The following is a 144,179-nucleotide window of genomic DNA, read 5'->3' as shown; positions in this document are numbered from 1 at the left end:
GCTGGCAGCAGGTATGAATTGGCTGGGTGGTTATTAAAAGGGAAATTCATTCGTTTGTTCATTCAATTCCATAAATATTTGCTATCAGCCTGGCATGTGCAAGCAATATGCTGTGCACTATGGGGTTTAACTTCATCGGGCTGACCTTTTTAAGGGAGGTCATCACAAAAAATCCACTCTGTAAGATAGTGTAAGTGCATACCATGAAAGCAGTGCAGATACAGCCATGCAAGAGTTTAGGGGGAAAACAGTTTAATGCTTTCTGATGGGGATCTGGGAAGGGCAGCGTATGGAGAAAGGATGGGTGAACTTGGCTTTGGGCTACAAATAGTTTAGGGTTTGTTGAAAGGGAGATGAGGCAGAAAATTCAATCCTAGATCTGGCTGGAGATCTAAAGCCTAAACTCTTAAACATTATGCTGTATAAGCCCTTTGACTGGGTTGGGAATTTAGGGTTGGGAAATGGCATAGGGCTTTTTTTTTTTTTTTTTTTTTTGCGGTATGTGGGCCTCTCACTATTGTGGCCTCTCCCATTGCGGAGCACAGGTTTCGGACGCACAGGCTCAGCGGCCATGGCCCACGGGCCCTGCCGCTCCGCGGCATGTGGGATCTTCCCGGACCGGGGCACGAACCCGTGTCTCCTGCATCAGCAGGCGGACTCTCAACCACTGCGCCACCAGGGAAGCCCTGGCATAGGGCTTTGAATGCCATGTTAAATAATCTGGATTCAGTCTGTAGGCAACTGGTAGCCATGGAAGGTTTTAAGGAAGGTAGTCTCGTGTGAACTGTGCTCTCATCCCCTGTTAAGTGCTTAGAACATTAGGCCCTGAGAGCAGATCAAAGACAGCAGTGCAAAGGCCTGGGTTCCATCAGAAGCTCTGATGCCTGGTAATTATGCTGCAGCTTTAATTGCTCAGAGCCTTTTGCTAAACTCTACTCTGTTACACATGACTGGTCAAGTTAAGTGCTGTCAAATCTACTCCCTGAGCTATAGAGTAAGCCAGGATTTTCTCAGAAGTTAGGTTTTATTCAAAGAATGCTGTCATATGTTTTCTCAGAGGAAGTTTTTACATTGTGTTTTAAATTAGAAAAAAAATTAATGTCATTTCCTGATTCCAAAATCATTACAGAGCCATACAAGTATTCTAGAAAGCGAAAGTATCCCGTAGTCCCAGCACTACAAAGATTACGACTGTTGAGTTGGTATCTATTCTTCCAAACATTTTTCTTGTATGTATAATAGCATTTATTAAGACAAAACAATTTTTTAAACAACCTATTCATACTATTTTAAAATTTTTATTTATTTATTTATTTTTGGCTGCATTGGGTTTTCGTTGCTGTGTGCGGGCTTCCTCTAGTTGCAGTGAGTGGGGGCTACTCTTCGTTGTGGTGTCCGGGCTTCTCATTGCGGTGGCTTCTCTTGTTGCGGAGCACGGGCTCTAGGTGCACGGGCTCAGTAGTCGTGGCACGCAGGCCCTAGAGCGCATGGGCTTCAGTAGTTGCAGCATGCCGGCTCAGTAGTTGTGGCTCACGGCTCTAGAGCTCAGGCTCAGTAGTTGTGGCACATGGGCTTAGTTGCTCCGCAGCATGCAGGATCTTCCTGGACCAAGGCTTGATCCCGTGTCCCCAGCATTGGTAGGCAGATTCTAAACCACTGCACCACCAGGGAAGTCCCATACTATTTTTAAACTTTCTTTCTTCACTGATCTGTACAACATGAACATTTTTCCATATTAGTACATTAGATCTACCTAGGTTTTTTTTTTAACGCACTGTTGTATATTTTCTCAGTTCCTTTATTAATAGACATTTGGGTTGTTTTTCTCTTATGAACAATACTGCCATAAACATCCTTGTACATAAATCTTTGCACATTTGTGGTGACGTCTCTATAGGATAAAGTTCTAGCACTTGAAATCGTGGATCACTGGGTCTGAAATTTATCTTTTAATAGATATTCTCAAGTTGCCCTTTGAAAATGTTATACCAATTTTCACTTTCAGCAAGAGTGTGCTAGCTTTTACACATCCACTTTAATATTATCAAACTTTTAAACCTTTCCTACTACGATGGACAAAAAATGATATCTTATCGTTCCAACAATCAATGCATATATGGTAAGCATCCATATTTAGAGTGAATTAGGAAGCTAGTGTTAACTGGTCTCTATCATTCTTCCATATAAGTTGCAAATGTCTTCAGAAAGTTCTGAGGGCCATTTTCCAGGAGTTGCCATGTCAGGTATCCACTCTGGGAGCACACACCAGACATATGCCTTGTACATATTACTTCATAGAGTTTGTATATAGGAAATATAGATAAAAATGGATAAAAGTGTAAGATAGGTTACACACTAGCCTGATCCAAGGAAACAGCCAAATTGACCGTCAAAAGCCATAGATGAAGAAGCTCTTCATCAGGCAATAAATACATAGTGAGTGCAGTGCATCTGCCTTGGGTCTGCTGCTTACCTCTTTGTCTTGCTTCATTCACACCATGGACAAATTGCATTTTCCAAATGGTGGCAACAACTTCACTAATACTGCGGCTCAAGTAATGTATCACGTTGCCAAATGGCCAGCATTGTTGGCTCAAACCCAAGAGCAGATGATGACATAGATTCCAGCTAGGAAACGTAACAACTGTAACAAAACCATCTAAGCCCAAACATCTGGGTACTTGGCTCTCTGAAAACAATAAGCTAACGGACCCACTTAGCACACAATAATCCTAAGTAATACGCTTAGGAGAAGTCTCGCCCTCACCTAGTTGGTGTTAGTTGAGCTGGTTCTCTTCTTCTGAGCACTCCGGAAGATTCCACTTCTCCGTGCCATTTTGCTGTTGGGAGGGACCATGTCACTCACTCTGGCCAATGACTTGTGAGATGAAGTGACATATTTCGTGACATATTTCAATTCTTGGTGTGAGCCCTTCCACTTTTCTCTTCTGCCTCCCAAAGTGATTGTGGAAGTGTAGGTAGAGACACCGGTGTCACAAAATCAGAGCAGCAGGTATCACTGAGTCACCACATGGGGGAAAGCTGCTCCAGAGTGTCACCTGGACTGGCAATGGACTTTGTGAGGGCAAGAAATTAAATTTTATTGACGTCAGCCACTGAGATTTTAGCGTTGTTCGTTACCAAGGCATAACTAATACAGCATCCCTTGGCCAAAATGAATCTGTTATATGGCCTATCAGCTGAAGAGGCTGATGTCCAACTAAGAATTAATTCCTAAGTGATTCCTGTGTGCCCAGGAGAGGGCTAGGTGCACGCACAGTGCAAAGATGTCTGAAACATATTCAAACTCACTGCCTCTGGCATCTTCTTTGATTGCCTAGCCCCCATCCCCCTGGCTACCCAGTGGACAGAACTGAATGCTTCCTCCTGTGTGCCCTCATAACCCTTTCTCCTCACCCTCACTCTCAACACTGCAGCCAGGCTGAACTACTTACCGGCAGTTCTGGGAACAGGTCAGGATCTCTCTCCAGGCCTTTGTCAGTGCTACTCTTTCTTCCAGGGATGCCTCTTCCCCTTTCCAGCTCCTTGCCTGGTGAGCTCTCACTCATCCTTCATGCCTCCGGAACTTGAGTCCTTCCCTGCTCTCCCAAGCCTGGGTTAGGCGCCTCTCTTCTGGGCTCCCACAGCTCCCTGGACCTCCCTCATCACACCACCCATCACGCTGCGATCTAATTGCCTGCTTAGCTGTCTGTCACTTCCACCAGATGGCTAGGGACCATCTTGTTCAACTTTGTGATCTAGAAGCTGATTGAGATTCTGGCACGGAGCAGGCCTCCAATATGTTTTTCAATGAAACAAATACAGTATCTCATTGTAATATGACAACCTGTGAATGAATGTGCTTGCCGGGTTCATGGGACACCGATGGGACAGACCTGATCAGAGTAGAAGAGGCGTGTTAGGAGTCTGGGAAGTGAGAGTGGGTGGAGGCCGAGATGAGGCCTGATGGGGGAAGGTCTGGATAGGCTAGCAGGTAAGTTTATTTTTTTTCAAGGCAAATATATATATATATATATATATATATATATATATATATGTATATTATATTGGAGTATAGCTGATTAACAATGTTGTGATAGTTTCAGGTGCACAGCAAAGTGACTCAGCCATACTTATACATGTATCCATTCTGCCCTAGACTCCCCTCTCATCCAGGCTGCCACGTAACATTGAGCAGAGTTCCCACTAACAGGTAAGTTTAGACTTTCTGCTATTGGAAATCCGGGGAGCCATTGAAAAGTTTAGCTCAGAGGAGTAAGTGTCACGTGTGGATATTTAAGGATTATTACTCGGGTATCCGGTATGTGGGATGGAATGAAGGGGGAGTCATTGTGGTTATCCAGGCCACCCAGTGATCACACAGGCAGGAGAAAATGGGAGCCCGGGCTACGGTGGAGGTGGTGGGACTGGAGAAGAATAGATGGTGACAGAACATTTTAAGTCCCCATCACCAGGAGCCTCAGAAAATCACCTCACAATGCCATCTCTGATCATTGCAGTCTGTTTTTCAAATCCAGATAAAATCAAGTTCAAATGCACGCCAAGATTGTTTTAAAGGGAAAAGGAGTCACAGAGCAGGATGATTGACAGTGGATGTCGAAGAGAGGCTGCCAGAGAAGCTGGTCTCTGAGCACTTTATGGCCTCACTTAGGGAGCCTCAGGTAAGTTTGCTTTCTCTATGTCAGACACTTATTTTTTTCTCTGTACATGAGTCCCAGCATGGGGGGCACCCAAGGCCACTTCCCCAACTGACCTTAAGATGGGGATAATTTTGCTAACTTGAGGCACATTGTGTGTGTGTGTGTGTGTGTGTGTGTGTGTAGCAGTAGTAGCAGTAGTAGTAGAAGATCTCTCACAGCAATAGCATCTAGAAATGCAAGGCTGTTATAGGTACAGTCCTTCATTCGATAGATATGCTGAGCTAACTTGTTGCTTCACACAGACACGCATGCACACACACACACACACACACACACACACACACACTGGTGCACATGCACCTGCGCACCCCTAAATAGGAAGAGTGGATGAATTGAATGAGTTAGCCCAAATTAGAGAAGCTTGTCATACATTATAGAAACAGGGGAGTTCTGGTTTCTCCACAAAAATTAATGACCGTAAGTCCTAGAGCAATGATATTCAAAATAATCTAAAAAGAGGCATCCAGAATGGACATATAAACATTGATAGGAATATAAAACAGCACAGTCAATTGACACGTAGACATAATTTTCTTGTTCAATATTGTATGGAATTGATTAGGGTACAGTGTTTAAGAGAACAGACCATAGTCAGACCTGGTTCAAGTCCCAGCCACCACTCACTAGCTGTGTGTACTTTAACCTCTCTGTGCCTCATTTTCCTCAGATATCAAATAGAGTAATGATAATACTAATTCCATAGGTTTTTCATGAAGATTGAAATAATATATACAAACAGGCTGATACATGATAGTGCTCAATGCATAAGAGCCATTGTTTTGTTTTTGAAGTATAGTTAATTTATAATGTTGTATTAGTTTCAGGTGTGCAGCAAAATGATTCATATATATATATACATATATATATATATATTCTTTTTCAGATTCTTTTCCATTATAGTTTATTACAAGATATTGAATATAGCTCCCTGTGCTATACAGCTGGTCCTTGTTTATCTATTATATATATAATAGTGTGTATCTGTTAAACCGAAATTCCCAGTTTATCCCTCCCTCTTTCCCCTTTGGTGACCATAAGTTTGTTTTCTATATCTGTCAGTCTATTTCCGTTTGTAAATAGGTCCATTTGTATCTTTGCTTTAGATTCCACGTATAAGTGATATAACATGATATCTGTCTTTCTCTGTCTGGCTTACTTCACTTAGTATGATAATCTCTAGGTCCATCCATATTGCTGCAAATGGCATTATTTCATTCTCTTTATGGCTGAGTAATATTCCACTGTGTGTGAGTATTATATATATATATATATATATATATATATATATATATTCTCCACATATTCTGTATCCATTCACCTGTCAATGAACATTTGGCTTACTTCCATGTCTTGGCTATTGTACATAGTCATAATAGCTATTTTTCTTTAAATGCAAATGTAAGGTTGCATGTTCCTTATTGGTAGTATTTTCTCAAGTGGCCAGATGGCCAACCATCACAGTGGAGTTAGAGGACAGTAATGGAAATGATTAAGGCAAGAAGCCAGAGCCTTCATCACACTCACCTATGATTTTTATAATTGATTAGTACTGGCTGACTTTCTATTTATAACAACTTAGTGTACTTTGAAAAAGCTATGCATATTTTAAAGCTCCTGTGAACCTGAATATGAAATTTTGTTCAAAAGGCTTTTCTCTCTTAATAATCCATCTTCTTGTCCTAGTCCAAGACTTAGAATACCTAAGAGGCTGCCATTAAAAGTCATTCATTTTTACTGTCATGTGGTTTTAAGAGTGTGGACTCTGAAACCAGACTACCTGGACCCAAATACTGGAGGTGCTACGTGATAGTTATGTTTTCTTAGGCAATTTATTTAACCTCTCTGTGCCTTGATTTCCTCATCTGTGAAATTGCCACAATAATTGTACCTCCCTCACAAGATTCTTCTGAGGATTAAATGAGATCATCTCTATGCTACTTTTGATTATTATCTTTCTGTTTACATATACTGTCTCCCCAACTAGGTCATAGCACATATCACTGAGGGCAGGAACTGTGTGTTATTCATCTTTGGAGTCGATGTCCAGTAGACATTTGTTGTTGATTATGAGGAAACCTGAAGTAATATTTTTCTTTAGTACATCAATTTTGAAAGGCAGATCTCTGCAACTGACATGAGATGGGTGTTAGTTGACACTTTTGATTTAGAGTGAAAGTAGGTCAATGAAATGGGTCACCTGCCACCCTCGCTTTATAAAACAAAACCAGACACTCCTCATACAAAAATGAGTGTCTTAACTACACGTATAAGCCAGTGTACGGCGTGAAGTTTTCGTCTTCATTTTGAAGAAACTCCCAAAGGTGAAAGTGCTTTTAGCAAAGTAAAGGATTTCTGCTGTGGGTATGGTATTGTACAGGGCTTGTAGGTTTGCTTCCTAAAGAAAGTGTCTCTTTTTGGAGAGCATGTAATTGGCTACAGATGGATCCATCTTGATTTGTTGCCTAGTGACGGCCAAAGGAAGTCACCCTCTGGTGAACCGAAAGTCTGTTTGCCATTACAGTTTCACACAAAATGCCCTTGTAGCAATGTTTGGTGAAAGCAAGAGAGTGATCATTTGATCCCAAAATGGTTACCTTGGGGAGGGTACATTCTGAACCCCTGGCTTTCTCTGGGGTGCCCTAGGACCACCAGCAAGATTTGGGCTGAGATAAGAAAGAGTCCAGTGGCTCCAGTGAAGCCCCCTAGTTACCTGGTATCACCCTCTATAAATCTGGGTTTTTCGGAAACTCTGGGGCAACAGATTTTTCTGTACATGCCCTCAAAACATCCTAACTGCTTCAGGGGTCTGAACTCAATTAGCATCTACTCCCTACTCAACTCTGATCCTTCAGGCTCTTTGACTCCCTTACTCTCCATATAGCTAGTATTAGCTTGCTAGGGCTACTATAATGAATACCACAAACTGGGTGGCTTAAAATAACAGAAATGTATTGTCTCACACTTCCAGAAGCTAGAAGTCTGAAATTCAAGTGTTCACAGGGTCATGCTCCTTCGGAAACCTCTAAGGGATTCCTTCCTTGCCTCTTATTACCTTCTGGTGGCTTGCCAGAAATCTTTGGCAATTCCTTGGACTGTAGATGTGTCACTCCAATCCTCTTTCTTCACATGATGTTCTTCCTGTGTCTACATTTTGTCTTTCTTCTACATGTGTCTGTCTCTGTGTCCAAATTTCCCCATTTTATAAGGACGTATAAAGTCATATTGGATTAGAGCCCATACCAATGACCTCATTTTAACTGGATTACTTCTATAAAGATCCTAGTTCCAAATAAGGTCACACTCTGAGGCACTGGAGATTAGGACTTCAGCATCTTTTTTTAAAAAAAATAATTAATTTTTAAATTTTTGGCTGCGTTGGGTCTTCGTTGTTGCGCGTGGGCTTTCTCTGCTTGCGGTGAGTGGGGGCTACTCTTCGTTGTGGTGTGCGGGCTTCTCATCGCAGTGGCTTCTCTTTTTGTGGAGCACGGGCTCTAGGCGTGGGCTTCAGTAGTTGTGGCATGTGGGTTCAGTAGTTGTGGCACGCAAGCTCTAGAGCGCAGGCTCAGTAGTTGTGGCACAAGGGCTTCATTGCTCCACAGCATGCGGGATCTTCCCAGGCCAGGCCTTGAACCCGTGTCCCCGGCATTGGCAGGCGGATTCTTAACCACTGCGCCACCAGGGAAGCCCCTAGCATATCTTTTTTGGAGTGGACATAATTCAACACATAACATACGTGTTTGTTGTTGTTGTTCTGGTTTGGTTTTTAATCTCACCAGATTTCAGTCCTCTGACGCTTCCATGTTCTCATAGTCAATTAACCTCTGTCTTCAATTCCTTCCCGATCCAGAACAGACCTGTGGTACATAATTCAATGACTCCGTATCCTCTTATATTTTCATTCCACTTCCCCAGAAGAACTCCAATCCTGGATCAATCCAACTGCACCTGTCTTCCTTCTGCTTTCTTACTGGAGGGCTGCTGAGTGCTGCAAGAGGAAACCCTGCCACCATGTGGATGGGTGCCGGCCACTACAAATTCCTGGTCACCACCCCGAACTCAGTCCTGGATGCCATCTAGCAGTCTTCTCTGTATCCCAAGCCAGCAGTCTCAGCCTCTCTCTGTATTAGTCAGGCTTCTCCACATAACAAAACCAATAGGATATATCTCTATGTAAACATATGTCTACCTATCTATCAGGATTCTGAGGAATTAGTTCACACGATTGTGAGGGCTGGCAAGTCTGAATTCTGCAGGGCAGGCCTGCAAGCTGGGGACCCAGGGAAGAGTTGATGTTGCAGCTTGAGTCCACAGTCTCAGTTCCTTTGAGCTGACAGAATTCCTTCTTCCTCAGAGGATTGCTGTCTTTTGCTCTTAAGGTCTTCAACTGATGAGGTCCACCAATTTTATGGAGGGTAACCCACTTTACTCAAAATGTACTAACTTAAAAGTTAATCTCATCTGAAAAATACCTTCCCAGCAACATCTAGACTAGTGTTTGACCAAATATTACAGTAGTGTGGCCCACCCAAGTTGACACATCAAATTAACCATCACATTTTTCCATGTCCCACTTTTAACCTTCAGTAAAAGATGCTTCTTACTCTTCAGGGAAAATGGATGTTTTAAAGCAGGAAGCCCCTCAGCTTTCTGCCTTCAAGCCACTAAAACCCCACTCATTTCAGCAGCCAGCCTTGCCTCCTCTCTTTTTGTCACAGAGGAAGAGGGGTCACTCTTTCTGAGCCCAGTCTCTCCACCTGGGCTTTGGGTTTTTATTACTCCTGCATTTTCAGGACCTATATGGTGTGAGGAAAATGGTAGCCCCTCAAACATTGAATGAATCCTCTCCTGACCCCTTTCCTCCATTCCTCCCTTGTACTCTCTATTTTCAACCCCTTCTCTACCCTTTAATGTTTCTCATCAACATTTAAACAAATTCAAGTCTTTCCCATTAAAATAACACCAACATAATCAGCACCCTTGACTCTGTCCATCTTTAGCTATTGCCCTTTCTTCTTCCTTCAAGGTCATGCTTCTCCAAAGAATTGTCTATATTTTCTGCCTTCACATCTTACTCTGCTATGTACTCCTCAACTACTGCAATCTGGCTTCTACCCCCATCATTCAATTGATACGGTCTTGACAAAATGGTCTTTTTCTTTCTGGTCATCTCCCTAGTATTGGATATTGTTGATTGCTGTCCTCCTCTCCCCCACCCTCAAAATTATCCTTCACACATGACTTCTTATTTAGCCTGAACTTCAAGATCCAACCCTTCAATTACTTTCTTGCTAATATCACTTTCTGGCCCCCTTTACCCTTCAGTCCTACATACTTTGAAGAACTCCATCACACTTCTTTTACTGAAAGACCTCGTTGTTTCTCCATGGTGTTCATTCTTCCTCACTGCAAAGTGAGTAATAAACCCAACTCATCTGACTGCAGGTGTGCTCCTGGTGACCATTGCCTGAAGGGCATGACACTTTCAAGTTACCCAAATATTGGGGCATAAGAAGCTCTGATAGGCATCAGAAAGACTAAAAATGAAGTATGGAAAAATTTCACTCCTCCATCCCCATCTCACAAACCAGCATTACTTGACACCCATTCAGCTGAATTTGTCACAAGAACACAGCAATTAGGTTTTGCTATCACAGGCAACTAAAGGGTTCCTATGCAGAAATTGGGCCCTGGAAGTAGGGCCTGGAAAAGAAACAAGCCAAATAATGTGGAATTGTCTAAGGCAAGGTTGGGTGAATGGCAGTGAAAAGCCCTCTATCTTGAGTTGGGAAATGGGCAAACCAGTTATATGGCCTCAAAGTGGTCATTTTTTGTAAACTGTGTGCCTAGTAAGGCTAGGGCCTTATGGGATTTTGTAGAGGATCGAGATACTGGTGTTGATTTAGTTGCTCCTTGTGGCATTCAGAAAGGTTCTACGAGCAAGAGACAAATTTTGGGTGGTGAAACTGATCCATCTGAAAGCAGAGAGGGAAGAAAACACAGCTCTCCCAATAGAAGCCCTGTAGCCTACACTCCAAGATGGCTGAGTGATGACTATTGTACAAGGTGGACAAAGCCCAATTATCTGCCCCAAGGTGAAGTAGGACCAGTGAAGGCAGAGATCTTGGGGGAGCCAGAGCCTGATCCTCTCAGTCTTTCCTAAACACCTTAGGCCTGGGGAAGATACCAATTATCCTCACGGGGTCTCTCCATCCCAGGGTATTGTTGTGAACTGTCCTAAAGCAGAAACCAAGGAGGTCATTAAACTCAGAGACAAGGGAATGGGCTTAGACAACACAGATTGATGCTAAGAGACAAAACCACCCAGTCTGGAATCTAGTGTTTGGTAACTGTCTGCTTTTGTCATCAGTCTATAGAACTGACCAGAAGCAAAGAGATGCCTAACCTCCTCAGTTGATAAAGGGGTCATCTTGCTGGAGAAACCTCTAGCTTCACCATCAAGGATGTGTGAGTGCTTACCCCACCATGCACATAGCTTACCACCTGGAAGTGGGTGCTACATCCCAGAAGGGGACTGCTTCCCCATGCCTTCCTCAGATGTGGCCACGACAAAAATGGACAAGGTTGATCTTCCCAGAGAGAAGGAACCAGGAGCAGCAGAAAGGTCGCCTAAGAAACTCACGCCTTTGCCAGAGTGGAGAGGCCCTGCTTCTCTTGTCCAGCAGAACGTGAGATATGTGAGAATTTGGGGACCACCGAGGGTGATTTCTCCCCTCCCCCTTTCTAAATGGATATTGTATTGCAGGTATTCATTTATCTTATTCTCATCTTGTATTGTGACTGTTAGGGACGGTTAATGTTACCTTTTAACTATAGGTCTTTGAATTATGAGGTGCCACATCCAGAAAGGAACAAGAAGGAGGATCATCACCCAGAGGTACTGCACTTGAAGCTTGATGTAAAACAAGGATGAGACTTTGGGTTGTCTCCTTTGAGAGGGGGGTGCGTGCCTTTGGCATAATGCATGTGACATAGTGACATTATGATAAGGCGCATTTTTGCCAGTAAATGAATGGAAAGAAGAGTGTGCATGTGGGTGCTGGGCAGCTGCTGGGGGCTGGGAAAGGGGGGAGAGGTTAGACGACAGTGAACACCTGTTGTTTTACATACTTTATGCATCATTTTCCCATATTCTAGTAGGATCAATGGCGCCTTGCTGACAATCTGTGCATGGCAAATTTCCAATCATTTGGATCATTTCCTTAGGAGAGTGTCCGAAATTGGAATTTCAGAAGGTACAAATAGTTTCGTGGCTCTTATTAAATGTTTGAAAACTGCTTCCAAAAAGAGTTAGAGCAATTGACATTCCTACCAGTAATATAGGAAAATGTTCCTATATATTTCATCAACTACTTCTGAAGTTTAATGCTCCACAAATATAGCCTTCAGCTTTGAGGGAACAGGCAAGCCTCTATGGTTATCCTCTACATAGACTGACAAAGAATCATCCCTCCAAGTTTATTTGTGATCCATGTGATAAAGCTGCACACCCAAAGAGAATCTTCTCCTAGTTTCCCTCTGATCAATTCTGCTGCCACCAGAGGGATTAATGCACGTAGTTCTCCTCTTTGCACAGCGATTTTCTGGCTGCAGCTCAGAGCATCATTCCACTTCCTGCCTTTTCCTCCTGGCATCTCATTCAAATCCGAACACTCTAAGATAGCAATTGAGACATCAAAATCTACTCTAGTGTGGTGTGAGGCATCTCAGGGTCCCAGGTAGGTACTCTATATAGGTGATCACCTTAGTCACATCTTATTTGGTTCAAATTAGCTTCTAAGTCAGGCTTTTCCAAGTTTTGGAAACATAAACAAAATTTTAAACCCGAAACTCAAAATGATACATGCTTGTCATTAGTCCAAAATTCACAGTCTGCAGAGAAGAAAATACGATCTCCAAAGTTTAAGGGTCTTGCCCAAGTGTACACAGTTAGCCAACGACCGAGATTTCTGGACTTGTGATGCCACTAGAGACTGAGACTATGGTGGTTCTTAACATGGCAGTCATTACTCATTGCCTGGTCCCCACATCCGGAAACATCCAGCTTCCCTCTCCTCTAGGCTCCACAGCTTGGCTAAGACTGGGGCTACTCCCAAAGCTGGGACAGATTTTTCTCCCTGAAGACCCTTTCAGTTCAGGAGCTTGCAAATACCATTCTGTCATTGTCATGTTTTCCCGCCTCCAGCCCTCCCTTCAGGGCTTCCATCCTCTGCCCGGATACAGTGTCAAGGAAACTGCAGGTACAGGGATAACCCCAGACTCAGAGCTGTCTTTGAAGAATAAGGGGGGAAGTGGGGGGGAAGGAATGCCTTTCATCAGTCTGTTACTTCTAGTCTCAATCCAGGAAACCCTTAGATCAGTGGATCTTATATTTCTTTTGGCCACAGGCCACCTTAGGAAACTGATGAAAGCAACAGACACTCTCTCAATTCACATTAGCACAAAATTATACCTACAATTTCAGGGCCATCAAAGACCATCTGAATCCCATCCAAGGTCAACAGGTAATGGTAAGAGATTCGATCACAGTGGTTACATCCTAGTCTTCAACAGAAATACTTTCTAATAATCATGGGGAGAATTTGAACCCTGCAGGTTACTTCCTTGTCTCAAACAAAACATGGATAATTGTCGTGTCTGGAGTGGAAGGTGGGGGATATTTTTCGTGGCAGGTTTTTTTCCTAGGCTCATTCACATGGATGGCCTCCTAGAGAACTGTAGGGAATGTTATCACAGTAGGTGGCTACCCGAAGTCTTCCTGCTAATTAATGTACCTCTTGGGCGCGGGATACATTATCCTGCACTGACTGTCAAAAATAGTTTCAGTCTCCAGGAGGGGCTTTAACATTGGGAACAAAAAGCTGCTTATAATTGCTTTTGGTTAGCTTTTAAATTATAACCGAGTTAACACATAGCTATTTTTGCAGAGTAGTAAAGTAAGTTTGCCAGATAAAGTCCTTTACCATAGTCTCTCCCCACTTGCTATGGTTATGTCCCTGAAAACCATCATGGTAAGAGAATTTACAGTTGATGAACTTAGAACCTTACAGGGAAAGTAGAATCAGGAACTGAAAATCAAATCTGTGTTTATAAAAGCTCTTAGATACATTTTTTTGGCTTTCACTAAAATGAAATGTTAAAGATGGCACATCAAATAAAAAGAACGTCAATGTTTTATATAGGTTTTAATTTAGAAAGAGCCATGAAGAGTTCTGTACAATTTCCATCTACCATTCCTTAATCACTACAGCATTTTTAGGAACCCTCTCTTCCTCTGTTTTATATTTATCACTGTTGTTTATTTTTAAAGTAGCACTCTTGTAACAATTCAATTGTATAGAAGTGCTATAAAGTAAAAAAGCAAAAGTCTCTCAAATCTCACTCCCCAGGACATTTGGGCTGTTTCCATGTGGGTTGTTTTTGGTTCATTTTTCAGGTTGATGGTTGAGGCTGCTGGATTTTAAGGGTCCCGTGAAGCTGGGGAGAAGGGGATGGGAATAGTCCAAGTTAAAAAGCCATAAAGCCTGCTGTTCTCACTGTTCTTATGAGATTCAGCAGTTTTGCTTCAATAGAAGCATCTCAGAGTATTGCAAGCCTTTGGTTAATTTCCAGAGTTCTGAACAAGCGGACACTGACAATTTCTGCCAGCGTTTCTTTGCTTTTATGGAGGAGCAGGTTTATGGACGTCCTCACCCTGCCATTCCGGACTTCCCATCTCTATCCAAGCCTTTTTAATTTCTCTCTTTTTAAAAAAGTATGGAGGCCACTTGGCAAGGAACTGTGGGCAGCCTCTAGAACCTGAGAGCGATCCCCAGCTGACAGCCAGCAGGAAAATCATAAAACCACAAGGAAAGGAATTATATTAACAACCAGGGATCTTGGAAGAGGACCCTGAGCCTCAGATGAAAATAGCAGTCTGGTTTCAACCCAGAGCAGAAGACCCAGCTAACCTGTTCCCAGACTCCTGACTCTTGCCCTACTTCTCCTTGGCCTGCCCCTTTCCCTGCCAAGGCCCCAATTCAGAGTGGACACACTTCCTCTAGGACAATTAAGGGGCTTGCACTAATGGAGTTAGTTTTCACAAATATTTTCTAGGATCCACAGAAACCAGAAGTCTTTCATTCCTGGTAGTTGTTGGAAAGTGGCCAGGTGGTGAGGAAAGAATTTATTTTCAATATATATTTTTTAATTAATTTATTTTATTTTTATTTATTGTTTTTGGCTACATTGGGTCTTCGTTGCTGTGCGCGGGCTTCTCATTGCAGTGGCTTCTCTTGTTGTGGAGCACGGGCTCTAGGCACGCAGGCTTCAGTAGTTGTGGCTTGTGGGCTCAGTAGTTGTGGCTCACGGGCTCTAGAGCACAGGCTCAGTAGTTGTGGCGCACGGACTTCTTTGCTCCATAGGATGTGGGATCTTCCCAGACCAGGGCTCGAACCCGTGTACCATGCATTGGCAGGTGGATTCTTAACTGCTGCACCACCAGGGAAGTCCAAGTCATGCATTTTACATTCATGGGTACTGTACATGAGACAGCATCAGGCTGGCCAGGAAAGGTATAGAAAAAAGCACCCATGAACATTCCACTTTTCCAGCCTTTTTTCTTACTCCCACAACCGGACACGTGCATGGACTTGAGCTTTGGAAATGTTCACAGCAGTTCTTTAACATATCAGTAAATCTTTCATCTTCAGCAAGTCATGTCCAGAAAAGCTCTAAGTCATTTCAAAATGTAGGGTGCTTCTCCCCTGATCCATACCCACATCCTATTCATGCTGAGAAAAATATACCTTAGTACTAGGCAGAAGGCTCCCCTGCCCTCCCACCCTTTCCTTCTACTCGGTGGGCAAAGCCATCATTACTCAGATGTTTAGTTTTCATTGAATAAAGCCCAGGAGGAAGGAAGAAGTCCTGGGATTTGTTTTCTTCCCTCCTCATCGCCATCTGCTGGTAGATTGTTGCATTTCAGATGTGTAGGCAGAGTCCAATGAAATAAATAGTGCCAGCCTACTTACTGCTGGCCACAAGGTGCCAAGGCTCTGCCGAGGAATCCATTCCTGCAGTTCTGGGCCAGGACACACCACAAGCACCATGAAACCCTACTCCTTGTTTTACCCAGGCCAGGGTGGCCGAGGACAAGGGCTACATCAAGCATTCCCAGCCTCAGTGAGAGTGGTTTTGGGATCAGGAATCAAGAAACTAAGGCTTGGGACTTCCCTGGCGGTCCAGTGGTTAGGACTCCATGTTTTCACTACCGTGGCCCCGGGTTCAATCCCTGGTCAGGGAACTAAGATCCCGCAAGCCGTGAAAAAAAAAAAAAAAAAAGAAACTAAGGCTTTCTATTTAAGAATGTTCTGGTGTATCCAGATATAGAGAACAAACTAGTGGTTACCAGTGCGGAGGGGTGGGGAAGAGACAAGATAGGGACAGGGGGTTAAGAGGTACAAACTACTATGTATAAAATAAATAAGCAACAAGGATATATTATACAGCACAAGGAATATAGCCAATATTTTATAATAATGCTAGATGGAGTATAATCTATAAAAATATTGAATCACTATGTTGTATATCTGAAACTAATACTGTAAATCAAAAATACTTTAATTAAAAAAATTAAAAATAAAATTATTTTATTAGGTATAATTTTTAAAAAGAGTATTTCGGTGCATCCGTTATATTTTTAAATGGTCTTCAGAAGGAACAAGGCTGAAATGTTTATTGTATGTGGCAGCTGCCCTGCCTGACAGCAGAAGCAGAAGCAATTGGTGATCACATGTCCAAAGAAGTGGGCAGCGGTCCCCATATCGTTCATGCCAGTCCTTGCCAGAAACTGGAATCCGAGCCTTGAATTCCCACCAGCTTAGGGACATCCCAGTGCCAAATGCCTACCCTCCGAGACCTTTTCCTATCAGGCTGTCAGACTCCAAAGACAGTTTCTAGCAAGGACCAGGGTGAGGAATGTGTCAGGAGAGAGGAATAGTGGGGACCAGGTTTGACCCCAGTTCTTTTATCTATCTATTTATTTATTTATTTTTGGCTGTGCTGGGTCTTCGTTGCTGCATGCGGGCTTTCTCTAGTTGCGGCAAGCGGGGGCTACTCTTCATTGCGGTGCGCGGGCTTCTCATTGAAGTGGCTTCTTCTGTTGCGGAGCACAGGCTCTAGGCACGCAGGCTTCAGTAGTTGTGGCTTGTCGGCTCAGTAGTTGTGGCTCGCGGGCTTAGTTGCTCTGCGGCATGTGGGATCTTCCTGGACCAGGTATCAAACCCGTGTCCCCTGAATTGGCAGGCAGATTCTTATCCACTGCGCCACCAGGGAAGCCCCTTGACCCCAGTTCTGGAGCACCTTGATGTTAGGTAAGAAGCAAGTCATGGATTTAGATGCAAGGACAGGAGACAGGGGCTTGGTCCCAGAAACAAAGCGTGAACTTGTCCCCTGGGACCAGAGGGGCATCTGCCATAGGGTGCAATTGACAGGAATAGTGCAGAAATGGCTGAGCTGAAAGTCAGGCAACCTGGCTGCTAACCTTGGCTCTCCTACCCACTAGCTGTGTGGCTTTGTGCACATTGTTGTGAGCCTTCCTTAGTTCATTTGTAAAATACAGTTCACTTAGCCTCTCCAGCCTCAAGCTACCACAGAGTTGTGCTTCTTAAACTCTAATGTGCACTGGAATCACTGGGCACATTATGAAAGTGCAAGTCCTGATTCAGTTGGTCTGGGGTGGAGGCCTCAGAGTCATAAGCCTCCAGGTGATGCTGATGCTGCTGGTCCCTGACCCACACTTTGAGTAGCAAGTAAGCATAGACTACAGAAGTGGCTCAAGGGCTCTCACTGCTGGTGTAGATGGAAGGCCAGAGGCAGGACTCTAGTCACCCCACACCCCAGCTTCAGCCAGAGCACCTCACCTTTGATTTGTTTTACATATTAAGGTTCCACCTAAGATTTTATTTGAAAAATAAAAGGAGTCATTTTGTTAAGAGCTTGACAACCATTGAATTGCAGCCCTTTGGGGGGATAGGATAATTTAACCTATTTCTATTATGGAAGATTTCAAACATACAACAAATTCAAAAGAAAAGTCTAACAAACTCGCAAGTACCCATTACTAAGATTCAACAAGTACTGCAATTTGTCAATCTCGTTTCATATCCAACTGATAGGAACTTAAAAAACCAGGGCACAGGGCAGCTCTTGTGTCTGGCCTTGGGCTCTGTTGAAGAGACTTCTACAGCGGCTGACTGGGCTATTCATTCATGCTTTAATGGGACTGAGTTTGGACAAGATTAACTGCAACTTCTGAAGGACTGATTCCCAGAATTAAATAGCCACCACATAGAGCAAAATGGTAAAGACTAAGACCACCAAGAAATGTCGTCAATTCGCCACCTCCAGTGTGCTTGCCATATTTGACCAACGACAGATTCAAGAGTTCAAAGAGGCCTCCAATGTAATTGATCAGAACAGAGATGGTTTCATCAAGGAAAATTTGCGTGATGTGCTTGTTTCTCCAGGGAAGAATCCAGCTGATGCATATCTCAATGCCATGATGAATGAGGTCCCAGGGCCCATAAATTTCACCTTGCTCTTCCTGGTGTTTGGTGAGAAGTTAAATGGTGCAGATCCAGAAGATGTCATCAGAAATGCTCTTGCTTGCTTTGATAAAGAAGCAGTAGGCACCATTCAGGAGGATTAACCAAGAGAGATCTGACGACAATGGCAGATCAGTTGGTAGATGAGGAAGTGGATGAGCTGTTCAGAGACAATTGACAAAAAGGGAAACTTTCATTTAACTGAGTTAACGTGCATTCTTAAACTTGGAGCAAAAGGCAAAAAAGATATTGAAAGAACTTTAGCTAAGAACTTCCAACAACTGGGAATTCCCTGGTGGTCCAGTGGTTAAGACTCTGTGCTCCCAAAGCAGGGGGCCCAGGTTCGATCCCTGGTCGGGGAGCTAGATCCTGCATGTCGCAACTAAGAAGCCCGCATGTCGCAACTAAGATCCTGCATGCCACAACGAAGACCCGGAGCAGACTAAATAAATAAATGGTTTTAAAAAATTAAAAAACAAAAAAACAAAATACTTCCAGGGACTTCCCTTGCGGTCCAGGGGTTCAGACTTCGCCTTCCAATGCAGGGGGTACATGTTTGATCCCTGGTTAGGGAGCTAAGATCCTACATGCCTTGGGACCACAAAACCAAAAAAACATAAAACAGAAGCAATGTTGTAACAAATTCCATAAAAGACTTTAAAAATGGTCCACATCAAAAAAATCTTTAAAAAACAAAAAAAACCTTCTACTTACTATATCTTACTTTTTTAAAAAATGTTTTTATCAGAGTATAGTTAATTTACAATGTTGTGTTAGTTTCTGGTGTACAGAAAAGTGATTCAGTTATACATATATGTATACATGTATAAATATACATATATTTATTCTTTTTCATATTCTTTTCCATTACACTTTATTAAAAGATATTGAATATAGTTCCCTGTGCTATACAGTAGGATCTTGTTGTTTATCTATTTTATATATAGTAGTTTGTCTTACTCTTTTTTAAAACTGAAGTATAGTTGATATACAATATTATATGTTACAGGTGTACAATATAGTGATTTACAAGTTTTAAAGGTTATACTCCATTTACTGTTATAAAATATTTGTTATATTCCCTGTATTGTTACATATATCCTTGTAGCTTATTTTATGTGTCTTAATCTTTTTTATTTCCCAGACACTTAACCCACCCTCATAGAACCTGTTGAATGCAACTTAGTTTAACAGCTCCCTCCCACCCCACTTTTTTTTGATATATTTATTCCAGACCTTTCTGCCACTTAGTATTTGTATAATCAGACTGGAAATCGGGATGAGTTGTAAATTGTATTGAAAAAGAGATTGTGAATAAAAATTGACATGTGAACCTCCAGGAAAATATATCCATATCTCTGGTTTTGCTAGATTTTTATAGTTTTGTATAATTAAAATGATATTTTGAAGTAAGGATTATTCTGACTGAAATGGAATATAATGGCAAGTTAAACCAATGAGTGAGTGGTGGTTTGGGGATAGTTCTTTTTTCAGTTTGCAATGTCATATAATTCAGGTTTCATGGTAAACTTGATTTTTCTCATATGCGGGACAGTGTCCTTCAAAACTCTTAAGTACACTTTAACATTATTATGCAGTAAAAACTAGTTATGTGTTTGGTTTTTTTATGCTTCTGATAAGTTAAGATGTTTAAACTACTGAATGACACATGTAGAATGTACCTGGGAGAACATTAAACATTTTATTGATCTAAGATTCTAAGATGAGGCAAAATTCCATAGAATAGTTATGACTGAGCATTTACTGCGTCTGAGGCATTGCACATATACGATTTTCACTGAATCCTCCCAACATGAGAGTTGGAATTCCAACCTAGGGCACCTCACCCCAGAGCTTACAGTGCTGGAACCGTTAGGTTGTCTCTATGAAAACCCGCAAATGCCTAAAAGAATCAAGACATTTCCATTACATTATAATGTAATTCTGTAGTCACTATCGAAATTTAAAATAACTGGGGTAATTGATTATGTGAATAGAATTTCAGAAAATTCTATCTGAGGTTTAAAAAAACTACAGAAGACAAAGATGATAAGCAATACTATTGTCTGTTTGAAGGCAGTTCATGTAGTGTAGACTCTAGGAAAGGGGAAGGACTGAAAAACACGGAAACAAGGCTGCTACAAGCTCATTTTAAATTCTCAAGACCCAGCAATTTGACAAACAGGAGAGAACAATTTTAAAAAGGAAAATATCCATTGAAAGAAGTTTTTCAACACTGTTCAACACCTATTCCCTCTCCTAAAAGCATATTGGAATTTTGTCTCCTTAAAATCAATGCATTTACATATTGTTTAATATTTGTGCTTTATAGCTGGGTGCAGTAGGCAGATCTCTGTTGACTTGCTATCACTTAAAAGAGTTTTTTTTCTTGGCTTCCTTTCCCCACAGACATAGAAAACAAACTTATGGCTACCAAAGGGGAAAGGAGTGGGGGAGTGGAGTGAATTAGGAGTTTGGGATTAACAAACTACTATACATAAAATAGATAAGCCACAAGGATTTACTGTATAACACAGGGAACTATATTCAATACCTGGTAATAACCTATAATGGAAAAGAATCTGCAAAAAAAACCCTCTGAATCACTATGTTGTACGCTTGAAACTCACACAATATTGGAAATCAACTCTACTTCAATAAAAAAAAATGAGGGAGCAGTTCGACTATGGTGGCCTAGTACAGTGCTTTGCAGTTCATAAGAGCTTTCACATTTATTATCTAATCCTCACAGCCCACAGGGTAAGTAGAGTGTAAGTCAAGTTGAAGTTTCAAAAAGTCAAAGCACTTATCTAAGGTTTCTCAAGTACTAGAGTTCACATCCAGCTCCCTTTTCCACTTACAAGCGTAAAGTCACCGTGAAGTGTCACAAAACCAGGTGGAAAGTCACTGTATGTTTAGGGAAAAGGGAAAAGGTGGTGGGATTATCTTGATCTTCATTAAACCACTGTTTCTCAGGCACCGTTTAAGTGTTGGGGACAGCTGGGGGGCATGACAGACAAGGACGCTGCCCTCCTGGGATTCACGCTCTCTAGTGGGAGCCAGATGATCAATAACTCATCTCAAATTAGTCCTGTGCGACAAAGAACTGAGCAAACGAAGCAGAGGGTAGTCAGGAAGGGCCTCTTTGAGATGTCATGTTAAGCTGAGGTCTGAATGACAAGAAGGAGGTCCCATGAGATGATCGGGGTTCAAAAGGGACAGCTCCTCCCAAGACACATGCGGCAGGAGCATTGGGGGTGCACGAGAGAACACAGGATGGTGTTTGCTGCGTAGTGTAAGTGTGGAATCCTAGGGCTTTAGGCAGGGAAGAAACGTGATTCATGTTTTAAAAAACTCAACCTTGCTGCTGTGTAGAGGGGCAAAAGGCTTCCAGGTAGGAGGAGGCTGTCGCCATCATCCAGGCAAGACATGAGGACAGCTTGGACCCGGAAAATGATTGAGGATGTGGCTATAAAATGCCTCTCCTTGTCTAACCTACTTCCTCCCCTCCAACTACCATCTTTCTGGCATAATTTTAATACATTTATTCTACTGCTCTGCTTGAAGCCAGATTTAAAAGATTGGGGGGAAAAAGCTTTCAAGATTAAAAAAAAAACTTGGTTGTTCCTTGAATGCCTTATGTTTATCTGACACAAGCTGCTCTATTTCATCTATATTGTCTATAAAGAATGTTGTAGAATCCAGTACTATGAGCTGCCTAGGTCTATAAAGAATGTTGTAGAATCCAGTACTATGAGCTGCCTAGGCCAGAACCTTGTTCCTCTTCAGGGTCCAATAAATATTATTATTATTTTTTGACATCTTTATTGGAGTATAACTGCTTTACAATGGTGTGTTAGTTTCTGCTGTATAACAAAGTGAGTCAGCTATACGTATACATATATCCCCATATCCCCTCCCTCTTGCGTCTCCCTCCCACCCTCCCTATCCCACCCCTCTAGGTGGTCACAATACTATTAGCTATGACGATGAAACCAAACCAGACTTTTTGTTAAATCTGTTTGGTTGATTTGTTTGTTTGTTGCCTTCTGTTTAAAGCAACTACAAGCGAACCTGAAGACTATCTTTGGTTTCTGAAATGCGGGGGGTTCAAAATTCTTCGCACTACCAACAAGCTTCCAGAGCCTCACTGGCTGGATTGAATGGACAAGTGGGGAATAAGTGGGCCCGGTTTGGAGCGACCTTGGGAAGCAGGGACAGGGAACTGCACAAAGCATTACAAGGCCGGCTTCTCCCTGACAAGGTGAAGTCACAGGAAGGACGGAGTGCGGACAGCAATGTGACCGGGCTCTTGTCCTTCAGTTGTCCTCCCAGAGGCACTGGCGAGGAGAGACAGCCCTAAGAGGCGGCGCGAGGTTAAAGGTTCCGGCGAACTAGGCCTCTGGACGTTTCCAGTGAAGCTGGGAGCCAGCAGAGGCAGGCTGTGAGCTTCAGGGAGGCTCACCGCGGGTTTCAGCGGTAGTACCGCCATCAAAGTCACAGGGTGGCTTTGTCTTTTCCAAATCCGGGGAAATGTTGATGGATAGAATCGCCTGTGTTTCCTGTTTTCTTCTTCTCCCTTTGGAGCTCGGCTACCCCCTCTGTGTAGCTGAGGGCGAGCAGAGGAGAACTGGGGGAACGAGGCGCGGACCGGCCGGAAGGACACCTCTGATTCCGGGCGGTGCGCGGCGAAGCCGCCCCTGCGGCCGGGTTCCCACGGCAGCCGCCACCCACCCAGCCCTTCCCACGAGCCAGGCCCTCCCCACGCTCGCGGCCACCTAGGACCCCGCGACAGCCCGCCAGCTGGGTGCTGCCCACGCCAGTTGGACTGGTCACGGCACTGCGGCTCAGAGAGCCCAGGGCCATCCCGCCGCCCTGATTAAGTGGTAGAGCTGCTGTGTCCAACGACAGCTTGCGCCCTTGACCCTGACGCAGTGCTGCCTTTTGATGTCCTGAGACTGAGCAGCTCGTCCGACCAGCTCCGAATCAGGCTGGTCACTAATAAAGGCGAGTCCTCGTGTACGAACCGCTCCCACGTGTCAGCCACCGTGCTCGGTGTTCACTGACGGATGTGCGTTAGTTCACCGATTCCTCAGAGAACCTGGGAATTACTAATCATCTCGCAGATGAAGGAAGCGAAGCGCAGAGAGCCTGAAGGACCTGGCCAAAGTGACTCCGCTCGTAACCTGAAGACGCCGGGTTCGAGCCCAACTGGTTTCCCCCTCCTAAGCCTGATCCAACCGCCGTGCGCCTGGTTTAAAGATGGGACGATCCATCTCCAGTACTGATGGTGTTTTGAAAAGCCCCTGGTGACTTACTGGGTTGCCCTGCCCGCCGGATGCATCTGCAAGTCTTGTTGTAGCGTGCATGGAAATCGGAAGCACATAATCAGTTCAAAGGTTCTTATTTGCCCAACATCTTGCACCTCGTATAACTCGAAAACCTATATATCTCGTCCTCATGGTTTGTTCATCTACAGAAAGCGAATTCTGCCAGAGCTGGGTGGAAGCTCTACGCTCCAGCCCGAGGCTGGCCGGCGCTAGTGGAGCAGCGCCATCTCCTGGTGGATTCCGTGAACTACATCAGAAACCGCTGGAAGGTGTTTTGTTGCCAAGGCCTTCAGACACAGGGACAGCACCTGTGCACAGCCAGTTTTGACAAGGGGAAGAGAAGAAAGAGAAGAGAGGTTTTGGGGAACAGGAAGGGAGTGGAGCGAGTGGGTGTCAATGTGAGGTTGTAGAGCCTCTGCTTTAGCCATTCCGCTGTGATCCCCAGGGTGATAGAATCTAACTTTTTATTAAAATTGCCATCAGGGAAAGGGCACCCAGCAGTGCAATACTGAACTGCAGTCATTCGCAGGTGGTATGTATTATGGTTTTATCTCATATGTATGTCATGATATCGAGTTAATTTTTGTATATGATGTGAGTTAAGAGTCAAGTTTTGCTTGCGACAGTGAAGATCCCACGTGCTGCAACTAAGACCCAGCACAGCAAAATAAATACATAAATACATAAATAAATTTAAAAAAATTTTTAAGTCAAGTTTGGTTTTAAAGATGTGCTTTTCCAATGTTTCCAGTGCTTTGTTGAAAATGTTATCTTTTCTCCATTGTATTGCCTTGGCACCTCAGTCAAAAGTCAATTGTCCATATGGTTGTGAGTATATTCTGAACTCTCTGTTCTGTTCCATTGATCTCTAAATCTATCTTAATGCCAATACCACACTGCCTAGATTATTGTTGTTCTATACTAAGTCCTGAAATGTAGTGTAAATCCTGCATCTTTGTTCTTTTTCAAAAATTTTTGGCTGTCCTTAGCCTTTTGCATTTCTATAGAAACGTTGGAATCACTTTGTCAATTTCTTTTAAAAGTCCTACTGTGATTTTACTGGGAATGCATTGAATCTATACATCAGTTTGGTAGAGCTGACATCCAGCAACACTGAGTTTTCAAATCTGTGAGCATGGTATATCACTCCATTTATTTATGTATGTATTATTTAATTTCTTCTGTAGTTTTCAGTGTACAGGTCTTGCAGACCTTTTGTCAAATTTATCCCTAAGTACTTAATATTTCTGCAAAGAAGACGTATAAATGGCCACCAAGCAAATGAACAGATGCTCCACATCATTAGCCGTAGGGAAATGCAAATGAGAATTACAATGAGATACTACTTCACACATACTAGGATAGCCATAAATTAAAAAAAGAAAAATAACAACTGTTAGAGAGCACGTGGAACCATCATACATTATTGAGTGAGACTGTAAATGGCGCAGCTTCTATGTAAAACAGTTTGGTGGTTTCTCAATAAGTTAAACATAAAACTACCAAGTGATCCAGCAATTCCACTCCTAGATGTGGACCCCCAAAATTGAAATCGGGTGTTCAAACAAACTTGTACTTGAATGTCCATAGTAGGACTATTCACAATGGCCAAAAGGTGGAAGCAACACAAATGTCCATTAACATATGAATGGATAAATAAAATGTCATATATCCATAAAATGGAATATTATTCAGCCATAAAAAGGAAAAAGGTACTGATAATACAATAATGTGAATGAACTGCCAAAATATTATCCTAAGTTAAAGAAGCCAGATATAAAAGATCACATATCGTATGATTCCATTTTTTTGAAATATTCATGAAAAGCATATACATAGAGACAGAAAGCATATTTGTGTTTGCCAAGGGCTGGGGTAGGGAGGGAATGGAGACTGACCACTTAATGGGCATGGTGTTCTCATTTGGGGTGATGAAAATGTTCTAGAACAAGATAATGGTGATGTTTACACAACATTGTGAATGTACTTCATGCCACTGAATTCTATACTTTAAAATGGTTAAAATGGCAACATTTGTTATATGTATTTTGCCACAATAAAAGACCCAACTGATCATAAATTTAAGGATTTATGTTCCAATCTGTTCCACTGATCTACACACTTATCTTTCCACCAGTACCACACTGTCTTAATTACTGTGGCTTTATAAGTTTTGCAATAGGATGGTAAGTCCTTCAACTGTTTTCCTTTTTCAAAATGTTTTGGCTGTTTAAGGTAATATAAATGTATATTCCACATACATATTAAGATCTGCTTATCAATTTCTACAGGAAAGTCAGCTGAGATTTTGATAGATCTTTTGTTCAATCTACAGATAACTCTAGGGAAGGTTGACATATTGACAATATTGAGTCTCCCAATCTATGAACTATCTCTATTTATTAAGAGCTTCTTTAAATTTTCTCAGCAATGTTTTGTAATTTGTAGTAACTTTTAGTATGCAGGTTTTGTACATATTTTATCAGATTTATCCCTAAGTGTTTTATTCTTTTTTTAAGGCTATTGTGAATCAAACTGTTTTCTTAATTTCGTTTTTGGAGTCTTTGTTGCTAGTATATACAAATACAATTGATATTTTGATGTTGCTATTGTGTCCCATGGCCTTGCTAACTTTGTCTGTGGGTCTACTAGCTTTATTGTGTGTGTGCATGTCTTGGGATTTTCTCCATATAGGATCACCTGTGAATAAATACAGTTTTATTTCTTCCTTTCCAATCAGGATGGCTTTATTTCAGTGAGGTAGGGGGCTTATTCCACTGGCTAGAACCTCCAGTACAATGTTGAATAGAAATGGCAAAAGTGAACACCATGCATTCTTCCCAATATTAGGGAAAATACTCATTCTTTCGCCATTAAGTATTATGCACACTGAGGATTTTGTAGACACTATTTGCCAGGATGAATGAGTTCCTATTATTCAAAATTTGTTAAAGGTTTTTAAAATCAGGGACTTCCCTGGTGGCACAGCAGTTAAGACTCCATGCTCTCAATGCAGGGGGCCTGCGTTCGATCCCTGGCCAGGGAACTGGATCCCACATGCATGCCGCAACTAAGAGTTCGCATGCCACACCTAAGCAGACCGCCTGCCACAACTAAGGAGCCAGCGAGGCGTAACTAAGACCTGGCACAACCAAATAAATAAATAAATAAATACATACATACATAAGTAAAACATCTTCCCAGCAATCAATAAAAAACGTTAAAACTTTATTTTAAAAAGCGTTTTTAAAATCATGAATGGGGGGACTTCCCTGGTGGTCCAGTGGGTAAGACTCTGCGCTCCCAATGCAGGGGGCCTGGGTTCAAGCCCTGGTTGGGGAACTAGATCCTGCATGACTGCTGAAACAAAGAAGTCTGCATGCCACAACGAAGATCTTGCAGGCCGCAAATAAGACCCTGAGCAGCCTAAATAAATAAATAAAAATTTAAAAAAATCATGAATGGGTGTTGGATTTCATCAAATCCATTTTTTAAACCTATTTCAACGATCATGTGTTACCCCTTTGTTCTATTAATATGGAGTATAACGTTAATTAGTTTTCTGATGTTAAATCAACTTTGCATTCCTGGGATAAATGCCACTTGGTCATGGTATGTACGTCTAGGGGGTTTAGACCAGGCCTTTCCTGGTCTCCCTACTTCCCATTCACAGAGGATGTGATCCATGAAGCAGAAGAAAGAGAATCATAGTGAGGAGGGTGCAGATCCCCCAGCTCCTTCTAGGGCTGCATCTCTGATCAAACAGCCACACCTGCCATGCCAGTCTCCCATCCTCCCAAGGACCCCACAGAGGAGCCCCTCATCCCCCTGAAGCACACACAGGGCATAGACCCCAGCCCATTTCCTTATGGCCACCAAATTGGCGCCCTCACCAATGATGGGAGGAGCCAGGATGTCCCCGCCCACCTCCTCTTAGCGGCCACAGGAGCCCACCCACTGCACCCTCATTGGCTGGACGGCCACGGAGGTGGGCCCTGCACATTGCACACCCAGGGACTGGAGCATGGGGCCCGTGTCACCTCCTAGGGTGGCAGCAGGGTCCCTTGGGGGCACTGAGGCTGAGGACAGACAGCAGGAGGCTCAGGCCCTGAGAGGTCACTGTGACCAGAGGGCATCCGCGAGGCAGCGGCGTCAGCCTCGTGCATTATCTCGTCTGGTGTGTGCCCAGGCTGCGGTGACCACACTCAGACCTCTGACCAGGGCGGTGCCCGTCTTCTGGAGGAGGGGGACCCCACGTAGGGGGAGTGCCCCAGGCAGCCAGGGCTCCCACCAGGTACCTCTCAGTCCCCTTGTCCCCCCACAGCACCCTCGCCAGAGGGGCTCCCTCACCCCTGGTCTGCATGGCAGAGGCGGCTCCAACTTGTGTGCATTGGTCCCAACTAGGGAAGACAGGGGCAGAGAAGGCCCATGGGGGCGCTTCCCGGCCCTGCATTTCCCCAGCTGCTCCTGCAGCAGATGCCTTTCCAGATTTCCCCTACGGTGCATCACCCTGAGCTAAGGGTGAATTTGATTTTTTTTCACAAACGCCCGTGTATTTGAAGCCAAGTGGAAGAACCATGGATGTGTCCCCAGTCGGAGGGCAGGGGCCACGTTGAACTTGCTCACCTTTGTGCCCTAAAAACCTTCCCCAGAGTCTGGCACTCAAGGGATGACTTGGGGGACACTGAGAAAGCGACATTTTGTTGGTGGGAATCCATTAAACTGAGAACGTTTGCTGGGGAAGGTGGTATCCGTGCTGACTGCATTAATTCTATTGTTTGTTGAGTACTTGTCTGTGCCCTGGCGGGAGAGGGAAGTGAGCACCCGACTTCACCCTGAATCACAGGCAGGCTGGCCTCAGCACCAGGACAACTTCCATGTCCCTGGGTTCTAGGTTTTAAAAACAGAACTGCCATATGGTCCAGCAATTCCACTTCTGGGTATATATTTAAAGGAAATGAAAACAGGATATCAAAAAGATATCTGAACGCCCATGTTTATTGCAACATTATACACAATAGCCAAGATATGGAAACAATCTAAGTATCCATCAGTGGGGAGTTCGCTGGTGGCCTAGTGGTTAGCATACTGGGCTTTCACTACCATGGCCTGGGTTCAATCCCGGGTTGGGGAAGTGAGATCCCACAAGCCACGTGGTGTGGCCATTAAAAAAATAAAAGGTTAATTATCCATCAGTGGATGAATGGATAAAGAAGATGTGAGATACACACACACACACATACACACACACACACAGGAATATTATTCAGTAGTGGAAAAAGAAGGAAATCCTTCCATTTGTGACAACATGGATGGACCTTGAGGGCATTATGCTAAGTGAGACAAGAGCAACAGAGAAAGACAAATACTATATGATATTACATTATGTAGAATCCAAAAAAGCCAAACAGAGAGTAGATGGTTAGCAGGGGCTGGGAGGCTGGAAAATCAGGGATCAGTTATTTAAGGATACACACTTGCAACAAGTAGATGAATAAGATCTGGTGATCTAATGCACAGCACAGTGATTATAGTCAACAATCTTGTATTATAAACTTTAAAGTTGCTAAGAGACTAGATCTTAATTATTCATACTACAAAAAAGAAATGGCAATTATGTGATGTGATGGAGGTGTTAGTGAACACTACAGTGGTAATCAAATTGCAATCTATAAATGTACCAAACCAACACGTGTACACCTTAAAGGTAGACAATTTATATGTCAATTATATCTCAATAAAAAAATTACTCCCTACAATTTAAAAGAAAACTACAAATGGCCAATGGACATATGAAAAAAATTTAATCTTGATATGTAGTCAAAGGCATGCAAAATAAAATATCAAAATAAACAATTTGGCTTATCCAATTGAGAGATTTAAAACCTGTCTTGAGACTTCGGTACAGGTAAAGGTGAGGAGCAGAAAGAAAGGTTCCACGACGTTATCCCAGGACAAGTGGAGCATGGATTTAATTCTAGCCATGACCTGGGGATGATGGGAAAGGAAGGGTTTTAGGGAAATGATGAGTTAAATGAAAGATTACTCTGATCTTGAGGAGAGAGAAATGCACCCAGCTTGAGGCAGGAAAGGCGGTAACAGATTTTGAAACATGTCGTGACACACAGTTGCCACCCTTGTCTCAAAACAGTCTCACTCCTGAGTGGCATAAGCAGAGGAACTTGGCACCGCTGCTCTGGAGGGTGTCAAACCCCTAAGGCATGCATACCATCCGGCCCACCTGCAGGAGTGTATGGTAAGAGATTGACCATGACTGCACCACAGCATTTATCCACAAGGACATCTGTCACCGCGTCATCAGTCAAAACCAATAAAAACCACAAAAGCAAACCAAACCCAACAACAACCTCAAACTCAACCCCCCAAACAAACAACAAAGGAAAACAAGCAAGAGGCAGTGCGAAATACATGATGAAACCTTCATACCAGAGATACTCTGTGGCTTTGGAAGCAGAAGCATACTTAATCACACAGGAAGATGAGCAGGAAGTATTTATGTCATAAAGTGAAAAAAGTCATATGTTCCTAATTTTACATATATAAAGGACATGCACACAAAGTGAAAATTCATCCGCAACTGGGCAGTTTCCCTCGGGATGGGATAGGCTGGGACTCTGTATGCTGTTTCTGTCTCTCGTGTTCTGACTGTATTGGGTTCTGACTAGCCCTCCTTGAACTGCCCTCTCAGCTGCTCTTTCACCCTCCCCTGACTCAGTTGCTTGGATCCCAGTCAGTCTCCAGAGGTGGGAGGTTCACGAGAAGACAGGTGGGCCCAGCTCAGCGTGGCCCCAGCTGCCCCAATGGGGAGCTCCACGTTGATAAGGCTCCCAGCTCCACCCCTAAGACTCGGGTTTCTTATCTATCTCCTGGCCCCTATCCAGAAAGACCAGGGCTGCCTTCAGACTGTGTCCTTGCACCAACCCTCCAACCGAATTCCTACCCCTCCAAGAGGCACTGGGGCCTCAGGAAAGGAGGTTCTGCTTAGGCTTCTAGTTCAGACTGGGCTCCAAGAATCAGTTTCTCCGAAAAATGGGGATAACTGTGGTGCTGGTTTGCTAACTGGTCCTGTACACAGAAGGCAAGGAGAGACCTAGAAAGAAGCAGGCCACTCCAGATTGGGAAGGGGACGGGGTTAATAAGCAAATGAACTTACAGATGAGGCTTGTCTTGAGTGCACAGGACAAGCAGATCTCCCCACCCACCTGCCAGAATCTTAAAAGTCTGTACAGAGGTCTTAATGGAATTCAGTCACATATTCAGTCCAGATAGTCCCAGAGACGCCTTACTCTCTCAGGGCCGCGTCCTCAAAAGGGCTCTGGCTGTGGGAACAGTGGGCAGAACGTGCATCCTAAGGACAGGGGACGGGTGAGGAGCCTCCGACTGCCTGAGGCCAGCTCGAGGTTCAACCTCAGTGACATCCTAGTGGTGACCTCCTCCAGAAGGTGGCCATGGGGATAACAAGGTTAAGGCATGGCGCCTGGAGCTCGGCAGGCTCTCATCACCTGTCAGTTTGTTTCCTTTTCTCATGGTGGCAGGGCTGCTCTGGCTGAGACCTGAGGACATTTGTTGAAGATACATCCTCACACTGAAGGCCCACAGCACCCTGAAGGCTCCTTCCTGAAAATGCACGAGTGCCCGTGGCTGGCCTGGGGCTCCGCTGTGGTCAGTGGAAGAGCTGGGCTCAGTGCACAGGTCTCTGGTCTCCTAGGTGCCCCTCTTAACCAGAGCGTGATGTGCCAGCCTGCCTTCCTCCCTCGCAGGGGAGTACGGTCCTCCCTCATCATGGTCCCTTGGCCCCTGGGTGCTGGATCCTCTCTCCCATCTGGCTGTGCCAGGCTACCTGGCCCCTGAAGTCGGTGCAGAACCATCAGGGACTGAACAGGACCATCTGGACCAAGGGGCGGGAAGCTCGGGGCTCTGGCCGGGACTGGGGTCTACCCCTCCCTCCTAGGGTGGTGGATGCTGGAAGGGGCCCTCTTGTCAAGTTGCTCTGACCCCTGCGGAGCTCTTGGAAATAGGTGTCTTACCCCAGGCTGCGCTCCTCTCGGGACCACACCCCAAGTCCTCAGGACACCCCTCTCCTGGGTCCTATGGGCCTGCCTTCCTCCGAGGCGGGTGCTGCCCTCCCCTGCAGGCGTCCCTCCCCCAGCCCTCTGTCCTCGGCCCACCCTCCCCCTGCAGCAGCCTCAGAGCCCCCGCCCCGGGCTTCTCTGCCGGGACAGCTTGCGTCTAAGGTGGGAGTAAGGGAGGCAGGTGTCCAGTCCCCAAGGTTGATCTTCTCCAAAACTCAGGCACCACCTGGCCAGCTGGGAGGTGATGGAGACCCTGCCACCTGCGGCTGCGGAAGGGCCTTCGGGGACACAAAATGATCTGCAGACAGTCCATTCCACCTCACCTACCACAGCCCACCCTCGGGGTTCAGCTGAATTACGCACCTTCTAACACTAGCCTCTAAGAAGAAGAAAAGGCCTAGGTGTTAGTTTATTCAAATAAAGTTTGTGAATGGGACAAAGGGCCACCTCTTGGGCCAGGCCTGTGCTGCTGCCTTCCCCTCACGGGAGCAGTGGTTCGGGTCAGCTCGGGTCTCGCCACATCTTCTGACCCGGCACCAGCCCCGCCCTCAGCCCCGCCCCCTTAGAGCCCTCGGGGTGCTCCCCTCCCCCAGCTACCAGCCACCAGAGTGGGGTGAGCTCGCCGCCCCTCTCTCCTCCGAGGCGGCACAAACAGGAGGCCTCCACGTTTTATTTGATTGAACTCAAAGGACTTTCTTCTTAACTGAGACAGACAACAAGATTTGACAACATCCAAAATGAGAACACTTCTCTGACCAGACGCTGCTGCCCGGTGCAGAGTACATCACACACGGGAAAGTCAAGTTGTCTTATTCAAGTCGGTGTCTGATTTTGTAGACGCTCCACTGCCTGAGAAACAGATGGCAAATACATAAAGTGCTCTGAGAGCCCGTCAAGCAGCAAGGGCCCAGTGGGGGAGACGAGGAAGAGGTGGGAAAGCGGAAGCAGCTAAGTACTCAAGGCCAGAACCCTAAGAACAGCCGCGGCAGGAGTGCATGCTAAGGACGCATCCCCAGCCCCTCCCACGGTCAGCCCCGCAGAGCGCAGACAGCCCCAGCCAGGGCCACCGCCGAGCCCCTCCCACGAAGGGGGGTTCTCTGCGGGTGGGAGGGGGTCTCTGAGCCCGGGCCCCTGGGCCTCCAGCGCGCTTTCTCCCTGTTGGGAAGCAGCCCCAGGCAGCGCCGGCTGAGCCCCGAGCCCAGGGAGGACAGGGCACCCTGCACAGCTCACTGCTCAACAGCACCCGGTGCAACGCACAGCCGCTCGTGTGTGTGCACAAGCACTCACACACACGCTCACACCCACACGTTCACTCACACACACACGCTCACACCCGCACACACTCATACATGCGCACTCACACACGGGTACCCACGCGGTCAGCGAAGAGCCTCCCCTGTGCCATTCTCAGGCCCTCTCAGGCTGGCCCAGCAAGTGGCTGGAGCTGGGCATCGAGCCACCCGGAGGGTGAGAGCTGGGCTTGAAACGGGCGCGTCTGCGAATCAGCCCCAAGGAGGCCCCTCATCCTCTGCTGCTCTCCTCCCGTGTAGCCCCGTGGCACAGTCTCTCAGAGGCTGGCCCCAGAGCTCCGGGGATGCAGTCCGCAGGCTGGCAGGCTCCCAGAAGTGGCCCTGGGTGGGCACAGTTGGGCTGGAGGAGGGCCACCTGGACCAGGGCTCCCGGGTGACTTGGCACAAGGAAGGAAGCCATCAGGCCCCGTCGGTGGGCATCTGTGGGGGGCATGTGGTGACAGCGGTGCAGCCTCCGGCCCCGGGGTGAGGCAGGCAGAGATCCTCACTTGGGACCCGGGCTCCAGCTGGGCAGCTGAGGAGGGCACGTGGTGTGAGGCTTGGCCGCTCTGTCCTGGGGGCAACCGGGCTGCTGGGGTCCTCAGCCCCAGGAACTCTGAGTGCATCGACCATGAGCAACCACCGCCCGAGCAGACGTGGGACCGGTGTGGGGGGAGGGCCAGGGTCTCTCCCGCCTCCCATCAGCACCGCTCCTGGTGCGTCAGTCAACAGCGCAAGCCAAGGGCTCCAGGACCAGTGCAGGCCCATCCAGAGGAGACTCTCCCGTGTGATGCTGGGCCCAGGGGCAGCCTGGGGACAGAGACATGGGGTCAGGCGTGGGTCTCAGCCCCATCCCACCCACCACTGTCCCTTCACCTCCTGGTGACGCGGTCCCCAGGAGCCACCCACCCTCCCGTCCCCACCACCCAAACTGAGAGGGTTGTGCCACTCAACACTGAGGAGCCCTTGGTCCAGGCTTGGGTGGCATTCACGGCAGGGTGGGCAGGTCTGGCTCTGTGGGTGAGGACCTTGCTCCCCGGGGGTGCTGGGACACATCTCTCCCGTGCCCATCTCAGCTCAGACTGTCCCCCGCTCTTCCCCGTGACTTCCCATCCACTCCACTTTCCCTACCATGGGCCCCTCTGTCTCTAGGTCCCCTGGGAGCCTCTGCTCCCTTCCCCCATCCCACGGTCCTAGGTCTTCCAGAAGGTGGGAGAGTGCAGGCCGAGAGGCAGATGTGGCTCCACCACTTCTTACCTGTGTGATAAGGGCAAATCTCTCCCCTCCCAGAGCCCCAGTAGGTGGGGAGAACAGAGCTCCCCCAGAGTGTCGCTAGGTCTGTCCTTCCCTCCCCATGCCAGAACCAGACCACTGGGCCACCCCACCCCTCGGGGTCTCTGCCTGGTCCCTTCCTCTCCTCGTGGGTCAGGCCCTTCTCTAGGCTGCTCCCCAGGCAGCTCTAGGGTCAGGGTCAGGGTTAGGGACTCTCTTGACAAGACCCGAGAAGGGGCAGGTCACTTCCTATAACACCAGTTCCTGAGACAAAGAAAGAGATGGGGACTTGAGAGCTGCCTCCCCACCCAGAGAGGTCCCTGTCTCGCCAAGTGTCACCTCCTCTACAAGCCCCTTCTCCATCTGCCCTCCACCCCAGCCTGAGAGATGCCCTCCGCTCAAGGAGATCCCAACTTTCCCAAATCCTCTGGGACACGGGGGCTGCTGGAGGCCGTCCAGGGCTGTGGCATCGGGAGGGCACAGGGAGGAGCTGGAGGGAGCGTGGCTGAGATGGCGGGAGGGCCGGGGAGGAATGCATCTTTCCTGCTCTTCCGTGGCCCCAGATGCGGAGCTTTGGAGGATGCCCCAGGAGAGCGGAGAGGGGAGCAACAGGAACAGCAGCAGCAGGCAGAGAGCAGTCCCCTGGCCGCAGAGACCAGGCAGGGGGCCGGTTTGCAAAGGGCTGAGAAAGAGACAGACCTGGGCTGCGGCCAAGAACACAGCCACCCTTCCAGGCTGCCCCCCAGCGGGTAGAGGACAAGGGTAGCAGCATCTTTTCTCCTCTAGGGCTTTCCCTGGGCCTCACCTGGGCCTCCCCGAGCCCATTTCCCTCCACTCCCCCGTGTTCAGCTGACACCACCGGGGCCGTGGCCGGGAGGTGATGGGCCGACCCTCCAAGATGCCGAGGCCGCCGCCTCTCACCCCCATCTTGGAAATATGACAACGGAGTCCAGAGGGCCTGCGCCCGCCCTCCCTTGCCTGCTCGCGGCTCGGCAGCTTTCCAGGCAGGCTTCCTCGGGCCCCTTCCACGTCTCCCCCAAACCACCGAGGGGCCAGGACATCTAGATGTCATGGCAACCGCCTCCCTCCAGCCCGAAGTCCAACCTCTGGCCTCCTACCTCTTTGGTCAGGGCCAGTCATTCACGTTCCTGCTGCAGAATTTCTTCCTTCTGCTCCCCAATTCGGCCAAGGTGAGGCAACAGGTCGGCCGCACTCAAGTCATTTTCTCGAGTTTGATGGAAAGGGCCCGTTTCGCGAGTTTCTGTGCAGTTCGTCACCGGCCGCGACGTGGGTGACCAGAGCCGGGGCTTGGGGCTCGGTGGCCGTGACCTCCGCCGAGGTCTAGGATCCGGGGGCCCGGGCCGCCCCTTCTCCTTCCCCCGCCGCGTCCTGGCGGCCTTGGGCCCCGCGGAGCTTCATGCCGGCGCCCCTGCCATCGTGGCCACGCGGTGGTCGCGGGCGCTCACTCGATCCGCACCTGCAGGCGGACGTTGAGCATCACCGAGGCCACGATGTAGAAGTAGGGGAAGTTCATGCGCAGCCGCCAGGCCAGGTCGAAGAAGGTGATCAGCGTGCGCGTGAGCCCCTTGCAGAAGGCGCCGTACGAGCCGCGGGCCGCAGCCGAGCGAGACAGGCGCATCGCCAGGCCCGACACGGCAGCCGCCGCCGCCGCCGCCGCAGACAGGGCCGCCGACGCCGCCATGGGCCTGGCCCGGCGCACACCCCGCCGACCGATCGCAGTGGGAGCGGGTGGGCAGGTGGACGCGAGGCCTGGAGCCGACAGCCCGCCCCGCACACTCCGCCGTCTCCCGAGGCAGCAGCAGCCACAACCACAGACAGCTCCACCCCCTCGCCTGCTTCCTGAGTGGCGGCCGCCAGCGTAACCCCGCCCCTTACGGGAGCTACAGACTGGCCGCCGCGGACTCAGCCCCACCCTCGGGACCCGCCCCGCCGGCAAGCCCCGCCTCCTCCCCGACTCCCAAGAAGAGAGCCAGAGGGCCTGAGCGCGTTGTAAGGCGCTGCTGCCCTGGGATCCTTTTGCAGAATGCGCTAGAGCAGAGGAGAAGAGGCCGTGAGGGTCTGGACCGCTGGGCTGATTCTGCACAGAAGGCCCACCCTGAACGCTCTGCCCCGTTTACACCATCCCCTCTCCCTCACTGTCTCCACAGAAAGCCGGGCCAGCCAACCCACGGTACTTTTCTTTAATTCACATGTTTATGGTAACTCTGCACTATGGAGTTTCACCAAACCCACACACGCATTTTTTTTCCTTTCGGGTGTATTGGCTGGTCATGTGTATTTCTTTATTCGTGAATTGCTCCATTGCCTCGTTTTCCTTACCTTTCACTCCGTAGTGATTTCTAAGCACTCCTCTTAGTCTATCTTTGCCCTGGATACCGCACAAGGTCCTCTTGGGTATTCATCTGCTCTCATTCGTTGCCTTTTTCTTGCTGTTGGGCTTTAAAGCCTTTTCGTGGTTTCATCTAATCTTTTTCTAAACCACATCCAATCCAAACTCCGTCACGTTTTCAAGACTATTGAAATGCGCATGCTTCATTATAGTCAGGACTTTAAAAAAGCTGTCTGCATGAAGCTGATTCACGAAGACCCCATCCCAATTTTCACAAGGAGGGCTGGCCTAAATTAATACCTTAATAGTCCCTCTCAAAATGCCTGTTCACCATCACACTGAATATCTCTGTAGCCTCTGTATAAGTGTTTAAGGAACCCAGCAGATTCATATACACTGAGCAATTGTCCTACCTGCATGATCAAGGAAGAAAAGTAAGTTTGAGAGGCACAAGGTTATTGGATTGCATCATGATTTTTTCAACAATATAACCATGCATGGATATGAATGCATAAAAAACACCAGGGCAGATATATATCAAATTATGGAACATTGTTTACTCTGGTTAAGGCAGTAGGAAGGAGGACATACTTTTTATTCTCCATGTTTATGTATGTATATCCATATGTATATCTATAAGTATTACTTGTATAATGCAATAAAAATTATTTTTAAAAGAAGGGGCACAGGAATATAGACTTATGCTTTATAGAAACCCTTTGTTCCAGACTGGATCCAGCATCATTCATTTGCAGAACCTGTTCCCTCCAATCATTTCTGAAACCTCTCCTTGGCCTCATCTCATTTATTTTTAACCTTTTATTTTGAAATAATTATAGACTCACAGGAAGTTGCACAAATAGAACAAAAAAGACATTGTGCCTTTCACCCAGCTTCCCCAGTGGTGGCATTTTCTATAGACACAGTATAATATCAAAACCAGGAAATTGACACTGGTATATTACTCTTGACTAGACTACAGGCCTAATTCAGTTTTCACCATTTTTCTAACCTGCATTAATTTGTGTGTGTGTGTGTGTGTGTGTGCATGTATAGCTCTAGCAATTTTATCCCATGTCAGGATTCATGTAACCACTACTACAATCAAGATACAAAAATATTCTATCACCACAAAAGAACTGCTTTGGGTTACCTCTTTGTACTTACTCAGGAACCCTGTAGATATTTTGTTAGAGGTACATCTATCTCATTTCCTTTAGAGTGGCTGTAAGTGGTACTGTGTGTTTAATTTTGGTTTCCACATGTTCATTGTTAGTATATAGAACTGCAATTGATTTTTTAATTAAATCTTTTCTTTTGAGATAATTGTAGATTTACATACAATTGCAAGAAAAAATATAGAGATCCCATGTACATTTTTACCCAGTTTTCCACAGAGGTAGCATCTTTCAAAACTGCAGTACTGTACAATATCAAAATCAGGATATTGACACAAATCTATCTATCTTGTTCAGATTTCCCCAATTTACTGTGTGTGTGTATGTGTGTATGTTTAGTTCTATGCAATTTTATCACGTGTGGATTCATGCATCCACCATCATACTCAAGATATAGAACAGTTTCATAACTGTCAGGATCCCTTGTGTTGCCCTTTTTTGGCCACACCCATTTCCTTCCTGCTCTTCCTCCTTAATGCCTGGCAATCACTAATCTGTTGTCTATTTCTATAATTTTGTCTTTTTGAGAATGTTATACAAATGGACTCATACAGTATGTAACCTTTTGGGATTGGCTTTGTCACCCAACATCATTCTTTGGAGAGTCATCCAATTTGCTGGGAATGTCAAGTGTCAATAGTTCACTGCTTTTATTGCTGAGTTAGTATTCCTTGGTATGGTTGTACCATAGTTTGTATACCACTTACCCAGGAAGCACACCAGGGTTTCCAATTTTGGGCTATTAGGAATAACGCTGCTGTGAATATTTGTTCACGGGTTACTGTGTGAACAAAAATTTCTATTTATCCGGGATAATTGCCCAAGAGTGCAATTGCTGGGTTGTATGGTAAGTGCATGTTTAGTTTCATAAGACTCAGCCAAACTTTTCCATCGTGGCTGTAACATTTTACATTCCCATCAGCAATTTATGAATAGTTCCAGTTTCTCTTCATACTCATCAACATTTGGTATTATCACTATATATATATATTTTTTTGCGGTACGTGGGCCTCTCACTGTTGTGGCCTCTCCCGTTGCGGAGCACAGGCTCCGGACACGCAGGCTCAGCGGCCATGGCTCATGGGCCCAGCCACTCCGCGGCATGTGGGATCTTCCCGGACTGGGGCACGAACCCGTGTCCCCTGCATCGGCAGGCGGACTCTCAACCACTGCGCCACCAGGGAAGCCCTTATCACTATTTTTTATTCTTGACATTCTGAGAGGTGTATAGTGATATCTCATTGTGGTTTTAACTTATATTTCTCTAATGGCTAATAATGGTGAAAATCATTTTATGTGCTTATTTTCTATCTGTATGTCTTCTTTAGTGAAATGTCTTTCATCATGTTCTAATTGAACCGTTTGTTTTTTGGTTTTGGGGTTTTTTAATATAATTTATTTATTTATTTATTTATGGCTGTGTTGGGTCTGTTGCTGCACACAGGCTTTCTCTAGTTGCAGTGAGCGGGGGCTACTCTTTGTTGCGGTGCACAGGCTTCTCATTGCGGTGGCTTCTCTTGTTGCAGAGCACGGGCTCTAGGCGTGTGGGCTTCAGTAGTTGTGGCACATGGGCTCTAGAGCACAGGCTCAGTAGTTGTAGGCTCACGGGCTTAGTTGCTCTGCGGCATGTGGGATCTTCCCGGACCAGGGCTCAAACCCGTGTCCCCTGCATTGCCAGGCAGATTCTTTTTTTTTTTTTAATTTTATTTATTTATTATTTTTAAATTTATTTGTTTTTATTTATGGCTGTGTTGGGTCTTCGTTTCTGTGCGAGGGCTTTCTCTAGTTGTGGCGAGTGGGGGCCACTCTTCATCGCGGTACGCGGGCCTCTCACTATCGTGGCCCCTCCCGTTGCGGAGCACAGGCTCCAGACGCGCAGGCTCAGTAGTTGTGGCGCACGGGCCCAGCTGCTCCACGGCATGTGGGATCCTCCCGGACCGGGGCTCGAACCCGTGTCCCCTGCATTGGCAGACAGATTCTCAACCACTGCGCCACCAGGGAAGCCCGCCAGGCAGATTCTTAACCACTGCGCCACCAGGGAAGCCCTGAATAATTGCCTTCTATCAGCATTCATCATCATGCTTGTGGTCAGACATATGCTGAAACTTAAACTTATTCCAGTAGTCATCTTCATGCGTCTTTTTTTTGATTGAAGTATAGTTAATTTACAATGTTTTGTGTTAATTTCTACTGTATAGCAAAGTGATTCAGTTATACATATATACATTGTTTTTCATATTCTTTTCCATTATGGTTTATCATAGGATATGGAATATAGTTCCCTGAGCTATACAGTAGGACCTTGTTGTATTTATGCTTCTTATCTCACCTGAATGTTGCCCTTATTCCAGCAGGCATCCTCTTGGTAGTTGTGTCACACTGAACCTTAACTTGTTCCATCAGTAATATTCTAGATTGTTGACACTCTTTAAATCTTAATCTTATTCCAGTGACTGTGCTAATGTTTGTTGGTGTCACATTGAACTTTAACTTTTCCACCACTCATCTTGTTTGTGTTGGCTTGGTGAACCTTAACTTTCTTCCAGCAGTCAACTGAATGCTTGATCACACATCATAGCAAGACATGAGTCTACCAGCCATCTTCACGCATTTTATCTCATACTGAATCTTAAGTTGGTTCCAGCAGTCATATCATGCTTGCCATCCCACACTCAACCTTAACCTCATTCAAGCAATCATGTTTCTGACAATGTTTGACACTTAACCTTAACCTTATATCAGCGGTCATCTTCATGCTGGTTGACTCATACAGAACAGTAACGGAATAGCAGTGGTCAGCTTCATGCTTGATGTTTCTCAATAAACCTTATCTGTATTCCAATGGCCTTCCTCATAATTATAGCCTCACACTGAACTGACCTTTATTCCAGAGGCCATCTTCTTGCTTGTTGCCTCACACTGAAGCCTAATTATTTTTGTAATCCATCCACTTGCTTATTGTTGCACACTGAACCTTAACCTTATTCCAGCAGCCATCTTCATACACATTGTCACCCTTTCAATCTTAACCATATTTCCACAGTCATTTTCAGGTTGGGGGTCTCATCCTGAACCTTTATTGAAGCAGTCACCAATATGTCTGTCAGGTCACACTGAACTGATGTACCTTTATTCTAGCAGTCAGCAACAGGCCTGTTTTGTCCCATTGACTCTAAGTTTATTCCAGCACTCATCTTCTAGCTTTTTGTCCCACACTGAAGAATAACCTTCGTCCAGTGGCTATCTTTCCAATTGCATCTCACACTGGGCCTTAACCTTCTCCCAGAAGTCATCTTCACGCTCTGGTCTCGCTCTGCTCCTTAACAATAATCCTTCATTTTCGTGGTGGTTGTGTCACACGGAACGTTCTCCTATTGCTGCAGTGACCTTCCAGCTTGTTGTCATCCTCTAAGCCTTTACCTAATTCCAGCGTCATGTTCAGGAATGCTGTGGCACACTGAGCTTTATCCTTATTTCCCTGGTGATCTTCTTTCTTGTCGCACACCAAACTTACCTCATTCAGCAGTCAGCTGGATGCTTTTGGTCTCACACTGGAGAATAAATTCTGCCATTCATTGTTATGCTTCCTGCACTAAACTGAAACATGATCTTATTTGAGAAGCCATCTAATTGCTTGCGTTGCCCAGTGAACCTTGACCTCATTCCAGCAGAATGAGGATTGAAGATTCCAATCCAATCTTCAGGATTGTTTTTCACACTGAACCATAACCTTTTCCCAGTGAAAATTTCCTATTTTTGTCTCACACTGAACAAATAGTTGTCTTTGTGCTTGTGGTGTCAGCCTGAATCTTAAACTTTATTCCAGCGGCCCCCTTTATGTGTGTTGTTTCATGCTGAACCATAGAAGATCTATATTCCTGTTATCAAATACTGAACCTTAACTTTATTCCAGGTGTCACTTATGCTTGTTGTCTCACTCTGAACCTTAATATAATTCATGTAAGTCATTTGAAAAGTAAATGTGACTGTATCTGTTTGGTGCTTAACATTTAAAATAAAATGATCTGTCCAATTGCTATAGTTTTAAAAAATAGATCATTTTTCCATTCTCTTTTAGGAAAAACCTGCAGCACAAAGTAACTCAGTAGAAAGTAGTGAAAACAGAATTACATTTAAAACATAATTTCGAAATCAAATGTGCTTATTTTAGGTTAGTATGTATGATATATAATTGTTGGTAACAAAGCCAACAAGAATGAAATACAGACATTTACATCTTATCCTGTTTGCGTGCATCATAAAGACAACATAAAACATGTTTAAAACTTTCATGAGAGGTAGATATAACATATAAATAGGAAAAACTGCCCCTTGTTTATTTTTATCCCCAGTTTTCTTCTATATTCAGTAATAATCATTTTTTTTTTTTACTTTTCAAAAGTATATGACAGCTACCAGTGCAAATGTCTCACTTTAACATTCACTTTTAATTTTATATACACAGGTTAGGTATTAATGATGCCTAACCTAACACTGTATCTTACACACTGTATTGCGCTGGCTAGTCTGATATATGGTAGTTGGTACTGCCATGGTAGTCAGGCTAGGGGACAGTCCTTGGTCCTCTGCATTTTATTCCTCAATCTTGGGAACACTAGGCACATCAGAGAAAAGTTCATTCAGTATTTTTCTATAAAGGGTCTTTGTGAAAGGATTTCTCTATGAGATTCAATCACACCTTCTGATTCTACAGACTCATCTGTCTCTGCAATCGCTGCTGTCTGAACAGTTTGTATTCATGGTGACTGAATAACCAATGGCTGTGGTGTCTCATTTATTATTCCCTGGGCATGTACAGTTTGGCCAGAAGGTGACAGCACTAGAGTGACAGCTGGGGAGCCTCTTCTGGTGCCTGATGCAGCTACAGAAACCTGAGCTAAACCAGGGATTGAATTTTGACCAGTCTGAGCCTGCATATGAGCAGATTCACTCTCTGCCACAGAATCTGTTACACCTGTTACAGAATCTGTCACACAGAATCTGTTCCATCCTGCTGGGATTCAACTGTTTCCATGGTCAGTTGTCTTCTATTTTTTTTTCCTGCCACATTTGCTCATTATTAAGACGTTTGCCATTTGCAATCAATGCTTTGCCCCTTCCCCGTTTCCTTCTTCATTTATCCTGCTGCGATGTGATTTCTGCAGTGGCCCTGGTCACTGATTACGGACGGGAGGGTGTGGAGATGAGGAACCCACTGCCGCTTGGGAGGCACGCCACTGCCCAGCAACCAGATGAAGGCGGCCCTTTGTCGGCCGCACTCAACTCTGACGTGCAACCGCGCTTCCCCGCTGAGCCAGGACCCAGAGCAGTCATTTTTATGCTGTTGTCACACACATTAAAATTATTCGAATCTTTGTCTTAATGTTTTTTGTCTCTGACCAGTAACAGTTCCAGGTATTATCATCATTCTCATTGTCTCTCAATAAACCTTAAACTTACTCCACTGAACACCCTTATACTGACCTCATTTTTAACTTGAACTTATCCCAAGGCCAGCTTCATGCTATCTTACTGTGAACCTTTCCCTTTTTCAGGATGGTCGACTTTGAATCCTAATGGGCATTTGTAGATGAAACTGAATGCCTGGCTCTCTCCCAGATCAGGTCTCCAGACTGGCTGCTAAACCCCTACTATTCCTCAGTGCCTAAGAGGGCACATACCCGTGGGCTACCTCAAAGGCAGGAAAAGGTTAGGTTACAAAGATGGCACAAGCAACTATACTCCGATTAAAGAAAAAAAACAACAACAAAGATGGCACGGGCTTGGGATCAGGACAAATACTAAACCCCTGAACCACGTGGAGCCCCCATCAAATATAATTATCCCAGGAACCATAATCTATGACTTAGAAGCAGACCACCTCTGTACAAATTTATTGAATGTAGTTTCAAATGAAAAGAAAGACACTCAAATCCTACAAGTCCATTTAAAGCATGTATTGTTTACTCCTTAGGGGAGCAACCTCATCACACTATAAGGTGAGGAGAAGGGGAAATCTTGCAATTCATTTTGTAGAGTGGAATGCAGAGTGGTAAACAACGCCCCTTTGAGGCAATGCTGGTGCCCCTCCTAGAAGGTCAAACTGGCAACTGTGTTCAGAAGACCAACAGCCAATGGCTTTTAGCAGAGAAGAAAGTAGAGTGAGCCATTTTCTTGAGGGTAAATCAATCTCTCCATATTAAAGCTGCTAGGCAACTAAATCTAGTAGCGGCGTGCACCTTTACTATGACCAAATGACTTCTACTAAGAGGCTTCCTGGCATCACATAGAAGAATTGAACTTTCAGTCCCACCTTTACCAATATGGGTGACCTCTCCCCTTGTACATGGGTCTTGGTACAGCTATTTATATTAATCCAAGAGCTAGTTGATGCTCTTAATCTTGGTGGCCTTTAGAGAGGTGAATCGGAATGTAGTGGTGTGGGAAAGTTAAGATAATGCTCTCTAAGTGGAAAACCAGACTCCAAAGCTTGGAGATTCTTTTCTTTTTCTTTTTTTTTCCTGGTCGCACCCCACAGCTTGTGTGATCTTAGTTCCCCAACCAGGGATCGAAACTGTGACCCCTGCAGTGGGAGCGCCGAGTCCTAACCACTGGATTGCCAGGGAATTCCGGAAGCTTGGAGATTCTATTGTTCAGAGCTCAGTGTGTGAAGAAGGAGGTCTGAACGGAACCCGAAGCTTGCTGAGCTGGACAGGGGGAGCAGCCTGGCTTGACTGCATCACTCTCAGGGAAGGTGCTGCACACACAGCACAGGGAGATTTCTTTAACCTCTATAGCTCTTCAGCAGCTGGAGTAGTTGAAGGATAAGCGTGAAGTTGCATGAAGAAGGGTGGTCTGGCTTCTCTGTTTCATGCTTTTGACTTCTCTAGGGGCATCCAATCTGGGTCAGTGTATGTAGGAGTCAGAGCAGGGGCTTTGGTAAGACTGAGCCGAAAGGTATTGTGTTTTGAAAGGGAGTATGAAGAAGCAAGTGGTTTAAGGGATATAAAGTGTGGTGTGAAGTACAGAATATTATTCATCCTGCACAATCTTCCTGTAAGCAGCTCTTTTGCCCTTTTTCTGTTTGTCCATCTCTGTTTACTCTCAGACCTTAGTTATAAAAATGAGATCACTAGGTAACGTTTAACCTAACTCCTGACTTATGCTCTTCTGAATGTACACAATGCCTTCCCTAACGTGTTGAGTCATTTCCCAGATTCTAAGGAGTAAGAATGAAGAATTAAATAGTTGAAGAATGACTGACCCTCTACCCCTAGTTTCCCCGTTAGCAAATTTGCAGGTGAACCACATGGACAAGATAGCATCCAAAGGAAGATCACGAGTCAGCAGATCTGCACGCAATAGAAAAATGACGAAGAATCTGACCCTCTACCATGATTAACTGAGATTATTTCCCCTTTTTCCCTTTAAAAACTTTCATGACTGAGCAGAATCTTTGGAGCTGGTTTTGGGATTCCACCTTCTCCCTGGGTAGCCAGTTTCCTGATTAAAGCAACATTTCCTTTCCAACCAACGCTTGTCTCTTTAATATTGACTTTTCAAATGGTGAACAGCCGAACCTGAGTTTGGTAACATTCCCTTTAGCACTAAGCACTTCAAAATGCAGGCCACAGTGAAAGGTTAAGACAGCAGTAGGAGTGTCCAGGAGAGGGAAGACCATGGACGGACTCATCATTGCTGTGTTGAAAGGGAACTCTGAGTGCAGCAGTAAGTGGTTGCATACAATCAACCTGGACTACTAACATTGTTCATTTCTCATAAACATCTAGAGGAATTCTTCAGTGACTCAGGAGTTATATATATTTTGAATGTAAACTGGTTCTCTAATATATGAATCAGGTTTCCAGGTAATCCTTGGAGATAAAATTTTGTTTTTGAAAATCAGTGTATCATGTTGGAGATTGTGATGGGCTTTACTCGCTCAGAGGAAAGATGACATTTTAATACCTTCTGATCCTTAAAAAATGTGAACTTAGGCCATGCTAGACCTCTGAGAAGTCCTGTTTGACAATGCAAGCTGAAAAAGACTAGATAGTGACTAACTTACACATCACTTTGGTGAGGAGAGAACTTAACCGCCCCCGTCCCCAATCCCAGTAGTTAAATGTCCAGAAATGGGGGACTAAGCTGATTATTAATGCTGAAGAAAGACTAAGAGATGAGCTGTCTTCTCGTCTGTTCCATATCTGTTACAGAGGACTCAAAAAGAAGCAGGAGCTGCCCAAGGCTTAAGTGTAAGCTTTGGTTCTTTTTAAGAATGTTCACTTTATACACTGGGCTAGAAATGAGGGAGGGTTGCAGGAAGAAAGAGCATGCAGTTTCCTGGAAGTGCCTAAGACTGTTTCCTTTCAGAATGTTATGGTGATGCAGGTGCAAGAGGGCAAAGCTTCATGTCTCTGTTCCCCCACCTGATGGTGAGCCAGTTGGGTACTGATTCACCTGTATGTTCCCTAGACAACCTCGCCAGCACACTGGGAAACAATCCCTGCTTATTCAGGAGGGCCACTGTTGCAAAAACCTCAAAGTGCCCATCGCAGGTTCTCGCTGCTTTCAGGACAGACCACTGTAAAATCCCGAGGGAGAGCTTTCTCAGCCTGGCTGGGAAAGGGTAAGTCTCTCCGAGGTCTTTTAGCCTCCTGCTTTTAGGGCCAGCCTTGATAGCTGGACAGCTGTTAACAATCGCCATGTAACATCCATAAAATGGACCCAATAAAACTCTTACCAAGGGAATGGGGAGTACAAAATTGCAGGGGGGCCGAATGGGGAGCAAGGCAATCTCCTCTAAGTTACTGTCTCTTCACAAACACCAAGGGCATTGCCAAAGACATTAAAGCAATTTAGAGGTCCAAGACTGTATTCTAAATTTGTGCCTTGCAAATAGAATCCTGATTCTCTAGGGTTTTTAGGATACTTAGCAAATTTTGTCAAATATGTGTCTTTTTAAAAAACCTAAATGAACTTTAAATGTAGAAATAGAGTGAACCTCATTTTCTAATCACAGGGAAGGAGAACCAAAAATTAAGAGGAAAATGGCAATATTGTACAGTTCTTGGGTCAAAGAGGAATTATAATGAAAACTGTGATAATAAATCATTTTGAAGTCATCAATAACATTGTGATGGTTAAGTTTATGTGCCAACTTGACTGGGCTAAAGGATTCCCAGATAGCTGGTAAAACATTATTTCTGGGCATGTCTGTGAGAGTGTTTTTGGAAGAGATGTGCATTCATTCAGTGATTGAGTAAAGAGTTCTGCCCTCACCGATATGGGTAGGCATCACCCAATCTATTGAGAGCCTGAATAGAACAAAAAGGCAGAGGAAGGGCAAATTCCCTTGTCCTCTTCTTCAGCTGGGATATCCATCTTTTCCTACCCTTGAACATTGGAGCTCCTGGTTCTCTGGCTTTTATTTACTTTTTAAATTTTTATTGGAGTATAGTTGCTTTACAGTGTTGTTAGTTTCTGCTGTACAGCAAAGTGAATCAGTTATACATATACATATACATATATCCCCTCTTTTTTGGATTTTCTTCCCATTTAGGTCACCACAGAGCACTGAGTAGAGTTCCCTGTGCTATACAGTAGGTTCTCATTAGTTATCTATCTCTGGCTTTTAGACTCAGGGACCTACACCTGCAGCTCTCCCCCCATTCCCCCATTCTCAGGCTTTTGGCCTTGGACTGGGAGTTAAACCATTGGCTCTCCTGGTTCTTACATCTTCGGACCTGGACTGAATTACACCACCAGCTTTCCTGGTCCCCCAGCTTGCAGACGGCAGATTATGGGATGTGTCAATCTTCATAACTGTATGAGTGAAGTTCTTTTTTTTTTTTTTTTGCTTTATAACAAATTTAATCAGTTATACATATACATATGTTCCCATATCCCCTCCCTTTTGCGTCTCCCTCCCACCCTCCCTATCCCACCCCTCCAGGCGGTCACAAAGTACTGAGCTGATCTCCCTGTGCTATGCGGCTGCTTCCCACTAGCTATCTACCTTACGTTTGGTAGTGTATATATGTCCATGCCGCTCTTTCACTTTGTCACAGCTTACCCTTCCCCCTCCCCATATCCTCAAGTCCATTCTCTAGAAGGTCTGTGTCTTTATTCCTGTCTTACCCCTATGTTCTTCATGACATTTTTTTCTTAAATGCCATATATATGTGTCAGCATACAGTATTTGTCTTTCTCTTTCTGACTTACTTCACTCTGTATGACAGACTCTAGGTCCATCCACCTCATTACAAATAGCTCAATTTCATTTCTTTTTATGGCTGAGTAATATTCCATTGTACATATGTGCCACATCTTCTTTACCCATTCATCCGATGATGGACACTTAGGTTGTTTCCATCTCCGGGCTATTGTAAATAGGGCTGCTATGAACATTTTGGTACATGTCTCTTTTTGAATTATGGTTTTCTCAGGGTATATGCCCAGTAGTGGGATTGCTGGGTCATATGGTAGTTCTATTTGTAGTTTTTTAAGGAACCTCCATACCGTTCTCCATAGTGGCTGTACCAATTCACATTCCCACCAGCAGTGCAAGAGTGTTCCCTTTTTTCCACACCCTCTCCAGCATTTATTGTTTCTAGATTTTTTTGATGATGGCCATTCTGACTGGTGTGAGATGATATCTCATTGTAGTTTTGATTTCTATAATTAATCGAATTATATATATATATATATATATACATACACATATGTATATGTGTATATATATAAATACATACACATATGTATATGTATGTGTGTGTATATATATATCCATCTACCCATCCTACCTGTTTCTCTGGAGAATCCTGGCTAATAGAAGCATTATATATAAAACGTACGGAATGTGACTAAAGACATATTTAGAGGAAAATCCATAGCCTTAAATGCTTTTATCATTAAACAACAAATACTTAAGATACGATATGCTGGATATTTATTGAAAGTGTACACTGTGTAAGGCCTGAAAAAATATATTTCATTTAATCTTCATAGTACTTATGAGGTGGGTACTGTGTTTTGCCACTCGTAATACTTAGGAGTTACGTACTGTATTTTGCCCTTATCTTTTTGAAATGCTCAGAAGTATAATTAGGCACATCCACACGATGTTTTAACTATGATATGTTTCCAAGGACTATTTCACATAATTCTTGATTCAATGCCACAAATATTTATTAGTGCTTATTATATACAAGACACTATGACAAAGAAATGAATAATAGATGTTCTCTACCCTGTAAAATCCAGTCATGTGTGTTTATGATATAGATGATACAGCTCATATTATGATTGCAACTAACACTACTAGCCAAATTGATTGTATTCAATGCTAAAACTGATACATAAACCCAGCACCATGGTTGCAGGGAGTAAAGTGATTCCAGCTGAGGTTGGGGGCAGAAGTCCATCGTGGTGCTTGTTGCCACTGCTCAGGGAAGCATCTCTAAGCTGTTCAAACAATTAGTTAATGTGATTGAAGCAGGAAGGGCACATACATTTCCACTTTATTAAAATATTGCATAGATACAGAGCAGTTGGGCACATCCATTCTAAGGCACTGTCCTGGTTTGAATGCAATTCCACAAGAGAGAAAAGAGAAGCCATTACATTCGGTATTATTCACCTCTACATTCAGACTCCTCCCATGTTCCATGTTTATTGCTACTGGGATCTCAATTTTAACCCCAAACTTATAGCAGCATCATACTGGGACCTAGATGACAAAAATGAAAGACACATCCTGGCTCTAGCACTTGATATGATTTGGCACTTAACTACAAACTCTCTTGCATTGCTCTCCATTTGTTTCCCAACTCTTGTTTAACTAAAGATATTATAAACTCTTTAGGAATTAATTTCTTTACTAGTTTTCATTAAGCCTAGAACAGGACTAGTTAGGCACATAGTAGATACCCCCAAAATGCTTATATTAAATATCACTTCCAAGAACTTCAATGGAATAGAAAAAAATATACTTTCCGTAATTCTAGTTTAAGGAAAGGATGACTGGTATCCTCATAAAGGGGAAATACTTGAATGTCCTATTTCTTGTATTTTACAACAAGGAACTAGGCTGAATGAATATTTTCATGTATTAACAGCTTTAACTGACAAAGAGAGTTCTTCCCTTGATATAGGAACTTGAGTCATTACCACTATTATATGAGAACATTTATATAAGTAGCAATGTGTGTGTGTGAGATTATAAGTAAAATTCAAAGAGGCTGTGGATCACTGAGCAATGTATAAATATCTGAATTAGTGACCTTCACCTCCTTAAATAATGTGTGTGTGTGTTACATAAAAAACATATAAGTTTAAAGAGTTTTTCATAACACCCTTGAGACAACTGGAGATAACCAGACTTGGGAACAATCAGACTATACAGTTAGCTATAGAAATATCTGTTAAAGGCAGTGTGCTCCAAAGAATATTTGCAGAATACTAGCTCTGTGGTTCATTACTGGGTATACATGAAAAAGGGTTCTGGGCTCAGACAGGATTGTAAAACACTGAGCCAAAAGAGATGCTTTTTCCGCCTTTACCAGAGGACCTCTCAGAATTCTTATATGCTGATGTGCGCTGTGAATCTACAAAGCAGAAACAGCAGGAAGTGACTCCCAAACTTATTTGCAGACTACCTTGTATAACTAGGTGTTCTATGACACACACTTAGGGAGACACTGAATTAAAGGATGGGTAAAATTTAAAAGCACTGAGAGATACATAGCTGGATAGCAAAGGAGAGTGAAAAGCAATGGACACTGGTTCCTCAGTCAATCTAAATTAAATTAGATTCCACGTGTATAGCTTCAACTGTCAAATGGGTTCTTCCACAAAGAGCTGACTTATTCTGGGAACAAAATAAATCATCAAATCAATACTCAGCTCTAAGCGGCATCCATCACCCCAGGCTGCAACTAAGCAGACTAGCCACCTTTGCAAAATTCAAAAGTAAAGATTAAAATTCTAATTTCCTCAAAAATAAAATTTTCAATGGAAAGAACCCAGTTCATACCAGGCAAATGAAATCATCTTCATCCATGTGTTCCTAACACATTTTCATTATTTCATAAAATACACTGTCTCCTTTCTTGCCACTTAGGACACATATAAAGCTTTAAACTAATATAATCACCTTTAATAATGACAGCAGAATAATTATGGTGTTGCAATAATAGATATGTCAGATAAATATGATTATCCATTATGTGGACCTTACCCTGAAAAGGATTGCCATTATTTTTATGCTTACATCTATGATACGGTTGGCTTGGTTCACAAAATTTTCCAATGTAATAAAAAAATAAGAGTTGTAGAGACAGAATAAATCAAATCTAGGAAAACTGCAAGAGTAGATAGATACTCTAAAATTCATATGACTTGGAAGATGGGTTTTTAAAGTAGAAAAAAAAGCTGTTCTTATAAGCTCAAACAAAAAAATTTTTCCAAGACAAACAGGATGCTGCAGGTTTAAGATTTTGTTTTTTGAGTTACTGTCAATCTCTGTAGAACTTGTTTCCTTTAACAATCCTTAAAGAAGACCTCTAAAGTGAGTGACTTGGTGCATAATAAGGCCTGCTCTCTGTCTGAAGCTTTTAGAACAATGACTACACTTGTATGGCTTCTCCCCTGTATGAATTCTTAAATGAATAACAAGGCTTGGTCTCTGTCTAAAGCTTTTCCCACAGTAATTACATTTAAATGGTCTCTCTTCAGTGTGAGTTCTCTGGTGCAAAGTAAGAGCTGTCAGCCTACTAAAACTTTTCCCACAATTATGACATCTATGAGGTTTCTCACCTGAATGAGTTTTCAGATGTCTTTTAAGACTTGATCCATGACAAAAGCTTTTCCCACACTCAAGGCATTTATATGTTTCTTCTTCAGAATGGGTTCTCTGGTGCCCTATTAGGTGTGACCGCCGAGTGAATCGCTTTTTACACACCGTGCATTCATAGGGTCTCTCCCCCGTATGAAGTCGTTGGTGTCTGTAAAGGTCTGAACTACGAAGGAATCTTTTTCCACATTCAGGGCACTTATGAGGTTCCTCTCCTGAATGAATTCTCTGGTGCCCTGTAAGCTGTGACTTCCGAGCAAAACATTTCCCACACTGAGAACATCGGTGAGGTTTGTCTCCTGGACTCTTTTTCTTATGGGGTCTAGGGTTGAGGGGTTCTTCCAAGTTGGAGCTCTCAGGTTTCTCTCCTGCTGAGGGGTTCTGATGCTCTACAAGTTTTGTTAAATCTCTCTGTAAATCCTCTGGGGGGGTTTCCCATTGATTTTCTAACTGTACATAGTCTTTTTGCAAAATGGGGCCATGAAGAGCATTCCCCTCTAAAGTAACAATAAATGGATACATATTCTCCATTTTTTTCTGTTTTTCTGAAGTAGCTTCTTCATTTTCTATCCCAATCTCAAAACCTGAGAGAAGAAACAGAATGCAGATGTCACTGTGTCCCACATTGAAAAGAACATGAGGGAAAATGAAGTTATATTAAACCACTGGTAGAAATAGAGACATTATTAAGTACAATAGAATCCAAAACTCTTTACCTTGTTCAAAGTTGATATTTTTCTTTCTTTCTTCTGTGTTATCAACGAATGATTACTTACCTAGCTTGGAATCGAGTAATTGCTTAATTTCTTTGGAATCTTGTAGTTCCTTCACCCATGCCTCTTCTCTATGCTCCAATGGAAAGCTCACATCGAGTTTTGGTATTGGATATCCTGGCCAGAAGAAAGATGAGAAGCATAATAGTTTAGGTCATCAAAGATTTTTCCAGAGTTCAGGCTGATATCTTAGACATATGGCACTTAATATCTACTTCCTCCTCAACTACTATTATGTCATCTGGAATCTCTTGCAAGAGTCTTTTTTTTCTTTAAGACAAGAACAAAACAAGGCTATTCTCTTCTAACCTATGGAAAGGGAGTAAATCAATTCTGTGCAGAAATCAATACAATAAATTGCTACTGTATGTATTTTGATAATAGATTTATTTAGGTTACAGCCAAAATATGAAGTAAATCTTCATAAAGTTTTGGCACCTTAAAACTGAGAAATGCTGATATTGAGTACTACGTAAAGAGAGAGAGGTAAAGCCAGAAGTTATACAACTGCTTACTGGAATAATTTCAGTTGAGATTTTCAAATTATAATGGAAACAGACTTGGTTAGCAACCAGAAAAGCAGTCTTTATGCTTGTTTCAGCTGAAGACTAGAAGTGGATCCTCTTGAAATTAACCCAAGTAACCATCAAAGGGTGTTTCTCACTGTCAAGCTAAGGACAACCAGAGAAGTTTCTACACTCAGTGCTCTGCTGTGCCCTACCACCCTCTCCTCACTGAGGAGAGCCACTCTGACTCCCATCCTCTCTCCACGCCCCTTCCTCGCCTTCCTCTGCTCTGGCCAAGTTAACCAGTCTGCCATCAAGTTTGGGTTGGAAGTGGCTCATCTGAGATCAAAATGCAGCATGATGTTTAAATATTAGCATCATTAAAATAATATCAGCAAGTTAATTTGATGAAACTTTAAAATTTAAAACATATCAAAACATAGGAAGTGGACTAAAATACCTTATTTTATATTTTCATGGAAAAAAGGACCTTTTAAGATTAAGAAACAAAAATGCATTACAAATAAAATTGTTTAAATTCACTATATTGTTTTTATTTGGGTTCCAAAGCTAAGAATAGGATGAGAGGGTAATGAGACCGAGGTCAAATAAAAATGGAGGTCATAGATCAAAGGAAAGCTGCAATTACATAAAAGTAGGAGCAAACTGAAACTTGAAATAAGCAGAGAGAGTAGCAAAGGCCTAGGTGTGAAACACTAATTTATAATCTAAATGCAGGGAGGGAGACAGACTTCCAACACGATACCATGAGGAGCTTTGCAGACCTATTTCCTGGTGAAACTGGTGAAAATTACTAAAAATAACAAAGAAACGTTCAAAGTCTAGAAAATTAGAAAACATCTATTGGGTTGGCCAAAAAGTTCATTCGGGTTTTTCCATAAGATGTTACAGAAGAACCTGAAAAAACTTCTTGGCCAGCCCAATATTTTGAAAAATCTGCTAAAATTTACAGAGAACAGCAAGAGTCTTACGTATTTAAACCAAAACTGTTCTCTTTAGTCCCTCTCCCAGCTCCACTACAGACTGGCATAGCCAAGAGCCTGGGGCACTCTTTCCCCCAGCTCCCATTCAGAGGGATATCTTCCTGGGAGGGGCAGGACCCCAGTATTTGTCACCCTACCCTTAGCTATCTACTGTTGAGTCTAAATTCCAGGCCACTGTGGCTGAGAGGTGAGGGCTCCTTTCATCTACCCAGTCTCCACTGGTGGGATAGAGGATCTATCTACCTTGGGTGTAGTATTGCTGAGAATTCTAGGGCCCTGATTGCCCTTGCAAGGCAGTTGTGGTTTTGTAAGGCAACTGTGATTGTAAGGCAGTGGTTTCTTGCCTGGAGAGGCAAGTCAAGAAGACCTGAGGTTCAGACTTAGTGCTCAGCTCCTAAAGTGGCAATGTGACTCAGAGATAAGCACATTATTGTCCCCACCTCCAGCTCCAGAGCAATACATCAGAGATTTGGCCTGGGAGGACAAGCAGGCCTTAAAAGAGGTAGCTCCTAAAGTCTTCTCAAAGAAACTGACTTCATTTCCAAGAGAGAGGAGACGTTCAAGCCTAAGGATACTCTCAAAAAGAGTGGAGGCTGTAATGAAAGGCAATTGGAAAGAGTGATAGATTTATTGCATATACTCACTAAACTGTAGGCTGACTAGTTTTCAGAAGAGAACTGGGGAAAGAGACAGCTGGGAGGAGCCCTCCTGGGATCAGAACAAATCTCAAAAACTGACCTCAGGAACTAGCCCATCTAAGGTATCTGAATTTGATTGAATTAGTCTACAGAGCAATTTATGCTCCAGGTCATTGTTGAATGCAATAGAGCAATTAGCTGGCAATTAATAGCTGGGGCTTGTCAGGGCAAGAGACAGCCAAAGACAGCCCTGCAAAAACTACTGTCATTCCAGGGTGACTATGTGCACACCCAAAGGCTCCATGAGGGCAATATCAAATGCTTAATATTGCAGGGTGAACTAGAGTTCACTAAAATAATCCAGCCACTCACCAAACAAATAAACTCTGAAGAGTGGGAAGAAGGACACACAGTTGCTACAGTATGTAATCTAAAATGTCCACTTTCCAACAAAAAACAAGACATGTATGTGGACAGGAAAGTATGACCCCTACACTGGAAAAAAAAAGCAGGCAACAGAATCTGCCTATGAAAGTGACTAGATATCTAATTTAACAGACTTCAAAGTAGCCATTATGAATATGTTTCAAGGACTAAAGGAAACCATGATTAAAGAAGTACAGTAAATTATGATGACATTACATCAAATCAAATAGAGAATATTGATAAATAGGGACTTCCCTGGTGGCGCAGTAGTTAAGAATCTGCCTGCCAATGCAGGGGACACGGGTTCAAGCCCTGGTCCAGGAAGATCCCACATGCTGTGGAGCAACTAAGCCCGTGCGCCACAACTACTGAGCCCGCACTCTAGAGCCCGTGAGCCACAACTACTGAAGCCTGTGGGCCTAGAGCCCGTGCTCCGCAACAAGAGAAGCCACCACAATGAGAAGCCCACGCACCGCAACAAAGAGTAGGCCCTGCTCGCTACAACTAGAGAAAGCCCGTGCACAGCAATGAAGACCCAACGCAGCCCCAAAATAAATAAATAATTAAATTTAAAAAATATTGATAAATAGATAGAAATTATTAAAAAATAATTGAAACAAGGTCCCCCTAAAACTGAGTTCCTCTGCTGAATTTATGATTAACCTCTCTATCCAAAATTTTATTCCCTTTCTTGTCTGGCACCTGTTCCCCTCAGGATTGAGGAGTATCAATGTAAAGGGGGGATTGAAACCAAGCAGAACTCTCTGTGTCCTCCATTTCTTGTTTGTAGAAAAAGGCTTTAGTCTCCTAGGCCTTCCCTGACTTCCAAAGAGCAAATTCAAGCAGTTACTAATTAGGGAAGTGAGGGAATGCAGGAACAAAGGAAAAGCAGTCAATAAACAATAGTTCAGTAAACAGAGTCCTAGTTCCTCCTCAAGGGAGATATACATATGTGTGTGTGTGTGTGTGTGTGTGTGTGTGTATAAAATAATCTGATACATATCTTTGAGTTGTTCTGCAGGAGCTAAGGTTCCCCACCCAGGTGGAGGATGGTAACTACCTTCTGAGACCCCAGACTGGTCAGAAAGTTGATGACTGAGATTCCTGAAACATCACTCTGCTACCTCACTACCAACCAATCAGAAGAAAGTCATGCACCCTGCAGCCCTCACTTCAAATGCTGCCTTTAAAAACTCTTCCCTGAAACCCATCAGGGAGTTCAGGTCTTTTAGGTATGAGCCACCTGTTCTCCTTGCTTGGCCCCGCAATAAACCTTTCTTTGCTCCAAACTCCGACATTTCTGTTTGTTTGGCCTCACTGTGTGCCAGGCACAAAAACTTGGGTTTGACAACAGAATCAAGTGGTAGTTATGGAGTTGAAAAGTACAATGACTGAAATGAAAATTTCACTACAGTGGCTCAAGAGTACATCTGAACTGTCAGAAGAATTGCTGAACTCGAAGACAGATCAATAGAGGTTATGCTATGAAAAGAACAGAGGCAGAAAAGAATGAAGAAACATGAATGGAGTCTCAGAGAAAAGTGGGGCACCATTAAGTGCACCAACCGATATATAATGAGAGAACCAGAAGGAGAAGAGTGAGAGAAAGGAGCCGAAAAAATATTCAAAGAAATAATGGCCCCAAACTCCCCAAATGTATTTAAAAATATCAATATACACACCTAGGAAGCTCAATAAATTCCATGTACAATAACTACAAAGAGATCTACAGACATATCAGAGTAAAAATCCTAAAAGCCAAAAAGAGGAAAAAACCTTGAAAGACAGCAAATGAAAAATGACTTGCCACTTACAAGGGAACCCTAGCAAGATTAAAAGCTGAGTTCTCATCAGAAACAACAAGAGGCCAGAAGACAGTGGGATAATATATTCAAAGTGTTCAAAGAAAAATAAAAACTGTCAACCAAGAATCTTATATCCAGAAATGCCATCTTTTGAAAATGAATATGAAATAACATTTCTGATAAACAAAAACTGATGAGAATTCATTGGTAGCACACTTGCCTAACATGAAACACTAAAGGAAGTTCCTTAGTCTGAAAGCAAGTGATCCCAAACAGTACCTGAATCCACATGGAAAAACAAAGGGCACAAGTAAGGGTAATTATTTAATTATAAAAGATAGTACAAATACAAATTTCTGTTTCTTGTCTTAAAAGATTTTAAAAGCAATTATATAAAACAGTATGTATGTAGTATATTGTTGGGCAAGTAACATATAGAAATGTGTTATATTTGCCAATAACAGCACAAATGGAGTGGGTAGGAGAACGCTGTACTGGGCTAAAGAAATGACTCCATTTAGTAACTTGAATCCACAGGAAAAATGAAGAAAATCAGAAATGATAAATAATGTTAATATAACAGAAGCTATAACATATACTTGTTTTCCTTTCTTCTCCCAGCTCCTTTAAAAGTCTTAAAATTATATAAAGTAATAACTATAACAAGATATTGTTGAGTTTGTAACATTTTTGATATAAGATGTATGATAGTAACACCCCAAAAGGGGAAACAGGGAATAGAGTTACATAGGAGAAATATTTCTATAGCTCACTGACGTTGTTAGTATAAATCCAAAGCTGATTATGATAAGTTAAGATACACATAATAAATCCTAGAGTAACCACTAAGGAAATAACTTTAAAAATAGTGAAAATTCATTAAAGTACATAAATGTTACATTCAAAATACTTACTTAGTGTCAAAGAAAGCAGTAAGTGAGGGATAGAGGAGCAAAAAAGATATGAGACACATACAAAACCAAAAAGTAAAATAGCAGATATAAATCTAACCATATCAAAAATAAGATTAAATGGTATGAATTAAACAACTCAATCAAAAGACAGAGATTTTCAGACTGGATTTTAAAAAATCCAACTATATGCTAAGGAGACACACTTCAGATTCAAAGATACAAATTGATTGAATGTAAAAGAATGGAAAAATATATATCATGCAAGTAGTAACCACAAGACAGCTAGAATGACTATATTAATATCAGACAAAATAGACATTAAAACAAAAATGTTATTAGAGATAAAGAGAATCATTTTATAATGATAAAAGAATCAATCCATCAGGAAGATGTAACAATTATAACCATACATGCACTTAATAACAGAATACCAAAATACATGAAGAAAAAATGGACAGAAATAGTAAAAGAAATAGGCAATTGAATAGTAATAGTTGGAGACGTCAATATCTCCTTGCACTATTGGATAGGAAATTTAGGCAGATGATCAACAACAGAAGACTTAAAAATTACCATAAACCAACTAAACATCACAGACATTTATAGAACACTTCAACCAACAACAGCAGAATATACATGCTTCTCAAGTGCACAGAGAAAATTCTACAGGACAGTTGAGATACTATACCATAAAACAAATGTTCAAAAATGTTAAAGGGGACTTCTTTGGTGGTGCAGTGGTTAAGAATCCGCCTGCCAATGCAGGGGACACGGGTTCAAGCCCTGGTCCAGGAAGAACGCACATGCTGTGGAGCTACTAAGCCCGTGCGCCACAACTACTGAGCCTGCGCTCTACAGCCTGCGTGCCACAACTACTGAAGCCCATGTGCCACAACTACTGAAGCCCATGCACCTAGAGCCCGTGCTCCACAACAAGAGAAACCACTGCAATAAGTCCGCACACCACAATGAAGAGTTGCCCCCACTCGCCACAACTAGAGAAAGCCCGTGCGCAGCAAAGAAGACCCAATGCGGTCCCAAAATAAAAATAAATAAATGAATAAAAATTTATAAAAAATGTTAAAGGATCACAATTATAAAGTATATTCTCCCACCAAAATGGAATGAAATTATAAATAAATAACAGAAAGAAAACTGGGAACTTCACAAATGTTTCAAAATTGAACAACATACTCCTAAGTAACCAATCAGTCAAAGAAGAAATTAAAAGGGAAATTAGAAGTATTTTGAGGTAAATGGAAATGAAATGAAAATGAAAACTTAGGACTGTAAAACCAGTGCTTAGAGGGAAATTTATAGCTATGAATGCCTATATTAGAAAGGAAGAAAAATCTCAATAACCTAACTTTGCACCTTACACCATCTCTGGATACAGAGAACATGTGCTCATACTTGAGCTTCTTCTTGGATGAACTTCTTAATTATCTACCAACCTCGCCCCCCACTCACCTTGTCGTCCTACATCCTACGTAACATGCAGATCCTTGTGCCTCTGGTGCACTCAGCCTCCACTTCCTGGACTCTCAGAGCCCTGCTCCTGACACTATAACCAGTTTGCATTTCCCAACCTATGCTCATGACCCATGTCAGCAGAGGCCACTGACCATTCCTTGACCCATCTTCCACCCTTCTGACGTTAGTTCCTATCCTCTACTCTTATACACTCCATAGAATACCATCACAGATGCTGAATGAATTGGACGCTTATTGAAAAGGTTTTCACAGATATCAGCCCTCCTTCTATCTGCTAACATGGTGATAACAGTTATGACTTTTATACAGCAAAGATCAAACACTTTGATAATACAGAATAAGTGAAGGCAAGGAGAATTTGGCACTCTCATATGCTGTGGTGGGAGAATAAATTGGTACAACAATTTTGGAGGACAATTTGACAATATCTATTAAAGTTTTAAATACCCATTAACCAATCAACCCCACTTCTAGAAATTTAGCCTATTGACACCTGCATATACACATGGATGCTCACTGTATATTTTATAGCTTGGCTCCAGGGCTTTGAATCAATGTTGAATGGCAGTCAGAAAGCAGGCTCTAATTTCTACTTCTGTCAGGGGGCTCTTCTCTTCACCCTCAATGCAGACTAGTCTGTGTAGCTACTATTACCATTGCATGAGTGGTTTTACAGCAATAGAAGAAACATCAATTGCTAGTAAGTTGGTATAAAATAAGAGGGTCCTACAAATAGAAACCAAAGCCTATTACCTTAAATTCAACCATTGCTTCCGTCTTTTAGACTATAGTCTAGAACCTTAGTTTCCAAGTGATGATAATGTGTTGTCCAGGATGTTAAACTCACCTCATGGTTATAGCCAAGAGACTCATCATGGGTATATTTTATTTGACCTAATTAACTGAAGAAATTTACTCAAGAAAAACTGACTGCAGAAAAAGAAAAAAAAGATACAAGGATATAATGTACAGCACAGGGAATATAGCCAATATTGTATAACTTTAAATGGAGTATAGTCTATAAAAATACTGAATCACTATGTTGTACACCTGAAACTAATACAATATTGTAAATCAACTACACTTCAATTTAAAAACTACTTTCTGACCTAAAAAACTGAAGTATAAAGTAAAAGGCTAGTAGGGACAGGGAAGCATAGGTGCATAGTTGTTTTAAAATATAGCTCCAAATTCTTTGATATTTTTCCCTTCAAGTGGTGGAGTTTAATTTTCTTCCCCTTAAGTGTGGGTTGGATTTAGTGACTCTCTTCTAATGAATAGAATATGGTAGAAGTGATGGTGTGTGACTAGTTCATCAAAAACATTGTGGCATCCTCCTTGCTTTCTCTTGATTCGTTTGCTCTGGGGGAAATATTCTGCCGTGTTATGAGGACACTCAGGCAGCCTATGGAGAAGATTGCTTAGCAGGGAACTGAGGTCTCCTGCCAGCCCCTGCTGACATCTTGACAGCAACTACATGAGCAGCTCTGAGCCAGAAACACCCTGTCAACCACTCCCAAATTCCTGACTCTCAGAAACTGTGAAGTGATAAGTGCTAAGCTACTAAATTTTGGGGGGTAACTTGTTATTCAGCAAAAGCTATCTAATACAAAGAGGGAAAAGGCAACTTGAGGTTAACAAAGAAGGTGCTTGATTGATGAATGTTCCCCCCATCCCAGGCTCAGGGAATGACTTCATTAAGCCCCATTTTCAAACATTGTGTCATAAAGTCTCCACTGTACCAAGAAATATCATTACTATTGTTAGGGCTGGATATTAGCTAATGATACATCATTTAATATAATAGAATAATTTGAAGAAATTTAAGTTACAAGACTCTTTTGTTGCTTTGTGGACAGCATTTTTTGCCCTACATTTTACTTTAAATTTTCATCTCTCATATCCTGCATCACCAAAAAGATGTGACCTTTGACATTTTGCATACAATTTCCTAGTGTAAGCTCATGCAGTTAAATTTTAAAAACCTGAGGCTTTGGCAAATGAAAATTGTTCTAAATTTGGTGTACTAATTTTGAACTCCAGACTTTCAAAGATAAGCATGGTATACTTTATATTTTTAGGACCAGCACATCTTTTCTTTCTTATTGCAGACATTCTAATATTTTTGCCTATCTCTAACATCTGGCATGTCTGGCCTAAATTCAAATAAGGGATTTTTTAAAGTTTATGTATTTCTTAGACCTCTTTATATTTTCTACTTAAGTTCTTTTCCCTCTTTCTCTCTTATTCTCTCTTCCCACCCCCCTCTGTATTCACATTAAATGAATATCATTAGGTGAATATATGTGTGTATATACATATATTCTTTTCCATTTTATATATACCCAACAACTTAATGTTTTGCTAACAGGGAATACATTCCAAACTTTAATATAAAATAAACTGACCTCTTCCATTACTTTGAAATTTCTTCTATTCTGCCAGCATCCTGTGCTTTTCACTCAGCCTACAATATGATGTGCTTCGTGTAATATACCAAAGATGTTTTCATTTAAAAAAAAAACAGTAAAAGTATAAGCAACTTTTAAATTATGGAACAATAAGTCTTGCATCATTTTGCAAAGCACAATATACCACTTTAACAGTGATGAAAAAGGGGTAGTTTCCTCTCCTCCAAATTGGTATATTTTACTTGTTTAATTCATTCTATCTCTTCCTTGTTGAACACACTGGACATTCCCATGCTTTAAAGAGTAAAGTATTACAATCAAGGGCAACATTGCTGTTCGGCATCGTCTGTGAGCTTTGTACCTGGGACTGTTGCTAAGAAGAGCAAATTAACATGGGGCATGAGAGTGCATGTGCAAAAACATTTATCATTAAATATTTCTAGCTAAGTTTTACTATGTGTTGCTGGCATACGTATAAAATTACAGATTTTTTAGAACTTTTAGACAGACTATAAACTATAGGCAATGTAAAGATTGGAATGTAAGTGACAATATTATATAGTTCTGCTTTGACCATAATATACATACATATGTAGTTGTCGGTTTTTCTTTTTTGTCACCTTTATTTTAAAATATCTAGAGACCCACAAACACCTCAAACTCCACATGGTCAACATGGTCCATTCTAAACTCACATTGACCCACCAAATCTGATCCTCTTCTTCTGTTCTCTGTGTCGGTGAATAACATTATCAATCTTCCCAGTTCACTGGCCAGAATCCTGGATACCATCCTTAACCTCTTTTTCTTCCTCATCCAACACCCAATCACCAAGTCCCATAATTTCTATTTCTTACCTATCTTTCAAATTGGTCTTTTTCTCTCTACCACCACCGACACAATCTTAGTCCAGAAAATCATCCTCTCTAAGGTGGATGATTGCAGGATAGCTGTTTCCAGTCTCCCCTCTCTTATTGTAGCCAGAGTAACCTTCTAAATGCAAATCTGTGTATATCCCTGCCTTACTTAAGAACATCCAGTGGTTCCCCACTGTCCTGGTAATAAAGCATATCTTCTCAACAAGGCTGACAAAGTTCTTCAAGATCCAGGACCCTGCTTCTCTCTCCAGCCTCTTCAGTGCAACCCTGGCTCCTCTGCTTCTCCTCTGCGCCCTCACACTGCAGCAGGAAGTCTTCGAATATGCCATGCTCTCTACCCCTCTGAGCCTTTGCATAGGCTGCCCATTCTGTCCAAAGCCCTCTCCCCTCCTCACTTCCACCACTCAGCAGGCTTACTGCAATTCATCTTGTAGGTGTCTACCCGGATCCCCCTTCCTCAGGGATGCCTTCCCTCTCTGCCAAAAGCTGGTTAGGTGGCAATCCTATGAGCTCCCATAGCATCCTACTCCCTCCAATACATCATTTTACAGTCATATTTTCATATCTGAATCATCCATAGGAGCTTAAGCTCCAAGGTGCTTGGGACTGATTATCTGTCTTGTGTACTAGAGACCCCAGGGCGGCAACCCACTGAATGGGAAAAATATTTGCAAATCATATACCTGATAAAGGATGGAAATCCAGCATATATAGAGAACTCTAAAATTCAACAACTCCAAAAAAAATCAAAAATGTGCAAAGGACCTGATTAGACATTCTCCAAGGAAGATTTACAAATGGTCAATAAGCACATGAAAAGATGCTCAACATCACTAATCATTTGGGAAATGCAAATCAAAACTACAATGAGGTATCACCTCAAACCCATTAGGAATGCTACTATCAAAAAAAAATAACAGGTGTTGGTGAAGATGTGGAGAAATTGGAAACCTTGTGCACAGTTGGTGGGAACATAAAACGGTACAGTCTCTGTGGAAAACAGAATGGAAGTGCCTCAAAAAATTAAAACTAGAGATGCCGTATGATCCAGCAATTTCACTTCTGGTTATATACCCAAAAGAAGTAAAAGCAGGGTCTCAAACAGATATTTTTACACCCATGTTCACAGAAGCATTATTCACAAAAGCTAAGATGTAGAAGCAAACCAAGTATATATTTATGGAAAATGGATAAGCTAAATGTGATACATACATACAAAGGATTATTATTCAGCCATTAAAAGGATGGAAATTCTGAACCCTGAGGACATTATGCTAAGTGAAATAAGCCAGTCACAAAACGATAAATACTGTATGATTTCATTTATATGAGGTACACAGAGTAGTCAAATTCATTGAACCAGAAAGGTTAATGGTGGTTGCCAGGGGCGGGGGGCGGTGGTGGAATGTAAAAATGGGGAGTTATTGTTTAAATGGGTCTAGAGTTTCCGTTTTACAAGATGAAAGTAGTTATGGAGATGGATATTGGTAATGGCTCCACAAAATTATAAATGTATTCAATACCACTGAACTGTACACATAAAAATGGTTAAGGTGGCAAATCTTAGGTCGTGGGTATTTTACCACAATAAAAAAAAATTGAGGGCTTCCCTGGTGGCGCAGTGGTTGAGAGTCCGCCTGCCGATGCAGGGGATACGGGTTCGTGCCCCAGTCTGGGAGGATCCCACATGCCGCGGAGTGGCTGGGCCCGTGAGCCGTGGCCACTGAGCCTGCGCGTCCGGAGCCTGTGCTCCGCAACGGGAGAGGTCACAGCAGTGAGAGGCCCACGTACCGCAAAAAAAAAAAAAAAAAAAATTGAAAAGAGAAAAATAGACTTCCTGAGCAGGGTCATTAGCTTAAGGGGTTTTCAATCCCATTCGATCGAAGGTGCTTTGTGCCCAGCTATTCCCAGAGAGATATTTCCTCCTTCTACTCTTTTTTTATTTTTTGATTTTTTTGATGTGGACCATTTTTAAAGTCTTTACTGAATTTGTTACAGTGTTGCTTCTGTTTTATGTTTTGTTTTTTTTGTCCACAGAGCCGGTGGGGTCTTAGCTCCCTGACCAGGGATCGAACCCACACTCCCTGCATTTGGATCTTAGCTCCCTGACCAGGGATCAAACCCACACTCCCTGCATTTGGAAGGCAAAGTCTTAACCACTGGACCGCCAGAGAGGTCCCTCCTCCTTCTACTCTTGATCAGAGTGGCCTGTTTCCATCAGGTAATCGGTATTCTAAGCAACCTCAACCCTGGAGAGCTCTTGAGCTCTCAAAATGGAAACCAAAGAAAGAAAACAAAACCCTTGCCTTACCAGGGTCCAGAAAGGGCTGGCCTTCCCCAGCAGCACCGAAGCTCAGCTCCTGCGGCCCTGCCTGTGGGATCCACGCCTCTGCCACTGGGACCTCCGGGGCAGGTCCCATTACTTGGAGTGGGGGTGACTCCAGGTGGATGTTTGGCGGTATGTGTGCCATTCCCACTGGTGCCAGTTCTTCCAAGAGCATTTCCTGCCTATCGAGCTGGGGGAAATGCCAGAACCGTCACTGAAGTCCAGACCAGCCCTGCCCAGTAGCAATATAATGCAAGCCACCCATGTCCTTTTAAATGTACCAGCAGCCATGTGAAACAAAAAATGAAATAGGTAAAGTTGATCTTAATAACACACAGTATTTAACCCAATATATCTAAAATATCATAATTTCAGAATGTAATAAATATAAACAATTGTTACGAGATATTACACCGACTTTTGTTTCATACTAAGTTTTTGGAATGTGCTGTGCATGTTATACTTACAGCACATCTCGATTTGGACTAGCCACATTGCAAGTGCTCCAGAGCCACACCTGGCTAGTGGCTACTGTTCTGGGTGGTGCAAGGCTAGACCATACAAAGATAAAATCTATATGGTAAGCTAAGCCAAGAAGATGGAGAAAGGAAGGGAAACCATAAATTCATTCTATCCTAGGGGGACAGGGAACCTTGGATGACTCCAAGGAGAGTTGACCCCATCAACACACCAGGCAGAAGTGCCCCTAATGCCCACCAACAAACACTTTCTTCTCCCAAAGATTCTGCCCATGCTCAGCTATGGCTTTCACTGGATGGTTCTGAACAGAGGCCAGCGCCACCGCCCCCATGGGGCATTTTGCCTATGATGGCAGGTGGTGGCTATCAGAATGTAATGAGCCAGAGGTGGGAGTCTATATATTTGGCTGGCCAAAATGTTCGTTCGGGTTTTGCTGCAACATCTTATGGAAAAACCAGAACGAACTTTTTGGCCAACCCAATAATTCACAGGGCAGAATTGTTCCACCTCCCAAACAATTAAGGAATGTTCCCTCAAACATTCATGTAGGTAAAAAGAACCTGTCAAGGACCTCACCCTGTTGGTCATATAAACACAAAATATTTTTGCATATTTTAGCATGACGTGAATGCTCTAGAAAAGCATTACTTTGGAAATCAAATGAAGACTATACTACTTATTGTTTGGACTGACCAAGAGTTGTTTGCCACTTTGAGAAATCATATGACCAACAGCAACACCACTCACAGTGTTTGAGCTGTATCACATCAGTCAGAAGTTCTGCCTGTCGCCTTCCCAATGTATCTGTGCATAGATTCAAGCAAATGACAACCTCCTGAAGTTTTGGTGCAGTCAAGCCCAAATATGTGCATGCTCACATGCTTATTAATTCATAAGAAATCACATTCCTTTTCCTTTATATTCCTTCTAGACTCTACTTGACTCAGGGTTGGCAAAATTTTCTTGTAAAGAGACAGACAGTAAATATTCTAGGCTTTGTGGGTAGTATTGGTCTGTTGTCTCTTCTTTTTTTTTTAAACCACTCTTCAAAAAGATAGTAACCATTACTAGCTCATGGGTTGTATAAAAACAGGCTTTGTCCAATATTTGGCCCATAGAGCACTTATTATATTGATTTTTTTCTAATTCGGTGTATATAAGGAGGTTATATTATCTATAAATTTCATTTTAGCACAGTAAAGGGGACATTACTAAATATCTGTTATAGAAGTGGAGTTGGGTTTAATAGTTGAGAATCACTGAAACATATGCCAATTCCAGCAGAAGGAAAAAATGGAAAGTCCTGCAGGGAAATCCTGAGGCACCAGACAGAATGTCTGATCTGGTCCCAGCTGCCTCTGCTACTTCTTTTGGTCTAATTCCCAAGATCCCAACCTCTTTTCTCACCTGCTGCTCTGGTATCTCAAGTTCTCTCTGTAAGTCTTCTATCAGTGACACAACTCTTTCTCTGTTCTCCGGGCAATGTTCCCTCACCCAGGTCTCTATCTCTGTGGGCAGAATCGTTAGGAATTGCTCCAACACCAGCAGCTCCAAGATTTGCTCCTTAGAACGCATCTTTGGCTTCAGCCATTGACAGCAGAGCTCCCAGAGTTTGTTGAAAGCTTCATGAGGCCCAGATGCTTCTTTGTACTGGAACTGCCGGAAGCGCTGGCGGAAGACCTCACAGTCGGTATCATACTCTTGAAACACCGAGCCCTGATTCAAGGAGGCCTGGATTGCACAACCCAGGGCCACAGCCATTGCCACCTTCCAGCACTGTACAATTTATCTGGGTCCCAAAGCAGCAGATTCCAATTTCTTTCTCTGTGTTATCCTCCGGGCAGAGCCACCTACAAGCTGAGGACGGGACAAAGTGAGAAAGGAGAAACAGCAGTGGTTACCAGAGGGCAGACGTACCTCCCTTAACTTGCTTACTTTTCTCCAAAGCCCTAAAGAAGCAGATCATAATCTTTTGGGGGGTTTTGAGAATCTGATGAAAGTCATGGACAATTTCTAGAAAGATACACGTCACTGCAAATTCTGCATTCAATTTCCAAAAGTTTACAAAATCTTCAAGACCATCCACGGATTCTCTAGAACTGTGCTATCCAATATGGCATTCGATAGTCCCATGTGGGTCGGGGGAGAGATAAATTAGGAGTTTGGGATCAACAGATACACACTACTATATATAAAATAAGTAAACAACAAGGACCTACTGTACAGCACAGGGAACTATACTCAATATCTTATAATAACCTATAATGGAAAAAGAATCTGAAAAAGAACATATATATATATATATACATATATGTGTGTGTGTGTGTGTATATATATATATATATATATATATATACACACACACATTTATGTACATATTGGGTTGGCCAAAAAATTCGTTTGGTTAGTGAAGACGTTGTTCCATAAGGTTTCTCGTGAAAATGAAAAATGTCTTTTATTTTCACTTAAAACCGAACAAACTTTTTGGCCGACCCAATACATATATATCTGAACCACTTTGCTGTATATTTGAAACTAATACAACATTGTAAATTAACTACACCTCAGTAAAAATAAAATAGTCCTATTTGGAAGTTTAAATTAATTAAAACTAAAAATTCAATTTCTCATTCATACTAGCCACATTTCAAGTGCTCAAGAGACATCTTTGTGTGGTACATATATACAATGGAAAATTACTCAACTATAAAAAAGGATGAAATAATGCCATCTGCAGCAACATTGATGGACCTAGAGGTTGTCATACTTAGTGAAGTAAGTCAGACAAAGACAAATATATGATATCGCTTATATGTGGAATCTAAAAAAAGGCTACAAATGAACTTATGGACAAAACAGAAATACAGTTACAGATGTAGAAAATAAACTTACGGTTACCGGGGGGTAAGGGGTGGGGGAGGGATAAACTGGAAGATTGGGATTGACACATACACACGACTATATATAAAACAGATAACTAATAAGGACCTACTGTATAGCACAGAGAACTCTATTCAGTACTGTGTAATGGTCTATATGGGAAAAGAATCTAAAGAAAGAGTGGATATATGTATAACAGATTCACTTTGCTGTACACATGAAACTAACACAACATGGTTAATTGACTATACCCCAATAAAAATTTTTAAAAAGAGACATCTTTGAAGAAAGTTCTATTGGACAGCTCTGCTCTAGAATTCCATGGACCCAGTGAACCCCTACAGATTTAGTGGCCTTTAAATGCACTCCCAGACTAATTTCAAATATCTTGTGTTTCTGAATATAGCTAGGCCACAGAAGAAATGGAAGAGCAATACGTACAATGGTGAAGAACCATGAAAGTCCATCTACCTTTGAGTAACCCTTAGTCACCTTCAACCATGGGCATCTTGGCTAGGGCCATGCCTTGCAAAGACAGCAAACCACCAATCAGTCCCTCATTCCTCTCCACTGGAGGTTATGGAGAGCTCAGGCAACATCACCGTGACCCTCATCCTGAAACAGCATTCTAAATGACTTTCCCATGAGCAAAACACATGGCAACAGGGCAGGCCAGCAAGAATCGGGTCTACATTAATAACCAAGAACATCTGTCACATTCATCACGCCTTGTGCCAGCTACTGTTCTAAGCCTCCCACACGCATTGGTTCATTCAGCGCTCACCCAACGTTAGAAGACGGGCTCTGGTACTGTGCCCTGAATACAGATGAGGGGACTGAGGTGAGGCTGAGGAGGACGGAATAACTTTGTCCCAAGTCACACAGTAAACGCCACAGGGAAGTGGGGAGGAGGTTGGAATCTACAGACTCCTGCACTGCTCGCGTCCCAAACATCCACATGTTCTCTGAGTGCAGCCTCTGAGGTCACGGAGGCCGTCGCGTACATGTCCCCACAGGTCTCAGCACCGGTGCCCACTCCCCCCACCGCCCTGTGTGCTGTGGCTGCACTCTGTCTGCATTTGCCAGGACGCCTCATGTACCTGTCCTCCTCCTTGGAGTGGTGGGACAAGGAAAACTATGCTCGTGATCCCCCCCAGTCAGCCCAGATGGACACTGCCCCCATAGCACCGTTATCTTGATGGCAGCCTGGGCTTCAGCGGCAGACCCATCTCGTGATAACATGCTAGCTCGGAGACCCCGACGCCCAGGGCTTCTGTCGCTAACACGACATAATCACGGCATCTCTTTCATAGAAGTTCCTGAGGCGGATCCCAGCGCAGGGAAAGGAACAGCAGTGTGCCTGGCACAGAGGAAGCGCTCAGGAAAGCTCATTTCCTAGGAAGCTTCTATTTCCTCCCACCCCACCCCGCCAAGGCACCTAACCGTCGCTGGAGGGCATCCAGGGACCGTGCTGGTCTGGGCTATGGACCCGCCTTGAATGCGCTCCAGCCTCACAACTGGGCAACCCTCCTCGGACGGTGCCCAACCTTCCACCACGCCGACCAGGGACTTGACCCTCCGGCTTTCTCCCCGTTGGCCCTTCCAGATGAAAACTTCACTCCACCCCGGGGCTGATGGCTTCTCCTCAAAGCCTCCTGAATGAAGCCAGCCCACAGGGCCCGTGGATGAAGAAGGGTGTAAAGAGAGGGCACTCGGGGAAAGGATAGGGGGACAAGCCTAAAAGGCGGCTTAAAATCGGGGGGCTGCGGCGCGGCCCGAGCGTGCTCCCCGGGGAGGATGTCCCGCCGCCCGGAGGGGCGCTCCCCGCCCCGGAGAAGCCCGGGAAGGCCCGGCCGGGTCGCAGGGAGCGGCGGCGGGGACCCGGGCCGGACAGGGGCCCGCCGCCCGTCGCTCCTTCCCGTGCCCGCACCCGGACCGGGGCTGGAAGCGGCCGGTTAGCGCAGCCCGAGCGGGAAGGGAGCCCCGCTCCCCGCGCCCGCGCCCCAGGGACGGCCACGCCCTCTGACCGCTCCGGGACTCACCGCCTCAGCGCCCACGGCTCTCCCAGGCTCACCGGGGGCAGCTGCCCAGGGCGCAGGCGCGCGGCCGCGCTGCGGACTACAACCCCCGGCAGGCTACACGCCACTCGCCTAAAGATCTCGGCCCCTAAGGATGCTGACGCGGGAGAGGCTGGGAGTTTCCTTGGTCTCCCCTCGGCCTGAGGCCGCTTTTGCAAGCGATCCCATTTCCGGTCTTAAGCGACTCTAGATTCCCGGGGACTGGGTGGGGCGTGCTCCAGTTCTAGATCCTAGTGAGGGCTTCTCTCCCGTCAGCCCTAGAGTAACCGGAGCGACTGGGGACATCCTTAAATCTGTTATGACTGTATCAGTGATTCTCAAACCTCTCTTTTTAGGAAGAATTTTTTTGCGAGTATCTTAAAAATTCAGACTTCTGCGCTCTACCCCGACACCCGTACTCATTGGATCTCGCATGAACTCGAGAATTTGCATTTCAATAAACTTTTCTGGGGATAATGACTCTGATCGTCCGCTCCCAGGTCACAGTGGCCTAGCTACCTTTGTATTTTCTTCTCCTAAAGAACCGAGCTTCGACGAAAGTACCCCATGCATTCCTCTCTGCTTTCGGCCGCCACCAGAGGGCTCTTGGGTCTTTAGGTTAGCCCAAATGGCCCCTCCTCTTGTCTTCCAATTGGTCGTCCGCAGGTCCCGCCCCGGGAGTTAAATTTTCCCTTCTGGGTGGTCAGCTGTGAGTTGTGGCCAGGCCAGAGGCGATGATGTCATTCTGGAGATGTAGTCCTCACATTCGTCCCGAGCTAGTTTGTGAGTGTGTGTGTCTTTGGACGCCAAAGTTTAGTGTTGGTCCAAGACAGAGAAGAAAGAGCTGCCTGGGATTGTGCCTCGCAGAGGCTCTGGTGGAAGCGAGACCTGGGGCAGGCGCCCCACTGTCGCGAGCCTACAGAGGCCAAGGCACATGAATCTGCTCCGCCTGGGTTGGAGTTGGGCTCATGGACTGAGTGGCCCCAGGGGTACGCCAACTCCTGCGGATTCTGTGTATTGTTGGATGAGGAGCCAGGCGCCTTCGCCAGCTGTCGCAGCTGGTTTCCAGGCCAAGGTGGTCTGCGTTTGACCCCAACTCCCAGGAGCAAAAAGGAGTCCTCCTTGTGATAGCAGAGTAGTTTCTGCGCCTGGAGCCCTGGGAGGCCCAGCTTGAAAGCATGTCATCTGCGCTTCTATGTGTTCTGCCGCTGGTCCCCCAGAAACCCTCAGGTGGCTTCTGGAGCTTTGCCACCGCTGGGTGGCTTTGGCTTGAGATGCGCACCATGGAGCAGGTCCTGGCGCTGCTGGTGTTGGAGCAGCTGCCAACCATCCTGTCCCAGGAGATCCACAACAGCGTGCAGAAGCTGCATCTGCACAGCTTGCCAAGAAGCTGTCAGTCTTTTAAAATCCATGCTGACAGAGGTTTGGAGACGGAGGGAATAGGTGAGTCAGTGAGACAGAGATGTTTTATGTGCGGTTTGGTGGCCGCGACTGGGACATCACGGTGTCGTACTTCCCCACCTGGAGTCTCTTGATTGCCCTGAGTAGACCTACACGGGCAAGTGACTTTGTAGTTTAGTCGGGAATTTCCATCCTCCAGATTTCCCCGCAAGCGCACAGAGGGAACAGTGAAGAGGGCCTGTTTCCACAGGGAGGCAGGTCACTGCTGCAATAGCCAGTGTCAGCTTGGATCAAAGGGGTTCGAATCTTGGCTCTGCCCTCTGCCCACTGGCTCCGTGGCTTGGGACAAGTTACTTTCCTCTTTGCGCCTGGTTCTTTTCCTGGTTCTTTGTATGAAGGGTGACCTTCCACTGTGTCCTGGACATTTTGGTGCGGTGTCAGGAGACACTGGGTTCTGTTGCAGCTGTGTACTGTAGCACAGGGGTCCCCAAACCCCGGGCTGAGGACCGATCCTGGTCGGAGGCCTGTTAGGAACCTGGCCGCACAGCAGGAGGTGAGGGGCGGGCGAGCGAGCGAAGCTTTGTCTGCGGCTCCCCGTCGCTCCCATTACCGCCTGGACCACCCCCGCTCCCCCGTCCGTGGGAAAATTGTCTTCCATGGAAACCTGGTGCCAAGAAGGTTGGGGACCGCTGCTCTAGCTTGCAGTCCCCTGTTGAGGTTTGGCGAGCAGGCCCTGGCCTCCTGCCGTGGGCTGTGCTTGGGAGGACAGCATGAATTTCCAAGCCTCTGCGGTGCTGTTTTGGTTTGCTTGGTTTACCGCAGGCTTCTGGGGATGCTGCCTGGGGAAATGCAAGGAGCTTCCCCAGGCCGGGCCACCTTGGCATTCTAGGTGGGGGAAGGGGTTCCACCTGCTGCCTCTGAGAAAGGGATGCTTGCTGTGTGGGGAGCTTCTGGAGGCAGGAGCCCCTGCCAGTGGGCAGTGGGGAAAGTTTCCTGGGCCTGGCCTCTTTGTGGCCGTGCCTCCCAGCAGTAGAGTGTCTCTTGGGGGCGGAGAGGGCAGTTTCAGGGCCAGCAGAGAAGCAGTGTGCTTGCTTCGCAGTGGATGTCTTCCTTGAGTGACCTAGAACTACATAACTATTCCATTTTTTTTTCAGATTAAAGATGGAAGAAATCTGACATGCAGTGTGATCTCACCATCTCCGCTGTGTCTGAGAGCCCCGGCATAGACTGTTAGGATGCATAGAATCCCCTCTCCAGTGTAACCCAGGAAAACTGTATCGACATAACAACATATCAAATGAAAAGGAGTGACAGGCACCTTTTATTTTAACAGGTGAAACAAGGGAGGAGTTTGTTATTCTACAATTATTTATTTATTTATGGCTGTGTTGGATCTTCGTTGCTCCACGTGGGCTTTCTCTAGTTGCGGCGGGCGGGGGCTACTCTTCGTTGCGGTGCGCGGGCTTCTCATTACGGTGGCTTCTCTTATTGTTGAGCACGGGCTCTAGGTGCACGGGCTTCAGTAGTTGTGGCACGCGGGCTCAGTAGTTGTGCTTCGCGGGCTCTAGAGCTCAGGCTCAGTAGTTGTGGTGCACGGGCTTAGCTGCTCCACAGTATGTGGTATCTTCCTGGACCAGGGCTCGAACCCATGTCCCTTGCATTGGCAGGCGGATTCTCAACCACTGTGCCACCAGGGAAGTCCTCTACATTTTTTTTTCATTTTCCAAAATTACAGATAGGCATAAGCAGGTAGGTTATACGACTTTTTGGCAATGGCCAACTCCATCCTGGTGCAGATCGTGTCAGCATCCATAGCCATTTGGACAAATCCGCATCATTTCTGTGCCTCCCCAGTTGCCTACTGAATAAAAATCTCATTATGTTTTTGGAGGCCAGGGAGGGTTTTAGGTATTCATCTGCCATCCTTCTGACGATGGGTGGGGCATCCTGGGACTGACTTCAGAGGCTCCTTTATCCATGACTGTTTGACGCCATAGGCAGCTTCAGGAAGAGAGCACGACCGAGGTGGCCTGAAAGAGATGATGAAACCCACTTAATCCAGTGGACCCTGGGGCCTCCTGCCCCGCCCCCCAGCCACCTCCCCACCACACACACTTGTTTCCAGCAGTGGTCATAAGACCTTGCTTTGGGGCATAGTCTGATTTGAAATGTCAACCTTATCAGTTCCTTCATTCTGTCATATACATGAGTCTATGTCGAAAATCTCTGTTCTGTTCCATGGACAAATTTTTATTCCTGTTTTAATTGCTAAATCTATAATGTAGATTTTCATATCTTGAAACAGCTCACTATCATGGCTGTTTCCACATTGAGTCTCTTCAGCCGGCTCATTTCATGTCTTAACAGGTTTGGTGAGTGCCACTATCATGCCCATTTACCCAGAGCAGGGCATTGGGGTACGGGAAAGGCATGTAATTGGCCCAAGGTCATATAGCTAGTGCGTGGCAGAACCAGGGTGTAAACCCAATTTGTTTGGCTTCAGAGTCCCCGCCTTCCACCCCTTCAGTTTGCCTCCTCTTGATCCTTGTGGAAGACAAGGAAACAATTCCCATCCTTCTATTTGTTTTGAACACTGAAAACAGTATCTTAGTGCCTTTACATGGTTCTACATGGGTGAGAAGAAACCTGGATGACTGAGCCTTCCCTGCACTCTAGGAAGGGTGTGTGTGACCTGGATCGCTCTTCCACAGATGTGTCTCAATTTCCTCAGTTGTTATGTGAGACTGAGTAGGACAGCCAATATGGGGACAAGGCACATTTCATCATAACAGTCATTTTAGTTCCTTAAACAGCAGCACTGTAAGAAACACAAAGCCCTGTCCTTACTGTTAGTAAAAATATCCTGTAAAAATCCATGTCCTACTTCTAGACAATATCCACATGGGTCACGCACTTTAATGTTAACTATATACTTGTTCTATATCAGACACTCACAAGGTAATATGGCCTGAGAAGTCTGACCACTCACAACCATATTTTCTACAATTAAACATCCCATTTATGTGAATTGGTATTTAACAAAAAGCAGTAATTTGAGAGTCATTGCCAAGGCTGGATCCAGAGATCAAGGAAGTGTAGAGAATCCTACCTGGGACTGAATTACCTTGCAGCTTTCACTGGGTAATCACTGGGATCTTGAGGCCACAATCGCTGACATTACCCAGTGGACCTGTTGAAATGCAATGAACACTATTAGGACACTTTTTGTAATTCCTCCCATGGGAGAAGTTTTAATGGAGAGATTTTGCTCAAGTCAAGGAAAAGCCTGAGAGAAGAGAGCTGAGTGTCCAGGCAACAGATACACAGGTGGTACCCAAACATAGGTAATGTCTGCCCTGCCTTCCAGCGCCTGTAATTCAGTGTATTCAGCCCTGAACATGGAGTAACTCAGGTGGAGGCAGCCACTGTCAGATCTTGCCAATGCACGTGGCCACAGTGTTCAGAGACATTGTGCGTCACCATGACTTCTCTTGGTGCCTCATGAATCAGGTCCTGGGACTTAGAGAAAGATAGTGGGAGAAGGGGCAAAAGAATTTTTCTCCCCTTTTTTGCTCTCTCTTCCAGACCAATTGTTACTGCTGTGAGAAATGTGGCTTATCAGAACAACTCCTGGGATAGAACACTCAGATACATCTAGCTCACGTAGCATGTTTATCTGCCATCACAAAATGAATTGGCTTGATAAACTCCAGCCCTGCTGGGTCATAGTTACGTGACTACCATTTGTCCACATTAGGAAAATGATGCTGCACACAGAAGTGTTAGGAGTACAAGCTCAGGAGACAGGCTGTTTAATTTCCAATTCCGGTTCTGTGGGATCTCGGGCAAGTCCCTTAAACTCTCTGATCCACAAGCTCCCCCTCTGTAAAGGGGAGAGGACAACAACACTTCCTTCCTTAAGAGTTTGTGAGGATTGAATGAGATGATACTACTAAAGTGCTCAGAACAGTGTCTAGCATGCAGGGAGTGCTCTGATGACCTTAGCATTCATCACTGTGGTCATCTCAGCCAATCTCTTTGATTTGGCTCAGTCTTGGTTGGATCTACTGTATGTTCAATCCCTTCAAAGTTCACCTCCCCAGTGACACTGTTCCCCTCCTCTCCAGCCCATTTCCAAAGAAGAGGTCTTGGAGTGTGGCAAAGCTCATGCTCCTCGCAGTATCAGAAGGGCTGGGGCTCCCGAGTCTTGAGCTGGTCTCCACATCACGCTGATGGTCAGGTCCTTGGCTATGCAATTACTTGTGTTCTCTCAGGAGAGAACATTCCATTTGTATCCCTGAAAGTTCTGCTAGCATCTGCTGTTGAGAAGCATTGCTGGAATAACTCGGCATGTGCCATATTCCCAGAGAGCTAGGACAACTACTCTTGCAGCCATGCATGAGCTCAATTCCAGTTCTCCCTGGGGCTGGGGATCCCGAGATCTGCCTGTGACCCAGATGGGTGCCAGTCTGGGCATCTAGGCTGGAAGCACTGCTGCTGGTGATACTAATGGTGCTCAGGGAGTCATTGCCCCAAGTCAGGCACAAGACTGTGAAGTTCCATAGCCTACAAACACACCAACCTACAGCCTCTGTCTACAGCATTGCTGGTGGCAGAGAGGGACATGTGTGTCCTCAGGCCAGAACATTTTCATTAATGCAGTACGAGGCACTGATGTAAAGGTGAACTTCATGTCAACTGGAATAAGGATTCATATACCAGCAGTAACATCCTGAAATTTAAAGGGTAATTGTATACTGCACATAACTGGTGCAACATTTTTCATTAATTTACAGGAATCCAGACATAATAAGAACACTCTGCTCACTTGCTTTGGAAATCAACTTGTTGTTAGTGCAAATGTTCCCCACTTTACCTTATATCAGTTAAAGACACAAGCACTGACTGACATAAAATAAATGTGTGTTCAAATCCCATCACTGTGAGAATATGATTTATCTAAGCCACATTTCTTCAGCTGTAAAGTGAAGGTCATAATTGCTCCTACCCCAGAGTTTGTCAAGGAAACGTCTGTAGTAACGTGTTTTACTTCAGTTTTAATGTTTGCTGAGAGATTTTAAGCCCTACTACTACCCCTTCCCCTTCTCCCCTACATGTGGGCAAGCTCATAAGAGAGCCTGAGCACTCCCTCCTTTTTTTATATGTCTCTGTTTTTTCTTAGTTTTTATTTAGCATTTTGTGTACATGAATTATGCATTCATTGTGGAATACATTTGCCAATTTCTCCCTCTTATTACAACTTTTTCTTTACATGTATCTATTCTTTCTCAAATTCTTTTCCCACTTAGAAACGTAATGTTGAGCAGAGTTTCCTGTGCTATACAGCAGGTCCTTGTTGGTTATCTATTTTAAATATAGCAGTGTGTACATCCCAAACTCCCAGCCTATCCCTCCCCCCACCCCTTCCCCCTGGTAACCATAAGTTCAGTTCTCTAAGTCTATGAGTCTGTTTCTGTTTTGTAAGTAAGTTCATTTGTACCATTTTTTTTAGATTCCACATATAAGTGATATCATAGGATATTTGTCTTTCTCTGTCTGACTTACTTCACTCAGTGTGACGATCTCTAGGTCCATCCATATTGCTGCAGGTGGCATTATTTCATTCTTTTTAATGGCTGAATAATATTCCATTGTATATGTGGACCACATCATTTTAAAGAAGATGTGACAGTAAAGCCCCAAAGTCAATTTCCTTTCCCTGTTCACTCAAGCCATTTTCAGACCTACTTGGGGAGGCTGCCCTGGTCTCCCAAGAAAGCCTCAATATGTGAGTAGTAATCTTGTTACTAGTGCTTTAATGCATGTAAGGCGTAACCTGTCTTGACATCTAAACCAAATTTGGGGTTAAGCAGAACAGAGAAGACCCTGGAAGTATCCAGTAACTACTCAAAAAGCAAAACACTGGCTGGTGAGGGGGACAAAAAACTAAAATAGAGGTTCATAGTTTCACCCAATTGGAAATCCAAAATTTACTAAAAGAATTTATGCAACAAAAGATTAAATTATGCTAACTGGCTTTTGTACTTCTACAAGAGAGGTTCTGAATTAACTTTAGCATCTGTTGATATGCACCAGTTGGCAAAGCTTCATAGCCTTCATCAGCATCAGACTTAGGAAACGAATACAGTTATACCTGGAGATCTTCACTAAATCTTAAAAAGGTACCAATTATACATTTAGGAGAGAGTTATCAAACACAAAATAAAGGACAGAAATATGCCTCACCCTAACCATTAGAACGGTTGCCTTGCATAAATTCCCCCATAGTCAAATGCCCATTACCCAAAAATATGCTCTGATTCAATGAAAGAGAAAGTCTTTGGCACAATTGGTTTTACAAAATGGAAGCCCTTGGACCTTCAATCTCACATAAAATAGTTAATACAGCCCAATATAAATTAAAACAGGGTGCTATGGGTTGAATTCCCCCCCAAATATGTGGAAGTATTAACCCACTGTGTCCATGTTTTTCTGCCAGTTGAGTATAGTCAGGTGCAAATTATAAGTCAACTGTACAAGGACGTAAGTGTACCTTGCCCTGGAATCATCCTCACACACAATTACCAGCCATGAGCCATTATGCAGACCCGGAGGTTCTGGAACTCAGGGCAGCCTGAAGAAAGGACCTCCTGTAGCTCTTGTGAAGCCTCCTACTGGTCTTCCCCCAAATTCACCTGAACGCATTGACTCCAGCAACCGTGCAATGAGGAGGACAGAAGCAAAAGTTTCAGAGACTGATCGGATACTAGGTATGAATCAACAGTGATGGCTGGAATTAATCTTTTTTTTTTTGTTCTGCAGCGTGGCATGAGGGATCGTAGTTCCCTGACCGCGGATAGAACCCGCGCCCCCTGCAGTGGAAGTGTGGAGTCTTAACCACTGGACCTCCAGGGAAGTCCCGGGAGTTAATAATTTTGATCACATTAATTCCTTTTTAGGTAAAAGACTAAATCCATATTTAACACAAAGGGAAAAAATTAACGTTCCTCAAACGTATGGACACCGAGGGGGGAAAGGGGCGGTGGAGTGGGGTGGTGGTGGGATGAATTGGGAGATTGGGATTGACATGTACACGCTAATACATATAAAATGGATGACTAATGAGAACCTGCTATATAAAAAAATAAAATTCTAAAATTCAAAAAAGAATTATAAAAAAATAATGTTCCTTTGGTAAGTATAATCAAGTATAATATTTTAAAAATATTACTTATACCTTAAAATTTTAGAACAGGCTTATCTTATTTAGTATTGGAGATATGCTGTTGCAAATGAAAGCACTAACCAAATCACTATTATTCAGTCATTACAGAATAAATCGTTTGGAGATGCTTTCCAGGCATAGTAAATATTACATATGATCAACATGTAATTAATATGCAATTAGAAGTTTATTACCTAATGTCCTTTTCTTCTCTGCCTTTTTTACAATTTGTCTAATAGTGGATTTTGCCAGACTTGGAATATGGCCCACCCAGATCTACCTGATGTTTACCTACTTAAAATCTGCATTTTTAAACAGCCTTTAATCATCAGAGTAATTCCTTCTTTGACTATGCAAACTATTTGCTGTGAAGCAGAATATGATAATGAGAAAATAAAATATTAGTGGCAAAAAGACCTTCACAGAGTAAACAAAACAAACTTATGGACTGAATGTTTGTGTTCCCCCTCTTCCCAATTCAGATGTTGAAATCCTAACCCCCAGTGTGATGGTATTTAGAGGTGAGGCCTTTGGGATGCGATTGGGTCATGAGGGTAGAGCCCTCATGAATGGGATTAGTGCCCATATAAGGAGCTGAAGAGACCAGAGTTCTCTTCTGCCAGGTGAGGACACTGCAAGAAGACCTCTGTGTAAGAATCAGGAAGTGAGCGTTCACCAGACACCGAATCTGTCAGCATCTTGATCTTGGGCTTCCCAAGCTCCAGAACTATGAAAAATAAATTTCTGTTGTTTATAAGACACCCAGTTTATGACATTCTGTTAGAGCAGCCTGAACAGACTAAAACAAAACCTATTGGCAAGTGCCTGTCAAACTGGGCAAAGTGACTCCGTTTCTGCTGGTTTGCATTCACAGAGACTTGTTTCTATCTGTGCCTACGTGTTTTTGCACTCCTGCTGTCCACTGTGTTTAAAATATATTTGTAAGAATAATTTGAGACCTAGAATGCTAGCAGCTTACTCCAGAGAGGATTTTCATTTGCTTCTGCCAGATGCCTGGGGTCATTCTAGATGGGGTCCAAGAAAACCAAGTGCAAAACTTAAGGCCCCTACACAAACCAGGGTATTTGAAACTAATCTATAATTCCACCCAATATTAAGTCCACTTCCTGTTCCTCCCAGCTGTTAGATCATAACAACTTGGGGGCCCAGATCAATTCTGGCAGCGTTAGAATCCTCATGTTGTGTGCCTCTGGTTTCTTTCACCTTGTCAGTTAAGGATGTCAAACCTCACCAGGCTGACAATTTCCCTTAGGGAAATAGTCGCTTCCATGCTCCTTCACATGATTAGATTCCTATTTTCCTTTTGATTTTTAAATTCAAAATAATATGTAAAATTTTAAATATACAGAGAAATTGAAAGAATAGCACCATGAACACCCAAATATTCACCATCTAAACTCAACTATCATTAACATTCTTGCCATGAACACCGTGCACATAGGAGAGCAAAATTTGCCACTCCAAAACGTCTCTTACACCCAAAAGACTCAAGAAGAAACTCTGACTTTCCCCCTAACCACCTAAAGAATTTAGATACAGGGCTTGTTCTCAGAATAGAACTATCACCAGAGACATCTGTAAGAATATGGGCTGGGTCTGGGGGGGGCAACTCTTAGAGATCACAGTCCACCCCGTGTCCCATTGTCTCTGCAGGGCCCAGCAAACATTTGTTTACAAAACACTTGCTTTTCCATCTTCATGTGAAATGCCTTCCTCCCCTTTTACGTTCCAAACCCCTACCCCCAACATCCTTTTCTATCTTTAGCTGAAGCTGCTATGTAAGATGAAGGTTTTGTCCATTTGGGGGAGTTACTCAGTTCTCCTGGAGTCTCTCCCATGTATACACATTATTAAACTTTTGTGTGATTTTCTCCTGTTAATCAGTCTCATGTCAATTTAAGTCTTATTACTTCTGAAACTAACACAACATTGTAAGTCAACTATATTCCAATAAAATTAAAATTTTAAAAAGTTTAATTCTTAGACCAGCCAGAAAAAGCTAGAAGGGTAGAGGAAAATCTCTTCCTCCCCAAAATGCTGAAGCTTTTCAAAGACATTTTCTAACCTCATGACACCTCATTCCTAAATTTTTTTAGCATATATCTCCTAAAAACTAGAGCATTCTCCGACATAAAAATAAAACCAGGTTTCCTCCCCAGCAAGTAAGGAGCTTGGAAGTCATGACTCTCATCCTCATAACAAGAAAAAAGATGAATTGAAAATCAACAACTCTTTTCAGATACATCAGATGTTAAAGGAAAACCACTGCCCCTAAAGTTGGAGCAAGAAGCAAATACACCGGCTCACAGCTTACAAGGATCAGAAAGCCAGGGAAAGATGCTAGCACACACCCCAGACCTCCTCCTGATCTGTCAACCAACCCCTCTCCCCGGGCTCTTTACCACTCTCTTGGGGAGTGTTTCTGGAATGAAGGGGGAAGGAGTAGAAGGATGGATGTCTCCAGGCTCTGGCCGCTGAGCGTGACCCTGTGCTCATGGGCACCAATGATGGAGACAGACTGCTCAGGCCCACATCCCATTTCCCCCTGGCTGGCACCCTCAGGCAAGTTGTTCCGCTTCCTTTAGCCTCGGGACCCTCATCTATAAAGTGGGGATAATAATAATAACACCTACCATGAAAAACTTTGCGGATGAAATCAGTTGCTGCACATCAAGTGCTCAGCACAGTACCAGCACAGAGCACACACTCTAAAGGCTCAACCATGACTAGTACGTTAAGGAAAAACCTTGCCTTCATTCTTCCCCATCTCTCTCTTTTTTTTTCATGCTGACACTTGCTGAAAGGACAGACCACACTCTCTATTCTCCCCTTGTGACTTGTTGCTGCCCAAATCCATCCCACAGCCACTGGTGATCACCTAAGCCCAGCAGACATTTCTAGCCCCCTGCACTCCACACCCATGTCACCCACTCCCTATAGACCTCCCCTTGTTGTCCGAACACTGCTCTCACCTGGTTCTCCATCTCCTCCATCAGATGATCCTCTTTGCAGCTCTTCTGCCATTTCCCTCTGCAGGGCCTGAAGGGCACACAGTTTCCGCCACAGTGCCCAGGCATGAAGCAGTACCTTTCTAATTGGCCTTCCGGCTTCACTCTTCAGCCCATTATAACCTGTTCACAGTCAAGCAGCCACAGGCATCTTTCCAAAACAGAAGACAGAATCCTCTCTAAGGATCCAAACCCTCCAGGGACTTCAGATCTCATGTACAGTAGAAGCCTGCATGCTTATTCTCTTTCTGATCACATTTCCTACTAGTCTCTCTCACTTACTCTGCTCCGAGCACTTGGCTTTTCCTTGAACACATCAGGCACACTCTGGCCTCAGAAGCTTTGCACAGGCTGCTCCCACATCTGGATAGCTCCAGAGAGCAGCCACAGGAGCCCACCAGCTGCACCCTCATTGGCTGGACGGCCACAGGGGTGGGCCTTGCATGTGATGAACCCACAGACTGGAGCATGGGGCCCGTGTCACCTCCTAGGGTGGCAGCAGGGCCCCTTGGGGGCACCGAGGCTGAGGACAGACAGCAGGAGGCTCAGGCCCTGAGAGGTCGCTGTGACCACAGGGCATCTGCGAGGCAGCGGCGTCAGCCTCGTGCATCATCTCGTGTGGTGTGTGCCCAGGCTGCGATGACCACGCTCAGGCCTCTGACCAGGGCAGTGCCCGTCTTCCGGAGGAGGGGGACCCCGCGGAGGGGGAGTGCCCCGGGCAGCCAGGGCTCCCACCAGGTACCTCTCAGTCCCCTTGTCCCCCCACAGCACCCTCGCAGAGAAGGCCCACGGGGGCGCTTCCCGGCCCTGCATTTCCCCAGCTGCTCCTCCAGCAGATGCCTTTCCAGATTTCCCCTACGGTGCATCGGCCCTATCTGAGGGTGACCCTGATTTTACTTCACAAACGCGTGCGTATTTGAAGCCAAGTGGAGGAATCATATATCTGTCCCCGTCGGAGGGCAGGCGCAGTGTTTAACTTGCTCACCTTTGTGTCCTAGAAACCTGCCCCAGAGTCTGGCACCAAGGGGATGACTCGGGGGACACTGAGAAGACGTCATTTTCTTGGTGGGCATCTGTTAAATTGAGGTTTGCTGGGGAGGGTGGCGTCCGTGCTCTGGTTGCATTGATTCCGTGGTTGCTGAGCGCTCCTCTGTGCCAACCACTGGGTTCAGGGCCTGAGAGGCATCCACGTCCTTTAACCCTCAAGCAACTCCCGGAGACAAGTCGCAGTGTTTCCGAGTCCATTTGACGGCGGGGTCGGGGAGACGCAGGCAGGGAAGGGCAGGCACAGGCCAGTCTCACGCAGCCCCGAAGCCCCACGGCCGCTTCCACCAGCAGAGCTCGAGGAGTTGGAGCCCCGCAGAGGTGGCTGAGTCTTAAGTGAAGTTTGCGACGCGAGGCTGCTGCGGAGCTGTTAGCTGACATCTCTCGCTGGAGCGTCCACGAATTGCCACCCTCCCTTTTACCAACGGAACGACACGGGAGAGGCTTTGACAATTTGGAGGTAGGTCTGTGCTCTGTTTACTTCCATATGGCTCAAAGTCACTTATTTGACTTTGAGTCGCAGTTGCATCCTAGTTTGAAAACTTCACAAATTTGTTTCTCAGTGGGCACTGTGTGCTTTTCACAATCGCTTTCTGAATCCTCTGCATCCCAGTGCAACAAATATCTCAGTTAATGAGATTTTAACAAGTTAAGGCTATATGAGCTACAGAGAAAAACATCAAAGGTCCCCTCTGACATTTAGCTGGCTATATTTTTTGGTTTACACTGAATATATGTATATTCATGGGCTATGTTTAGCATGACATAAAACTTTTAGTAGCTCTGAAAAATATCAAACGTTTAGTGAACACAGAGTGAAAAGTACAAGCTGAACCCCACCCCCTCCAATTCTACTCTCTAGAGGGGCCCTTTTTATATCTTGGTATCTATCGAGATATTTCAACATAAAAATATTTTTCCAGTATAACAAAAATGGTATTATTTTATGTACATTGTCTTCCAAACTTGCTTTCTCATTCATTAATATATATGGCCATCTTTGCACATTAGTGCACAGAAATCCATCACATTGTTTGCAGTGTCTTCAGTGTAGTCTGTGGAATGGATTCACTATAGTTTATTCAGGCAGGCCTCTGTTGATATTCATTTAAGTGTTTCCGATTTGTAACACATTGGCCAGTGTGGTGGGCAGCTGCATGTTCTAGCAGGATGAGTGATCTGAAAGAAATAGTGCCAGTGAGACTGCCATTAGGCCATTGAAAAAGTGCAGGTGAACAATCTTTTTTTTTAACAGAAGAAAGTAAATAGAGAAAATATCTTGCTGCGTAGGAGTTTCACAAATGGAATGTTGGAACTGTAAGTAGAGACGGATAGGTGGGTATATATCTAGGTGGGTATTTCTAAGCTACTTTTTGGATGGGTAAAGGCTGCAGATCACTTGGGTCAAAGAAATCTCTCCTGAAGGTATAGTATATGAAGACAGTTAAAAAGCAGAGGCCCTGGGCTTCCCTGGTGGTGCAGTGTTTGAGAATCTGCCTGCCAATGCAGGGGACACAGGTTCGAGCCCTGGTCTGGGAGGATCCCACATGCCACGGAGCAACTAGGCCCGTGAGCCACAACTACTGAGCCTGCGCTTCTGGAGCCTATGCTCCACAACAAGAGAGGCCGCAATAGTGAGAGGCCCGCGCACCGTGATGAAGAGTGGTCCCCGCTTGCCACAACTGGAGAAAGCCCTCGCACAGAAATGAAGACCTAACATAGCCATAAATAAATAAATAAATAATAATAATAATAAAAAAAGCAGAGGCCCCTAACGATTCCCCCACAAAACAGTTATAACAAATAACTGAGTTCACCAAGTTGTGGGATACAAAACCAAAGCACAAAAGTCTATTGTGTTTCCATACACTAACAATGGACAGTCCAGAAAGGAAATCAGGAAAACAATTCCATTTACAACATCATCAGAAAGAATAAAATACTTAGGAATAAACTGAACCAAGAAGGCAAAAGACTTGTACACAGAAAGCTATAAAACATTGCTGAAATTAAAGAAATAAATGGAAAAACATTCCATGTAAATGGGCTGGATGACTTAATGTTGTTCAGCTGTCAATACTCCCCAAAGTGATCTACACGTTCAAGGTGCTCCCTATCAAAACCCTAAATACATTTTTTTTTGGCAGAAATAGAAAAAGTCATCCTAAGATTCCTATAGAATCTCAAGGGACCCTGAATAGCCAAAACAATCTTGAAAAGAAGAAAAGTTGGAGGGTTCACACTCTCTGATTTCAGAACTTACTACGAAGCTACAGTAATCAAAACAGTGTGGTTCTACCTCCAAAGTAAATATAAACACACAGATTAAGAACAGGCATTAAGTTAATGTAGCCACAGACTCTTTAATTGAGGCACAAAATCTCTCCACTGTATACCTAGTGAAAAATAAAATGGACACTCCATGGTCTTACATGACCTCACCTTGGAATTCATAAAGCATCACTTCTGCTGTGCTCTGAGGGTCTATTCATTTTTCTTCATCCTTTCTTCTTTCCAATCCTCAAACCGGATAGTCTCCATTCGGTTGTCTTCACACTTGCTGATTCTCTCTTCAGCCTGCAAAAATCTGCTTTTGAGATTCTCTAGGGACTTTTCATTTCCAATACTGTATTGTTCAACTTCAGAATTTTCATTCGGTACTTTTTTTTTTATAATTTCCCCATCTTCATTAATATTCTCTGTTTGGTGAGACATTGTTCCCCTACTTTCCTTTCATTTTTAAGCATGTTTTCCTTTATACCTTTGGACACATTCAATACAGCTCTTGAAAGGCTTTATCTAGTAAGGCAACATCTGGGCCTTGTCAGGGACAGTTCCCACGAACTGCTTTGCTCTCCTCTGTATTGGTTATACATTTCTGCTTCTTTGCATGCCTCGATCATTTTGTTTAAATTATACATTTCAAATACTATAATGTGCCAACTCTGGAAGTCACATTTTCCCCTTCTTCCAGGTTTGTTGTTGTTGGGAGTTTGTTTGTTTTTTAGTTTTTGTTGTTGCTGTTTGTTTAGTGACTTTCCTGAATGAATTTTTACTGTTTGTATTTTTTGTCACTTGCGGTCACTGAAGTTTCTACTCAGTTACCTTTGTGGTGAACCAACAACTGGAAATAGATTTTATTAAATATCTTGAATCAATGAGTCTCCCAACTTTTGTTAAGGGGTTTTGTGTTCATGTTAGGTCATACCTTCAATGCACATGTAGACAGTTTACAAGTCTACTTTAGTCTCAATTCTTGCTTACACAGAAACTCAGGATCAGGCAGAGCAAAAGCATCAGCCTTCTCAAGTGTACCATAGCCTCAGGCAGGCATAAAATTAGCCAATTGCCAGTAACTTTCTTTTTGACAAATGGCCTCAGGAAAGGCTTTTCACCCTGGGTTAACTCCAAGTCAGGACAAATAAAATCAGGTTTGCAAATGGAACCTTCCAGGGAACATCCCAGTCTCGTCAAATAATAATGCTATGAATACTAGACCCTTGCTTCTATTAATAGATATATGATTTGCAAATATATTCTCTCATTCTGTGGGTTGCTCTTTCACTTTCTTGATATGGCCCTTTCATTCACGTTTACCTCAAATATTTATTGAAAGTCTCCTATGTAGCCCTCACACTGCCAGTTGTACATTCCATGAGTTTAACAGTGAACATGATAGGCAAGATCCCTGCTCCAGTGAGCTTAACACACAGGCTAGGGGGAGGGGGGGGTCACACACCATACATAAAGAAACAGTAATTTCCAATTACAGCAAGAGCTATGAATGAAATAAGCCATTCAACCCAAATGCAAGCATTATAAACCTTCTAATTTATAAATGGGTAGAAATTTGGACTAGAGTATTGGTTTTCAAAATATGCCCCTTGAACCCCTAGAGAATAGATCCTTAAACTTTAGCATATCAGTGTTCCTTGTTAAAATCAAATGAACATTATGGGCCATGGGGATTATGGATTTCCTTAGTGAAAAAGCACATGCACCAATAACTTCCTATCTCTCTCTTAGGTTTCATAGATTACCTGAAGTCTATCTGCAGGAAGCTGGTAGGGGTGGCTCTAAGCTTAGTCCATCCTTCTGCCAGAGCAGCTCCTATGGTCCACTATTTTTGCATATTGGACCTTCAAGAAAGATTTTATTTGATCCAAGTGTGTTGTGGGCCCCACTCTCCCAGAAAATAGTCTAGAAACACCAAGTTAGAGGATCTCTCTGTGTTATCTCTTTCAACAAAACATTAGTAAGAATTCTACCCTTCAAGACGCTTTTTCCTTGTTTACTTTCTTCAATGAAAAAAACTAGACTGTGTTCACTTTCTCTTTTTTCATTCCTGCCCTCCTCCTGGAACCTGCCTGTCCCTCTTGCCAGCGAGTTATAAATTGGGATTAATACAATGTCTCTCGATAGGGGCCTGTCTGAATGAGTCACGGTGAGTTCATTCCATGGACTACACTGCAGCCATTGAAAACAAGGTGGTTGATTTCTGTGCACTAATATGCACAGTCTGATTTCTTAGACTGAAAGCACGGAGTTCTCATTAAGATAAGGTCCACTACATTAATCCAGACAGAAAATAGAGTGAAAGCCTGAATTAAAATAGTGCTACAGCAGATAAAGAGGGAAAAGAGATAAGGAAAAAATAAGGAAGCAGAATCCATAGGATCTGGTGATTGATAACATAATACTTCGCTTCCCCCCACATAATGACACCACAGTAACAGGCTCTAGTATAATAACAGGGGATTATTATACTGTTACACTGCAGTGGAAAAGGCTGGAAGGTCCAGACTCTAAGAAGGAGTTTTTAGGGACAACCAAGCCAACAAGGGAGATAAAAATAAGGATGCTAGAGGAAATTGATGCATCTGACACTTACAGCTAGAGCAAGCACTAAACAAAGCCCAACTCCTAGGCAGATTAACATAAAACCTCACTCTAAAGGCCTATTTACCTTAGTTCCTGTTATCTAATATATCATTACAGCTTTCAACAAAGAATTACAATCCATGTTAGAAGGAAATAATATTCAGAGTCTGAAGAGACAAAGCAAACATCAGAACAACATTCAGATATGGCACAGAGTTTAGAATGGTCAAACAGGGAATTAAAAATGGCTATGATTAATATGTTAAGGGCTATAATGGAAAAAAATAAACAGGCAAGAATAGATAGGTAGAATACAGAGAAGTGACATCAACAAAAGTAGTAGAGTGGGGAAGTTGAAGGGCCTGTCCTTCCACAGAAACACCAAAATGAGCAAACACTGTCAGAACTAACTTGGTCAGACTCTAGGAAATAAAGATTTGAAGCAACCAAATGAATGCTGAATCAACAAAAAGAAGCCTTCAACAGGAGGGCTTTGTGGTGTTTTAACTGAGCCTTGCCCCCTTCCCCTCCCCTCCATGGTGATAGTCTTGAAGACAGTAGCCCTCATTCCTGATGTAGGTATCTTGTTCTGGAGGAACAGAGTAGACCTTGTTCACAAGGAATTGTATTTGTCTATTTTGACCTGTCTAGGGTTTCCCTGAGGACAGATACAAGGTGCAAGCTTTTTTTCACCCAACTCAGAACTCTCTCATGGTGACACAGTGGCTGTAAAAAGACAAAGATAAAGAGAGAATCTTGAAAGCAGCAAGAAAGAAGTGACTCATCAAGTAAAAGGAACCTTCAATAAGATTAGCAGTCAGTTTCTCAGAAGAAACCATGGAGACCAGAAGGTAATGGGATAACATATTTAAAGTGCTGACAGAAAAAAAAAATCTGTCAATCTCTCAACCAAGAATTCTATATCTGGCAAAACTGTGCTTCAAACTGGAAAGAGAAATTAAGACATCCCCATATTTTAAAAAAGCTGAGAAAAGTCATCGCTAGTAGACCTGCCCTAGAAGAAATGCTAAAGTTAATTCTTCCAGCTGAAATGAAAGGATACTAGGCAGTAAATGTAATCATATGAAGAAATAAAGAACAGTGGTAAAGATAACAATACAGGTAAATATAAAATCCACTTTTATCATATTTACGGTTTGTAACACCTCTGTTTCTCCTACATTATTTAAGATGCAAACACAGAAAACAATACTTACAAATCTATGTTAGTGAAAACAATAAATAGAAATTTAACTTGTAATAATAACTACAAGAGTGGGGACTGAGCTGTATAGGAGCAAAGCTTTTGTATACTATTGAGACTAGGTTGTTATTAATTCAAACTAGATTGTTAAAAGTTTAATATGTCAAGTGTAGTCCCCAGAGTAAACACTTAGAAAATAACTTTAAAAAATACAGGGCTTGGGCTTCCCTCGTGGCACAGTGGTTGAGAGTCTGCCTGCCGATGCAGGGGACGTGGGTTCGTGCCCTGGTCTGGGAAGATCCCACATGCCATTGAGCGGCTGGGCCCGTGAGCCATGGCCACTGAGCCTGTGCGTCCGGAGGCTGTGCTCTGCAACGGGAGAGGCCCCAACAGTGAGAGGCCCGCATACCGCCAAAAAAAAAAAATACAGGGCTTCCCTGGTGGCTCAGTGGTTAAGAATCCGCCTGCCAATGCAGGGGACACAGGTTTGAGCCCTGGTCCAGGAAGATCCCACAGGCCACAGAGCAACTAAGCCCGTGCATAACAACTACTGGGCCCACGCATGACAACTACTGAAGGCCGTGCGCCTAGAGCCTGTGCTCCGCAACAAGAGAAGCCACCGCAGTGAGAAGCCCGCGCACCACAACGAAGAGTAGCCCTCGCTCGCTGCAACTAGAGAAAGCCCATGCACAGCAACGAAGACCCAACACAGCCAAAAATAAATAAATAAAAATAAATAAATTTATAAAAAAATAAAATAAAGTGCAGATTAAGATCACATTTAACCCTAAAGTGGTCAGACCCATATGTTCAGGGAGTTTCGATTGCTATGCAGCCTTGGGCCAGCCTCTGATAGAGTTACTAAGCTTCTAAGACAACCTCTGCCCTCAGGAGAAAGTACATGAGACAGGTTCTAAGGCAGAGGTTCTCAAAGTGGGGTTGCTGGCACATGAGCATTACGGGGGAACTTGCTGGAAATGCCAGTTTTCTGGCCCTACCCCCGGCTAACTGGAGTATAAACTCTGGGGGTGATGCCCAGCAATCAGTGTTTTAGCAAAATCTGGGTTTTAAATACTGTTCTAGTGGAAAGGACAGTCAGTATGGAGTGAGTTTGGGGCGGAGGTAGAAGGAGGAAGGGGGGATGCGATGTTGAAAGAAGGATTTGGACAGGCCAGGAGGCAACACTGGGGGCTAAACGCAAAGAATAATTGAAGACAGACTAACAGTCTGGTTCAGCAGCAACAATATTTGAGCTGGGAGAGAGGAGAGAGGGTTGGCGATCATGTGAAGCCACGTGATCTACTGAGCCAAAGCAGGGAGTGGGACTTAAACGATATGGGAACTGTTGAAAATTGGGTGGAAGAGTGACTTGGTGACCATGGTGCTGGAGGACAATTAATGAATATGTAGTACAGAAACGAGGAAGTGGGGGACTTCCCTGGCAGTCCAGTGGTTAACACTCCATGCTTCCATTGCAGGGGCACGGGTTCGATCCCTGGTCGGGGAGCTAAGATCCCAAATGCCGCGTGGCACAGCCAAAAAAAAAAAAAAAAAAACAAGAAACGAGGAGGGGGTATTTGGAGGACAGCCTACCTCTCCAAGAACATGCCCCTCTTGTCAAGCTTTTCCTGTGACTCTCCCCCAAGTCCCAGACCCCTTCGGGCGTAAGATTGGGGATGATTATCTGGTCATAGCCTGTGTACAGGGACAAGAAGTACTTTTGAAGGACACAGTATCCCGTTAACAGGGAAGCCCTTTCTTAACGAGCTCAGGAGTGGAATCCCTGCCTGAGTGGTTATCCTGAAAGAAGAACAGAGTTTGGAGCCCTCCTAGAACAGAACAGACCATCGCTAAAAAGGAATTCTTAGCCCCTGGGAGATAGCCGAGAGATCACAATTTGAGAGTGATAACATTTCCTGAGATGCCACTGCCAGGAGGTGAAGGTACTGTGATGTGTAGAAAGAGGGACCTTAGTCTCCAGGCCTGGGGCTTGGAAGACTGTATTCCAATCCCCCCTCTGCCTCAAGGTCCTGGAAAGGAAACCCCCTAAGCTCCAGTTGCCTCTTCTGTAAAACCAGGGGCATGGTCTCCACGGTTTCTCCAAGGGCTCTTTCAGCCCTAATGCACTACAAGACTTGAGGGAGTTGGGGATACAGCTTTAAGTAACTGCAGCTGTAATTCTGCCTAAATGCTTGGGGGTCACGAAGACTTTTGATAACCCCAAAAAGGTACGGGCTAGCTTCTTGGACAATTGCCCACATACTCAAAACTTTGAAGGCCCTTTGAAGTCATCCATGGACCCCAGATGAGGAAGCCTTGCTTCCTAGGTTGGTCAAAGACCACTGAAGAAAAGATATTGATATATTGGGTTGGCCCAAAAGTTCGTTCGGGTTTTCCATAGGATGCTACAAAAAACCCGAACGAACTTTTTGGCCAACCCAATGTTTTTTGTCTGCTGATCTATCCCGTGGGTATGCCCAGCTCCCAGAGGGGCTGGAAAGGCTTTGGATCCCTTTGGCAGGGGAGGAGGAGAGTCTTTGCACAAGGACCATTAGCAGCCTGGTCCTGGGTAGGCCTATGTCCACTGAGCCTGAAGACTTGAGAATTTTCTCCATTCTTGAGAATTTTCAGGAAGGTTTCACCCACTGTGTCAGGATCTGTGGGAGTGGGGACTGGACAAAGCAGAGTATAATCCATATAGACTGCCCTATGCTGCTGTATTTTTCTCAGCTCACATTCCCGCTTACCTGTTATAGCAAGGATTTTAAAAGCAAACAATGTATAGAGTGGAGATGATTATTTTTCAGTCTTGGCAGGGGGTTACATTTATCCCTTTAGGTTTATTTCTCTCACACACAAAAATCTGCAGACAGCTTATGCCCATACTACCTCTACTCTATGTGAGATCCTGCACCAGCTCCAACAGGGGGGAATGCCCCAAAAATAAGGCACTGACACTCCAGTGAATGGGGCACGAGGTGAAGAAGAAAACACAGAATAACACCCTTTAGGGAAGCTGAGAGCCTCCCCAAGGGACGCCTGGGGATGGCAGATATATGGGTACTACCTGAAGAGAGAATGCTCTCAGCCATGAGATCTTCTGCTACCGAACTCGAGTTCCTCCGAGGTGTCTGCAGCCCTTGGGTCGGAGTCAGTTCCTTCTTGTCACCCCAAGTCGCACACGGCCATACCAGAGCCTAAGGAGGGACGAGGGAAATGTTTCTTGGTGTTTCCTGGCTCTTCCTCTCCACTTCCCCCCTAAATCCCAACCCTGGAGCAGAGCTCCCTCTGGAAGCTGGCCTGGCCACCTCCCTCCCTCCTTCCCCCGGGTTGTCCAGATCTGAGGGTGAAGGGTGCTCACCACCACTCCTTTCACCTCGCCTCCCACCCTCTCCCCCTCATATGCTCATGATTGTTGACCCTCGGGAGGGCTTCCCTGACTCCCTGTCACTTTGTCCACAGCTGCGTCCCTTGCCTGGCACCACGATGGTAGTAAGAAGCAGGGGGCACAGAGGGAGGGAAGAGAGGCAAAGACGGCCACAGGAATGGAAGGGCTTAGAAGCGACTGTGACTGCCGAGCCTGGGATAGACTTTGGCAGGGAGTCCCCTCCTTTACGTGACCGACAACCTAACATTTAATGATTTTCAAAGAACACAGAGAGAAGGTAGCAAGGAGAGCATTTAAATCTCCTGACAAAGATGAGACCATGATTCCTTTTTTCTTCTTCTCTCCCCCGCCCTGCCTGCCCGTTCTCAGTCACCGTGGCCGTTCCTCTGGGAACAGTGGGACAGTTTACACTCAATATTGGCAGTGGCCATGGCCGAGGGAGCCAGACAGTGAAGGAGAAAGAGGCCGCTGGGGTGGGGGAAGAGCTGGAAGGGACACCCCCCCCCGACACAGGCTCTTGAGTAGCAGTCACCTCGCTGTTTTCTGGGAGGGAGAAGCTGAAGAGCCAGGCCCTGCACGCGGCTGGACAGATCTGGCCTGGACACGCGGACACACCCTGGCGTCTTGGCCACAGCGGGCAGGGGCCCCCTGCTCCCCGACCCCTTGCCTCCCAACCTCAGGCATCACAAATGCAGACCGATCAGAGCGCAAGAGGACCGCTGGCCTCTGCTCTCCCGGCTCCTTTCTCATCCTCTTTGCTCAGCCCATCTTTTCCCTGATGTCCCTCACTTGCTGAGGGCCGGAGCACAGGGGTGGGGATAGGAACCCACACCCCTCACACCTGGCTCAGGTCAGCTTTCGTCTCCTCAGTGCCGTCTCCACCTGTGGGATCTGAAGTTGGAGTGTTCTGCCTCTCCGTTCTGTCCCCTGAGTGAATATCCGGCCTGAGTCTCCAGCCCCCGGGGCTTTTGTGTGATGTCTTCCTGTTGCGTCCTCAGAAGAGCATCAGAGTTCTCATCTTTCAGCCACACGCTGGGGACGTGGCAGGTGAGTATGAAGCAGAATGACATCTCCCCTCCATTCCCTCCTGCCATTTCTTTCCTTAGTGCCCACGTCTCTCCTTTGTCTGAGATGATGAGGGCTGATGTGACTGGTCAGGATGCATGAGCAAGGAGCCCCTGCGAGGCTGTGGCAGAGGGTTGAAAGGGAAGAAGAGGTACTAATGAGTCAGCTAGGAGCCCCAACTTCTACATCCTGTGCCACAACAGCTGGGACAAAAATGTCCATTTTTCCTGGAGCCCCTGTGTTCAAAAGGGTGGTGGAGTATCTGAACTTGGAACCAGGAATCCTCGATTCTGTTCCTGTTTCTGCCCATTCCCATCTAAAGGTCTTCCTGCCACTTGCCTTAAAAAAAATTTCTCTCTAAAATAGGACCCATGTTCCCTGCTTCTGACTTCTCCTGGGAAGGTCAGCATAGACGAGGACCTGGAAGATGAGCTCTGAAGCTAAAAGGCGTTGTAACTGGGGATGGCAGCGTTGGGAAAACAGAGTGCCCTTTTGCTGACCCGTTTTCAGGAGCTTTGCTGAATCTCATGAAGGGGCAGTAACTGCGGGCTCCATCCACGCGGTACTTCCTTCAACTTTTGAGTCCACCTCTTCTGTCTAAATGCTAAACAGGGAATTCCCTGGCGGTCCAGTTGTTAGGACTCCGTGCTTCCACTGCAGGGGGGTGCAGGTTCGATCCCTGGTCAGGGAATTAAGATCCTGCAAGCCACGTGTCGCGGCAAAAAAAAAAAAAAAAAAAAGCTACACAAATAAATGTCCTTTGCGTGGCAGCATGATACCAGCTATCTAGGGTGCTACCAAACATGGATTCACACAGAGTACGCCCTCTGCAGGAAGCTGAACTTCCCCTTAGTTCCAAGGGCACAATCCCAGAGAGATCTGGAAGGGATGGTGGGGAAGTCCTTCTCCAAGCCTTTTGCAGTATAATGGGCTCCTTTCCTTCCAGGTCACTTCCTCCTGTGAGATTAACTCTTTCATTCTTTTTAGTGGCCGTTCTACAGTCACCTCTCACGAGTTTGAGGATACACCTAATAGTGTAAATACTGTCCACAAAAATTCCACCCCTAGCCATCACTTGCCCTCCTTTTTCAAGCATCTCAAGTTGAAGGAATCTAATATATTGTGGTTGTTACACATTAGCAGTGTATCTAGCTGAATGGGGACATTAGCTTATTGTTTACCACTGACTAGAGAGGAGCATCTCTAGAAAGGAATGTCACACCAGAAGGCTACCCTTCTGACCATCATGAGCCAGCTTTAAAAACAGCTGGAGGGGCTTCCCTGGTGGCGCATTGGTTAAGAATCTGCCTGCCAATGCAGGGGACACGGGTTCGAGCCCCGATCCGGGGAGATCCCACATGCCTCGGAGCGGCTAGGCCCGTGCGCCACAACTACTGAAGCTGCGCGTCTGGAGCCTGTGCTCCGCAACGGGAGAGGCTGCAGCAGTGAGAGGCCCGCGTACCGCGATGAAGAGTGGCCCCCACTCACCTCAACTGGAGAAAGCCCTCGCACAGAAACGAAGATCCAACACAGCCAAAAATAAATAAATAAATTTATAAAAAAAAACCAGCTGGAAATGATGGAAAACTCAGTAAGGATGCTTAAAAGCTGAATAAGTAGACAGAGTTGATTTTTTAAAACAACTAGATGAAAGATGTTCCAAATGTTTATGGACCATGAACATAGAATATTCCAAATGTTTATGGACCATCTTCTGTAACCAGTCAGTGTTAGGCATGCTCACCAGTCTCTTTTAATTCTCACAGCAGCCCTGATAGGAAGGAATCACTATCTCCATTTTATAAACATGTAAGCAAGCTTAGAAAGGACTCTTCATGGAAAAATTATCTGGGGAATTCCCTGGTGGTCCAGTGTTTAAGACTCCGTGCTCTCACTGCTGGGGCCCGGGTTCCACCCCTGGTTGGGGAACTAAGATCCCGCACGCCGTGCAGTGTGGCCAAAAAAAAAAAACAGAAAAAAAAGAAAAATTATCTGAAGACACCTATTCTAAAAAAGTGAACGTTGGTCATCTCTGGGTAATATGGAAACAATGGAATTTTGTCTGATGTTTAAATCTTGGGCTTCCCTGGTGGCACAGTGGTTGAGAGTCCACCTGCCGGTGGAGGGGACACGGGTTCGTGCCCCGGTCCAGGAAGATCCCACATGCCGTGGAGTGGATGGGCCCGTGAGCCATGGCTGCTGGGCCTGCACATCCGGAGCCTGTGCTCCGCAAAGGGAGAGGCCACAACAGTGAGAGGCCCGGGTACCGCAAAACCCTTGACATCACATTGTCTTCTCAGGAGATACAGTTGTCTCTCCCACAGGGGATTGGTTCTAGGACCCCCTGCAGCTACCAAAATCTGAGGATGCTTAAGTCCCTTATGTAAAATGGCACAGTATTTACATATAACCTACACACATCTTCCCATATACTTTACATCACCTCTAGATTACTTACAATACCTAGTACAATGTAAATGCTATGTACATAGTTGCCAGCATGCAGCGAATTCATGTTTTACCTTTCCTAAGTTTCTGGAATATTTTTGATCCGTGGTTGGTTGAATCTGTGCACGTGGAACCTGTGGATGTAGAGGGCCAACTGCGCATCCTGAGGCCAGTGGGGAAGGAAGAAGAACCACCAACATGAACAAACCAGTTTCTGTCTGACCCGGCTCTCACTGAGCCATCACTCTAAGTCACAGGCCTCACCCTGCTCTGACTGGACACTCCCTCCTCACATCCAATGTTCACCGAGGCTACGAGGCCATGAGGCCACGTGGTTCTCCTTAACACTCTAGTAAATCAGTTTGCAAAATCTCCAGACCTTCCTGCAAAGCATCCATGTGTATGGGGCTATGGTTGAACAGCCATAAAAATGGGCCTCCTGTTAGGTCCTGGAGCAGGGTAGCATCAACTTGAAAGCCTTCCAGTCCACACAGTGAAAGTCAAAAAAAGGCCATTCAACACCGCCCTCTGCCTTCTACAGATACCTGGATGAGGGTCCCGATTACCTCCTTCATCATTTCATTCTAAATACCTCAGTGTTGAGAGGATCAGCAGGAAGAAAGATATCAAGTGCTTCCAGGGTCCCTAGGTCTGTGTTGGCATTCAGGCCTCTGCTTACTGCTTGGAATTCCTTGACAGAAAACACTGCAGCAGTAGTGGGTGCTCAGGAGAGAGGCAACTAGAATGGGGGTACTTCTCCCAGGGCAAACACTGAACCCTCTCTTCCTATTCCAGGATGAAGTTCCCTGAACCCTGGCTTGGTTGTTCATGTAGACAGAATAGTAGCCACAGAAACTGCCTCAAACTTAGTAATTCTCTCTGAGCTCCCTTCAGAGGACCTGAATACTCTTATTTTCTGTCTCTCCTGAGAAAGAATGGGAGTAGGACTCATGGCCATCACATATTTGCTGAGCACCTGATACCTGAAGAATTTAGATCACGGAGGGTGGGGAAGCTGAGTAACCAGACAGATACAGATAGTTAGAAATAGATGGGTAACTTTAGATATATGAGAACTATTTCACTCTTTTATTTATAAAGAACGCATTATGGATCAGTCTTGTGTTAGGCACTGAGGATACAATGCTGAATAAAAGAGAGTTTAGATTCCTTTTTGTGAAACATAACATGTGCCCCTCCCAAATTTTGTTGATGATAGGTTCCTATCACTGGGTGCCTCATCATTTTGTATTCTTTTATCACCTCTAGGGTCAAGCTCTAGCTGCTGACTTTCTTCAGACTGGAGACAATGGACACTATTCCCTTCTCCTGTGGAGTTTCTGGTGTCTAAGAAGGCTTGACCGCCTGCTAAAATTTCTCCTGCATATGCTACAAGTATAAGGCTGCTCACCTGTGTGGGTTCTCTGGTGTTTAATAAGGTGGGAGTTCTGAATGAATCTTTTTCCACATTCATAACATTTAAAGGGTTTTTCTCCTGTGTGAATTCTTAGGTGGGTGTGTAGATTTGTGTTATGACTGAAGCTTTTCCCACACCATGAGCATCTATATGGTTTTATTCCTTGGTGTGCCAGTAAGTGCTTATTAAGATCTGAACTCCACCTAAACCTCTTATCACATTGTTGACATTTATAGGGTTTCTCTTCAGTGTGAATTCTCTGGTGCTTAATTAGGTCAGAGCTAACCCTGAAGCTTTTCCCACATTCCTGACATTTAAAAGGTTTCTCTCCTGCATGGCCTTTCCCATGAAGATCCATACGTTTTGGAAGCTCTTGTGTGCAAGTTGTAAGTTTCTTTCTTTTCTTCCCTGGAAAAGCTCGATGCCGTTTCCGTACCCTGTGTGTACCACCAAGATTTTCTTTGCCTGTTGTTTTCTGGGCAACTTTCATTCTGGCCTTTCTTAATACTTTGCATCCTGATGCTTGTATTTCTAATGTAGAAAGAGATATAGGTTGGCCATTTCCAGTGTCATTTTTGAGCTTTAACCCTGTTGGAATAAACAGAAGAATCAGACATCTGATCCCAGAACAAGAAAACTATAGGAATGAAAAGAAAAATCAATGATGATAGCTTTTAAAAAATACAAGAACAAGTGATTTCTGGTCCAACCTGGACAAAATGGCATAGACCCATTTCTCCCTGATCCTCCTTGCTAGGCATAACAACAAACCCATTCAAGAATGCAAGACACAATGAACAGAGAATTCTAAAAAGTGGCAAAAAGAAGGCAAAATGGTTTGGGACCCCAGAACTACAAGAGTAACACAGCAGGTGTCTTACATCCCCACACCCAAAAAAGAAGGCAAACCAGATCTAGTGTTTTCCAAACCTCAACCTAGCAACAGAAGGCTACCTGGATAGGCTTATTCCTTCCCAAATCTGAATGGGAAACCTTCTGACAACACTAGAACCCCAGTGAGGAGACACCAAATTAGGCATGCAGAACAAGCAAGAGGGACCTAGCCACAAGTGGCCAGGCCCAGGAAGCCTCTTCATCCCTACAGGTCAGAGATTCCCACTGAGAGACACTCTGGCCTAGGTAAATATCTTCCTCACCATCAGGCAGCACCAGCGGGGATGCAAGGGAACCCTAGCAGTACCATATAAACCAAGGAGTCCAAAATAACACTATAAAGGCTCTGAAAATTAAACTGTCACTAGACACATACTCCACAAAAGTAGGAAAGAACCTGTGTGCTAAATTAAAACAGAGTGACTGCCCATTAAAATAAAATATTTAAATAGGACCCAGACTCTCCTAACATAATAGACAAAAGGATCAGGTTGCAATAAAGGAAATAACACATCACACCTAGAACCAAAACAAAACCCCACAGCTCGAGTGAGAAAAGGCAATCTGACAAAAATGGAATCAGACTAGAAATCAAAACCAGAAAGACAACAGAAAAATCTAAAAATATATGGAAATGAAACAGTATACTTCTAAATAATCCATGATTCAAAGAGAAAGTCTCAAGGGTAATTTAAAAATACATAGTTAAATGAAAATGAAATTAAAATATATCAAAATATGTGGAATGGAGCTAAAGGAATGCTCAGAGGAAAATGTATAGCCCTAAATGCTTACAATAAAAAAGAGGAAAGTTCTCAAATAAAAAATCTAAGTTCCTAACTCAAGAAACTAGAAAAAAAGCAAAATAAAGTTTAAAAAAGTGGAAGAAAGGAATAATAAAGAGCACAGAAGAAATCACAATCAAACAAAAAGCTTATTCTTAAAGAAAATAAAATTGATAAACCTGTATCAACACTGACAAAAATAAAAGGAGAGAAGACACAAACCATCAGTGTCAAGAAGGAAATTGCGTATATCTCTACACATTCTGCAGCAATTCAAAAGATAATAAGGGGCTTCCCTGGTGGCGCAGTGGTTGAGAGTCAACCTGCCGATGCAGGGGACACGGGTTCGTGCCCCGGTCCGGGAGGATCCCACATGCCGTGGAGTGGCTGGGCCCGTGAGCCATGGCCGCTGAGCCTGCGCGTCCGGAGCCTGTGCTCCACAGCGGGAGAGGCCACAACAGTGAGAGAGGCCCACGTACCGCAAAAAAAAAAAAAAAAAAGATAATAAGGGAATACTATAAACAACTTATGTTCATGAATTTTAAAAGTTAGGAAAAATGGGCCAATTTCTCAAAATCCACAAACTACCATAATTCAACCAATATGAAATAGATAATCTGAATAGCACTCTGACCATTAGAGAAATTGAATTCATAATTTAAAAGCTGCTAAAAAAGACATCTCCAGGTTCATATAGTGTTACTGGAAAATTCTACCAAATATTTATAGAATTAAGACCACTTTTACATAATCTCTTCCAGAAAAGAGAAGAGGAAGAAATACTACCCAAATCATTTTATAAGGCCAGTAATTACCCTGATAGCAAAATCATACAAAGACAGTAGTACTAAAAAAGAAAACTACAGACTAACATCTCCCATGAACTTAAATACAACAGTCCTCAACAAAATACTGGCAAACTGAACGTAACAATAAGTAAGAATTATATACCATGATCAAGTAGGATTTACTGCAGGTATGCAAAGCTGGTTCAACATTTGAAATCAATCAACATAACCCACCTTATCAACAAGCTTTGAAAGACCATAATCCCATTAACTGACACAGAAAAGTATTTGACCATCCCCACATCCATTCACAATAAAAAACACTCAGAAAATAAGGAATTATATCGACTTGATAAGAGTATCAACAAAAAAACCTGTACTAACATCATAGGTAATACTGAAAGACAAACTTTTTATGATAAAATTGGGAATAAGGCAAGAAGTCGGCTCTCACCACTCTTATTCAACAAAGCACCAGAAGTTGGCACTACTGCAACAAGGTAAGACAAAGAAATAAAAGGCATTGCAGATCATGTGACTGTCTATGTGTAAAAATCCCAAGAAATCTACCAAGAAACTTCTTAGAACTAATAAGTGAGTTCAGTAGGGTCACAGGATAAAAGAACAAAACAAAATTAGTGGCTCACCTATACAAAAGCAATGAACATGCAGAAACCAAATTTAAAATAATACCATTTACAATTGCTCCAATGAAAATTAGCTTCTACATACACGTAACAAACATGCAGAAGATCTGTACACTGAAAATTACAAAAAGCTGCTGAAAGAAGTCAAAGAAGACCCGAATAAATAGACATACTGTGTTCATTGATTAGAAACATCAACATAGTAAAGATATCACTCCCCCTCAAATTAATATATAGGTTTAATGTAATTTCTAGCAAAATTCCAACAAAGTTTATTGTAGACATAGATAAGCTTATTCTAAAATGTACATGGAAAGGAACAGGCCCTAGAATAGCTAAAATAAAATTTTATCTTGACAAAAGAATAAAGTGGGAAGAATCACTCTACCTGATAGATACTAAGGCTTCCTAAATTGTATAGCTACTGTAATCAAGACAGTGCAATATTGGCAGAAGGATAGACACATAGCTCGATGGAACAAAATAGATGTACACAAATATGCCTAACTGATCTTTGACAAAAGTGCAAAAGCAATTCAGTGGAGGAAGGCCAGTCTCTTCAACAAACGAGGCTGAAGCAATTGGACCTCCATAGGCAAAAAAATGAACTTCAACCTAAACTTCATACCTTATATAATAATCAACTCAATAAGAATCATGGACTTAAATGTAAAATTATAGAACTTTTAGGAATAACATAGAAAATTTTAGGGATCTATAGCTAGTCAGACTGCTAGCCTTGATAACAAAAACACAATCTGTAAAAGGAAAAAATAAAAAATTGGTTATCACAATTCAAAACTTTTACTCTGTGGAAGCCCATGGGAAGAGGATAAAAAGAAAAATACACAGCCTTGGGGAAACTCCTTGCAAACCACATATCCAAGAAAGCACTAGAATCTAGAATCTATAAAGAACTCTCAAAACTCAACAGTTAAAAAACAACTTAATTAAAATATGGGTAAAAGCCATTTCACTGAAGGTAACATAGGGATATCAAATAAGCACATGAAAAGCTACAAAACATCATTAGCTATTAGGGAAATGCAAATCCAAACCACAATGAGATAACACTACATACTTAGCAGAAAGGCAAAAAAAGTATTTTTTTAAAATGGTGATACTAGTAAACAACGGCAAGAATGTGGAGAAACTGGATCACATCCATTGCTGACTGAGAATGTAAAATGGTACAGCCACTTTGAAAAACATTGTGGCATTAAACATGTAATTACCATATGAACCAGCAATTGCACCCTTAAAGGCATTTATCCCAGAGAAACGAAAACTTATCTCTACACAAAATCCTGTACGTGAATGTTCACGGCAGCTTTATTCGCAATAGCCAAAAACTGAAGACAGCAAAAATACCTTTCGATGGGTGAATAGTTAAACAAATTGTGATATATCAATATCATGGAATGCTTCTCAGCAGTTCATCTGAACTACTGATACACGCAATAGCTAAGATGAATTTCCAGGGACTTATTCTGAATGAGAAAAGTTAATCCCTCAAAGCTACATACTGCATGACTCTATTCATGTAACATTTTTGAAATGGCAACATTTAAAAACCGTAGAACAGATCAGTGGTTGGCATAGGTTGATGATGGGGTGGGATGTGGGAGGGAACTGTGTGTGGTTATAGAAGGGCAACAGGAGGGCTCCTTGTGGTTATGTAACTGTCCAGTATCTTGAATGTGGTGGTGAATACACAAACCTCCACATGTGATAAAACTTTATAGAACTAAATACACACACATACAAGGAAAAACGGAAACATGAATAAGGTCAGTGGACTATATCAGTATTAATATCCTCGTTGTGATATTATATACTTTTGCAAAAGTTATCATTGAGGGAAAATGGGTAAAGTGTACACGGGTTCTCTTTGTATTACATTTTAAATATGCATATGAATCTACAATTAACTCAATTAAAAGTTTAATTAAAAAAATACAGGAACAAAATCTTAAAAATGTTAAGCTCCTATAAAGGTTCCTATCAAGGAATCTTCTCCTCTTCCTATGTATACACTTACCTCAAGGAGACTCTCTAAGACTGTCCTTGAACTCTTGGGGACCTCGGGTCTATGGTTCTTGCCCTTGTGCTAAACAGATCGCTTTAAGTTTAGGGTGCAATGATAATGTTCTGAGAATAAAACTGAGGTCATGGACTGCCATCTTAATTCCAGACTATTTTCAGGAAAAGTGAATGACTCTTTTATACTTTTATTTACTCCCAACATTTAAATGGGCAGAATCTTAGATTCCACATCTTCTTTATACTCTACTGTGGTTGTAGGTGGATATGCAATGGGAAGCGAAGAACTAAACCTATAAGGAGGACAGATGGAAATGACGTAGAAGGGGCGGGGAGTCCAGTGGTATTCCAGCAGACCTGCTTGGAGATGAGGTGACTTAGACCAGATGGTGAGAGCAGAAGAGGCTGAGATGTGGTTGTATTCAGCACCTTTTGTTAAAAACTTTTTTATCTTATATTGGAGTATAGTTGATTAACGGCATTGCAGGACCTATTTTGAAGACAGAGCTCAGGGCACTTGCTGACGGATCGGCTGGGGGGTATAACAAAAAGACCAGAATAAAGGATAACTGAGAGGTTTTGGGCCTGAGCAACTGGGTAAGTCGTGGTGCCCGCTACTGACATGGAAAAGATATGGGAAGAGTGGGTGTGCAGGGCGGGGCAGGAGTATGAGAGATCAAGAACTCTACCTAGAATAAAGAAGTGAGATGTGTATTCATAAAAAGCTCTCCGGGTGGTCTGGATATGCCTTTCCTTTTCCCCACACCATCAAGCTGAGGACCAACCTGCCACTGGAACACTGGGACTTTCTCACAGGAGTTCATTTTTCATGAACTGAGGATGGGACAGATTACCCAAGTTCTACACAAAGGAAAGGAAGAATCTTTACCTAGAGAGATGACAGTCTCATAGTTGTCCTGCATTACATTATTGTAGAGGATCTTCTGAGCAGGGTCCAGTAATTGCCATTCTTCCTCGGTAAAAAACAAGGCCACATCTTCAAATGTCAACAGACTCTAAAGAAGAGAATAAGTTGTAGTTCAGTACTTGCCACGACAGAAGCCGTCCTATCACTCATTCCAAATGACACGGGAGGCCAGTCACTGAAGACGTTAAGAGTATAATATTTAAGGGAAAAGAAGTGAGATGGCAGAAAAGGAAGGCACCAAAGAGATCAGTACACAGCTTGGGAGGTGCCCAATTCCCACAGGGCCCAGCCTAGTTGCCTAGAGAACACCTGGGGCTAGCACACCTCAGAGCACCTGCCGGGTCATGGGTAGCAGAGAAAAGCAGACACGGCCACGTTCAGGCTGCCTGGAAAAGCTGGAAAGTACAGCTCACCTGGGACTCAGGCAGGATGAGCTCAGATGCCATCTTCCAGCTTGGGGTGCTTTTCTGCTCAGAAAAGGCTAGAATCTGTTGAGCAGGCACAGTTGTGGGGGGAAAAGAGCCAGAAAAAAATTCTCTTTTCTATTTATGAATACCCTGAGCCAATTTCTACAATACAGGACTCCTTCGGTAAAGATGGCTCACCTTCGTGTGTGTGTGCGTGCGTGTGCGCGCGTGTGGTGTGCTGTGCTAGAAGTGGCCTTCTCCTTGCAAACAAGAACCAAATATCCACCACTCCGTAGAATCGGTTCCCGGTTGACTCTTTCCACAGATCTCATGAAATAAAAGGAAATCCATTATGTTTTTCCTCTCATAAAATAAATTGTTCGCTGAGCTGGGCAAGAATTAGAGGTGTTTGAAAATGAAAGCCTCAGGTCCTCCAGTGTACGGTAGGAAATGTGGGAGATTTATTACTTTTTTCCTGGTATACAATTCTCTTCCCCTTCTGCCAATGACAGCCCATTTCTGATCCCAATTTCTCCTCTAACTTGTAAGGGTGACATGACCCCGCCTGTCCCTGCTCTATCTTCCTCTCTCCTCTCAGATTTCTAAGGAGCAAGGTCCACACTGTAAATAGCAGGGTTCTGTGGTTTGGATGTTTCTTTAACACAGAATGACGCTCACCTTCACCCACCACTGGCCTACTGTACTCCCACCAGAGAGACATCCTAAGTGCCAGCAGGGTTGGGCAGCTGGAAAACTCCCGTGACATTCTAGCTGAACCAATTACTATCACAGCTCCCAGGAGAACAGAATCATTATGAAGCTCCTCACCTCTTCCATATAAAGGCTGGGTTTCTTTATGAGTATTCCAGCCCAACTGTTCTTGCAGTACCCAGTATGTATTCCAACATTCTTTCTGGAACACACCCATTGGTTGGGGCTCTGCTGGCTTCCACTTAAAGCCTGGGGCCACTGCTGTTCCTCCCAAGAGCAATGCCTCCTTTCCCAGCTCATGGGCTGTAACCTAGAAATAATCCCCATCCTCATTAGCAAAGAACTTTTGGTTTTGGGGTGGTGGTGGAGGAACAAACAAGACTAGAGCCCAGGTTTGGGGAGTGTGTAACGTTAAAGAATGTCATTGTTTTAAATAAAGAGATACTGCACCATGGTTTCCTCACAAGGAACTATACATGTCATCTGGGAAGATTAGGATAAAACGAGAGAAGCTGTGACCGCTGCCGGCCTCCGCCCCTCCACAGATGGCCACAGCTCAGGCCACGAGCGGGGATCGGGGGAGGCCGCCTGTCCTCTCGCTGCCTCCACTCTCTTGCTTTCTAGACTTGGATCCTTGACCTAGTGGATTTGTATCTTCTAGTTTTCTCCAAAAAAATAAGGACGCAAAGAAAAAAGGTTTTCCTGTCAGTCAGATTTTCCAATCCTCCCATGTCCAGGGAACGATTTCATGGAGAAAGGGGATGCAGCGGAGGGAAAAAATGGGGGAAGAGTTGGGACTCTAACCTCCCTCCATATGCTTCAGTTGTAATAAGACGCCTGTGTTCCTCAAGGTGGACTCTCGAGGAAAGGAAGTGTGCTTCCATCTCCCAAGGACAGACCTTGGTTCCCCACTCACCAGCAAGGCCGAGCACTAAGGGAGGCCACAGGGCTCTTTCCTCCTGGCCCTGAGATGTGTGTTCCCACCACAGAGGGCACCGCCCCTCAGCACTTTCTCTCCACTTTTCTTTTTTCTTTTTTTCTTTTTCCTTTTTTTTTTTTTTTTTTTGCAGTGCGCAGGCCTCTCACCGTTGTGGCCTCTCCCGTTGTGGAGCACAGGCTCCGGACGTGCAGGCTCAGAGGCCATGGCTCACGGACCCAGCCGCTCCACGGCATGTGGGATCCTCCCAGACCGGGGCACGAACCCGTGTCCCCTGGACTCTCAACCACTGTGCCACCTGGGAAGCCCCTCTCTCCACTTTTCTGTGGGCACTTTTCTTCTTTCTGTATCCCTGTTTCCCTTTTTTCTTTCTATCTCTTCTCTTCCTTTGCAGTCTCCCCAGAGATGTTTGATTTATACTTCGGTTGCTACCTTCTCTTGCCTTTGATCTCTAAGTGCTGTCCACGCTTTCAGGTTTTTTTCTCCTTCCACAAGTCTTTCTTGCCTTTTATTTCTCTGTTGCTAAGTCCTGTCTCCTCGGCCATGCTAGCCCAGGCCGACCACCCTCAATTCACCCTGGCCCTGAAGAGGGCAAAATGTATTTCTTTTCTCGAAGGCCAGGAAAGACTCCCAGGAACTCTGAAACTTGGAGGCTGACTGTCGCTGCCAATCTGTGATTTCAGGTCGCACTTAGCTGTTCTAAAGCAACAACAGAAGAGTGACCTAATCCATCCCATTCTCTAATTAGCAGCCCCCGCCCCGGACCTTTACCCTATTTCAGTGTACACGTAAGGAATCTTTCTGCTCACCTCATTACTTATTCCACCAGGTTCTTTCTGAAAACGGTCTACCAGGGCCACAGCCTCTTTGATGCTCTGTGGATGATACTTCTGCACCCAGTTCTGGATATCCCTGGGCAGAATGGTCAGGAACTGCTCTAGCACCAGCAATTCCAAGATCTGCTCTTTTGAGTGGATCTCTGGCCTCAGCCACCGATGGCATAATTCCTGCAGTTGGCTGACAGCCTCAAGCGGTCCAGGTGCTTCATGATAATAGAAGCTCCGGAAGTGCTGGCGAGCGCTCTCAGGACCAAGACTGTCCATCTGTGGGCTGGATTTCTTACTCTGACTGGAGCTCTCTTTCACAGACCCCTTAGTCCCCCACAAAGCCTCCACGTGTGGGTACAAGCATGCATTCACCTTCAGATGTCTCATCATCATTTGCTCTAGGAATAGTTTTACTCCTATGTGTGACATCCTCCTGGTGCCACCTTTGACAACTGAGGCCTTGTCAGGCTTGGTACAAAACCAATGAGTGGATCTTCTCCCCAAGGTCACTGAGGGAGGGCAGAAAAAAAAAGTACACGTCAAGAAGAAAGCCACATGACACATATTTACTTGCTATTTACAGTTATCAGAGAAGAAAGAACAGAAAAGATCCTGTCCAGCCTCGCCTTTAAAATCAACTGCCACTCAGGATGACTCAAGACTACTTCTGGACCTGTTTTTCCCCTTTCCTTTGTTACCCAACTTTGAAACAAAGAACAGCTCAAGGAAGACAAAAGTCAGTTGATCACTTTTTCTTTTTTCTTTTTAAGGTTGATGGGTGAAAAAACTGGCACCCATTCACTAAAACGAGCTTTGATATTATCCAATACTTAATCTGTGTGCTTCCTGTCCCACCTTTACAAATGTGGCATATTTGACTTTCTCTAAATTGTAATAGATCACTCCAGTTTTTTGTCTTTAGTCAGGGGGAAAACAACTTCTCTGCCCCTTCATCCTATTATGGAGACTGATGCCTTTGCTTCATGGAACATCTGATATTCTCTTTTCCATCATATTAATATTGGAAAGGAAACTGAGGCGGCCAGATCAGAAAAGAAGTAATTAGAGAAAAAGTAACCTTATTCCTCTCAGCAAGCATCCCCCCACTAAGCAACCAGATGGCGTCAACATTGGTTTCTTTGGGAAGACTTATAAAGGGCACTGAGCGGCTTTGTACATGTGTCTGAAAATTTTTGCTTACTTTACTGGAAAAACTAACAGTTGGCTTTGCTTACAAGATACCTAAACGTCAAACTTTAAAAAAGGAAAGGAGAAACGGTGACGATTAAGGTTCTTCAAAGACAGGAAGGGTCCTTGTAAACGTAAGCCTTCTCTTGACTTTACACTTCCTCAGGGTCATAGAGATCTTTAAGCAAGGCTGAGGATGGCCTTGAGAGTCTGATTTTCTCGGAGGTGATCCAGCAGAAACAACAACAAAGTTCTTTCAAGGATGCCACCGGTATTCAAAGAAATAATTTGGCTGGTTCCTTGCTGCCTGTCCAGGCTCAGAAGGTACAGGGACACTTCCTGTTTTTGTCGGCCAAAACTAATGTCTTGGAAGCTGAAACGACCCTTTCTCCAGTGATACGCTCATAAGCCAGCGGAAACGGGCAAGTTTCACTGGGCTCATTGGTAGGTCTTATGCCCCATCCCCCATCCACACCTACATGGGGGCCCCGAAGGCTGGACCGACCGCGACGGCGCCCGCGTGCACTCAGCACACCGGCAGCCTCCGAGCGTGCTTCAGAAGCAGCCCTGGGTTATATCTGCACACAGGGTACAAAGAGGTTGCTTCCGGAGGTTACATGTGGCTGTAGGAGACTGAGTGCCGGCCTCGCTGAGAACAGGTCCCGCCGGCTCTCGGGTCGAACCGCCGCCCGGCAGCGACGCCACCGTGAAAAGGAAAAGGCTGCGCGCCCGCACCCCCGCTCAGCCGCCACGCAGCTGGCGCGTGTGGCCGGCATCTCTCGGGGGCCCTCCTGACCAAACCCAGAAGGAAAATTAGATTACCTCCACCCAGCTCTGGCTTCCGTGGACGCCACTTCCCTCTTTCTGGGCTCGGCTATGAAGTCGCCACGCCTCCCGCCCCCGCGGGGAGGAAGGAGGGCCCGGGTTCCCGCGCTCCCGGGGGCGATGTCGGGAAAGCGCAAGGCCCCGCGAGCGGCGCGCCAAGACGCCGGGAGCGCGAGGGCCTTGGCAGGTCAGTCACCAGCCAGGTCCCTCTAGCGCCCCGAGACCACTTTCCGACTCGCCATCTTGGGGTCGCGGGCTGTGGACTGGCCCCAACCGGAAAAGGAAGAATGCGTTTCCGGTGGCTCCGTGACAGCCACGCCCCCCCTCCGTCTGGGGAGTCGCTGCGTAGCGAGTCCTGAACGGTCCTGCGGGTTCTTCCCATCCGGGGTTTAGCCCCGGATGCAAAAAAAAGAGTTCTGGTCACCGAGTCTTGGGCCCGCGGGAGGCCTAGCGGTGCTCCGAAGGCGTCTCGTCGCCTGGGAACGATGTAGCCTGCTGACGCGCGATGCCGTGATCTCGGACCCCCGACTTGCGGAGTGGCGTCCAGATTACTCCTGCGTCGCGTTCTGGCAGTCGGTGGCCCTTTCTACCCGGAAGTTCGCCTGGTTAGGGCCACCAACCCCGAAAGTCATCCCTAGGCTCGTCTTAACTTAAGGGGCTCCTTAAGTTAAGAGGGCTTTGGTCCTCCTGGTCAGACCCCTCGCTAGATCAGGAATAACAGCCCCTTATATTTTTAAAACCCTTGTCTGGTTCGCTGGCACGTCCTTCCCAGCTATTATTATTTTATTCTTGTTAGGTAGGTTTTAACCTTATGGTGTGGGTTCCATTTATATTTCTCCTTGACATATAAAAAAATTGAGATGTAGGACGCGATGTCCGCAGGGTCACTTGGATTACCGGTGGCAGATTTTAGACCAGTTTCGGTCTCCTGTTGTCATACCCCGTGTTTCTGCTACTACATTATGCTTCCCTGAAGGAGAGGAACCTTGTTTCGTCTTATATCTTCTGTAATGTTTAGCATAGTCCTCTGGAGAAGGCCTCTTTCTAAGAACCCGAATATCTCGGGTTGTCAGTGTCTCCAAATTTTCAGTGTTTACCTAGTGTTGAGCCATTTGGACAGAAGTTATCCATATGAATCAAAGAGGAGAAACTGTATGTAGCTCAGTTGTACAGTGGGGATGAAATTGACCTCTTTTGAAAATCAGTGTGAGAAACCACTCAGGCTAGGGGACCAGAGCTCTGCATGCCTGGGAGGAAAATAAACAAGGATCACCGGTCCACCTTTTTACATGCAAATGAAGATTACTCTCAGAAGGTCAATCCGTATTTGCAAAGTAAAGCTGCCCAGAAGTGTGGGAGAGGACGCTGCGTTATCTGTGATTATAAACCTAGTAAAGATGTTTGCTTCACCAGAGAATCATTTGCAGAATGATTCCTTCAAAGCTCTGTTCCTGAGGTCAGGCATTGTCAACCAAATGTTTTATGACAATGAAGGGGAAGTCAGAGCACTGTTGCTTCTGGACAATTCCCAGGCTTACCTTTCAGCTGAGTCACTAACCGATGAGGACGGTCGGGTAAAGGCATTTTCTTTTTCTTTTCTTTTTCCTTTTTATTTGAAATAGTAAGGTTTTTAAACCGTGTGGAGTTTAATATTAATTTGCCAGTTATCCCTTGTAATTGTCTTCAATAGAAATTATCTATAGATTATATAGTTAGCCATTTAGAACGAATATGGACATAAATATAATGATCTCTTCAATTTTCTTTATAACCTACTATGGCTTATATGCTTCAAAGAAAAGATAAAATTCTTGAAAAGGACTAGAGACTCCAGGAAGACAAGTTGTAATTCACTTAAAACAAATTTCATAACATATTGTTAATATGGTTAGTGGTAAAAGCATACATTGAGTCATGTTTTCTTTTATAAAACTCTACAAAATTAAAGGTTTATAATTTAAGCCCATAACACCCAGATCCCATCCATAGTTATGTCTTGGCTAATATGTGTGAAACACTAAATAAAAAAGAGAAACTATGTAAAATCTAAAGGGCATTTTCTTTCTCCTAAACACTTCCACCTCGATTCACCCAAGGAATCAAGATGTGATCCTGGGCAGCAAACAACTTTATAGGTGGAAGCAACTTGAAGAAGATCTTGCAATTTTTGAATAAGGTCATGTGAGCAGGACAAAGAAGGAAAGGGTATTTCTAAAAATTAAAACCTACAACACAAAAATGTTGTAATTTCCAACTGGGCCAAGAGTTGGGATCAAGGAATTTGTTTAGCAACTGCATAGGAAATCTTTACAGAAAGAAATCTGAAGATGTCTGGAAGGCTTAGCAGAGGGCAACTGTAGATAAATTCTTGAGAAATACAGAGAATTGGAAACCAACTTGGAAGAGAAAGGATGTGGTTAAATGAGAATGAGAAAGAAAAGGATTGCCTCCAAAAACCAAAGTTGTGATTACAAAGGGAGTTGTTTGGAAAAGAGGAAAGACAGGTGGAGAATAACAGCAGGCTGCTGAATTGAAATTATCTGCTGTAAGACAGAGTTTGGACTCCCTCCATGATTCTGTTGATGCTACAAAGGAATTTTAAAAGTTTTATTTCGTGCTGAAGGAGATGCAACAGGTAGTAATCAAAGAACAGTTCCAGTGCAGATTCCATTGTAAAAGTGGTAGCTTTTGAAACTGAGGCCTCATAATATTAAGGAGTTGTTAAACATGACTTTGACTTTTGGTTCTAGTAATTAGATTTTTTTTTTGTGTGTGTGGTACGCGGGCCTCTCACTGTTGTGGCCTCTCCCATTGCGGAGCACAGGCTCTGGACGCGCAGGCTCAGCGGCCATGGCTCACGGGCCCAGCCACTCCGCGGCATGTGGGATCTTCCCAGATCGGGGCACAAACCCACGTCCCCTGCATCGGCAGGTGGACTCTCAACCACTGCGCCACCAGGGAAGCCCTAGTAATTAGATTTTTAAAACAGCTTTATTGTGATATAACTCACAAATCATACAATTCACCCATTTGTAGAATGCCAAAAGTCAGTAATTTTTAGTATATATGTAGAGTTGTACTACTATTATGGCAATCCATTACAGAATTTTTACATCACCCCCAAAACAAACACCAAACCCTTTAGCTGTAACTCCCCATTTCCTATAATTCCCCCCACCAACCCTAAGCAACCACTGATCTACTTTCTTCTCTATACATTTGCCTATTCAGGACATATCATATAAATGGAATCATACAATATATGATCTTTTCTGTCTGAGTTCTTTTATTAAGCCTGATATTTTCAAGCTTCATCTATGTTGTAGTATGTATCACTACTTCATTTCTATTTTACTACTGAATAATTTTCCATTGTATGGATAGACCACATTTTGTTTTGTATGGATATATATATTGAAGTGTTTAGGGGAAAAAATATGGCTTTTATTTTTATTTTTGGCTGCATTGAGTCTTCGTTGCGTGCAGGCTTTTCTCTAGTTGCAGCGAGCGGGGGCTACTCTTTGTTGTGGTGTGTGGGCTTCTCATTGCAGTGGCTTCTCTTGTTGCAGAGCATGGGCTCTAGGCGCGTGGGCTTCAGTAGTTGTGGCACGCAGGCTCAGTAGTTGTGGCTCGCGGGCTCTAGAGCACGGGCTCTAGATCGCAGGCTCAGTAGTTGTGGCGCACGGGCTTAGTTGGTCTGCGGCATGTGGGATCTACCCGGACCAGGGCTCGAGCCCATGTCTTTGCATTGGCAGGTGGATTCTTAACCACTGCGCCACCAGGGAAGCCCAAAATATGCCTTTTAGATTTTACATGGTTTCTGTTTTTAGTGTTTCAAAATGTATGGATTACATTTTTACCATTGTATGGATAAACATATATTACCATCATATGGATAAACAAGATGGATCAGTTAATGAATATTAGGGTTGTTTGGCTATTATGAATAATGCTGCTATGAATATTCATGTACACATCTTTGTGTGGACATATGTTTTCATTTCTTTTGTATATATCCCTAGAGGTGTAATTGCTGGATCATATGGTAATTCTATGTTTAACTGTTTGAGGAACTGTCAGACTATTTTCCAAATAAGCTACACCACTTTATAGTCCCACCAGAAGTGTATAAGGCTTCTAATTTGTCCACATTCTTGTTAACACGTGTTATGATCTGTCTCTTTTGTTATCTCCATCATAGTACATGTGACATGGTATCTCATTGTGGTTTAGATTTGCCTTTCCTTGATAGTTAATGATATTGAGCATATTTTCATGTGCTTATTGGCCATTTGTATAAGGATATTAATATCAACTGCAAGATTTATCAAACATTTTGAGGGTGTGATATCAACAAGCATTGTCTAATATTTTAAGATTTTCCTGGGTCATTCCTACTGCCTCTTTTCTGTGTACCTATTGCAGGCAAGAGGCACTCTTAAACCTTTCCTCCTGTAGAAGAAACACACATAATTCCTTCTTCATAAGAAATTATATGACCATAATGAAATGAGTTCTTTTCAAGAATGGAAGTCAATTTTTATTCAAAAGTGCTTGTAAGATAGATTGAAGGGTAAAAGAAAATGCTTCAAAACAAACCCATTTTTCCTTTCACTGATCTTCATATTCCTGAGCTCTTGGGGAGAAAGAAAAGTTAGAAATTCTCTTAGTGCTAGTTGGTTTTCTTATAACACACATGATGACTCAACTGTTTCAACCACTTGTAAAACATTTAGATAAATTCCAGCTGTTAAGTAGTGGTGGTGATTTTGCACATTCCAAAATTATATAAGCGGATGGAGTGATTCAACAGTAAGCTTCTAAATTCTTCTTAAAAAGGTGCTGAGTATAAAACCTCAAATATCTGATGATGTTTAGACCCATAAGTTCCGTTATGACTTCATTAAAAAAACTTTAGATAAAGTGATTTCTAAGGGATTTTCCCGAAAAAAAAAGTGAAAACAATACAGTGATTCTGTTTTCGTTGCTATAAAACTTCTTCCATACTCCCTGTCCCACCCCACCCCCCCCCGGTACCCAGGCTTTGTTTTCACTGTTAGGCTGGGCATCTCATTTTACCTTTGAACGTGGCTCTGCCGAGCCTTTCACTTTGATTTAGCGTGGTACTGATGATCCACCCATGAGACTTCTGCCAGTCTCCCATGCTACCTTTGTTACAGGGAGTTGTGGTTCTTGCTCAAGGTAAGTCCACATTTCCCAGGTCTCCTTTTGTACCCACTTGGATTTGGGGGCCAGGGATCCTTATGACCCCACTTTTAGTCTCCCTTTGATATAAAAGACAGTGAAATCTGTTCTGGCTTCTTTTATGAGAGGACTTGAGAGTAAAAGTATAAACGTAAAAGTAGGCACGTGATGTACAAATACGAATGTAAAAAGTATGAACTTAGCCATCCTTTGTAGTGACCTCATAGGAGCCTCCAGTAAAGCACTCATACTGCTGTTTGAAATATGACTACAAGTGGATAGAAGGTCATTAGTCCTGCTGATCAACAGCAGATTACTCTTTGAAATTCCTTCCAACGTTGTCTTACATTGACCCCAGCACCAGGGACTTAGAAGAAAGGAAATCTGCCAGTTTTATCTGCCCACAGTTGACACAAATACATGTGTGCACCAGGCACTGCGCAAAGTGTTTTACTTGTAATATTTTGTATAACATCATCTCATTAAAACAAAGCAGAGAACAGCAGTGCCTGTAAAGTTTGCCAGAAGGGGAACTAAATTAGGGACTGGGTGAAGACCCCTATTGGAATACCTTTTTTTAGTGCCTAAGGGCAATTATCTGGGCCTTCTCATTGCTCCAGCTCCAGGCACAATGCTCTAAGTAGGAGCAACATCAGTTTGGTGACATCATAAGATCCGCGTGGGGGCTATTACAGTGGCCGTGGTGGTGAGGAGAGGCTACATCCTTATGAGATTTACCATCCACATAAATTGCCATCTTAACCAGAGAGAATGCTTAGCAATAATGTCAACTTTACTCCCCCCAACACATTTCACGTCTTCAACACATATACCAGCCCTGCCCTGCTGTATTTGACTTTGGCCCTGGTCCCACCATTGGTGATCATATACCAATCTGTCTCTAATACCCCTCCCCTTGCCCTTCCTAATCCCTGCCTCCCTGTCCCCCACACTGATTTCCTCCTGTGAACAATATGGATCAAAGAAAGGGAGAAAATAAGAGAACATTTGTTTTTTTTGTGTGTGTGTGGTACGCGGGCCTCACTGTTGTGGCCTCTCCCGTGGCGGAGCACAGGCTCTGGATGCGCAGGCTCAGCGGCCATGGCTCACGGGCCCAGCCGCTCCGCGGCATGTGGGATCCTCCCGGACCGGGGCACGAACCAGTGTCCCCTGCATCGACAGGCGGACTCTCAACCACTGCGCCACAGGGAAGCCCAACATTCGTTTTTTTAATTGGCTAAGAAAACCAAGGAAAAACTCATACTAAACTGGGGCAGGGCTAAGACAAGGCTGTTAAGGAAAGGGAAGCAAGGGTGTTTCCATCACTTGAATTGCTATTTTGGATGGCCTGTTGCCAGTAGAATTTTCTCACCTGCTCTTTCTCCCAAATAATAGTTGTTAGGTGTCTTCCTTCAGAGCCATATCATGAGATACTTTCCTGGCATCACAGTTCCCTTCTCCTAGAATACTGCCTGCTGTGTGCCTCATCGTGGTTGTCATCATAATGTATATGGATCTTGTTTTATGTTCTTTTTTTCTTTTTTTGGGTCCCTGGGTGGGCATGAACCATAATGTTGTTTTTTAAGGCCTTCCCAAATTTCTTCCCATGAGGATTTTCCTATGTATAGAAGAGTTGGAAAAATTGGACCATGAACACCGCTATACCCTCCAGCAAAATCCAATGATTAGCTTTTTGTCATACTTTATGGGCATTATTGTACATTTCTGCATAATAGTTCATCATATCCATGCATATTATTTATTTAGACAGCCTCTTATTTTGGACATATTCCTTGGTTCCAAATTTCCACAATTATAAGTACTGCTTGCTGAAAATCTCTGAGCACACAGATCCTCCTTCCTGAATTTTTAAGGCCTTTGACAGCTGATAAACTGAAACACTGAGTGAGTGCCCCTGAAATATTTGTCTTTGGGAAGGAGCCTAAAAATACTAATGGAAAATAGAAAGTACGAGAGATTCAGAAGCACAAGTTCCTTGAAATTGCAAAGAGTCAAAAACTTCAAGCAGGTGCAGTACCCTGAGACACCGTGAGTGTGTGTGGGGTGAGGGCGTCACTGGAGTCTCCTTGTTCTGCCCTAGGACGTCCACTATGGCGCAACCTCCCTTCCGGAAGCTCTGGTGGCTGGGGCTTGAGTCTGAGGCTACTGTGCTGCTTGGCTGATACTGAACTGATCCTAGTCAAGGGGACGTCACATCAAGGGATACCTTCTATGGAGCTTTCTTGGACCAACTCAGAGCTGATGTCAGGAGGTGGGTGTCTAAGGAACAGGATCCTGGTCAGAAACAGCCCAGTCTTCATCCCTGGAAAAGAAGTCCTCACTCACTGAGTCCACATTCCCGTTAATCTCCTGTACCGTGTCCCTGGAGAGGACCCTCTTGCTGGGACCCTGACACCCCACGGCTCCTGGGAGAAGTACACAGTCACTGGAAAGAGCACGAGGTCCCCTTCAGCCCCAGATCCATCAAGAACAGTTCTAGAAAAGAGGCAGGGGGTAAAGGGGCAAAATGGTCGGGCCGACAACAGGTTTCATGGGGGAGAAGGGGAGCAGGCCTGCATTTGAGATGGGGGGAGACAAACAAGGAGGGCAGGGTGACACATGTGGGTGACAGAAAAAGGACCTTCTGCAAGTGGCAGGAAGGGCCCCCCAAGAGGAGCACTCAGGAGGGGGAAGGGCACTGCGGGGAGACAGTAGCATCTGTCCCACCACCCGGGGCCATCATCACTTTGTCTTCCATGGTTCTCTCAGGAGGAAGGAGAGGAAGTCTGGGGGCAGAAAATGTTGAAGGCGACAGAAATCACAATGACAACAGCATCGCCCAAACCCAGTCCCTGCTCCTTAGGACTAAACACTCTAAAAAGAGAAGGCAACTGGGGCTTAATAATATCCCAAATGGTGAAGCCACAGTAAAGGAATAGCGGCCATCTTTCCCTGCTAGCTGTAGGGCTCCTGTCATCCAGGGGCCCTGCCTCCACATTGAACAGGACTCCCCTCCCCACCCGGTCTGAGGCTGCCCTCCCTCACACAGAGAAATCTTGTAACTGGGGGCACTGGCAAGGGATGGGTGACCAAAAGGAGCACCCAACCTGGGAAATTCTTTCCTTCAGAGCTGAGACTCCATTCCTCCGTGCAAAGACACACAAAGGGGAGATTGGATCACAATAAAGTGCCTGCCAAGCAAGCACACTGTTTCTCTGCTGGCCCTGAAACTGCCCTCTCTGCCCCCAAGAGACACTCCACTGCTGGGAGGCACCGGCCACAAAGAGGCCAGGCCCAGGAAGCATTCGCCACTGCCCACTGGCAGGGGCTCCTGCCTCCAGAAGCTCCCCACACAGCAAGCATCCCTTTCTCAGAGGCAGCAGGTGGAATCCCTTCCCCCACCTAGAATGCCAAGGTGGCCCGGCCTGGGGAAGCTCCTTGCATTTCCCCAGGCAGCATCCCCAGAAGCCTGCGGTAAACCAAGCAAACCAAAACAGCACCGCAGAGGCTTGGAAATTCATGCTGTCCTCCCAAGCACAGCCCACGGCAGGAGGCCAGGGCCTGCTCGCCAAACCTCAACAGGGGGACTGCAAGCTAGAGCAGCGGTCCCCAACCTTCTTGGCACCAGGTTTCCATGGAAGACAATTTTCCCACGGACGGGGGAGCGGGGGTGGTCCAGGCGGTAATGGGAGCGACGGGGAGCCGCAGACAAAGCTTCGCTCGCTCGCCCGCCCCTCACCTCCTGCTGTGCGGCCAGGTTCCTAACAGGCCTCCGACCAGGATCGGTCCTCAGCCCGGGGTTTGGGGACCCCTGTGCTACAGTACACAGCTGCAACAGAACCCAGTGTCTCCTGACACCGCACCAAAATGTCCAGGACACAATGGAAGGTCATCCTTCATACAAAGAACCAGGAAATTCACAACCTGAATGAGAAAAGACAATCAAGTGACACTAACTCCGAAATGAATTAGGTGTCAGAATTATCTGGCCATGATTGTAAAGCATCGATCATAAAAATAATTCAGCAAACAAATGTTCACACGGGCTTACTTCTAATAGCCAAAAGCTGGAAACCGCCCCCAGGTCCTTCAGTGGTTGACTGGTTCAACAAACTGTGGTGCATCCATACCATGGGATGCTACCCAGCAATAAAAAGGAACAAATAATTGTTACACAGAAGGACATGGGTAAATCTCCAGGGAATTATGCTGAGTGGGAAAAAAAGCCAATCTCAAAAGGTTACAGACTATATGATTCCATTTATAAAACATTCTTGAAATGACAAATTTCTAGAAAAGGAGAACAGATTCGTGGTTGCCAGGGGTGAGGGTTCTGGGAATGGGCAGGAGAGGGGTGGGTGGGAAGGACAAGATGTGGGTGCGTCTACAAAGGGGCAGCAGGAGGGCCCCTTGCAGTGATGAACTGTTCTGTATCCAGACTGTATTCATGTCAATATCCTGGTTGTACCTTGTGCTCTAGTTTTGCAAGATGTTACCTACCACTGGGGAAAGGAGGGAGAGGGGAAAGGAGACCTCTCTATTTCTTTCAACTGCCTGCCACTCTACAATAATGTCAAGATTAAAAGTTTAATTTAAAAGAGGGACTCTACTAAGAGATATTCCCCAGCCCCCTTCCAGAAAATCCCCAAACCACCATTTCTGAGGTCTTTCACTCCGCACTGAGGAAGCTTGACTTCAGAAACTCTTTCTTGTTAGCATCCATGCTCCACCCTCTCGGTCGAGGCCATTCCACAGCCCTGACTGCTGACCCTAACATACAGCTAACAGATTTGGCCACGCGGCTTGTGGGATTTTGGTTCCCTGACCAGGATTCAAACCCGGGCCCTCGGCAGTGAGAGCGCAGAGTCCTAACCACTGGACTGCCAGGGAACTCTATGGCTAAGAGTTTTGTTTGTCAGGGTGGGGGTCTTGCTCTGTTGCCCAGGCTGGAGGGCAGTGGCTAGTCACAGGCGCCATGTGGCTACTGATCAGCAGGGCAGGTTTGACCTGCTCCATTTCAGACCTGGGCGTGTTCACCCCTCCATAGGAAAGCTGGTGGTCCCCCGCTTCTGGGAGGTTCCCAGATTGAAGCTGAACTTAGTGCAGACACGCGATCACAGAGAGCCCTACAGCCCAGAAGTCCAGGGCTCAAGCAGTTCTCCCGCCTCAACCACCGGAGTAGCTGGGACCGCCGGCGCGTGCCACCGTGCTCAGCCAGCTCACAGTTTTAAGCACTGACTATGTGCCAGCAGTGTGATCAAAATGTACGCGCTGCTCTCCCTTTAATCCTCAAAACAATACCAGACGCCATTTTACCAGAGGGGAAACTGAGGCACAAAGGAGAAGGTAACTTATCCCAAGCCACGGAGCCAGTGGGCAGAGGGCAGAGCCAAGATTCGAACCCCTTTGATCCAAGCTGACACTGGCTATTGCAGCAGTGACCTGCCTCCCTGTGGAAACAGGCCCTCTTCACTGTTCCCTCTGTGCGCTTGCGGGGAAATCTGGAGGATGGAAGTTCCAGACTAAACTACAAAGTCACTTGCCCGTGTAGGTCTACTCAGGGCAATCAAGAGACTCCGGGTGGGGAAGTACGACACCGTGATGTCCCAGTCGCGGCCACCAAACCGCACATAAAACATCTCTGTCTCACTGACTAACCTATTCCCTCCGTCTCCAAACCTCTGTCTGAATGTATTTTAAAAGACTCACACACAGCTTCTTGGCAAGCTGTGCAGATGCAGCTTCTGCACGCTGTTGTGGATCTCCTGGGACAGGATGGTTGGCAGCTGCTCCAACACCAGCAGCGCCAGGACCTGCTCCATGGTGCGCATCTCAAGCCAAAGCCACCCAGCCGTGGCAAAGCTCCAGACGCCGCCTGAGGGTTTCCCGGGGACCCACGACCTCCTGGAAGCAGAACCCTCCAAAGGGTAGGAGCTCCTGCACTTTCACTATTAGAAGCCCGTTCCTCCTGGGAGCCCTTGTACTGAAAACCAACGGCGCTGAACTGGGACGGCGCCCCGAGCCCCTTGCGAGGATGCATGGCGTCGCCCCGAGCCGGCGGCCCGGAGAGCCAAGTCCAGACCAAGGAGTCCAACTTGGCCTCAGTGGGTCTCAGAGCTGTGGCGCGCAGCGCGGCCGCGCGCCTGCGCCCTGGGCAGCTGCCCCCGGTGAGCCTGGGAGAGCCGTGGGCGCTGAGGCGGTGAGTCCCGGAGCGGTCAGAGGGCGTGGCCGTCCCTGGGGCGCGGGCGCGGGGAGCGGGGCTCCCTTCCCGCTCGGGCTGCGCTAACCGGCCGCTTCCAGCCCCGGTCCGGGTGCGGGCACGGGAAGGAGCGACGGGCGGCGGGCCCCTGTCCGGCCCGGGTCCCCGCCGCCGCTCCCTGCGACCCGGCCGGGCCTTCCCGGGCTTCTCCGGGGCGGGGAGCGCCCCTCCGGGCGGCGGGACATCCTCCCCGGGGAGCACGCTCGGGCCGCGCCGCAGCCCCCCGATTTTAAGCCGCCTTTTAGGCTTGTCCCCCTATCCTTTCCCCGAGTGCCCTCTCTTTACACCCTTCTTCATCCACGGGCCCTGTGGGCTGGCTTCATTCAGGAGGCTTTGAGGAGAAGCCATCAGCCCCGGGGTGGAGTGAAGTTTTCATCTGGAAGGGCCAACGGGGAGAAAGCCGGAGGGTCAAGTCCCTGGTCGGCGTGGTGGAAGGTTGGGCACCGTCCGAGGAGGGTTGCCCAGTTGTGAGGCTGGAGCGCATTCAAGGCGGGTCCATAGCCCAGACCAGCACGGTCCCTGGATGCCCTCCAGCGACGGTTAGGTGCCTTGGCGGGGTGGGGTGGGAGGAAATAGAAGCTTCCTAGGAAATGAGCTTTCCTGAGCGCTTCCTCTGTGCCAGGCACACTGCTGTTCCTTTCCCTGCGCTGGGATCCGCCTCAGGAACTTCTATGAAAGAGATGCCGTGATTATGTCGTGTTAGCGACAGAAGCCCTGGGCGTCGGGGTCTCCGAGCTAGCATGTTATCACGAGATGGGTCTGCCGCTGAAGCCCAGGCTGCCATCAAGATAACGGTGCTATGGGGGCAGTGTCCATCTGGGCTGACTGGGGGGGATCACGAGCATAGTTTTCCTTGTCCCACCACTCCAAGGAGGAGGACAGGTACATGAGGCGTCCTGGCAAATGCAGACAGAGTGCAGCCACAGCACACAGGGCGGTGGGGGGAGTGGGCACCGGTGCTGAGACCTGTGGGGACATGTACGCGACGGCCTCCGTGACCTCAGAGGCTGCACTCAGAGAACATGTGGATGTTTGGGACGCGAGCAGTGCAGGAGTCTGTAGATTCCAACCTCCTCCCCACTTCCCTGTGGCGTTTACTGTGTGACTTGGGACAAAGTTATTCCGTCCTCCTCAGCCTCACCTCAGTCCCCTCATCTGTATTCAGGGCACAGTACCAGAGCCCGTCTTCTAACGTTGGGTGAGCGCTGAATGAACCAATGCGTGTGGGAGGCTTAGAACAGTAGCTGGCACAAGGCGTGATGAATGTGACAGATGTTCTTGGTTATTAATGTAGACCCGATTCTTGCTGGCCTGCCCTGTTGCCATGTGTTTTGCTCATGGGAAAGTCACTTAGAATGCTGTTTCAGGATGAGGGTCACGGTGATGTTGCCTGAACTATGCATAACCTCCAGTGGAGAGGAATGAGGGACTGATTGGTGGTTTGCTGTCTTTGCAAGGCATGGCCCTAGCCAAGATGCTCATGGTTGAAGGTGACTAAGGGTTACTCAAAGGTAGATGGACTTTCATGGTTCTTCACCATTGTAAGTATTGCTCCTCCATTTCTTCTGTGGCCTAGCTATATTCAGAAACACAAGACATTTGAAATTAGTCTGGGAGTGCGTTTCAAGGCCACCCAATCTCTAGGCGTTTATCTAAGGCAAGGGGTTTTAGCTTTGGTCCGGGGAATTCTAGAGCAGAGCTGCCCAATAGAACTCTCTGATCCGATGGCCGTCAAGTACTTGAAATGTGGCTAGCAGCTGAATTTTTTATTTGAGTAAATTTTGACTTGCGTCCACATGGGTCTAGTGGCTACAGTGTTGGACAGCACAGTTCTAGACGGTCCATAGATGGGCTTGGACATTCCTTTTGGAAATTGGATGCAGAATTGTATGTGTATTGTATTTTTCTAGAAGTTAATCCATGGCTTTCATCGGATTGTCAAAACCACCAAAAAGATTACAATCTGCTGCTTTGGGGCTTTAGAGAAAAGTAAGCAAGTTAAGGGAGGTAAGTCTGCCCTCTGGTAACCACTGCTGTTTCCTTTCTCATTTTGTCCTGTCTTCAGCTGCAGGCGGTTCCTCCAGGCAAGCCCCTTTGTCGTTAACTTCTTCACAGCCGGCTGTCGCCATTAGCCTAAAGCCCAACTCAAATTCTCATAAATCCAACTGTTTTAAGTATAGTACAAAAAAACCATATTTTTAAAGCCATTTAGAGCCTACCTACTTTACATACTCCACAAAACTTCACTCAACATGAAGTAAGTCAAATCCTGGGGCTATGAAACACCCTCATCAGCTGCAGTCTGACCTGGAGACTGCACACTAAGCTGCTGAGTGACATCACCTAGACATGTTAGCCCCCTCTCTGACTTCCCCATCTTCCTTGGAAATTCCCTTGCCCTAGTCCGCATCTGGGTGGTGGCCCATGCTTCTTTCTCTGGAATGTCTCTTGCTGGGTGGGACTTCCCCTCTCATACAACCCTGTCCACGTGCAGCCCAAAGAAAGCTTGTGTGCTACTGCCTCTCGTGGTCCTGTCTCTTCCTTCATCACCTCCCGAATCCCTGAACTCACCGCAAGTCCTTATAACAGAGAGACAGGAGGAGCATGGTGAGTAGTCGGAGATGTTACTGTGGAAGCAAGAAGTTGGAATGATGCCAGGAAGGGGTCATGAACCAAGGAATGCAGGCGACCTCTGGAAGCTGAAAAAGGCAAGGAAGTGGATTCTTGCCTGAAGCTTCCAGAAGCTTCCAGAAGGAATGAAGCCCTAATAGCAACTTGAATTTAGACTTCTGACCTCAGAAGGCTAAGGGAAAAACAATGTGTTTGTTTTAAGCCACCAAGTTCGTGGTAATTTGTTACAGCAGCAATAGGAAACTAATATAACTTGAATACACACTTATCTATAAATATTTCTACATCTATCCATCTGTGTCTATATTAAGATAAATGTGACTTCATACTGGTGTCTCCAGCTCTATTCCATTACCATATGAATCACTGTCCCTTCTTGTTTAACTATAACTTTCCTCACCAACAGTGAGAAATGCGGCTCCCACCATCCACTATCCACTAACTGATTTGTGCAATCAGTATATGTGCAAAGCAGCTTCGCAGGTGTTAATCTATGCCTTCATGAGAATTTAGCAACCTGAGTACAGTGTTTTGTCTTTAGCCTATCCCCCAACTTTTACATTTTGAAATATAGAGAATTTGCTTCCTTTCTTCCCAGCATGCTTTGTGCTGTGGGTGCAGCCTCTTTCCCTGCTTTTCTCCTTCCCACTGGATTTTGGAGCTCCCAAGAGATGCTTTGCAGGGTTTTGGACCTGTTGGCCCCACTCCTGCCCCATTACCTCACTCCTCCACCCAAGCCCCTGGCGTGCCCAGATGTGCCTGACTCCACCCTTGGGGGCTCCGTGGCTCCCATCATATTGCACGTCAACCACCAGGCTCTCCCAGGAGCTTCTCCCCAGGTACACACACCTGTATAACTGTATGCAGTAACACTGGAGAGAAAATGCAAGTTGTTGAGAGACTTGGAAAGGAAGGGGAGAATACCAGGACAGGAAACAGGAGCAGAGATTCAGGACACGGTGGGAATCTTGGGGCAGAATGACACCTGGCCCCATATCCTGCCTAGAACTCTGGGATGGAGACATCCACTCAGTGCCTCCCACCAACAAGATGAGGCAACAAGAGGTCAAAAATGACAGCCTGACATTTAGGAGAGATCCTGAGATGGTGCCCTTGGGTTTGCCGTGGCTTGTTTGTAGCATGAATGAGTTCCAGCTACAGGCTTCAGAAAGAGACTCCATAGAAATGCTGAGAAGAGTCTTGGTTGACAAGTAGAAGCCTGGGAGAGGGAAGAGGCTGGCCCAAGTGTGCATCCCTCCTTAGTGGAAGCCACAACAGGAACCAGACACCAGCATCGCTGGTGTGTGCCTATAGCCAGCCAGAGTCAGTTATACCATGGCCAACATCCAAAGACCAAGGACGATGAGCGAGCAGAGGGGACAGATCCATCCTTTTTCTGCAATTATATAAGCTCCCTCTGTATCCAGATACCTTCTTGGGAAGGAAGAGGAATGTGAATAGGAGGGAGAGGAGGGGAAGGAGGAGAAAAAGAGGAAGATAAAGGGGAAGGGGAAAAGTGAGAGGAGAGGTACAATGAGGCTTCCTGGAGTCTTCAATGCTCATGGACATTGTTTCTATCGCCCAAAGAAGGATACAGCACAATATAGGGAGTTTTCCAAACATACTGCTCAAGGGAGTACTTTCTTTACAGAACAGTGATTAATATCTCATAGGCCGAGTATTCCCTGAAAGAATTTGGGAACTGTAGTTCTATCATTTAAAGTGATGAGCCATGTATCTGGGCCTAGGACACAGCTGGGAAGTGATGGGGATCCCTACAGGATAGGCAGTGAGACTCTAAAAGTATGCTCCCTTCTTCTCAAAATTGCTGTGACTGCCCCTGGGCTGGATTCATGTTCTGAATCCCTTTCTTGGTTTTCTCTCTGAGGGTAGTGCCCCCACTTAAACAGAGCTCTTTCCAAGCATTCTTAACCTGTCTTATTGTAAACAGGAATTATGCTGGGTCTGATCTGTCTCTTTTAAAGTTAATCCAGAGGGCAAGCAGCTGCGTACTCCCCAAGCCACTAGGGGTCCCCAGTCATTTACATGATGCTTAAAAACTGCAGCCTGAAGTCGTCATAGCTTTCAGACATTTTGATTGTAATCGATGACTGGTGGGACTGGAGAGGGGCAACATGACAAACAGTGGAGCTGGGCATTGCCAGCCTCATCCGAACTATGACAAAGATTCATTGCTGGATTCCGATCAAAGCTTGAGAATGCCATCTGTGGCCACCAGTGACTGTGTTGTTGTTGAAGTGGAGTCACCACCCAGAAGAGCATTTCTGAGAATCCGTGTGGAGAGGGGTACACATTATGAGCACGTGATGCTGCGTGTGGGTGTGGATGAGCACAGGTGGGTGGGAAGCCTGGTGGGCTACCTGTTCCTTAACATGGATGTAGCAATAATAGTGATATCAATAAATGCCAGCTGCCACAGGAGAACAGAAGGGCTTCTTTGACCTTCATATGCTGAGGAGCCCCTCAGGCAGGACGTGACACGTTGCAGCTTGGAGCCCTCTAGAGAGGATGACAAGAATAGGCTTGCTAACACCTGCAGCCCAAGATCTTCATAGAATCCCAGAGAGTGACCCTAACTCTAACCCACGCACCCAGCAGGCACATCTTCAGTCAGGACAGATCATCACAGTCTTGCTCTCCTTTCCCATGGGGGAGATTTTCATGACCACAATGATAAGGCTACTTGATGAATGTTTAAACCAGAAAACATGTACAGAAAGCATGCAATTTTAGTTAATTGGAAATTTTATACAAGTGATGGAAAATGTATTGACATTTTAAAGGGACAGTGCCACAAATAATTTTTCACTGACCTGCCTCTCTGGATTCTGCCTTTACTAAGACTTTATAAAACCAGGTAGTGTGGTCCAGTGAGAAACGCTTCAGACTTAAGGTACCAAAATTCTAATGCAGGCTGGACCAGGAATTAACTGCATGCTTGCTGGTTCCAGTTTTTTGGATTTTTTTTTTTTTTTTTTTGGCCGTACGCGGGCCTCTCACTGTTGTGGCCTCTCCCGTTGTGGAGCACAGGCTCTGGACGCGCAGGCTCAGCAGCCATGGCTCACGGGCCCAGCCACTCCGCGGCATGTGGGATCTTCCCGGACTGGGGCACGAACCCGTGTCCCCTGCATCGGCAGGCAGACTCTCAACCACTGCGCCACCAGGGAAGCCCTGGTTCCAGTTTTGATCCTCATGACTTTTGAAGTGATCTTCTGCAGAGCCGGGCTGGTCACCGTGACTCCGCCTCACTCTAGCAGGAGCTGCCCATCACCTTCACAATATCTGAACATGTATCTGTGGTTCTCATGTAGAGGCCAAAAGGATCACTTCACATAGTAAGGTGTCAGATTACCTACTACCTTTCTTACCTTAACAAGGGGAGAACTTCAATCCCGGCCTGGAGACCCCTCACCCTGCCACTGACCCCCTGACATCAATACCCCGGATTACCGGGCTCAGAGCCCCGCCTGGTACACCACATGATGCACACGCAGAGCCACATCTTCTTCAATCATGCTTGAAGTCACTGTGAATAATAACATCTGCAAGTGGGAGCTTTTCCAACAAACACATTTTATTGGAAAAACATAAGTATTTTACAATTTCCTCTGCCAACTGGGTTTGTCTCCTCCAAGACACTCAGGAAAGGGCTGCATGTATCTTTTCAGGTTTGTATGTTTTCTTTCTTTCTTTCTTCCTTCCTTCCTTCTTTCATTCTTTCTTCCTTCCTTCCTTCCTTCCTTTCTTTCTTTCTTTCTCCCTCTCTCTTTTTTCTCTTTCTCTTTCTCTCTTTCTTCTTTCCTTCTTTCTTCTTTCTTTCTTCCTTCCTTCCTTTCTTTCTTCCTTTCTTCCTTTCTTTTTTTCTTTCTTCTTTCTTTCTTTCTTTCTTTCTTTCTTTCTCCCTCTCTCTCCAGCCCCCCCCCACCTTTCTTAGCTATGTACCCAGGAGTGGAATTGCTGGATCATACGGTAGTTCTATTTTTACTTTTTTTTTTTTTTGGAGGACCCTCCATACTGTTCTCTATAGTGGCTGCACCAATTTGCATTCCCGCCAACGGTGCACAAAGGTTCCTTTTCTCCACATCTTCCCAATACTTGTTATTTCTAGTCTTTATGATGATGGCCATTCTCACAGATGTGAGGTGATATCTCATTGTGTTTTTGTTTGTTTGTTTTTTTGTTTCTTTTTTTGGCTTGGAGGATTTTATTTCCCTGACCAGGGATTGAACCCGACCCTTGGCAGTGAGAGCCCGGAGTCCTAACCACTGGACAGCCAGGGAAGTCCCTTCATTGTGGTTTTGATTTGCATTTCCCTGATGATTAATAACGTAGAGCATCTTTTCATGTACCTGTTGTCCATCTCTATATCTTCTTTGGAAAAATGTCTATTCAGATCTTCTGCCCATTTTTAATGGCATTATTCACTTTTCTGCTCTTGAGTTGTATGGGATTTGTATATATTTGGAATATTAGCCCTTTATCAGATATATGCAAGTATTTTCTCCCATTCAATAGGTTGCCTTTTCATTTTGTTGATGGTTTCCTTTGCTGTGCAGAAGCCTTTTAGTTTAATATAGTCCCACTTGTTTATTTTTGCTTTTGCTCCTTTTGCTTTTTGTGTCAGAACCTCCTGACTTCTTATATGATCATGTGTAAGACCATAGCAGTCACTCTAACTCTGCCTTACCTTAGCAGGGTCAGGAGGTTTCCCTCAATGCTCCTACAGTCCTTAAATATGTATGTGTGGCCTTCATGTTGTGGCCCAAAGGATCATTTCTCATAGGGATCTATTAATTTACCTACTCCCTTTCTTTCCTTAATAAAGTGTTAAACCTTGGGAATCACAAATTATGCAGGGCAGCTTGGGGACCTGGTGTCTCATGGTGGGGCATTTAGTCTCCTAGTATCAGGGCCTAGTATCAATCCAAGGGAGGCAATGAAAAGGTGAAGAGAGCACGTGCTTCCTCTAGAACACTAGTATACACCAGGAAGACTCTCATCTGGCAGCTTCCCATAGGCTTCATACAGCAGCCTGATATGCAGTACAGCACCCTCATGCATTGCACCACATGGCCTAATACACTTGCTTGGATCAGCTGGAGTCACCTGCAAAGGTTTCATCTCCTATTGGGCTGGATATCCTTCATGGACCTAGAAACTCAAAAATTTATTCCTGCATGGGGGATGTCTGAAGTACTTCACAAGCCAATAAAATGGATGAATACAACAGATCTGAAAATTGCATATTTAGTGTTATTCATAAGGCTTTCCAGATTGCTTTTTGAAAGCAATTTCCTATACATACTCATATAAGATGTATGGGATTGGTTTTAAAATAATTGCATGGTGGTAGGAAAGACGAGGGGGCAGAGACCAAGTCCGATTGACTATGGGTTGATACTTATTGTACATAGATGATGAAGATATGAAGTTTCTCTGTATTATTTTTCAACTTCCACATGTTTGATCATTTTCATGATGTTTGTGAAATGCAATCTGCCTTGGAGAGCAACTGCAAGTTCAGGCCCTTCTGAACATGAAGTGCTCTGTTAAGCTTGTTATCGTGCAATGTGCATTGGAAATTGGACTCAGAGAGAAGGGGTCAGAGGTGCTCTGGAGATGTGGCTCAATCCTAAACTTTGCGATTTGTTGAAAGATGTTCAGAGGAGAATGGAATGGCTGTATTTATGGTTTCCTTGAACCACATTATCTGGCGTAAGGAGGGTGAATTTGGCATTCATTGGGAGTGGGGGCTGAAAACCTGGGAACAGGTAGAAAGTGACAGGAAACTTGTAGAGAGTCAACAACGAAATAATTTGTATCTAAACCAAGGTAAGGCTTATGAGGGGGATGGAATCCAGAAACCACATGAAAGGCAGTCTTACTAACTGGATACATACATGGGAGAGAAGGACAGCCGACTCAGAAATGACTCCTGATTTTGAAATGGATGGTGGTGACACCACCCAAGATAGGGAACCAAGAAAGAAAAGAAGGGTATTTTTAGTTTTTAGAAAAGACAAATTCAACTTGGAACAGTTTGCCTTTGAACACTTAAGTGTGCCATAGGCAGCTAGATCTATGATCAGAACCTTCTTGGTTACCACTAAGGTTGGTTCTTGACATTGCAGGGTAATGAACTCATTTTTGCAAGAGTCAAAAATTGAAGCATAGTCACCAGAGACTGATCTACAAACTAGAATGCCAATCAGCTTTCATGACTGAGAACTACAGTGAGAACTGTGATGGTCAGGATAAAATACCAACATGAATTAGAAAGCAGAAGGTATTCCTGAGAGAAAGGGATGCTAGGACAGGAGTATTTTAACTGGGTAGTGGGGACAAAGACCCCCAGAGCCAGGTGGGGCATAGTAGTCTAGAGTTCCATGAGGTTTCCAGAGGGAAAAAAATGTGGCTGACTTTGCAGGGTTTTTTTTTTTGTTTTTTGTTTTTTGTTTTTTTTTTGCCGTACGCGGGCCTCTCACTGTTGTGGTCTCTCCCCTTGTGGAGCACAGGCTCCAGACGTGCAGGCTCAGCCACCATGGCTCACGGGCCTAGCCGCTCCGCGGCATGTGGGATCTTCCCGGACCGGGGCATGAACCCGTGTCCCCTGCATCGGCAGGCGGACTCTCAACCGCTGCGCCACCAGGGAAGCCCTGACTTTGCAGTTTTAAGACCTCTGTGGCATAAGAGGCTGAGCAAATCCATATGCTCCTTGGAAGACACAGGTGATGGACAACGCCTATATAGGGATTGGTGTAGGCAGAGGGCAGAACTGAGTGAAGGCAGGAATCTAGCGGAGCTCTCAGCCTTCAGTTGTCCTCCCAGAGGCACTGGCGAGGAGAGACAGCCCTAAGAGGCGGCGCGAGGTTAAAGGTTCTGGCGAGCTAGGCCTCTGGACGTTTCCAGTGAAGCTGGGAGGCAGCAGAGGGAGGCTCACCGCGGATTTCAGCGGTAGTACCGCCATCAAAGTCACAGGGTGGCTTTGTCTTTTCCAAATCCGGGGAAATGTTGATGGATAGAATCGCCTGTGTTTCCTGTTTTCTTTTTCTCCCTTTGGAGCTCGGCTACCCCCTCTGTGTAGCTGAGGGCAAGCAGAGGAGAACTGGGGGAACGAGGCGCGGACCGGCCGGAAGGACACCTCTGATTCCGGGCGGTGCGCGGCGAAGCCGCCCCTGCGGCCGGGTTCCCACAGCAGCCGCCACCCACCCAGCCCTTCCCACGAGCCAGGCCCTCCCCACGCTCGCGGCCGCCTAGGACCCCACGACAGCCCGCCAGCTGGGTGCTGCCCACGCTAATTGCACCGGTCACGGCGCTGCGGCTCAGAGAGGCCAGGGCCATCCCGCCGCCCTGATTAAGTGGTAGAGCTGCTGTGTCCAACGACAGCTTGCGCCCTTGACCCTGACGCAGTGCTGCCTTTTGACGTCCTGAGACTGAGCAGCTCGTCCGACCAGCTCCGAATCAGGCTGATCACTAATAAAGGCGAGTCCTCGTGTACGAACCGCTCCCACGTGTCAGCCACCGTGCTCGGTGTTCACTGACGGATGTGCGTTAGTTCACCGATTCCTCAGAGAACCTGGGAATTACTAATCATCTCGCAGATGAAGGAAGCGAAGCGCAGAGAGCCTGAAGGACCTGGCCAAAGTGACTCCGCTCGTAACCTGAAGACGCCGGGTTCGAGCCCAACTGGTTTCCCCCTCCCAAGCCTGATCCAACCGCCGTGCGCCTGGTTTAAAGATGGGACGATCCATCTCCAGTACTGATGGTGTTTTGAAAAGCCCCTGGTGACTTACTGGGATGCCCTGCCCGCCGGATGCATCTGCAAGTCTTGTTGTAACGTGCATGGAAATCGGAAGCACGTAATCAGTTCATAGGTTCTTATTTGCCCAACATCTTGCACCTCGTATATCTCGAAAGCCTATATATCTTGTCCTCATGGTTTGTTCATTTACAGAAAGCGAATTCTGCCAGAGCTGGGTGGAAGCTCCACGCTCCAGCCCGAGGCTGGCCGGCGCTAGTGGAGCAGCGCCATCTCCTGGTGGATTCCGTGAACTACATCAGAAGCCGCTGGAGGGTGTTGTGTTGCCAAGGCCTTCAGACACAGGGACAGCACCCATGCACAGCCAGTTGTGTATTTTTTTTTAACTGAAGTATAGTTGATTTACAATACTGTGTTAGTTTCAGGTGTAGAGCAATGTGATTCATTTATATATATATATATATATATATATATATATAATTTGATTCTTTTCCATTATAGTTTATTAAAAGATATTGAATATTATTCCCTGTGCTATACAGTAAATCTTTGTGTTTGTTTTATATATAGTGATGTGTATCTGCTAACATCATACTCCTAATTTATCAAGGGCTTAATTTCCAAAGTATACAAAGAGCTCATGCAACTCAATATCAAAAAACCAAACAACCCAATGAAAAAATGGGCAGAAGACCTAAATAGACAGTTCTCCAAAGATGACATACAGATGGTCAACAGGCACATGATAAGGGGAAGAGAAGAGCGGACTTGGGGCACAGGAATGGAGTGAGGAGAGTGGGTGTCAACGTGAGGTTGTAGAGCCTCTGCTTTAGCCATTTCACTGTGATTCCCAGGGTGATAAAGTCTGGCTTTTTATTAAATTTGACACTGGGGAAAGGGCATCCAGCAGTGCAAGGTCAAACTGCAGTAATTCGCAGGTGGCATGTACGTGGAGAGTTGCCATCATCATGAAGCCATAGAAAGTGAGAAACTAGATACATAAGAGAAATGAATCTGCTGGTCTCAAAACATCGATAAGAATTGGGACGTTGCTTTCCCCGGGCCTCCACTACTGTGCCCACGGGGCAGACAAGGAGACAGGTGCAGAGAGGCTCGGTGACATGCCCATGTCCCCATAGCTTGTGAGCTGTGGAGCTGGAACCCCAACCTGGCCTTTGAGCTCCCAGGCTGGTGCTCTGCCCTCCGCACTTCTGGGCACAAAAATCTGTTGTAGAGGGAGGTAGGAAAAGCAGGATGGAAAACACTACACAGGGTCTGTGTCAAGGTTTTGCATGACATCTGAATAAAAGATGCTTTTCGAAGTGCTCAGATCTGCCATGGTATTCACCGGGAAACGGCTTTAACAAGACCTTCCAGAAAACTTGCATCGAATGCACTTTCAGAGCATCGATGGAATTACTTTCCAGCTGTGCCTGGCGTATTCACTGGAATTCTTGTCACGTGTGCCCTGACATTTCTTTTTAACCTACAGCGTGTAAAAAAGCAACCTTTGGCTGCCAGTCTCGGGGAACTGGAAAGGCCACTTATGCCTCTGCTGGTCTGGGCGGTCAGGTTGTTCTGAGTCGACCTTGGACCCGGAGGTAGCCATAGCACCGAGAGCCCAGATTACTTCCTGGGTGCGTCGGGGGTCACTTTCCTGCTGGCTGGGCCCTCCCACAAACTTTGCACCTATTCTACTCTCACGTGTTCTGTGTGGGCTCCTCTGACTGGTCCACAGGGGTGTGTGCCCAGGGCCCACCTTGGGGTCGGCCACGGAGAGGGGCCCAGGAAATATGTCTTACCAAACAAACGGCTGAGGGTCTCCGAGGAATCGCCTTCCCTGAGGCCCTCTGGGTGTCACTGTGACCCCATTATCAGGGTGAACATTAATGAGCTGCTGGGGGTGTGTGCAGGGCAAGGGAGAAGCTGGACCGGGGTAGCCTTGAGGACTGCTCTGTAGAAGGGGTGGAACACAGCCTGCAGATGGTGACGGTGACTGGAGGCGGTCCGGGGCTTCTGCCACTGTCAGTGGGCCAGTGGGGAGGTCAGCCAGGCTCGTGCAGGGCAGTGAGACCGCCTCCGAGGGCTCGGGGTCGGGGGCAAGCCCTTGGACGTTCTGGTCGGTCATCCCACTGCCTCGGTGGAAGGGAGTGTGGGCTGTGGAGGCCGGCTGTTTGTGAAGGTCGGGCGGCTCAGTCATGGGCCCCGAGGGGCTCTCCAGCCAGAGAGAGGGCCTGTAGTGCTGGCCTTCGTGCCAAGCACCGTCAGGGCATCCTCGTCCTGCCTGGGTGGGTGGGAAGGGCAGCAGGAGGGCTGGAACGGGCCTCCCTGGCAGGGCTGGGGAAGCGGAAGCGTGCGATGGGGTGCAGTCTGCAGACTCCGAGGCAGCCTCAGGCCTGGGACAAACGTGGGTGCCGAGAACGCTGGACCGGAAGACACAGGCTGTGCCTGGGCCCAGATGCTGAGTGAGCCCTGAGCTCGGGGCAGTGGAAGCGCAGGAGCAGAGCAGGAGGTGGCAGGAGACACGCAGTGGGAGACACCTGGCTGAGGCCAGAGGCTGAGGCTGAGGAAGGGAGAGCAGACGGAATCGGCACTTGGGGGGCTGGAGGTGCCCATGTGAGGACCGGCGAGGCTGTGTGCTCTTCCCACCTGCCTGGGTAGGTGGGTGCACATGCTGGGGTGGGGTCTGACCTGGATCCTGCTCTAAGGGTGGGCAGAGTCAGGAGACAGACGGGGAGGGCTGCACCTGGGCACTGCTTGGAAGTGCAGGCTGCGAGACGGGGCTCCTGAGGCCAGGAGAAGCTCAGCACATCATAGCAGGCCAAGAGTAAGGGCGTCATCAAGGGCTGGGACCTGTGGGGATGGGGCTGGGACAGAGGGGCCCCTTCTGCTCACAGAAACGTCAGGCCATGGGGTCGGTGAGACCTGTGCTTAAGCAGAGTCGCATGGCAGGGCCACAACTGTGAGGTACTGGCAGATCTGAAGGCCTGGCCCAGCGAGTGACCATGTTCCCTCAGGGCTCTCTCTCCACTGCCTTGGTCCTGCTTGCCCACTCTGATCCCCTTCCTGGGAGCTGGGGGCAGCCTTCTTGGAGTTCTGGAAATGGCAGGTGATATAGGATTGGTCCAGAGGAAGCAAGTATTTACGTGGAGGCAGCATCAATGTGCCCAGAAACCCAGGATGACCTGAGTCCAAGGAAGAGACCCAGGGTCCAAGCAGAGAGCCACGCCCAAGGGCAGTGTGGACAAGTCTGCCACGGTGGGAGTGAGGGGACAAGCTCACTCTTGCTCTTTTCCTAAGGAGCATTGTCCCTGCTGCTCCCCACTAGGCAGGCATTGGGGGAAGTGGTGGACCAGCCCTACATGAGCCCACCATTCACTAGAGGTCCCCGCTCTCTGTGTGAGCCAGCCTGAAGGGGAAAGAACTGAGGTCTAGGATTGTTCGGGAACTGATGGGATGGGATGGGGCTACCTTTGTGAGCTTCTAAGACCACAGGGGTGGGGCAAGGGTTGTAGGGCCAGGAGAGAAGTTCATCTGTGGAAGAGGCCCACGGGTGAAACAAATGTTCATCAGAAAATACTTTTTAAAGCAAAAAGTCCTGATCCAAAGCCAAAACTCACCATTAGGGTAGATTCAGGAGAGTTTTCTGTCTATTTGGACTAGCTGGATAAAAGGGGTATGGCTGGCAGTGGTGCAGAGGAAAATCCAGATGTAGAGATGAACACTGGCCCCTGGTCTCCAACTTAGTATTGGATCAAAGACAAATAATAATTCTCTGCTTTACAATGTCCTATTAATATCTGTTATGGCAGTACCTTCAAAGGATAGAAACATGGCTGGAACCTTCTATTTCGTGCCACTGCTCTTACCCCTGAGCTGGTGAGGATTGCTGTTCACTCCACTCCTGGCTTGACGGTATGAAATACTGCCTTCTGCTCTTCTCTAGGGTCACTGTTAGAAACCTGCCGTCTACTTTGTTCTTGAATATTCATTTGGCTGTCTTGCTGCCATCATGGTATTTGGGTCACATGTTGTATGATGGATGCTCTCTCCTCTTCCAATTGAGGAAAGTGCAAGTGAGGGCCCTGCCATCAACAGTTAGGTTGGCCGAGGAAGACAAGAGGAAACCCCCCCCACCCCAGCTTTGGCCTCTTTGTTGGGACTGAGTTTCTGAGAAAGAGTATGTGAACCCCGTCCTGGAGGCTGCTGCGCACCATGCACCCCAGTGGGAGAGAGTAGGATGTCCATGTACCACCAATGCCCCCCTCCCCAGTCTTTGGACCTTTTAGCCTACAAAACACAGCTTTTCGCTAGCAGCACTTGTCTGACATTTGGTTTTGAACAAGGCTGGGATCTTGGAGCCCCTTCACACCTGGGGCTCACCCGGTCTCATGACTATGGGTAGACCATCCTCACAGGCCTAAGATTGGGAAGAACACTTCCAAACCGGGGGAGAGAGGGTTGTCCTCAAAGAGGCTGCCTGGGAAAAGTGGAAGGTGTATCACGTGCAAGAAGTTCTCCTTCCTCCTCAACAGATACCAGATGTTCGGAAGAAAGCAGGTGTGCCTTCTTCTCCAGCCGTCTCTGTGGAAAGGTGGGATGGGTGCTCTCTGCTCTCTGCAGGTGTTGGGAGTCTGTCACTGAGCATTGCCCCCTCGAGGCAGTGCTGGTTCTTTCCATACCTTGAAGGATCGCTTCAATTCCTCTGTCCCAGCTTCGCTGTGGGTGATCTCTCTTTCGGTGTGCCAGTTACCACCAGGGCCGCAGCTTTCCTCTGCAATATTATTTTTTTATTCACTAATCTGAATAGGGTTACTAAAGAATTACTCACTCTGGCCACTTTTTTTTTTTTTTTTTTTTGTGGTATGTGGGCCTCTCACTGTTGTGGCCTTTCCCGTTGCGGAGCACAGGCTCCGGACGCGCAGGCTCAGCGGCCATAGCTCACGGGCCCAGCCGCTCCGCGGCACGTGGGATCCTCCCAGACCGGGGCACGAACCTGCGTCCCCTGCATCGGCAGGCGGACTCTCAACCTCTGCGCCACCAGGGAAGCCCCTGGCCACTTTTTAAGGAACTGCTATGACTCTACTTCTTTGTCACCCTCGTGGGAAGTTCTTTCTGAAAACTTACCCAGCCCAGGACACATGGTTTCTGCAGAGTCCCAGGGTACGCCTACAATTGAGACTGGCTGGCTTTTCCACAGGGGATTTGGGGGGAACATGGGGACACAGGGGTTCCTCCCTCACTGCAGTTTTGGTCTGGAAATGTGACCTGGGGTGGGTCTCCTTTAAAAATACCCAGTGCTCATATGGACCGTTCCCACTCTTCACGATAACCTCTATTGATGGGATTTCATGTTTATATTGAATAATGCAGAGAAACTCTTCTCATCTATTTAAGGCAATTGGTTACAGAGTCTCCCTGACCCACGTACTCACAGCTCTTGGGTTTTGCACCCATTTGTCCCAGGGGAATTGCTCCCTGGGCTCTGAGGTGATTCCAACCCTACCGCATGGTCTATCTGTCCTTTTCCCCCCATTGGTGAGCCGTCCTATCACACAGGGGTATTCTGCCTCTTCTTCAGTCAAATGTTGTTGGACAGGCCTCAGAGCAAATGTGGAGCCAGAGAAGTAGAAAATATCTGGGATCTGTGCAGGAAGCCATATTACACTTTCTCAACTCCAAGAAGCAAAGATGGCCTGGAACTCAAAAATCAGACCCCAAATCTGTAGCCATGCAATCCCCAGAGGTCTGTGTGAGGGGAAGAGCCAAACGTCAAAGGGGTGAGGTAGTGTCCACTGTGGCCCCTGGAGAGGGCTGGGCAAAGGTAACTGCTGTTTCTAGCAATCGAGTGGTCATGGTGAAGAGGTGACGCAACTCTGCAACCTGTCACTGTGCCCTTTGGAACAGGACATCTTCTGTCAGTGTGGTTCCTTTCTCAACCAAAATTCTGATCCCAAACAAGTCATACCTCACTGAGAGGTGGGTAGAGACCCGTTTTCCCACTTTGTGTAGTTGGGAGGAGCTAGCCATTCAGCGTCTAGCACTGGGAAAGCCGTCAGGTAGTTGGGATTTGTCCCCATGGCATGAAACAGAATAAACATGGGAAGTAGAAGGTCAAATCCAAATGAAAAAGAAGAGGCTTACTTCTTGTGTATTGATTGATATGATTTCAAACCCACTTGTTTTGATGTAAGAATGAAGCTGTTTTGCTCTAAGAGTGAAGTTGTTTACATTGAGGAAGCTGTGTCAAGATGTCACGGACATCTGTGGTTGTCGATAAGCACACAGTAGTTCAACTACTATCAAGCACTGCTGGGGGCTTAAAGAGCACGAGGAGGAGCGACTATGGCTGGGGAACATTTAAGCTCTAAATGCCAAGGGTGTGAACAGCATCTCCAGAGTGTTCGGTCTGGGCCAGGTGACTCTTTGCTGATCTAAATAGTTCTCTGAAGACCTTGCAGGGGTGGGGATGGGGATTAACTCCTGCCTGGACAAAGCGACTCTTTGCCTGCAGTGGTGAAATCCATGCAGTGGCCTGAGAGGGAGATCACTGTGCCTGCCAACATGGCGTCTTCCTTCTCTAGCAACGTGCCCTAGCAACAGGGGACTTTTGCTTTGTGCAGGCAGCTGGACGTCAGCTCGTGGTTGGCTAAGGCCACCCTTTCGAGAACCTACTGTAGAAAGGTGCAGCTCAACTAAATTTAGACTTTATTCCTTTTATCTCCCCCTTGCCTGGAACCATAGTGTGATTAATCGATAATTGGTTTGGAGTATTTCTTTATTGGTTGATTAAGAGGTATTATCCTGTATGCTGTTGGCTTGTGAAATTACTATAATTCCCTCAGTGAACCTGTGTTAAACAAATTATTGGTAAAGACAGTCTCGGTCTCTGAGCATAATTTGCCAGAAACCAAACAAAACATTTCCCCCCCCCCTTGTTGAAAATAAGGAGAATTGTTTTTCCTTCAGAACTTCTTTCTCTGTACTTTTCAAATGTATGTAAGTTTTATAATGGCCAAATAAACCTCTTGCCAGTCTCACAACTCAGGAATGTCTCCTCAAGGACCTGGAAGCCATCTCTTATATATATATGAGTGGAATTACTGGGTAACATGGGATGTGTACGTTTAACTTTTCAAGCAACTGACAAACTGGTCTCCAACTGCTTCACATCCTCCCCAACACTTGGTATGGTGAGTTTTAAAATTTTTTAGCTTTTTTAGTTTTATTTTTTCAAATTTATTTATTTATTTATTTTTGGCCCCATTGGGTCTTCGTTGCTTTGCGTGGGCTCTAGGCACGCGGGCTTCAATAGTTGTGGCACATGGGCTCAGTTGCTCTGGGGCCTGTGGAATCTTCCCCCACCAGGGCTCGAACCCGTGTCCTCTGCATTGGCAGGCGGATTCTTAACCACTGCGCCACCAGGGAAGTCCTTGGCTTTTTTATTAGTGTTTAGTGATTGGTATCTCATTGTGGTTTTATTTTTCATTTCCTTAATGACTAATAATGGTTGAGCATATTTTCATATGTCATCTATATAATTTCTTTGGTCAAGTGTCTATTCAAACTGGTTGCCCTTTTTATTAGATTGTTTGTCTTCTTATTATTGCATTGTAATAGGTTTTTTTTTGCCGCATGGCGCAGCTCGTGGGATGTTAGTTCCCCCACCAGGGATCAAACCCGCGCCCCCTGCAGTTGAAGCATGGAGCCTTAACGACTGGACTGCCAGGGAAGTCTCTGTAATAGTTTTTTAAAGATATATTCTAGATATAAGTCTTTCATCCAACATGTGTTTTGCAAATACTTTTACCCAATCTGTGCCTTGTCTTTTTATTTTCTTAAGTGTCCTTTAAAGAGCAAAATATTTTAATTTTGATGAGGTCTACTTTATCAATTTTTCTTTTATATTTTGTGGGGTCTGGGGGTGTGTTATTTAAGAAATCTTTTCCTAAAACCTAGGTCATTAAGATTTTACCCAGTGTTTACTTCTAAAAGGTCATGGTTTTGTCTTTTACCGGTATGCCTATGATTTTGAGTTAATTTTTGTGTTTGATGTAAGGTAAGGGTCAAGTTTTGTTTTAAAAAATATTCTTATCCAATGTTTTCAGTACTATTTGTTGAAAATATCATCTCTTCTCCGTTGTATTGCCTTGACGCCTTTGTCAAAAGTCAGTTGTCCATATAGTTGTGAGTATATTCTGAACCCTCTGTTCTGTTCCACTGATCTCTAAATCTATCTTTATGCCAAGATCGCACTGCCTGGATCACTGTTGCTCTATACTAAGTCTTGAAACTAGGTAGTGTAAAGTCCTGCACCTTTGGTCCTTTTCAAAATTGTTTGGGCTGTCCTAAGCCTTTTGCAATTGCAAACAAAAGAAGAGCAAAGAGCATTGCACTCACCATTCAAGTCTACAAAGATTAACCCGCTGCAGCTGCTGACCGACAGTGCACTTGGTGCTTCAGACGAAGAGATTAAAGGGATAACTGGGTAAAGCACCCTGTGCTTCAGACAGAGGAAATTAAAGATGATAACGGGGTGCTCTGTTCTTTGGGCAAACAGGCCTTTAGATAGTTAAGTTGCATTTCAGGAAGAATTTTAATGGACCTGCTTCTTGCACCTTCCCATACATAGAAAAGCACTATATTCATTGAGTTGAGATATCTGTTTTTGGTGACTAACAGTAATGTTTTGCCAAAGTGTATGCTGACTGCTTGTATTCCCTCGCACACACAAAAATCACATATAAACTAGCCTCTATCCCTGCTGTTTCTTTGGAGCAGTTCCTCAGAGCTATTGAGTTGCTGTCTCCTGGGCTATACTCTTCAGTAAGACCCTGAACAAAACTTAACTCATATTTCTCACATTGTGCATTTTTCTTTCAGTCCACATATGTCTATAGAAATGTTGGACTCACCTTGTCAATTTCTAAAAAAGGTAGTGCTATGGCCTTTTTACTTTACTTCCTCACCTCCTCCCCCTCTCTGTTCTATAAAAGAAACTGGCATCCAGACCCCGATAAGATGGTTCTTGGGGACACTAGTCTGCCATCTTCTGGGTCTGCCAGCTTTCCAAATAAAGTCGCTATTCCTTGCCTCAAAAAAAAAAAAAAAAGCCCTGCTGTGACTTTATTGGGAATGCATTGAATATATAGATAAGTTTGGTAGAGTTGACATCTAACAATATTGCATTTTCAAATTTGTGAGCATGGTACATCTTTCCATTTATTTATGTATGTATTCTTTCATTTCTTTTGTAATTTTCAGTGTACAGGTCTTGCATATCTTTGGTTAAATTTACTCCAACTACTTAATACTTTTTTCATGCTACTGTTAAGTATTTCATTTTTTTTCATGTTATTGTACATGGTCCTTTATGCTTTGTTTTCTTTTTCTTTCTCTTTATTTTTTCTTCCAGTTTTATTGAGACATAATTGACATAACAGCATTGTATAAGTCTAAGGTGTACAGCATAATGATTTGATTTACACACGTCATGAAGTGATGATCACAGTAAGTTTAGTGAACATCCATCATTTCATACTGATACAAAATTAAAGAAATAGAAAAAAGTTTTTCTTGTGATGAGAACTCAGGATTCACCCTCTTAACGACTTTCATATATAACATACAACAGTGTGAATTCTATTTATCATGTTGTACATTATATCCCTAGTACTTACTTATCTTATAACTGGAAGTCTGTACGTTTTGACTGCCCTCATTCAGTTCCCTCTCCTCCCACCCCTACCTCTGGTGGGTACAAGGTCCTGTTTAAAAATAATTCAATTGCTGGAAATCCATTGCTACTATACATAAGTGCAGTTGGTATTTTTATTGACCATGTGTCTTTCAATGTTGCTAAAATTGTTTATTAATTCTATAAGCTTTTTAAAAATAATTCCTTAGGATTTTTTACATAGATAATGAAGTCCTCAGCAAATAAAACTTTATGTCTTCTTTTCCTATATGTATTCCCTGAAAAAACTTTATTGCATTGTTGCATGTTTACTTTTTTAAGTAAATGCAGAAACTTTTTCCAGGGTGGCTGTTTAACGTTACACTCCCATTAGCAACATATGAGAGATCCACTTTCTATGCATCCTCCCCCAGTATTTGATGCTTTCACTAGTTTTAACTTTAGCCATCATAATAGGGTAAATTCATCTTTTTGTATAGATTTCCAATTGTCTCAGCACCATTTGTTGAAAAGACCATCATTTCCCCATTGAATTGTCTTGGTACCCTTGTCAATATCAATTGATCATTCTAATATACAAAATATATAAAGAACTCTTATAACTTAACAAAAAAAGACAACTCAATTTTAAAATCAGCAAAGGACATGAATAAACATTTCTACAAAGATACACAAATGGCCAATAAGCAAATGAAGAAATGTTCAACATCATTAGCCCTAGGGAAATGCAAACAAAAATTACAATGAGATACTACTTCATACCCACTAGGATAGCCATAATTTTTTAAAAAGGAAAATAACAAGTGTTCGAGAGGATATGGAAAAATTTGAATCATCTACACTACTGCTGAGGATGTAAAATGGTGCAACCTATGTAAAACAGCTTGGTGGTTCTAAGGCAAGCATAGAATTACCATGTGATCCAGCAGTTGCAATCCTAGGTATGGATGCCCCAAATTGTAATCGGGTGTTTAAATAAAACTTGCACATGAATGTTCATAGTAGCAATATTCACAATAGCCAAAAGCTGGAAACAATACAAATGTCCATCAACATATGAATGGATAAACAAATGTGGTATAGCCATACAATGGAATATTATTCAGCCATAAAAAAGAACAAAGTACTAATACATGCAACAATCTGAGTGAACCTCCAAAACATTATGCTAAATTAAACAAGCCAGACACAAAAATTCACATATCGTATAATACCATTCTTATAAGATATCCATTATAGGCATATACATAGAGACAGAAAGCCTATTTGTTGTTGCCAAGGGCTGGGGTAGGGAGGGAATGGGGAGTGACTGCTTAATGGGCATGGCATTTCGTTTTGGGGTGATGAATTGTTCTGGAACTAGATAGTGGTGATGGTTGCACAACGTTGTGAATGTACTTCATAGCACTGAATTGTATATTTTAACATGATAAATTTTATGTTATATGTATTTTGCCACAATAAAAAAACAATTGATCATAAATGTAAGGATTTGTTCATAGTCTCTCAATCTGTTCCACTTATCTACACACCTACTTTGCACCAATACCACACTGTCTTAACTGTTGTGGCTTTATAAGTTTTGAAATAGGTATGGTAAGTGATTCAACTTTTTCAAAATGTTTTGGCTATTTAAGGTAATATACATTCCACATACATTTTAGCATCAGCTTTTCAATATCTATAGGAAAGTTAGCTGAGATTTTGACAGATACTGTGTTCAGTCTACAGATAAATTTGGGGAAGATTGCTATCTTGACGATATTCAGTCTTCTAATTCACAAAATGTCTTATTTATTTAGAGCTCTTTTTCATTAAAAATTTTTTTCTGAAGTATAGTTGATTTATAATGTTGTGCTAATTTCTGCTGTACAACAAAGTGACTCAGTTATACATATATACATTCTTTTTCATATTCTTTTTCATTATGGTTTAGCACAGGATATTGAATACAGTTCCCTGTGTTATACAGTAGGACCTTGTTGTTTATCATCTTATACATACTAGTTTGCATCTGCTAATCCCAAACTCCTGATCCTTCCCTCCCCTACCTCCCCCTCCCCATCAGCAACCACAAGTCTGTTCTCTATGTCTGTGAGTCTGTTTCTGTTTCATAGATATGTTCATTTGTGTCATATTTTAGATTCCACATATAAGTGATATCATATGGTATTTGGCTTTCACAATTCTGACTTACTTCACTTAGCAGGATAACTTCTAGGTCCATCCGTGTTGCTGCAAATGGCATTACTTCATTCTTTCAACAGCTGAGTAATATTCCATTATATATATATATATATATATATATATATATATATATATATATATATATACCAACTTTGCATTCCTGGGATAAATGTCACTTGGTCATGGTATGTACGTCTAGGGGGTTTGGACCAGGCCTTTCCTGGTCTCCCTACTTCCCATTCACAGAGGATGTGATCCATGAAGCAGAAAAAAGAGAATCATAGTGAGGAGGGTGCAGATGCCCCAGCTCCTTCTAGGGCTACATCTCTGATCAAACAGCCACACCTGCCATGCCAGTCTCCCATCCTCCCAAGGACCCCACAGAGGAGCCCCTCATCCCCCTGAAGCACACACAGGGCATAGACCCCAGCCCATTTCCCTATGGCCACCAAATTGGCGCCCTCACCAATGATGGGAGGAGCCAGGATGTCCCCACCCACCTCCTCTTAGTGGCCACAGGAGCCCACCCGCTGCACCCTCATTGGCTGGACAGCCACGGAGGTGGGCCCTGCACATTGCACACCCAGGGACTGGAGCATGGGGCCCGTGTCACCTCCTAGGGTGGCAGCAGGGTCCCTTGGGGGCACTGAGGCTGAGGACAGACAGCAGGAGGCTCAGGCCCTGAGAGGTCACTGTGACCAGAGGGCATCCGCGAGGCAGCGGCGTCAGCCTCGTGCATTATCTCGTGTGCCGCGTGCCCAGGCTGCGGTGACCACGCTTAGACCTCTGACCAGGGCAGTGGCCGTCTTCTGGAGGAGGGGGACCCCGCGTAGGGGGAGTGCCCCAGGCAGCCAGGGCTCCCACCAGGTACCTCTCAGTCCCCTTGTCCCCCCACAGCACCCCTGGTCTGGGCGGCAGAGGTGGCTCTGTCTTGTGTGCAGGGGGTTTGGGGCATCCCTAGTCCCCGAGAGCTGGGCCGGCACCACCCAAGCCCCAACTCTCCATCGGTCTCAAGTGGGGAAGACGGGCGCAGAGAAGGCCCACGGGGGTGCTTCCCAGCCCTGCATTTCCCCAGCTGCTCCTGCAGCGGATGCCTTTCCAGATTTCCCCTACGGTGCATCGGCCCGATTTGAGGGTGACTCTGATTATATTTCACAAACGCCCATGTATTTGAAGCCAAGTGGAGGAATCATGTACCTGTCCCCGGTCGGAGGGCAGGGGCCGTGTTTAACTTGCTCACCTTTGTGCCCTAAAGACCTGCCCAGCAGTCTGGCACCGAGGGGATGACTCGGGGAACACTGAGAAGGCATCATTTTGTTGGCGGGGATCCTTTAAACTGAGAAGGTTTGCTGGGTAGCATGGTGTCCCTGCTCTGGTTACATTTATTCTCATGTGTGCTGAGCACTCGTCTGTGCCCGGGCAGGAGTGGGAGGTGAGCACCTGACTTCACCCCAGACCCCAGGCAGGCTGGCCTCAGCACCAGGACAACTCCCATGCCCCTGGGTTCTAGGTTGTAAAAATAGAACTAACGTGTGATCTAGCGGTCCCACTTCTGGGTATATAGTTAAAGGATATGAAAACAGAATATCAAAAAGATATCTGCACTCCCATATTTATTGAAGCATTATTCATAATAACCAAGATATGGAAAGAATCTAAGAATCCATTAATGGATGAAAGGACAAAGGAGATGTGATATGTATACACACACACACACACACACATACATATGTATACATACACAAAGAGAAATTTTTTTACTTTTTTTTTTGGCCACATAGCATGTGGGATCTTAATTCCCCGACCAGGGATGGAACCCGCGCCCCCTGCAGTGGAATAGCGGAGTCTTAACCACTGGACCATCAGGGAAGTCCCATAGAGGAATTTTTTAAATTTTTTATAGTTGATTTACAATATTGTGTTAGTTTCAGCAAAGTGTGTACAGCAAAGTGATTCATATATATTATATATATTCTTATAAGAATTATATATATAATTACATATATATTCTTCTTTTCTTTGATTCTTTTCCATTATAGGTTATTATAAGATAT

At 44.9% G+C, this 144,179-nt stretch overlaps 3 protein-coding genes, 1 long non-coding RNA gene and 1 pseudogene across 7 annotated transcripts; 1 reads left to right on the top strand and 4 right to left on the bottom strand.

Moving 5' to 3' along the window:
* The first annotated feature begins 18,078 nt into the window (after window positions 1–18,078).
* On the top strand, window positions 18,079–18,636 carry LOC307069809 (myosin regulatory light chain 12B-like; annotated as a pseudogene). The gene has a single exon. The product of its transcript is annotated as a myosin regulatory light chain 12B-like (transcript).
* Window positions 18,637–35,771: 17,135 nt separating this feature from the next.
* Window positions 35,772–36,011, bottom strand: LOC307069398 (small integral membrane protein 10-like protein 2A; the record flags this gene model as incomplete). The annotated part of the gene is made up of 1 exon (XM_079727744.1): window positions 35,772–36,011. The coding sequence occupies one exon, from the start codon at window positions 36,009–36,011 to the stop codon at window positions 35,772–35,774; it is 240 nt and encodes a 79-aa protein (XP_079583870.1).
* Window positions 36,012–51,389: 15,378 nt separating this feature from the next.
* ZNF449 (zinc finger protein 449) lies at window positions 51,390–67,108 on the bottom strand (the record flags this gene model as incomplete). Its single annotated transcript, XM_079728119.1, has 4 exons — window positions 51,390–52,276; window positions 52,469–52,582; window positions 64,853–65,057; window positions 66,755–67,108. The coding sequence occupies 4 exons, from the start codon at window positions 67,106–67,108 to the stop codon at window positions 51,390–51,392; spliced, it is 1,560 nt and encodes a 519-aa protein (XP_079584245.1).
* A 16,850-nt stretch (window positions 67,109–83,958) lies between these two features.
* LOC307069562 lies at window positions 83,959–93,390 on the bottom strand. The gene is made up of 4 exons (XR_013811500.1): window positions 93,298–93,390; window positions 92,136–92,265; window positions 85,426–85,560; window positions 83,959–84,162 (listed from the first exon to the last, which is right to left on the bottom strand). It is a non-coding gene; the product is annotated as an uncharacterized lncRNA (long non-coding RNA).
* Window positions 93,391–97,087: 3,697 nt separating this feature from the next.
* ZNF75D (zinc finger protein 75D) lies at window positions 97,088–106,782 on the bottom strand (the record flags this gene model as incomplete). Of its 3 annotated transcripts, none has more annotated exons than XM_079727781.1 (5): window positions 97,088–97,974; window positions 103,433–103,559; window positions 103,885–103,959; window positions 104,684–104,899; window positions 106,336–106,782. In XM_079727781.1, the coding sequence occupies 5 exons, from the start codon at window positions 106,780–106,782 to the stop codon at window positions 97,286–97,288; spliced, it is 1,554 nt and encodes a 517-aa protein (XP_079583907.1). In that variant the 3' UTR covers window positions 97,088–97,285. The 3 variants fall into 3 exon arrangements, with proteins under 3 accessions (XP_079583907.1, XP_079583906.1, XP_079583908.1); XM_079727780.1 differs by having other exon boundaries at window positions 103,885–104,006; window positions 104,707–104,899; XM_079727782.1 differs by lacking the exons at window positions 103,885–103,959; window positions 104,684–104,899.
* Window positions 106,783–144,179: the final 37,397 nt, after the last annotated feature.

The sequence above is a fragment of the Hyperoodon ampullatus genome, assembly GCF_949752795.1.
Source record: "Hyperoodon ampullatus genome assembly, chromosome: X".
Taxonomy (NCBI): Eukaryota; Metazoa; Chordata; class Mammalia; order Artiodactyla; family Ziphiidae; genus Hyperoodon; species Hyperoodon ampullatus.
Note: the sequence above shows the minus strand (reverse complement) of the source record. Positions and strands in the feature narration are given on the sequence as shown.